Source organism: Thamnophis sirtalis, unplaced genomic scaffold (genome assembly GCF_051295495.1).
Source record: "Thamnophis sirtalis isolate CommonGarterSnake01/CBP01778 unplaced genomic scaffold, rThaSir2_p1.2 scaffold_4, whole genome shotgun sequence".
Taxonomy (NCBI): Eukaryota; Metazoa; Chordata; class Lepidosauria; order Squamata; family Natricidae; genus Thamnophis; species Thamnophis sirtalis.
The window spans coordinates 81,207,107-81,351,285 of NW_028261384.1; the positions used below are offsets into that span (position 1 = coordinate 81,207,107).

Below are 144,179 nucleotides of genomic sequence, written 5' to 3' on the forward strand. Positions count from 1 at the left end.
GCCTACTCTGTGGGATCTAATAGGTCTGTTGGAGGTAATTGGCAGCAGGCGGTCTCTCAAGTATGCAAACCAAAACAATTTCTCTTCACTCAGTGTGGCCCAGACAAGCAAAAAGGTTGCATACACCTGAGCTAGATCATACAAAAGTCATATACCAGTTTAGTGTGTTGTGTCTTCATATGTGCTTTGTAGGATTCCTTTATTCCTCGAATCAATGGTTAGATCTGCAGATATCATTGGATTCATGCAAATAGCAAATTTGCCAACTATATTTTAATCTTGAGTGTCTGCAAACACAGCCAGTGAAAATGAATTTGATTCATCAAAACTATTTGCATAGCTTATTAAGCCAAATCAAACCATACATTTAATTTATCAAAGGCAGCACTGTCTGCTTGGTCCCCCAAATTTGGGCTGCAATCCAGGTAACAGCACTTGGCAGCAAAGCAACGCAGAAAAATCCCTTTGTTGCTCTCTCTTGGTGGTCCTGGTATCTATAAACCAGCTCTAATGCCTCCAATGACTTCAATAATCCTGTGTCTCAAGCTTGGCAAAATTAACTGGTTGGCTGGGGAAATCTGGGAGTTGGAAGTCCACCCATCTTAAAGCTGTCAAGTTTGAGTCACGGCCCGAAACGACACCGTTGACAAACATTCCATAATGTGTATAGTTAGACTTAATTAGGTAACAACCATATGTAAGGGAAATTGGCTCACACAAACATACTTAGGCCAAGCCCATGTTTTTTTCCCCGCTCACGCTTGGATGCATATAGACAACACTTTCAGGCACACAAAAAACAGTAGAAATCGGCTTTAGAATCTTCTTTTAGTCCAGCCCCTTCTCAGAATTCCGCCTGCTGAATTGGGTGCGTCACGACTTGTGTCAGAGAAGCAGAGGTGGCTGGTTCCTCTCTTCCCACCGAAGCTCGGACTGAAACCCGGAACTGGTTTTGAGAAGGCCTCTTCCTTAACGAGTAGGGGTGGGGTTGGTTTTCTTCTTTCCGCAGCTATTCTGATGCGGCATGGCGTCTGTCGGCATGCCTGATCCGAGCTTCTTGTGGGGAGTCTTCCAAAGGTGAGTCGGGTGAAGTTTCCCCTTTTCTCTAGGGAGAAGGGCGACAAAGCTGAATCGGTGAAGGCGCCTTCGCTTCCCTCCTTTTGCGCCCGGAATTCTTGATTTGAGACTTCTTTGCCCTGTTCTTGGCCCGCGTCGTAATTTGAATATTTTCTTGTACTTGATTTCAGGGTTGATAAAGACCGTAGTGGTATCATCTCCGACACCGAGCTCCAACAAGCACTTTCAAACGGTAGGATGCCAACTGCTTCTCTGGTGACACGAACGCCGATTGCGTTCACACAACTCCGTTTTTTTAATGTTTCACTTAAACATACTGCGATTGATTAACCCAGTTTGTTGAGTTCCTGTATCTTGCTAGGTTTAAACGTAGTTTATTACTCGGTGCTTTAGTGTTTCTGGAAAGCACACTATCTCTCCCTCTCCCCTGTGATGTGTATTGTTGTATAATAGGAGTGTTTTCTTATTACAATATGAATAATCAAAAACTGGAATGATAAATGTAATTAAATTCAATGATAACAATTGGAACTTGATAAATCAATTCCTAGAAAAATACCCTTCTAAAATGACACCGGGATTCTAAAACTAAAATTCAGTGTAGCTTATTTATAAATTACTTACACCTTTTTGGTTTTCTACTTACAGTTATAAATTTTGATTAGAATGATCTCAAGCTAAATTATTTTTCTAGGAAAATATGGAGGCAAAATTCAATGTTTTATTATAGCAATAGCAATAGCAGTTAGACTTATATACCGCTTCATAGGGCTTTCAGCCCTCTCTAAGCGGTTTACAGAGTCAGCATATTGCCCCCAACAACAATCCGGGTCCTCATTTTACCCACCTCGGAAGGATGGAAGGCTGAGTCAACCCTGAGCCGGTGAGATTAGAACCGCTGAACTGCAGATAACAGTCAGCTGAAGTGGCCTGCAGTACTGCACCCTAACCACTGCACCACCTCGGCTCTTATTACTTCTAGTGTGAATTGCCTAGAGATTTTTGAGATGAAAGAGCACAACTTGCTACTCTCAAAATAGCTAAAGAGGGTAAGTTCCTAAAGAGGAACCACCAAAAACCCCAAAGATTAAATAAAGACATCAAAAGGACATTCCATAGGAAGGCAATGGCAATTTCCTTGTTGCTGCTAAGAAAATTTTATGAGCATGTCCAAGTAGTCACCAGAAGTCATTCAGCTTCTGGGAGAGTTTGCTTTATACATTAAAAGACATTTTTGCCTGTGGTAGCCTTCAAATGGAGAGATGTATGAAAACTATGATAATTCATAGTTTCAAATGAATATTTGACAATTCAAACATTCAAGTCAGAATATTTAGTTGAAACACAACAGTTAAAATAGTTAATTACAAAAAGGATGAAAGTCCTAGTGATTGATTAATTTTAAAGAACAGTGAACCAATTAAGTATAAAGAAATATACAAACTTGTGAAAGCTTGTTTCAAAGCTGGTGCCACTAAATATGATAAAGTTTTATAAGAGGGTTCTTAAATTTTCTACAATATGCTTTGATAATTTGATTAAGGAAAATACCTAAATGTTATTTTCCAGTTATATTTAACAAATAATGCAGAAACATTTTCTTTATTGTATTCTATTATTACAGGGAAAACAATTTTGAAGTAATGTAGTTTTTAGTTTGTGGTGAATCATGTAAAGAAAAGATTTTGTAACATCTGTAAAGAAAAGATTACAGAAAGTTTGTGATAATGATCTGAAACAAGTGAAAGAAACAGCTTTTCTTTGTGTTTGCTCAAATCAAATTGTTTCACAATATAAGAATTTTAAGAATTAGTTTAGTATCTTGAAAGTTATAACAGTATTTATTATGACTGACATTAGAAAGTAGGGTCATGGACTTAGGCAATGAGATTCTTTTGCTGGATCACATTTTAAGTTTATTAATTTTTTTTTGTTTAGTTTCCAGTATTTTAAGAATATTTTTTTAATTATCCAGGTTTCTGTTTCCATACAATCAACAAACTTGATATATAATTGCAATACATTTGTCTACACTGTGGTATAGGAAAAGGATATACTTGTTTATACTATTATATCTGAAAATTGCAATTATTTTTAATTTTGTGGCAGAAATGAAACCTATTATTCAACATCCTTTTATATATGGGACAAAGCTTGTACTGCAATATTCTGTCCAACCTATTACCAATTTTGGATATTCATATCTTCAATAAATGCTGATGAAATGACTTGTCATGCTCATACTTAATGTCTCCTGTGATTAATGGAAATAGCATTGTTCATCTCCATTTAGAATACTGTAGACTAATTAATATTCAGTGTGTAACATGACTACAAAAAAAACAGCAGTTTAATTTTTTTTTGGCCAATCTTATTTTAAGTGTTGTATTCAACATACTATATGTGAACAATAAATAGGGCAATCTGGAACAAACCAGTGCAGAAAAATTAAAAGTGATTGATGGCTAGAAATTATAAAGGAAGATGGAAGTAATCGGAAATAATTAGTTTTGAGAAGACAGAATCATGCATGGACAAAATGGATAGCATTCTGCAATAATATAAAATACATTATTCCATGATCAACCCTTTCTCATTACAAAGGGCAGGTCATGGAATATGGGCTTAAGTAACAGGAAGGCAAAGTCAGCTGATTATTAAAAATAATAATTATTATTTTATTATTAAAATAAAAATGGGATCCATTTTGCTGGTCTCCATTGAATTGTTTACAACAGTTTGTTTATATTTTCTTTTTGTTTGCTAGAGTTTGTGATTGCATGTTGGTCATATGTTTATTGTTGGAATTATTTGTGTAGAACTGTTAGAACCAAAGAAAAGATCACAGATTGTCTTGCCCAACGCCCTTTTCAGTGCTGAATGCTGTGTAGTCTTCTCTTGAATACCTACAATAAAGGGAGTTCACCATCTTTCTAAGTAAATGCTTCCATTGCCAAACTATGTTTAGTTAAACTATGGTTAGCTATGTTTATCATATGGATGATAAACACTAATACTTTTTAAAATGAAATACCTGATAAGGATTTTGCTAAAACATCTGTTGGGCATGAAATAGAGAGGATATTAATAAAACATATGAACTTGAAATTGCATTGTTTCCCCTTGCATAGTTATACACTATTGTTCCTTGTGAGTTGAGAATGAACCAATTCCACAGTTGAGTGTTCTATGAAAAAATTAGGAAAAGATTGATTCCATCTTTGATCAGCGTTCATTGGAAATTAAACTTATAATTATGTTGTTTTCTATTGATGCGTATACTGTATATCTTAGAGTTATAGATCAACATCTATAATTTAGAAGATATAGAGCAACAATTAAACTATATTACAAAAAAACTACAGGTATATGAGGAAGAATTGAATAATAAAAATATTAAGACATTCAAAAGGAATTATTTTACTTATTAAATTGGATAAATGCTTGGAAAATAAGGTATATTTTAAAAAATCAGATTTAGGGAATTTCATACATCTGATTTAATCAATTGAAGTATGTAAAACCAAAAGAAAGAGAATTCCCCATTCAGTGGGAGTGGGAGGAGGGAGTGAATATTACACCATCATGTTATGCCATCATTTGCATGATTGTGAGGAAACTATTCCTGGAAAATTGAAGTGGGGACAGTTGGCTGTAAGGAAAATGAAGACTGTGCTTTCCATTAAGATATTTTTTCTTCATATAGTTTTGCTCTTGTTACTCCAGGATACATATTGTAGAGTGTAACTTGAATAGGTACTGATGAGATAGGTTACCAGTAAGTAGTTTGACTACTCAGTTCAATGCAAAATATCTTCAAAGTAATTGCACCTGACTTATCTGCTTCTACAGCCTAGGAGATACAAAAATCCTCATTGCTACTGCTTTTTAAATCATAGCTGGAACTACCTCTGGATCCCATTGCTACATATATATATTACACACACAACAAACAAACAAATACACCCACACATGGTTTAAAATCACAGCAAATGTGGAGATATAAGATTCAGATACACCCAATTGAGCCTAAAGAATAGGAAGGAAAGATCTATATGTTAAAAAAATATTTGGAATGTTGAATATACATGTTTTCTTAATTTATTTCTTGTTTAATAATGTTAAATAATATGTACAAATTGAAGTTGTGCTAAAATGGAAAGAGGAATTGCTAAGCAGAAGCCAAATTACAAATCACAGACTCAGTTTTTCCTGATGTTCAGAAGTAAATAATGCTGAATTTGTTTAATTAGGAATCTAATTTATTAGAATTTCAGAATCTGAAAAATAATTTTTATTTCCAATAATAATAATGATGATGATGATGATGATGATGATGATGATGATGATGATGATGATGATGATGATGAAGAAGAACAGAAAAACAAACTTGAAAATGGTCTGGATTGATTACAAAAAGGCATTTGACTCACTGCCACATAGTTGGGTCATAAAATGCTTAGAAACAACTGGCATTAACAAAAATATTACCTACATTCTTTACTGAAAAGGCGATGAAACAATGGAGAACTGAGTTAGCAGTAGGGAATGAGATCTATGGAATGGTTAATATCAAGCGAGGAATTTTCCAGGGTGATTCACTTTCACCTCTTCTCTTCATCATCGCAATGATCCCACTATCAGTAATCTTAAAAAAAATGAAATTAGGCTACCAAACAGCCAAAGAAGCTGAAAAAAATTCGCATTTACTATATATGGATGATTTGAAACTCTATGGAAAGTCAGAAATAGAAATCCAATCATTGACAAACACAGTCCGAGTATTCAGCACCGATATTTCAATGCAGTTTGGCATGGAAAAATGTGCCACTGTATCCATAAAAAGAGGCAAAATCACTGCATGTGAGGGAATTGAAATGCCAACTAATTAAATGCAACGAAAATGAAGCCTACAAATACTTAGGCATTCTGCAGTTGGATAACATCAAGCATGGAGAAGTAAAAGCTATTGTCAGGCGAGAGTATACCAACAGAGTCAGGAAAATTTTGAAATCTAAATTGAATGGTGGAAATACAATCAAGGGCATAAATACCTGGGCAATACCAGTTATAAGATACACAGCTGGTATAGTTAACTGGACACAAGCTGATTTGGACCTTTTGGACCGAAAAACCAGGAAACTAATGACAATGCACTACAGTTTACATCCACGTGGTGATACTGATAGACTATATCTGCCCCGAAAATCAGGTGGCAGAGGATTATTACAAGTGAAGCAAACAGTTGAAGAAGAAAAACATGCACTGGCTGATTATTTAAAAGAAAGTCAAGAACATCTATTAATTGAAGTAAAGAACAAAAAACTACTAAAGGCCCAACAGACAAAACAAGAATACAGAAAAGATGTGATAAAATCAAGAATGGAGAGTTGGCAGAACAAAGCACTGCATGGCCAATTTCTGGAAAAAATAAAAGATAAAGTGGACAGTGAACAAACTTGGTTATGGTTAACAACAGGTACATTAAAGAAAGAAACAGAGTCACTAATCCTGGCTGCGCAAGAACAAGCTATCCGCACAAATGCCATTAAGGCCAAAATCGAAAAATCCTCTGATGATGCCAAATGCAGACTTTGCAAAGAAGCTGATGAAACTGTTGATCACATACTCAGCTGCTGTAAAAAAATCACGCAGACTGATTATAAATTGCGGCACAATTCAGTAGCACAAATGATTCATTGGAATTTGTGCAAAAATTATAATATTAAAACAGCAACAAACTGGTGGGAACATCAGCCTGAAAAAGTCACCGAAAATCAGATGGTCAAGATCTTGTGGGATTTTCGCATACAAACAGACAAAATACTGGCGCATAATACACCAGACATCACATTGGTTGAGAAAAATAAGGTCACAATCATAAACATCGCAATACCAGGTGATAGCAGGGTCGCTGAGAAGGAACATGAAAAAATCGCAAAATACCAGGACTTAAAAATTGAAATTCAACTACTATGGCACAAACCAGCAGTGGTAATTCCAGTGGTAATTGGCACACTGGGTGCTATTCCAAAAGCACTGGAATTACATTTAAAACAGTTAAAAATTGACAAAATCACCATCAGTCAAATGCAAAAAGCCGCACTGCTTGGATCTGCACGCATATTACGAAAATATGTTACGACATCCTAGGCCCCTGGGTGGGGCCCGACTAGTAACCAATGCCAAATCCGGCGAAACAACTGGCCGCTGTGATACAATTGTATAATAATAATAATAATATATCTTTTGATAAAAGAGAAAATATTTGTAAATTGACCAGAGTGGTGAAATTTTAAAAAAATATTTAGTTCCATGACATACCCAATTCCTGCAACCATTCTTCATATGTTGTAGTCTCTGGCTCCTGAATCTTTGTTGCTCTTCTCTGTACTCTTTCCAGCGTCTCAAGATCTTTTTTGTACTATGGTGATCAAAACCAGATGCAATATTCCAAGTAAAGCAATACTACTATTTCACGTGATCTTGATTCTATCCCTGTATGAATGAAGCCTAGGATTGTATTGGGTTTTTTGGCTGCTGCTGCAAATGGTTGACTCATATTTAAGTGATTATCCACTTTGGATTCCAAGATCCCTCTCACAATTACTGGCATTGATCCAGGTTTGGCTGTATAGGGTTTTTTCTTGCTTAAGTGTAGGACCTTACTTTTACCGACATTGAATTTCATTTTGTTAATTTATAGTGCCCAATGTTCAAGTCTGTCAAGTTACCCCTGTATCTTTTGGGTGTTGGCTATTCCTGCTAGTGTCACCTGCAAATTTGATGGGTTTCCCTCCTATATCCTATCATTTATTGAAGAGTATTGGATCTAAAACAGAACCTTGGGGTACCCCATTACCTACTTCCCTCCATAGGGGTAGTTCTATTGAGGGCTACATGCTGACTACAGTTTGTCAGTTACTTACAAATCCCTTCGGGCAGTGATGTTCTCTATCCTACATTTTTCTAGCTTACTAAGAAGTAGGTTATGGTCAACTTTGTCAACTGTCTTACTGAAATCTAAGTATACTATATCTACAGCATTTCACTAATCCACTAATTTAGTCACTTTATTAAAGAATGAAATAAGATTGGTTTGGCATGATCTGCTTTTGACAAACCCAAGTTGGCTTCTGGTCTGATTTTTGGGCATATAATGAGTTAATTCTTTGTAGAACATCATGCACATGTTCAGGTTGTGTTTACATGCACTAAAATGTTGTGAAATGTGTATATACTGGGTATGTACATCAGAGTGCATTGGTGAGCTACTTCGGAGTTCTATGTGTTGTATGAACTAACTTTAAAAAATAAGTTTCAGCTAGAAAGGCTAGGATTTACTGTAGATCTTTGTGAATTGCCAAGAATCTAACAAGGTTCTGTGTTACTTTTTGTTATTTCTGCAAATAGTGTATCTAAAGAACAGAATGAAGGATACTAGACTTAAGTTTTCAAGTCCTCCTAAAACAGGGATCTTTTAATACAAATTGTGGCATGGAAATTATGTATATTCTATCCAGGTTTCTATAGAGAACACTTTGTTCTAACAGTTCTTCCTGAAAAATGAAGCCAAATTGTGGGTTTTTCTGTCACAAAGAGTAAACATTACATCTCAGGGAAAGCCTATGAAAAACACATCATTTCTTTTCCTCTTTCTCATTTTGTGGATTTGGTTTGAAATTGTGAACTAAGAAATAATATTGATTTACAGATGCACAGTTTGAAGCCCGGACGCTGTATGCAGTTTCTCAAGTCCTCTACTACCAAAGTATAATTTAGAATGTAACATAAAAGAGAAATTATTCAACATATCACAAGAATATAATTATATTAAATATATTTCATTTGAATTATTTTAATATTGAATTATTTATTTAAAAATAAATGAACCCATCTACATATTTTTTGAGTTTGGCAATCAACATTCCGCTCAAGTCTGATCTTTGACTTGGGAAAACTATATGCTTGTAATCTAAATTCAGGCAGCACAACATTTCTCAGGCTGCACAACCTTTTTCAAGCTGAAACTATTTTTGCCTTTGAATGGGGAGTCTGAGGGCTATTCTGCAAGGATGAAACTGATATAATTAATACTAATAAAAATGTAATGCAAAGTTATTCCTCCTTCCCAAAAATTTAATTTAATTTCCCTTTTTAAGTCACTTATCTCATCCCACAATGAGGATTGAGACAATAAATGTTTTCATAATGTAAGACATATGATTTATTTTCCACGTCTAAAACCACGTATATAAAAAAATTCACTGATCTGATGTTGTACTCTTGAAAAAAAATCATCTTTTCCACTACTATTGCCTGAATGCTTTGATTCTTGAAGCCAGATCAGGGAAGATGTTCAAGCTGTTAAAAGACATATAGCAACAAGCAGGAGAGAGATTTATGTATATTACAAGGAAAAGGAAAAGGAAATAGTGGAAAGATCAAAATTGTAGTGGAAGTGTCAAAGGATGTCATTATAAAACATAAAATCTGATGCATCTGCATCCAAGAAAATAAATACTATGTATCCCCAAAAATAAGACAGGGCCTTATTTTCTTTTGGACCCCCCCCCCCCAAATAAGCACTTGGTCTTATTTTGGGGGAAGTCATATTATTTTTGAGGTGCAGGAGGTGGCGAGGATGAGCACCTCATGACTGCTGCTGTGTTTCAATATTTTTGGGGAGGGCTTATTTTTTGGGGAAGACTTATTTTAGCGCATACGCTCAAAAGCCCAATTTGGCTTATTATCCGGGTGGTCTTATTTTCAGGGAAATAGGGTACTTTTCTAGTGTTAATTTTGTTTTCCTGGTAGAGGAATGAGGTCTAAAACAATATCTCAAAGGCTACATCAATTCTTTCTGTTCTAGCTCTTAACCTAATTATATTTATAAAAAATAGTATTAGAACTGGGATGGTGAACCTATGGCATGAGCCATTTGTCAGGACACGCAAGACGTTGCCCTGTCAGTTGACCAGCACGCATGCGAACACTGGCCAGTTGAGTTCAGCCTTTTTTAAAGCCATTTTTCGTCCTCCCCAAGCTCCAGAGGCTTTATAGGAGCCTGGGGAGGGCGAAAAGAGCCTCCCGCTCCCCCCAGAGGTCCTCCAGAGGCTTCAGGAGCTTCCACGAAGCCTCCGGAGTGCAAAAAACTGGCCCTATGGGCAAACCTGAAGTTGGGGAATGGACTTCCGGTTTGCTCGTAGGGTCAGTTTAAGCCCTCTGGAGGCTTCAGGGATCTTCAGGAGGCTTCCCTGAAGCCTCCAGAGTGCAAAAAACTGGCCCTATGGGCAAACCTGAAGTTTGGGAATGGACTTCTGGTTTGCTCGTAGGGTCATTTTTAGTCCTCCGGAGGCTTCAGAGTCATTTTTAGTACTCCGGAGGCTTCAGGGGAAGCCTCCTGAAGATCCCTGAAGCCTCCAGAGGGCTTAAACTGGGGGGCTTAAAGCGACCCTTTGAGCAAATCGGAAGTGACTTCCTGTTTGATTGTAGGGTTGTTTTTTGCCCTCCAGAGGCTTCAGGGAAGCCGCCTGAAGGTCCCTGAAGCCTCCGGAGAGCCTCTGGGGGGAGAGGGAGGCTGTTTTCGCCCTCCCCAGGCTCCTATAAAGCCTCTGGAGCCTGGGGAGGATGAAAAAAGCATGCAAAAAATGGGGGGAGTGCTCTTATGCATGCTTGCGCACTGGGGGGGTCATGAGTTGCATTATGGGTGCAGCATGTCCGCGTATGACCCCCCTTATGGCACACGAACCAAAAAAGGTTTGCCATTACTGTATTAGAATAAAAAAGAGTTGATACTGAAATCAACTCTTAGAGCCGAGGTGGCGCAGTGGTTAAATGCAGCACTGCAGGCTACTTCAGCTGACTGCAGTTCTGCAGTTCGGCTGTTCAAATCTCACCGGCTCAGGGTTGACTCAGCCTTCCATCCTTCCAAGGTGGGTGAAATGAGGACCCGGATTATTGTTGGGGGCAATATGCTGACTCTGTAAACCGCTTAGAGAGGGCTGAAAGCCCTATGACGCGGTATATAAGTCTAACTGCTATTGCTACTGCTATTGCTATAAATCAATTTACTTTGCCATTTTTTTCAAAAGTTTAAACATGTTATTCAAAAAGGAATTGGTATTTACCTGTCTCTTTTTTATGAACAGTAAGAAATTGATACTGTTCCAACTTCTTCCTTATTCCAGCTATTAATTACTACTAAAACTCTTATTTTCATGACCTTTAAACGTGGAAAACAATACATCATAGGGCAATCATTTTTTAACTAAGGTACCTCAAATGGCTAACTTGTAGAATGTGTTTAAAATTCAAGATCCTTGACTCTTGAGGAAATGAAATTTTAAAAAGTTGTGACTGCTTCAGCCTACTAGCTACTGCTGGACTTCTACATACCATTTCTGACCTGAACCCACTCATTCTTTTCCCAGAAACTTCCATTGCCTTTCTCCCTCCAAAAGCTTCCCACAAACAAATTAAATGCAGAAGCTGCCAGAAATTTGTGGAAGGGAAGGAGGGATGCAGTTTTTGAAGCTTTCTGCCAGCTTCCCACACATAGTTCAATTCAAAGTAACCCCTGACCAAATAGCTTCTCAAGTTGTATCTCTCTCCAAAGCATGAAGGAGAAAGAATACTCTGCTTTATCAAGAAAATGCTCTCAACTTTTCAGTAGTTGGGCCAAACACATTCTAAGTACAGGTAGTCCTTGACTTAGAACAGTTCATTTAGTGACCATTCAAAGTTACAACAGCACTGGAGGGGGGGAGACAAGAACATTTTTCACACTTATACAATCATTGCAATATTTTCATTGGTCATATGATAAAAATTCAGACACTTGGCAACTGACTCATATTTATGACAGTTGCAGTGCTCTGGGATCATGTAATAATGTTTGCAAACTTGGGACAAAGTCAATGGAGAAGTCAGATTCACTTAACAACTATATGGAATACAAGAACAGAGTTGGAAAGGACCTTGGAGGTCTTCTAGTCCAACCCCTGCTCAGGCAGGAAACTCAATATCATTTCAGACAAATGGTTGTCCAATCTCTTCTAAAAACTTCCAATGTTGGAGCATTCACAACTTCTGAAGGCAAGTTTTAACTGTCAGGAAATTTCTTTTCAGTTCTAGGTTGTTTCTCTCCTTGATTAGTTTCCATTAGTTTCTTACCCTGTGCTCAGGAGTTTTGGAGAATAGCTTCACTCCCTCTTCTTTGCGGCAGCCCCTGAGATATTGGAACACTGCTGTCATGCCACCCCCTAGTCCTTTCCATTAAACTAGACATACCCAATTCCAGCAACCGGTCTTTATATGTTTTAGCCTTCAGTCCCTAATCATCTTTGTTGCTCTTCTCTGCATTCTTTCTAGAGCCTCAACATCTTTTTTATATCGTGGTGACCAAAATTGGATGCAGTATTCCAAGTGTGATCTTACCAAGGCATTATAAAGTGGTATAATACTCCACGTGATCTTGATTCCCTCTATTTATGAGCCTAGAACTGTGTTGAATATTTTGGCAGCTGCAGGACACTGCTGGCTAATATTTAAGTGATTGTCTACTAGGATTCCAAGGTCCCTCTCACAGTTACTTCTATTGAGCCTAGTACCACCTTTAATGTACCTATACCTTGCCTAAATGTAGAACCTTACTTTTTTCACTATTGAATTTCATTTTGTTAGCACCCAATGTTCAATTCTCTCAAGATCCTTCTGTAACTAAAGCCTATCTTCTGGAGTGTTTGACTATTCATGCCGGCTTGGTGTCATCTGCAAATTTGATGAGTTACCCTCTTTGATTTATCCCCTCTTACAAATCATGGATGAAGATGTTGAATAGTACTTGACCTAAAACAGAACCTTAGGGTAAACTACTGCATACTTCCCTCCACGTAGATGCAGTTTAATTGAGGACTACACATTGAGTGTGGTTAGTCAGCCAAATCCATCTGGTGGTGATGCTACCTAACCCACATTTTTCTACCATATCAAATAGTAGGTTGTTGTCTACTTTATCAAATGTCTTACTGAAATCTGAGTAAATTACATCCACAGCATTCCTCTAGTCCACTAATTTTGTTACTTTGTCAAACAATGCAATAAAATTTGTCTGGTATGCTCTGTTTTTGACAATCCATGTTGGCTTTTGGTTATGATTTTTTTGCCTCTAGGTGTTTGCTGATTTGTTGCTTTATCTTTTCCAGAATCCTCCCAGGTATTGAGGTCAGGCTGATAGGTCTGTAGTTTCCTGGATCTTTTCCCTTTTTTGAAGATGGGAACTACATCAACTCTTTTCAAGTCCTCTGGTAGTTCTCCAGGATCTTTGAAAGATATAGTTTAGTGGTTCTCACATCTGCCAGTTCCTTCCAAACCTTATGGTGTAATCCATCTGGTCCTGGTGACTTGAACTTGTCTATGGTGGACAGGTGTCACTATTTTCTTGCCTATTTTAACTTATATTCCTAATATGTTTTTAATGGTATTGTTTTTCATAGGTTGGACTGAGTTTTTTCCCCTTTTGTAAAGAGAGATGCAAAAAAGAGTTAAGTAGTTCTGCTTTCTGCCTGTTGCTTGTCACCTTCTTGCCACTTTCACCCACTAATGGACCAATCGTTTCCTTGACTTTTTCCCTTTTTTGTACATGTTGAAACAAGCCCCCCCCCCTTTGACTTTTGCCACAAGCCTTAGTTTGTTTTGATCCTCAGCTTTCTTCACTTCATCTTTGCGGGATCTGGCTATTTGCTGATATTCTGCCCCTCTTTCCATTTTTTTATACTTATCATTTTTGTCTTTCAATTTATCAGATAGTTCTTTATGCAACCATGCTGGTTTCTTTTCAAAGCTGTTATTTTTCTTCTTCATTGGTATTGTGGTAGTCTGGACTTTTTATAATCTCACTTTTCAAAATTTCCCAAACTCTAAGTTTATTGAAATTAACTCTCTTAAAGTCCAAGTCTCTAGTTTGATTTTGTTCTATTGCTTGTGGTTGCATAATGTTGAATTCCAATGTTGCATGATCATTTCCCCACCCCCAGCTTCCTGTAGCTTCAGCACCTTCTATTATTTCATTTTTGTTAGTGAGAAATAGGTATAATATGGCTGATCGCCTAAAAGTTCATCTATTGCCTATATTTGTTTGGGTGGCCTCCCTACAGCATACACCTATGGCAATGTCATTCCCCCCCCCTTTTTTTTTTTACATTGACCCAAATGCATTCCAGGCAGTTTTCATCATTGTTGTGCTCTGTTTCTATAGAGATGTAGTTATTTTTTATATATAGTGCAACTCAACCCCCTTTTTTATTTGGTCTGTTTCTTTTAAATAATTTAACTCCCTCTAGCTGTATATTCCGTTTGTGAGTTTCATCCCACTAAACGGCCTCATTTCCTTAAATTTCTAATTCATCGTTTATTCCTCATACTCTATGCATTAGTGTATATACATTCGAATCCTCTTTAACTGACCCTATGTTTACTTTCTACATAACCTGTGTTATGCCTGAGTTCCTTTACTTCCTTATCACCTATTTGATTAGTGCACATAGTATGGCACTTACTACTAAAAGCTTTATTTTGCTTGACAGCAAGGTTGATATTCTTACCTGCATAAGCATTTATGTTACATGCACTGATAACCCTATTAGTTTTAGATTGCTGAGGACAGAAATATTTTGTATCAATTAACTCTTTGTCCCAATTGTTTAGTTTAAATGTTTTTCCAGAAAATCTATGAATGTAATGCCAAGTAACTCAGTCCCTTTCTTTGATGGATGCAAACCATCTTTTTTTATAATTTTTCATTGGACTAGCTACAGAATATAACCAAAGCTTTTCCCTTTATACCACTTCTTTAGCCACACATTGAATTCCGTTATATGCTGGCCCTTTCTTTTTGTTCTTTATATATAGGTAAAATCTTTGAAAAGGTAAGTCTACAGCCTATCCTCCTAGGTTCCTGCTCCAAGCTCTAGAAATCATCCTGCACAGACAGTATATATTTTTGGGACAGATGATTCCTGCCAAGATGTGCAATAGCATCTTGTACATCATCACAGGCCTTACTGGCTGTCTTGATTATCTTAAACATTCTTGATTATCTTAAAAATACACCTTTTGTTCTGCTGGCAGTAGCACCTGGCAGATATCTGACCTCTGTGTTATGTTATGTTATATGTTACTAACTTAACAATTGCACGGATTCACTTAATAAGTGAAGTTGCAAGAAAGGTTGTAAAATGTAAATGTAAAATTCACTTAAAACTGATCGCTTAGCAACAGGAATTTTGAGCTCCATTGTTATCGTTGGTTGAGGAATCCCTGTAGCCTTGTTCCTTCTCCATAGAAGAAATTAACACTGCTATCCATAGTCAGAAATGCGGTAAAACACTGGATTTCAATGGCATTCATCCAGAATTCCTGAAAAAAATCTAGAGGTACACATGGAATTGGATTGGCAAATTCTTTTCAGATGTAGTTTCCAGTGGCTGCCTCCTACCAGAATTTAAAAAACAAACAAACCCTAAAGTAATATCATTTTTAAAACTTGGAAAATCACAAGACAGTAGAAAGCTACTGCTCCCAATCACCCTTTTAGTTCCTCCTACAAACTCCTGTAGAGATTAATTATAAACAGAATAGGTACCATAATAGACGAACATATGTCCGTAGAGCAAACCATCTTACAATGTTACTGAAACTCTGTAGTTCACATGTTACATTTAACAGGCCGTATTGAAGCTGGATTCCAACAATTAATAAAAATCACTGCTATATATTCATACATAGTATGGGGCATACAACACAGTCTGGAATGGATAGATGGAATGGATTATTATACAAACTGCCATATTGCTCCCTGTAAAACCCTTTTTTCAATTAATAACATGCTGAGTGATAGATCTTTTCAGATAATAATGGGGAATAACATAAGGTAAGAAGATTAAACAATGGTCTCCCACAAGACTGTTCAATGATACCCACATTATTCAACTTATGTGGGACCTTTATCTGGCATCAGGCTCATGAAGAAAAAGCTGAATAAGTAAAGACAGACTGATGACAAAAATGTCACTCATAGAAGAAAACAACAGCCAATAGCATTGCCTGGGGCCTAGTGCTGCAATCTAGTTCAGCCCACTGCAGCTGAGCAATCGATTTCATATCCTTCCCTTTGAAGAAAGCATGCAGACACTGGAGAAGGAACATGTTCAAGTGTTCCTGTGACAGGAAGGAAAGTAGCCCAGATCTTCCCAAGAAAAAAAAAAGTGTTGGTGATAGGAGACCCATTTCTCAGGGGAATGAAATCAGCAGCCTGTAGACTGGACAATCAATCTTGGGAGGCATTTTTTTCTCCCTGGGCAAAAAACAAAAATGAGACTGAAAGCCTTATAAAAATAACCAAGCCCAAGTATAACTATCCCTTTCTTCTCTTTCATGTTGGGGACAAATGATACAACAATGAACCTGAAAACAATATCAAAAGATTGTAAGCAGTTTGGCACAAAAGTTAAAGAGTTTTCATCTGTACTTCCAACAAAAGGTCGACAAAGGCAAGGGAACAAAGGATTATAGAAATAAATTACTGGATTAAGGGATAGTGCCATCCAGATAATTTAAAGCCCTTCTGATAAGATGAGCCAATCATTTTCCAAATACATTCTTTCCTGTTCTTGTGAAGTGCAACCCATCTTGTGAGATGCAACCCATCCCTTGCCAGGAGCCCTTCATGTAGGTAATGCATGGTCCAGAAAACTGAAGTTCTCTTAACAACACCCGTTTTTAAACCAGTAGTTTGTTTCTCAAATCCTTTGCTCCTTCATTGGATGTTGACTTTTTGTGGGAAGTATAGATGAAAACCCCACCTGTGCACCTAATTCTTTAACTTCCTTCTTTAGCTGTTTGTAATATCTAATTACTTCATAAACTAATAATTTATAATATAATCTATTTTTTAAAAAATATTTTGAAAGCTGTGATCTTTTGGGGGATATGCCTTCTTTTAAATTTAACTCTGTTGCATTCAACTTCAAACAGCCCTCTTCTGAATGCTTTCTTGTAACCCAGACCATTTTGTTAGAATCAGCTTTATTTAAACATAGAATCTAGGAAATGTTAATTCATCTTTAATTTTATTTCACATTTTTGCTTTATACAATGAACAAAAAGAAAAAAAGTTTTGGATGTTGATGAGCCTCAAATGTAATTCTGATGGTTGATCTGATTGTATTGTGCTGCCATGGGGGTGAGGGTTGTATTTTGTTAGATTTTTAATGTTGTGAATACCTGGGGTCACCAGTGTGTGATTTGGGCAGTCATATACATTTGTTACATAAATAAATGTATCTTGAAATCATATTAAGTGACAATAATAAACCTTTCCTTTTTAAAAATATATTTTGGCCAACTATGCTGATAATCTGATTTCTTTAGATGTGCTTTATCAATATTTGTTCAATTTTATTCATCCCTGTACAAGTAATTATGTATAATATAGTTGTTGCTGATCCTTAGTGACCACATATGTAGATTTTTTTTCAGTGAGTATAATTACAAGCGATAACAATATTTTATTTTATTCATGGCACTTCCTTTTACCAAATAATTCTAGATGCCATAATTCTCTTGTTGGTCAACTTAAATAATCCATAGCACTTAAACTTCATAGTTTAATGGGAATTTAAACTCGCCCAAGCATGCCCTACATTGTCAATTCTATACAGCTCACTTAGTTGCTTACAGTGGCAACTAACATGAATAGTAAATCAAGCATTGGATGCTATCAGATGTTTAACTGAATTTTGTTGACAATTTTAATCTGAAACTCAATAAAAACAACCAGAAAGAACCAACTAAAAAAATTGTACTGGCTATGAAAAATGATCAGAACAGGCTCCTGCAAGCATATGGTGAGAAGACATAGAAAAAGATTTATTTGTTTATAGGTTATGGAATAAATATATATCATTATTACATGAGGAAAATTTATTCCATATTTAAATATTTAATTTCATATTTACTTTATTGGTGACAGAACTGTAATAAAATACTGAACAATGGGTAAGGTTCTTAATAAATGAAGATAATGTATGTAAAAGTAAATGATTGCCTAACTTACGAACTTAATTGAGAGTTAGGATTTATTAGTACTACTATTTTAATAAGCTTTAATTGTTCAATTGCTAATCATTTATCACTTTGAGATGTTCTTGTTTCTATGTGTACCATATAATGTTTTCTCTTTCTTTTAGGAACATGGACTCCATTTAATCCAGCAACTGTAAGATCTATTTTATGTAAGTAATATTTGAACTGCATTTGTTAAATACTTAAGGTTGCACTTGTCTGAAGTGGGAACCAAAATACTAGCCTTTTTTGCTTTATTAATTTAAATAAATACAGGTAGTCTTAAACTTACAACTGAATGTTTAAAGGTTGATTAAAATTATGACAGACTTGAAAAAAGCTATTTACCCCTGTAGTCAAAGTTACAATTATCATTTTGGGCGTTTGACAACCAACTTGTATGCCAGTTTCTAGCAAAAACAAAAAAACCACCCCCCCCCCCACATCCATTCAAGTGAATGGATTTGCTTAATGACAATGTGGTTCAGTTAATGATCATGTTATTTACATTATGACCATATGTGATTTGTTTTTAAAATCATCATAAAAATGTATAACATTGAATTTTGTCATGTAATGCTTCAACTTAACAATTGCATTGGCTTGCAATAAAAATGTCAGGTTCCATTGTGGCTGTAAATTGAGGACTATCTGTAAGTTTCTTGTTGTAACCACAGGTCATAGCAACTTTATTAATTAGTATTGGAATCCTTCAGGTAGTCACTTGTGCAACCACGTTTTTCTGCCTCTCAGAAGACATTTTTGAAATTTTGGTTTATTCATCTTTTTCCAATTCATGATTCTAAATGTTTGAAATATTATTAATTGATACAAAGGAGCCTCTGTAGGATCCAGTCCTTTCATCAGAATGAAAGCAGCATTATACATTCACAATAGAAGCTCTGCCCCTTTTATGTGTGTGTACAGCAACTGCTTTTTTCCTTACTTTTGTTATTGTTTCATTCATATATATATATATATATATATATATATATATATATATATATATATATATATATATATATATATATATATATATATATATATATATATATATATATATATATATATATATAGTTTCTTCTGCTTTTTTAAATAAAGACAAAAAAAGCGATGGAGCTTGTTTCACATACTGTTGCTTTCATCATTTGTCCCCTTGAATATCTTTTAAAGGGAGCATATAAAGAAACCTTGATTTCCCACTCCATTTAAATTAGTAAAACTTTTTCATCCTTCCATATTAAGATTTTGCATAATTATCAGATAGGCTGAAGTAAGATATTGCCGCTTATATCACTACCCAATTAATATTGCCAATGACATCTGTAGGGTATATCTGCCAAAATCAACATGATGGTTTATGGAGGGTGACAGTGCAAGTGTTACTTTTTTTCAACCTGTGTTGCTAATGTCACATGTAAAATGGGACAGGACTTGTATCCTTGCAAAGTTTGACACACATATCCTGCAGATTCTGCTAAATTACAGTATTTCATAAAAGATATAACCAATGCTTATAATTTCAGGAAAAGATGTAACATGCAAAAAAAATCATGGTTTACTGTGTATTTCTCTTATATTCATCTGTTCTTAAACTATGGTAACTAATGGAGGTCCTTACAATGAAAGACCTCCATTAGTTTGAATTGCTCTTTAAAATGGTTGAAACCAAACTTTTTTTCTCGAGTTCTAGGGATTCTATATTTTCACCTGCATAGGAGCTGCTTTTGGAGTTTTGTTTTGACATAAAAATGGGAAATAATTTCAGCACAATTGGCTTTTTCTTTGAAATACTTTATTTATTTACTTTTACTTTCTCCTAATTTAAATTTAATTTAAACTTAATAAATTAAGAAATGGTAAATTACAAATACATTAATATTTAGATTAATCTAATATTTAGAATAATTAAGATTGATTATTTTTTCAGCTATGTTTGACAGAGAAAACAAAGGTGGTGTAAACTTCAATGAATTCACAGGAGTCTGGAAATACATCTCTGACTGGCAGAATGTTTTTCGCAGATATGATAGAGACAACTCTGGAATGATTGACAAACATGAATTAAAGCAAGCCCTAACAGGTTTTGGTAATTCATTGTAATTATTACAGTATGTAATTTTGGCAAATAGCTTCATGTAGCCTTCCCAGATGTATTGACTTCAACTTTCAGAATTTTCAGTCATTGTCAATCAGACTGAAGAGTTCTAGGAGTTGAATGCCACACATCTGGAGGATACCCAGCTTGGAATAGGTTGCCATTAGGTATTTAAATTAATTAATGCTTATAATCAATATATTTAATAGTACATTAATCAGAAGTTATTTAGAACTTATTTCACAAAAAATGTGATTGTGGAATCATAGTTGCAATATAGGGTCCATATGATGCTGCCCTTGAAGAGTATCCAGAAACTTCAATTGGGGCAAAATGCAACAGCATGAGCAATTTTAAGTGTTTCTAGTATAATACACATTACACTTCTGCTCTGCCAGTTGCATTTGTCACTGTGTCCTGGTGCAATTTAAGGTGCCAATTTTGTCTATTATAGCCCTGACATGGGACTGAGTTTTTTCGGGGACCATCTGTCCCTAATTACAAACCAAAATGAAGGGATTAAGATTATTAAAAGTATGGGGAAGCGATATAGTTTATTCAATCAAGTTTATAAAATAGTTTGGTAGTTATTTTTGGTGGCCCTTTTCGCTAATTAGAAATTAATGAAGAGGATTTAATATTTAGTCAGTACTGTAGTCAGTACTTTAAGTGAGAATTATTGGAAAAAGAGTGCACCTCTGAGCACTGGAAAGAAAATCACATAATATGTCCCCAAGAGGAATCAATAGGCAAAATGCCAAGTAGAACTTGATAACTTGAATGTCATTAAAGTGCCAAAAAACTGAGAAGATGATACTTTTTTTAGTTTTTTCTATACATAATTTATAAGAGATTACATATTAAATTAACTAACTACAAGTCAGTTTACTGAAGATTTGAAGGGGATGTTTTAAAATGAACCATCTTTTGAACATTGTTATTTAAAGCCTGCTGTACCATTCATTTCGGATTTTGAATTGGATCCAAAATCCATTTTAAAGTATTACTATAAATGTGAATGATACTTGATAGAAAATGTTAAGAATATGGATGCTTGTCCACTAATTTTACAAAATATTTGAAGATTTTGCATACACACAGTGAGATACATAGCGAGAAGGGAGAGAAAAAAAGAGAAATCTGAAACAGCTTGTAAAGGTGTCCTTATAATTTGAAAATAAAAATAATATTTTATTTGTCACTGCACAACATATGTACAATGAGATTGATTATTGCATGACATATAATAAAAAGTAGGAAAGAGGAAAAAGCATATCCATTTTTAAAAGTATATTTTATGCCCAAATATTTAGATTTAAAAGAGCATTGTTTTTATTCCAGTAGAATAGTATGATTGGGTACATGGAATCTTTTTTTGAAGTATAGCCTCTCACACTTCAGAACCAAGTTTTCTGGTGAGGTGTTTGGGCTTGATGTTTGCTTCTCATATGAATGAAACTGTCTTAACTGTAAACATTTTCCAGTCACTCATTGTGGAGAGCTTACATTCCTCTGAGGAATAAAAGGAATAGATTTGAGTATAATTTTCAGTAAAGTATAGAAACATAAGAATTTCAAACGTGCTTTTTCAAGAGGCAACTGGGCTTTCTGGTTTTTCTTTGAAGACGTTTTGCTTCTCATCCAAGAAGCTACTTCAGCCTGGGATGGAGAAGAACCAGGAAGTCCAGTTGCCTCTTGAAAAAGCACCTTTGGGACAACCATGACCTGGATGACTGAGAATCTCCATAGAGATTTAGCAATATATTACATAAGCTTACAGAAATCTGTAAACTCCCCACAACATTTCCCCTTAGGTGCCTACGTTATTCTATTTAAATGCATTTCATAATACAGTAGAATGGCTTGCTGAGTACATACTATTTGATACTCAGGGTTATTATTTCTTCCTATGTCAATTATTTTAATTCCTGCACATTCTTATGAGTAATTATTTAAAAAACTGATTGTATATTCAAATAACACACCACTATTTAAAAACACACAGAGTACCAAGATTTAAATTTACTTACCATAATTTATCAATTCAGGAAACAATATTGTTTATGTTTTCAGCCATAACTTTTGTTACAATGGTAATAGCACTTAGACTTACATAATGCTTCACAGTGCTTTACAGCACTCTCTAAGCAGCTTACAGAGTATATTGCCCCCAACAATCATTTTACTGACCTCGGAAGGATGAGTCAATCATGAGCCGCTCAGAATTGAATTCCTGCAGTGAAGAGTGACTTAGTCTGCAGTACTGCATTCTAACCACTGGGCCAGCATGGCTCTTTTCTGTGACAAATCACAGTATGCTATAGGATAAACTTGATTTTTTCATAAAATAAAAAGGTGTCAGGTAGCTCTAAATGATCTGATTAAACCACTTTGGTTCCATTGTTCTCTCATACGTGAAACTTCCTAGTTTTTTTTTTAAATTTGCTTATGTGAATCTCATTTATGTAGATGGCTGCAATTATAGAATGTAATTATTTTAAATTTTGCTCATTAACATTTCCAATTCTGTTAAGGATACCGGCTGACTGACCAGTTCTACGATCTCTTGATTCAAAAATTTGATAGGCAAAGAAGAGGGCAAGTGGCTTTTGATGACTTCATTCAGTGCTGTGTTGTGCTTCAGGTAATCATAGGCTGGGGGATATAGAGAGACCAGATGAAGACAGATAATCAAATTGTTTCAAGTATGCAAATGAAAACAAGTATATAAAAGTTTGAATTCAAACACAGCTTTTTGTTATGGACCACTGACTTCGTGGTTTTATCCAGTCAGCCCTTTATCTGGATCCTAACTGCTACTTTCATTGTCAAAAACTATAGAAAAAAATATTTCCCTCTCCAATTTAGATTTCAGTATGTGCATCATATCTGTTTTATGGTTGTTGTATGCATTTTATATAATGAAACACAGATATTTTATTTGCAGACAATTTGACATTAACCTTTTTCTTCCAGAAATGGACAGATGTCTTCAGACGCTATGATACTGATCAGGATGGCTGGATACAAGTGTCTTATGAACAGTATCTTTCTATGGTTTTCACTGTTGTATGACAGTAATTATTGTGGGTGATTGAGGAAAAGAACTTTCATACAGGTAGTTTCGACTTACAACCACAATTGAGCCAAAATTTCTGTTGCAAGGCAAGGCAGTTATTAAGTGACTTGTTCTCCATTTTTTACTTCTTTGCAATCACTGTGGTTATGAAGTGAATCTTGCAGCCATTAAGTGAATCTGTCCCCTCATTGACTTTTCTTATTGGAAGCCAGCTGGGAAGGTTACAAATGGTCCTCACATAACCCCAGAAAAATGCAACTGTCTTAAATACATGCAAGTTGCAAAGTGCCAAGTGACCATGGAGATGCTGCAAAAATTGTAAGTTTGAAAAATGGACGTGTCACTTTTTTCTGTGCAGCTGTAAATAAGAATAGTCACTAAACAAATGGTTGTAGGTCAAAGACCACCTGTACAAGAAAAATAGATTACTTTCCTCCATACAATACAATATATGTTTAGAAACACATTGCTTAAATATTCTGTTTCTCATTGCAAAAGGTGCTATAGCTACCAGATTCTGCATTATATCATGTATATTTTATTGTTGGAAGTTATCTTTAAATGCCAAAAAGTAGAATTCTTATTCAGATTTGCACATTATTGCATGTATCTTTTTAACATATAAAATAGAAAATAAATGAAACATTTATCCTATGTCTTCACAAAAGTAATGACCTTAAATATGTTAGATGTCAAGATAACTAATTTGTATTTTTCTCCCCTTTAGATTAGGTTTCATCTGCTTGTATGATTTATCATTTTTTTTAAAAAAGAAATTAGTGTTATTCTTTTTCCTGGGATTTTTTAATTCTGGGTAAGCAAAGAGATTTATTACTAAAGCTGAATATTTCTTCTTTTTCTTTATCTTTTGGTATAATAAAAAGATTTTCTGCCTTTGCTCTCTGGCTTAGAGATATAGCTGGATATAAATACATGCCTGCCGTCATTATGTGTATGAAATGTTTTATAACTAAGCATGTTGCAATTTTGAATGGAGTTTTATCTTCAGTAGTCACTATGCTTAGGATGTGGTACTAGCCTAAATAAAACCATTCTATATGCATTAAGATCTACTCTACTCTGGAATGGTACATGGCCACATAAAGACTGCATGTCTAATTTACCATGTCTAATTTACTAACTGCATGGAGTTTCTGCATCATTCTATCTTTAGCATGACAATCAACTATTTACTTCCTCTATCTTAGACTACAAAACAGAAAATTTACTGAAACAAATTTTATTCTTTTAAATTTCCTGGAAGAGTATTAGTCTTGATTTACATGGCGAATTAAAACCTAAATAGAACAGATAGCCTCATTTAAGATATACTGAGATATATATATATGTGTGTTTAAGAATTCTAATTGGGACTGGAAACTGTTAATCAGCTTGATCAAAAAACCATTTGACTACACCAATAGTGACAAGAGTCACTATCATTAATTTAATAAATTTAATTTAATAAATGAAATTAAGTGAAGACTACATAGGTCATAAAATGAGGACCTTAGAACTGCACTTGATGTCAGTTCCCCACTGACATTGCTTGTTGGAACCTGACAGGAAAGGTCACAAATCACAATCATATGATTGCAGAGATACTATGATGGCTGTAAATAGGATCAATCATAATTACCACTTGTTCAGTGCTGTTGTACATTTGAATGGTTGCCGAATGAGTGATTGTTAAATGAAGACCACCTGTACAGAAAAAAATAGTTCACCAATCTGCTTCCATTATGTCTTAACTTAGAATTTGAGTTGATCCATCTTACATTAAGAGGTTTCAGGCAATACTAACAATGTTAATTCCTAAACAGTCTCTTCTTTCTGCACTGTATTTGTAAATTAGGAAATAAATTCTGTTCCCAAATTTTTCTCTTCGAATTGCTTCTTTAAGAAGAATTCTTCCATATGAATTCTATTTTATTTTCTCTTTGAGCATGAGAATAGTCTAATTCTGAAAACTGAAGGACATTTAAGAGCAGAAGATTAATTCAGTTTAGTGATTTTCTAGTAAAATCACCTGTTTGAGTCTATTTTTGAAAACCTTCAGTGATGGAACACTTACAACTTCTGGAGGCAAGGTATTCTATTAATTGTTCTCATTGTCAGAAAATTTGCAATTCTAAATTCTAGATTAGATCTTTCTTTAATAATCTTCCATCTGACATTTCTTCTCTTACATTCAGATGCGTTGGAGATTATGTCAATGTCCATTATGTTTCTTCCTTTCTGTGACATCTTCTCAAATATTAGAAGTCTGATATCATGTTATCCCTGGTCCTTCTTTTTGTTAGGCTAGACATACCTGGTTCCCATAACTGTTCATTATACAATTTATCCTTCAGGCCCTTTATCATCTTTGTTACTGTTTGTGCTGTCTCTAGTCTCAATATCTTTTTATATCATGGTGACTAGAACTGGAAGCTGTATTCTAAATGTGCCTTACAAGTGCAGTATAAAACTACTACCACTTCACGTGATCTTGAGACAATCCCACTGTTCATGCAGTCTTGGATTGTATTGTTGTTGTTGTTTTTTGGCAACTGTAGCACTCTGATGGTTCATATTTATGGTTATTCTGTTCTCTAGGGCACCCTAGATCCTTGTCACAGTTATTGCTATTGAACCAGGCACCCCCTATTCTATACCTGTGCATATATTCTTTGTTGTCTAAGATCTTATTTTCCTCCCCACAATTGCATTTTGTTAAATAAGACCCAGCATTCAAGTCTGTCAAGATCCTTCTGTCCCTGGGGTCTGTCCTCCAATCCATTTATCTAAATAATTTATGAAGATGTTGAAGAGTATTCAGCCTGACAGAATTTGTGCATTGACTGATGAATGCATTCTAATGTATCTAGGATAGTATATATAATATAAAGCCCAGAATGACTTGGTGTTCCAAATCTTATTCTATGTAAGATTCTTGTTTCAACTCAAGATCACAGAGTTTGAAAGGAAAGCATCATTTGTTTTTCACAAGAAAGAGTTAAGCATTCTTTCTGTTTCAGGATACAAATCTTCTCTTTGGCAAAACATTATGCATGAAGTACTTGGTGGATAAAATAGTCAATAATTTCATGAGGAAGAAAAAACGTTTACCTTTAAAAAAAATTAAAATGTAGACAAATGCAACAACTATATGGGTAGTCCTCAACTTATGACTACAATTGAGCCCAAAATTTATATTTTTTTAAATGAGACATTTGTTGAGTTTTGCCCCATTTTATTACCTTTCTTGCCACAGTTGTTAGGTGAATCACTGCAAATGATAAGTTAGTGACCCAGTTGTTAAGTGAATCATATTACTTTGAGACACAGCAATAGTCATAAGTCTGACTGTGCCAAACATCTGAATTTTGATCACATGATCATTGGGAAGTAACAAAGATCGTAACTGTGAAAAATTGTCATCTCCGGCTCTACAACTTGAAGACTGGAATAGGCCAGTTCTCACACCTCTAGCTTCTATCAAGCCTGTCACTCCTTCCCCTTGGCTCATCTCTACCCTCTACAACATGCTAATTGCCTACTTCCTTCTCCCCCCCCTCCGTCCCCCCCCCCCAATGTCCTTATAATTTATGACAGGTTGCCAACAAAGTGCTAAACTGAAGATAGCAGATTTGATAGTGCCATTGTAACTTTGAGCAGTCACTAAATGAACTGCTGTAAGTCAAGGAATACCTGTATAAGGATTTTTAAAAATAGTGATTACAGGTTTCTCACCAGCAAACAACTGAAGAGAGTACCTTGAATGAACAACACTACAAATTGTTATATCAAAAAGAATGGATAAAAGGGACATTGTAAATAAAAAGCAGCCCTTATTCTAGAACAATTTTGACAGATAAACTATTGGGATGATAGCCATGTTATTCTTCACATTACCAAAATCTGAACCCTGTAGATGTACAGCATGTATGGTAATAAAAGAGATAATTTAAACATTTCTAAGAATTATATTATTATGAATTTCAAATGTTATTTATCTAGAATTTCTGGGTAATACAGATCAAAAGTGGCAAGAAATCATCACTACTCTGAGGTAGATTGAACTGAGAGATTAACACAAAGTCATCCACTGAGTTTTCATGACTGAGGGTGGTATCAAGACTAACTCAAAATATCACCTATTTTCCACTTTGCTCACAGCTTGTGAAAGAATAGGGGTGGATGGATTGGAATGCAAGGGTGTGGGGAATGGCATCCAAGCATCCTCGGTTCCTATGAGACATTGCTTTCCCCACCCCTCCCCAAGTAGATGACACAGAGTGACCGCTGGTTCTTATAAGAAAATGAACAGAATTGATTAATGGATATAATGGACTGTGGGTGCCCCATGGGGAAAAGGGGAATGAACTAGGTGTGCTTTTGCGCAGGAAGCCAGAGCTGATTTCACTTATTCTGTGCCAATATTGATTTATTCAATAAGCTTTATATTTTTGCCAAAATAATGTCTCGGGAGTTTTTTTTTTCTGGATTCACCAACTGGACAGTTGACAGGTAGATTGGTACCTAGCTCTCCCCAGTCTTTGTCCATCACTTAATTACTGCCTCCATTTAACTGATGATGATAAGGTACAGAAATGAGATATTCTACATCATGTGCAGCCAAAAGGATTTCTATCAGCCCAAACACGTATGGCAAATCTGTAATGATCTCAAGAGATTAACTTATCCTGGCAAAAATCAAGGCCTGACATAGGTTTTAGCATTGAAATAGATCTATTGCTTCTGGCCCCCCTAGTGGCATTGTACCTGGAATTCTAGGCTTCATTATTAGCTCTTTAATAAATAAACATGGCATTTTTTTTTATTTTTAACAAACTCAGAGGGAGATTTTAACAAATTCAAAGACCCTAAGAAAAATTCCATGGATAAAAATTCTAAAGCAGAAAACAAGAAACATGAGAAATTCTGAAAAGTATGATCATAAAAACCCAGTTCAACAAAATACCAGTGAAAAACCAGCATGGTTGCACAAAGATCTCTCTGATAAACTGAAAGACAAAAAGGATACTGTATTTTTTGGAGTTTAAAATATAGTTCAAAATATAAGACACACCTAGCTTTTGGGAAGGAAAACAAGGGTGTCGGGGGGGGGGGGGGGGTCTGCCTCTGCCTCCCAGCAATTTGCCTCCTCATAGCAAACAGTACAGACAATATTCACTATCTCTGTTGTTACATTTCTGACTATACTTTGCATTGTACAGATGCTATTAAAATTGATATCACTTTTTGGAAGTATATATTCTCTGCTGTTTAAAAGAAGATACAATAGCATTGGGCCTCCTCAGATCAAGCATTTATTTTAAAAAGCTTTACTTTGTTTAGAACAATAATAAAGCAGTGTTTAAAAAATAAGTCTAATAATTTGAATACTCTCTAGGCATTTATAGTTATTGACTTAACTCCTTGCATTAAGCAGCAGCCTGTTTCAATTTAGCCTGATTAGCATAAGAAAAAAAATCTGCCTCTACCTCCAAACAATTTGCCTCCTTACAGCAAACAGCCCGTTTTACTTTCAATTTCAGTTTCAGCACAGGCCTCCGAATGATCAGCTGTTTCTGGCTGCAGGGATTGTCACAGCCTATTGCCGCCTCTGCAAGCCCCATTTTCCCATTTGCTACAAGGAGGTAAATTACTGGGAGGAAGAGGCCAAAGAGTTGGGACCGGCAGGTGGGCAGGGATACATTCAGTGTATAAGATGCACCCAGATTTTCATCCTCTTTTGGGGGGGGGAGTGCGTCTTATACTCCGAAAAATGCGTGATGTACAAAAATTGGAAAGAGGGACATACAACTATATCAGCAGATAGCCTGGATCTGCAAAGATGAAGTCAGGAAAGCAAAGGCTCAGAATGAACAAAGACTTGTAACAAAAGTCAAAGGTAATGAAATTTCTTTCAATATATAAATAACAAGAAAAAAGTCATGGAAACAGTCAATCCATTAAAGACAAGAGGACAAGGTAATAGGCAGTAGAAAGAAAGCAGAGCTCTTTAACTTATTCTTTGCATCAGTCCTCATGAAAAAACTATGGCCCAACCTACCCAAAACAACTGCTGCAAAGACAGACTAGAAATAAAAATTGAAATAAGCAAAAAAAAAAAAAAAGGATAAGAGAACACCTGTCTGATCTTGAAAAATGTAATCCTGATTTCCAGAATTCTGAAGGCAAATGTTATCTCAGAACCATTATATCATGTCTTTAAAAAATCCTGGAGCACTGGGGAACTGCTAGATGATTGGAAAAGAACTGATGTGGTTCCTGTCTTCAAAAAAAATGGGGGGGGGAACAGACCCAAGAAACTACAGACCAATCAGCCTAACATGATACCTGAGAAGATGCTGGAAAAAATAATAAAAAAGCAGATCAGTGAACTTCTAAAAACAAATGAAGTTATAATTAGTAGCCAGCATGGGTTTGTTAAAAACAAATCATGCCCAACCAATCTTATTTCATTCTTTGACAAAGTGACTAAATTAGTAGACCAGCAAAATGCTGTGGACATAGTATATTAAGACTTCAGTAAGACATTCAACAAACTAGACTACAATCTACTTGGTAAACTAGAAAAATGTGGGATAGACAGCATCACCACCAGTTAAATTTCTAACTGGCTAACAAACCATACTTGATGAGTAGTTCTTAATGGTACTACATCTATATGGAGGGAAGTAAGTGGTGTGGGTACCATAAGGTTCTGTTTTAGGCCCAGTACTCTTCCAATATCTTCATAAATGACTTGGATGAGGGAATAGAAGTAGAACTCATCAAATTTACTGATGACATTAAGCTAGCAGGACCAATACCTGAGAAGACAAGCTCAGGATCCAAAAAGAACTTGACAGATTTGAACAATGGACCCTATCCAACAACATGAAATTTAATGTGGAGAAAAGCAAGGTTTTACACCTAGGCAGGAAAAAGCAAAGGTACAAATACAGATTAGATGAAACCTGGACTAAAACAGTAACTGAGAGGGACCTTGGAGTCCTAGTGGACAATCACTTAAACATGAGCCAGTAGTGTGTGGCAGCAGCCAAAAAGCTAATGCAATCCTTGGTTGTATAAACAAAAGCATACGATCAAAATCATGTGAAATATTAGTACCATATTAGTATGGTAAGTATTAGTATTACTAATCCTTAGACCACACCTGGAATACTGCATCCAGATTTGGTTATCACATTAGAAAAAAAATGTTGAGATTTTGGGAAAAAGTACAAAGAAGAGTAAATAAGATGATTAAAGGCATTGGAGCAAAAACAAAAAGAATGAAGGAATTTGGTATGGCCAGTGTAAAGGACTAGGGGTCGCCTGATAGCCTCATTATAAATTATAGCAGTATTCCAGTATTTGAGGGAATGCAACAAAGAGGGGGTCAACTTTTTTTCAAAGCACCAGAAGGCAAAACAAGAAACGATGGATAGAAACTACTCAAGGAGAAAAGGAACTTGGCATTAAGGAGAAACTTCCTAACAATGAGAACAATTAACCATTAGAACAGCTTGCCTTCAGAAACTCTTGGTGCTCCATCACAAGGTTTTTAAGAGACTGGACAGCCACTAGTCTCAAATTGAATAGGGTCTCCTGTTTGAACAGGGGATTGGATTAGAAGACCTCTTAGGTACCTTCTGGTTCTATTCTGATTGGATTTGGTATGGTATCCATGCCTCCTTTTGAAATTTAGGGTAACCATGGTTTGTTTGTCTTTAGAAAATGTCATTTTTTAATTTTTAAAATGCAAAACTAGCCTCTTCAGAAACTGAATACTGGGGAATTCTGGAAGTCTGAATAAACTTACAAGTATTAAGTAAGAAACTCAATTGAGAAAGATCAGTCAATGTCTTCGTTTGTTTTTAATGCATCCCAAATATATCAATGTATCATTTGTTTCTGTATCCTACATAATGACTTGATCCTTCCCTTAATAAATAACTTTTGCTTCGCCTAAGTACTTGTGATTCATGTTGTATGTGGTTGTGTGAAAAAGCTATTTTTCAGAGTTAGTGGGTCTCTCCCAAATTGAGGGATCACTTTCTTATCTAAAACTTATCCTATCTTAATATAGGGTGATTATATCTGAAGGTGCTCAAAAATTATTTCAATGTACTTTTTAGTTTTACCCAATAAAGCAATGCAAGTGGCTGATTTTGGTGCCCATTTGGAAACAGAGGTATTGGTTCTGCAGGCGACCATCTATGCTCTCATCCATCACTTATCATAAACTATGAGGTTATATGAAATATGATGAGTTCCACTTCCTATTCCCTGACTCAACATTGGCAGTTTTTCTTTACATTTTTTGTTTTTCCACTGCTTTTCCATCACAAAGGATGAGATGCAAATGATGTTCTTATCAAAAGACATTCTAATAAAACCTCATTTTGTATTTGTAGTTTTGGGTTGATGAAGATAGAACTTGGTTGGTGCTTTGTGTAAGGCAGCTTTTCATTTTTAGTTGGATGATCAAAGAGTCACACCCGTTCAGGTGATGTGTTCATGTTTGGCATGGACTATCAGAACACTAGTAGGCAGTTTCTCCTCTCCAGTTGTAAATTCACAATAAGGACCCTTTGGAGACGTGAAGCTTAACAACGATGGGCTACTTAGTGCTGTGGATATGCTATGGTCTCCACCCAGATAATGTCATCTGATCAGATTCAATTTCACCAAGAGGCCTTTAACCACATGATTTTCCATTAGATATATTAGCCATCCCTTGTTTATCATAACAGTCATTTTGTAGGAGATACCTACTACATACTCTCAAAGTGGTGTAATGTGTTGTTTGGCTATAATCCCTCTATAATATAGCTTAAAGGGACTGTTCAATGATACACATGTTTGATTTTCATCACTCCACACAGAATCAATTAGAACACCTGTAATTTCTTTTCCTAGCCTTCGCACTTTAAAGGGTTGATGTCTAAATAAATCTTTAGCATTCCATTTCTATGTACAAGTTGCTGATATTTAGAAGTAATTAAAGCATACATAACATTTGGAGGCAGTTGCTCCAGTCCACACCCAAAGAAGAGACACATCCTTTGTTCAGGATTTAGAAATGATCTGATGGGTCAATAATTTACATTATTCAAATTAATGCTAAATATAATGATGGGTTATTTACTATTTTAGATTTCCCTGCTGATTTTTCCCATTTATTAGACATTGAATTTAGTGGGCAAAAGACAAAAAACATCCTAGGATGTGAAGAGTAATGTCCATTGGCTCTTTTAAATCTCAAACCTACACATTTTCCTCGTAAGAAAGTTACATTTCTAGTGTTGCAGCCACAGAAACAATAATGATCAAAGTTAAAGATTAGAAATCAAGGGCAAAAGGAAATGAGCCAAATAAGGACATGAAAAATATTTGTGTTTCTCTGCATACCTCTCCCATCTCCACATTCTTTTTGCTGACCTTGTGCTTCTCACGATCAGGGCTGGCTCTGCTTCGAATCCAACCCCTCTAACAGCAGAATGACAGCTATGACATGCTGCCATCCAGAAAAAAGGCTCTGCCAATAAAATAAAAAAATAGAAGACATAATAGTTACAATATAGATTACCAGATTTCATTTAGACTTATTGATTTATTTAACATGAAACTGGCAGGTTAAACGGGGTGTGTGTGTGTCAACATGGCTAGCCTAAACCCACTCAACCTCTGAGGGAGGGAAATCTTTCTACAGAATAAGGTACTGCAATCTCCCCTTATGGATTCTAGACTCCTAAGATTTCTTTAATCTCAATCTGTTGTTCCCTTTCTATCATAATTAGGGGAGGAGTTGGTTTTGAGTTGGGCTGCAAAGGTGAACCAGAGGTGGGCTTCAATAGACCACAGTGAAACAGGATAGACACACCATTTTGGCAGTTTTAACTCAACCATCACTGGGTTTATGACCTTGATGATGGGAAAAGCCCCTAACTATTTTGGACCTAGTTTTGTACAGGATTGTCGTGACTGCAGGAATCTACTGGAGAGGTAAACTTTATCTCCTATTCTAAACTCCTTCTGAGGTGTCCTCTTCTTGTCAGCTTGTTTTTTATATTTTCCTCATTTCATCTAGAGCTTTGCAGTCCACAGTCCAAATATTCTGCAGGGTCTATGTCACTCAGCTAATAATATGTGCAGGGCTATGCTGGGGCAATTCTAGCATAAGGACAAAGTCCAGGCCTGTGGCCACCTGGAAAGTGGGGAAATCAGTACTACTATGCACTGAATTATTGTAGACAACTTTGGCAAAGGGCAGGAGTTTGGCCCAATTGTGTTTTTGGTAATTAATGAAACAATGGAGTACTGGTCCAACATGTTATTAGTCTTCTGACAGCCTCCATTGGTCTGAGGGTAGTGGGATGAGTTTAACCCCTTAGCAGTACCAAAACTTTCAGAAACTCCTTCCAAAAATAGAAATTGGATGTCATTGTCTGAGAAAATGCACTCAGCAGATGGTAGATGTGTTGAATGATAAATCTTCACCAATGTAATTTTGGAACAGGCTACAAAGTGGCCTTGTTTAGAAAAAATGTCCATAACCACTCAAATCCCCGTATTTCCAGCACTATCAGGTAACTCCACAATAAAGTCCATAGAAATCTTCCAAGGGGCATTCAGATCGGCTACAGGTTTCAACAGACTTGGGGTTTTCTCCAGGTGCCTTTTCACTGAGATACACACTGGGCTACTGGCCACATAATGTTCAATGTCCTTTTTCATAGTGGCCACCAGAATTGCCACTTCATCAGATAGAGCATCTTCACAAAGCCCACAATGCCCTGAAGTTTTGGTGTCATGACTTTGCTGAAGAATCAGCTCCCCATCCATCTCAGGAGGACAGGTCCTCCTTGTGTTGTTGGAACCAGTCATATTTGCTAAGTCAGTTTTTAGCACCTGGGTTAAATCATCTGCCATTTTCTCTTTTGGGGCTTTTTGATGCTGGGTGAGAACTGGGGCCACTATTTGTTTGGATAGAATAATGGAGGTGACTGCTTCTTCCTTTGTATAGTTGTACTGGGGCATTCTGGATAGGGCGTCTGCCAGAAGTTATTTCCTCTGGGCAGGTAGCAAAGCATGAAATTGGTTGAAATATTGAGTCCAGCGGACTTGTTTGGGAGATAGCTTCCTGGGTGTTTTCAGTGTTTCTAGGTTCTTATGATCAGTCCATACCTTGAAAGGGATTTTGCTGCTTTCAAGAAATTGCCTCCAGGTGAGGAGCACCCACTGAACTGTGAATGCCTCCTTCTCTAATATTGCCTAATGTCTCTCTGCCTTGGATAGCTTCTTTGAGGTGTAGTTGAATGTCCTCCTCAGTTCTTCTGTAGGAATACCTCCCTCACTGTCATCACTGGCATCAGTTGTGGGTTCTTACCGGTTCGCCAAACCGGTAGTGGTTTGGTGGCCTAGGTCACTGGAACTGGCAGTGACACAGACCTACACCTCCAAACTGGTTCTCCGGCCAATGCCATAGGTGCCACCATCTTGTTTTTCGCTTCTGCACATATAGAACACTTTTTATTGCACTGTGCATGTGCACACAGCATGCATCAAGCCCATGCCACTCACACCGTGCCCATGAGCGAACTGTCAGTAGTGCCTGCCGAAACCCACCCCTGATTGGCATCAACCTGAATTATGAAAGATTTATCCAGGTTGGGGAGTTTTAACATTGGCTCTGCTGCAATTAAGTGTTTTAGCTTTTTCAAAGCAGCTTAGTACTCCATGGTGCACTTAGGAGGTGGGCTTGGAGCTCCCTTTTTTAAATATGTTCATAATCAGCAATGCAATCTGGGTAAAACCAGGGTTGAATTGCCTATAGAAATTCGCAAATCCAAGGAAGCGTAGCAATTCCTTCCTTTTGCAGGGAGCTGGTGATTCCAGGTCTGTGCGTACTTTTCTGGGTCCATTTCTATGCCGTCCTGGGAGATCCAATATCTCAAATAATCCAATTTAGTTTTGTGGAAATTGCACTTGGATAGTTTGGTGTATAGCTGGGCCTTTTGGAGTTTCTCGAGCACTGCTTGTACGAACTACATGTTTTATCATAGTTTCAGTATAAATCAAAATATCATCTAAGTATCTTTATAGAGATGCTCATGCAGCACTTCATTTATTAATTGCATGAATACCGCAAGGGCTCCTTGTAGGCTGAAAGGGAGCAGCTGAAATTGGAAGCAGTCTAGTGAACGATTAAATGCTGTCTTCCACTCATCTCCCATTCTAATTCACACTCTGTAGTAGGCTTCCCTTAAGTCCAGTTTTGTGAAAATGTTCTCTTTTGCCAAGTGTCCCAACATCCTTCATCAGTGGAAGTAAGTACACATTATCCATGCAAATTGCATTGAATTTGCATGGATTTGCTTGGATCCCCCCCCCCCCCCCCGGCAGTCCATACATAATTTGAGTGAGTAATCTTTTTTCTCCTGGAATAACACAGGATGGCCATTCAGAACTTGCCTGGTTGGATGAAGCTCCTGGCCAGATTTTTGTCCACAAATGCTCTGAGTTCCTCTAGCTCCTGGGATGTCATCGAGTACAGTTTGGGCTTTGGTAATTGCCCAAATGAAAGCTTTTTTTTTACTTACATGCAAGTAAAGATTGAATAACAATCTTTACAGGGAAGGTGAGTGGTCAAGAGAATGACTACCGGTAGATGTTTTCTTTCCTTCTAAGCTTAATTCTTGCTAGCCATCGAATTCTATGATCATTGAGTTCTGTTCCTTCAAAGATAGTGATAGTAGTGGAGGCAGAACTGAATCACAGGGAAAAAAGGATATCCAACTAAGTAAAGAAGGAATAGAAGGAATGGAAGAGAATAAGAGAAAGCAGAAGGAGAGGGAGAGGAAAAATGAGAAAATTGAGAAGGCTGGGGGAAAAGGCAAGTAATGAGAGGGACAAGTGGTGGGAAGTCAAATGCCCCACAAACATGGACAAAGGATAGAGATGAGTGGCGAGAATCTGACATCTGGAAGACTGAGTGGGACAGTGAAAGAATCTGAATCAGCGGCAGAGCAAGGGTAGCACAAAGCGACCCAAACGTTGGGGTGAGCGCCTGGAGTGAGAGCAGCTGGAGCAGCCCAATTGGAAATGAGCAACTGGAGGTAAGCACCTGAAGGTGCAGCAGAGCACAGAAAAATCTGAGAGTTTAATACTCCAAGAATACCCAGGGTGGTGCAGAGCAGTTCTCCAGAGAGCATGTGAGAACCCATGTGACTGGAGGCCAAGCACAGCAACTGAACAGGCAGAGTAAGGGCAGAAGCAGACAGTGGCAGATCCAGGCAGCAACACAATCTGGAAGACTTAGGTGACCAGGCACTGCCACAACCAGGCAGCAACACACCCAGCCAGACCCATGCAATGGCAGGCCCAGGTGACCCGGTAGTGGTGAAGGCAAGCAGGCTGAGGGCAACCTGACAGACCCAGGTGTTGGGCAGCTGCAGACTCAAGCAGCAGCAGACCCAGGCAACTAGGTAGCAGTGGAAGGCAGACAGGCAAATCCAGGCGACCAGGTAGCAGCGGAGGGCAAGCAGATGTACATAGCAATAGCAACAACTGAGTATAGCAGTAATGTGGAAGAAGCCATGTGATAAGCTAATATAAGCATGACCACAGCATTAACAAAGAAAGTGTCATGTGTCAAAGAGAAACAGTTTTTAAAATTCATAAAAAAGAATTAGATTTTTTAATTTTCTTATTTTAAAAATTTGTATTGGTTTTTCTAATTATCAACTTTTTTATATATACAATTTATAAACTGTATATGGTTTTATTATATTTTCTATAAATATTAAAATTCAGTTGGAGCTAAACAATCAATTTCATAACCTATCCTTGGAATAAAGCACATAGACAACTGGAGAAGTGTATCAATTAGGAAAAAAAAGGAGGCCAGTCTTTCCTAAGGAAAAAAAGGTGTGGGTTGATGATAGGAAATTCACTGCTCAAGGAACCTCAACCAGCAATTTGTAGACAGGACATTCTGTCTATAGAAGTTAGCTATTTCCCAGGAGCAACTATTAAAGATATGACTGAAAGGCTTACTAAGGTAATTAAACCTTAGAGATTATTATCAGTTTCTCCTCTTCTGTGTCAGGACAAATTATATAGATTTATTCTCAATAGACTCTGGGAACAATATCAAGAGACTACAAGTAGCTAGGCATGAAAGCCAAAGAAACATGGGCCCATGTGGGGTTTTCTTCTATACTCCCAACAAAAAATAGGCACCCAATGAAGGAACACAGGACTTTTGAAGTAAACACTGACTCAGGGGATAGGGCTGTCCACAGAATTTTGGATTCTTAGACCATGGACTACAATAGCAATAGCACTTAGACTTATATACCACTTCAAAGTGCTTTACAGCCCTCTCTAAGCGGTTTACTGAGTCAGCATATTGCCTCCAACAATCTGGGTCCTCATTTTACCCACCTTGGAAGGATGGAGGGCTAAGTCAATTTTGAGCAGGGTGAGATTCAAGCCCTATTGATAAAATCAATATCAATATAAAAAGATAAAAATGGGGGAACTCAGGAACAAAGCAGAAGAAATAGAAACCAAACATAAAGTTAGTAAAAAAACAAAAAAAGCCTTAGATGAAATCCAAATACACAAGGGCAGATGTGATATTGTTGTCATTACTGAAACTTTATTCCATTCATGAGATGAAACTAGGCGTGAATTGATACTGGTTCGGACCGGTTTGCTTGAACCAGTAGTAAAAAATGCTATCGGTTCGTCTGAATGGGTAGTAAAAAAATGTTACCGGTTCAGGCGAACCAATAGTTCTGACGATCAGCTGTGCAACGATCAGCTGTGCCAAGCGATTGATATTCACTAGAAAGCAGGAAATCCTGCTTTTAGGAATCTAAATCACATGGCATAGCTGTTCCTCCCCTCGCTGTTATACTTACCTTTGCAGACTCAGAAAAGGCTCCTTTTTCAGCGCTGTGTGGTAATGCCTGCATTTAGCATGCATACGCATGAAGCGAATCAGTAGCGAAGTGAAGCAGTAGCAGTTTCCAGAGCATTTCATTCCTGGATGAAACCCATGAATGGAATATACAGTTAGAGGGATTTGAACTGTTCAGAAGGAAAAAAAACCTAATAAAAGAGAAGATAGAATTGCCCTATGTGTAAGAAAATCTACACTTCTACAGAAATGCAAAAATGCAATGATGAAAACCATCTCAAGTACTTTTGAATTAATATAAAAGGGAAAAATATTTATTTATTTATTTATTCAGTGGGTGGCATATCATACATGGACTACAATATAAGTTAACATTTAAATTAGTTTAGTAGAATCCAATAACATATAAAAGTTAAAAAAATATATGCTCTAATATCAATATCTATGCCAGTGATGGCTAACCTTTTCTGGACCAAGTGCCCAAAGTGCATGCATGGGGCGCGCATATGCATGCACACCCAAACCCCACAAATGTAATGTGCATGCAGCCCCTGTGCATGCGCCCTACCCCCACACATGTCTACTCCTACACTTGCATGCACCTCATGCCCATGCCCCTGTGCATGCGCACACAGCCCCCCATATGCTTCAGCCCTGTGCATGTGTGCAACCCTTGACCATACATGCATCCCTTCCACCTGATGCACATGTAGCCCCCCCCCCCGTGCCCCACCCTCACGCATGCATGGCAGAGATCTGAAGACCAGCTGGCTGGCGGGATGTGTGCATGCATGCATGGCAGAGATGAACTGGGGTGATGACTTGTGTGCCCACAGAGAGGGCACTGCATGCCACCTGTGGTACATGTGCCATAGGTTCGCCATCATGGATCTATGTCATCTAACCATTGAAACCCAGAATCGTTTATATTTTTAAAAAATCAGACAATAGATCAGTATATGTCCTCAGCTTACAGCTGGTCATGATGTGATGTACAGCTTGACATGGAACCTTGCAATCAAGCAGAGGGGAGGATACTAAGCCTCATTTATGACAGAGAGTCCTGGCAGATGCTATGTAAGGTGCAAATTCCATTTAGATTTGTTCATTGCTGACATTGTTGTTCAAAGCCTGGCATATTTTTTGTGGTGGTCATTTATATGTTTTCCTATAATTGGACATTCAGCGACTTATTTGGCTTTCCATTAGAAATCAGTGCTAAAGTTGTTGGACAGATGTTGTACAAGTGTCAGTGGGGGCTTCCTGGATTTGAGTCTTCCTACTGATAAATGAGGAAAGTCTATATGCAGCAGTAGAAGTGAGTTCATAATTTTTCTGTATTCTATAAGTAGTCCATAAAGCTGATGGTGCTAAAAAAAATGGCTCAGAATAGGAAGCTAGCAAATAAGCAGATGTTTTAAAACCAATAGGAGTGATTTATAATACTCATGCTGTTGTTGAGTCTAGTGTTTAATTTATTAGTATGGCAACTGTTAAACTATACAGGGGTACAGTATTCTGCTGTGGAGTAGACTAACCCTAGTGCTGATGATCTGAGGTTGGCAGTTGAAGTTTTCCAATTAGTTCCATATGGAGTATGTTATTCCTAATATTGATTTTTACTGATGTATATTGTAGGTGTTTCTTGTAAGAGAGAGTCTTGTCCAATGTTACTCGAAGGTATTTTGGAGGGGGATCATAAGGGAGTAAGTTGTTACTTAAGTAGACTTTTAGGGCTTCATGTGCTAGTTTGTTGATAAAGTGGAAGCATGTAATTCTGTTTCGCTGATACTAGGAGTGAGCCTCCAACCAGTGAAAATGTTTTCCAAGATTTTAAGATCTTTGGTCAGGAAGCTACCAGCCAGTTCTATGTGTTTTTCTTGTACTGTTTTGGCCAAATCATCACCATATCCAAATTTGTTTCCCCTTGTTCCTGGCATATCTGATATGCATAAATTGAATAGTGTATTTGCCATTACAGAGCCTTGTGGGAGGCCACTGTTTAATCTTCTAACCTTATTTATGTTGTTCCCCATTATTATCTGAAAGGACCTATCACTAAGTATGTTATTAATTAGTTGATATAGATTTTTGCAGGGGACTAGGAAAAAGGAATGAAATTATCATAGGTGTATACTGCAGATTACTCAACAAACACAAAATAGATGAGCTATTTGCTAATTAGTTGCTTTGTGTAGAAAGCACACCATAATAGTAATGGGGGAGTTTAATTACCCTTACATCAATTTGAGACAAACACTGCAATTAGTGGAAGATCAAACAAGTTTCTGACAAACCTAGCAGACCACCTTGTCTCCCAAACTATAGAAAGGGAATTAGACAGTCAGCTATATTGGACTTTATTCTCACTAACAAAAATGAAATTATAGATGAAGCCTTAGGAGAAAGTGACCATGCAATATTGGAATTCAACATAATTCAACCTCAAGCAATGGAATAAAGTAAAACTAGAGCCTTGGATTTTAACAGACCTGATTTCAACAAATTTAGAGAGTGCTTGAGAGGATCCCATGGATGAAATCCTTAAGGGGAAAACAATCCCCAAATGAATCAGCACAAAGAACTCTCTGCTAAATCAAAAAGGACAAATATTAGAAGTAGGAAGTAAGGCAGAATATCAGCATGTAGCCTGAGCCTGCAAAGATAAAGTCAGGAAAGCTAAGGCTCAGCCTGAAATAAGACTTGTAAGAAAAAATGCAAAAAAAAAAAAAAAAGCTTCTTTTCACATATAGAAATAAGAAAAAATCAAGGAAACAATTACTCTCCTAATGGGAAAAGGTGGAAGAAGGTGATAGGTAGCAGAACGAAACTCATTCTATGCATCTGTCTTAACACAAAAGAAAAAATAGTGCAATCTTTTAAAACAGTACCATAAAAGGCAGATTAGCAATAGTACTTAGAACATAGAACATCAGAATTAGGAGGAACTTTGGAGGTCTTCTAGTCCAACCCCATGCTCAAGCAGGAGACTCCATACCATTTCAGACAAACAACTGTTCAATCTCTTCTTAAAAGCATTCAGTGATGGAACATTCACAACTTTTGAAGGCAAGGTGTTCCACTGGTTGATGATTCTCACTGTCAGGAAGTTTCTCCTTGGTTCTAAGTTGCTTCCCTCCTTGGTTAGTTTACATCCATTGCTTCTTGTCTTGCCTTCTGATGTTTTGCAAAATATGTTGACCCTCTCTTCTTTGTAGCAGTCAAATATTGGAACACTGCTCTTCTTTTTACTATACTAGACTGTATATCCTCACCTTTCATCAGCTTGGTTTGATACAGCTTTCTAATAAAATACAATTTATTGCTGAGATTAGCTCTTTCATACATCTTTTATAATCCTTCCCACAGTTCTTTAGCAGTTTCACATTAACATACATGTATGAGTTTATAATCTTCTATGCTAAGCGAAATTTTGTTCTGAGTTTTCTGATCTTTCTCTGTCCACTCATCTGAAAGGTATTCTGGCCTAGCTTCATTTATACTGTTGGAAGAAATTTTCCTGGTTCGTTCCCAGCTGGGAAGCAGTCTCTGATGCTGAGAAGAAATAGACATGGAAGTTTGTGTGGTTTGATAAGATTTTGTGTGTGCCTTTGTTAAGGTGATTGCTCTGTCTTCCTGCCTTAATGGGTTAATCCTGTTCCTGGGGCTTGTGAATTAAATTGATAATGAAGTTGTTTTGGCTGAAGAACTAAGAGAGTGGAACACTGAAATCCTTTTTTTTTTAATAGTGCAGCTCTTGGAACTTGAATGGAAAATATCAGGCAAAGCAACAGAAACTGAATAAAACAAATCTCCTTCCCTCCTTGAACAAGTTTTTTTTCTTTTTTTTTAAGCTCTTTTTTTTGCTGCTGCTCTGTGAACTCTCTCTTTGGATACAAACATCTAGTGTTCGTGGGCCGATTCGGATTAAAAATTATTATTTCACTGGTTTCTTTTCCTGTGATAATTTGGATTAGGGTTTGAAGAATCTGAAAAAAAGAAGAACCTTTAAGAAGGACATATAAATGGATAAGATTCGAATTTGGATTATAAATTTTTCCTCCCTTGGATTACAATCGAATTATTATTATTTAACACTTGGTGGATTACAAATATTAAGACCCTACAACAAGAGGAAAACAACATCAGTAACATCCTCAGCATCATCATCTACAATTTCCAGCCCTGCAGGCCAGAAAACACCGGTTGCTATGATTCAACAAGAGAAGCAGAGTTGAAGACCATGATACAAGCTTTTCATGAGAATATGAAGGAAAGAATAGGGAAAGTAGATGAGAAAATAGAGAAGAAGGGAAAAAAACTAGAGGATTTTTAACAAACGGAGAAAAGTGAACAACACATAGAAAAAGTAGAAGAGAAAGCTGAGCTAACAGAAAAAAGAGTGAGAGAGCTTGACTCACAGTGGCAGACCAAAATAAAGAAAAAAACCATATCTCATGCTCCCCACAATTGCTTCTACCCACCTGCTGCTCTGGGTCACTTACCTTGTGAAGATCTAGCAAGCAGTCTCCTCTCCAGCCTCTCAGCCACTTCCGCCCTTCTGCAGTTTCGTTCGAGCCTCTGCAGGTCTCACCTGGCACATTGTCAGCTGAAATGCAGTTTCTGAGGGGCGAATCCATCCCTCCACTACTACATTCCGGCCTCCGCTGGCTCTGTTGCAAGCCAAATGGAGAGTCTGAGTGGCGAATCCACCCATCCAACTCTCTGTTCAAGCCTCTGTGGGCCTCCCCTGGCCCATTGCATGCCAACATGAAGCTTTTGATGGGTGGATCCACTCCATTTTGGCCTGCAATAGGCCAGCCTCTGGAGGTCCAAATGGAGCATCGGCAGAGCGAATGCACCCCTCAAAATTCAATTTTGGCAGCAACATTCAGGACAAATGTTGCAGAGCTCTGTGATTATTCATAAGGGCAAACTACTGTGGTACTGCAAGATTCGTAGTTTCAGGACTTGTTCACAAATGCTAGGGAGCGCTTATTGTGTAACTTTGAATGTTTGCTATGGGAATGCTTGTAACCTGAGGATTATCTGTACTTTTAAAATTAATTTTGTTCCATTTGAGTTGTTTCCCTTATATATGAGTCATGGTGGTGCAGTGGTTGTTGCAGGTTACTTCTGTTGCCTGCCAGCTGACTGCAATTTGGCAGTTCAAATCTCACCAGGCTCAGGGTTGTCTCAGTCTTCCATTCTTCCAAGATCAGTAAAATGAGGACCTAAATTGTTAACTCTGTAAACCACTTAGAGAGGACTGTAAAGAATTTAAAGTGGTATATACTGTATTTTTTGGAGTATAAAATGCACTTCCACCCTTAAAAGAGGGTGAAAATTTGGTTGGATCTTATACACCAAATGCCCACTCATTGGCCCACACCCTTTGTCCTCTGCCTTCCAGCAATGCGCCTCCTTGCAGCATACAGCAAATAGCCTGTTTCAGTTTCAGCTTCAGCACAGCCTGATTAGCACAAGCAGTTGATTGTTCGTTGGATCAATCTCATTAGCTGTTTCAGGCTTCAGGGATTGCCATTGCCTATTGCCCCCTCTGCGCACCCCATTTTCAGCATCCACACACTCCATTTTTTGCCCATTCTGATCCCAGCCTCCTGGAATGGCGGAGGCCAAAAACAGGGCGCACAGAAGCTAAAAACATGATACAGGGGCAAAAAAATGGGGCACTCGAAGGCGGCAATAGGCTATGGCAAGCCCTGCAGCTTGAAACAGCTGGTCATCAGGAGGCCAATCCAATCAACAATCAGCTACTTGTGTTAATCAGGCTGTGCTGTGCTGAAGCTGAAATGGGCTGTTTGCTGCAAGGAAGCAAAGGCATATTTTTTTTCCTTGTGCTAATCAGGCTATGCTGAAACTGAAACAGGCTGTCTGCTGCAATGAAACAAATTGCTGGGAAGCAGAGGCAGAGGTAGATTTTTTTTTCTTGTTGTCCACCTCAAAAGCTAGGTGCATCTTATACATTGGAGCATCTTATACTTTGAAAAATACAGTAAGTGTAAATGCTATTGATATTGCTATAATGTGGTATTAAAGATGAACAGTTACCATTTTGGGGAAGAATAAGAATGCAATTGTATATTTTATTTAGAAGCAAAAAAGACAAACTCTTGCGGGAGAGAATTAGGCCAATGTGATAAACTGTTTTTGATTTGTATGAGAAGAAAGAAATATACTCTTTTCCAAATATTGGGAAAGGGTAAGGACAGGAGAACCAGAGGTTTTACCCAAAAAATTTACCCAAGAATAAATAAACAATGAGGACACTTCCCATAATTTTTTTTTTATAAAAAAGTTTCCTGAATATTAATCCTATATAGCTGAGATGAATGGGACAAGAGGCCATTCAACAGAGACAGTTAAAATGCATGGTGATTCCCTTAAATACTATTTGGTGTAATAAATGTCAGGAACATATACTGTACACTGATTTTGAATCAACATGAGCAGAAAATTGAGAATACAGTTTCTGGTGATTTAAAACAAGTGGGTGTATTATTTTAGGTTACCATAAAACCAGCACCTGGATCACCTATTTTACTTTATATATTTGACTCAACAACTTCCTGTTGAGGAGGCAAAGTCATAGATATATCTACAAGGACAACAGAGCCTCTTGTGAGCTTTATGTAAAAAAGCATTACTTTTCCAATTCAGAATTCTAGTCATAAAAATATAAAATCCATTTAAAAAAGTGTCTGTGTTCCTTCATTCCCACCTCCTCAGCAACCCATGATCCTACATAGAAGTTTTCTCTACCATATTCTATTATATATATTCTATTATATACTAGAATATATCTATATTCATCTATATATTGTATAATATAAACATAATATATATACCAAATTGGCTTCTCAAGTTGTGTGTTTGTGTATGTGTGTGTGTGTGTATGAATGATTGAAATACAATATTTGAGCTGTTAAATTTTGCCTCATTAACCTTTCTTGAATAGTTGTTTAACAAATCACTGCAGTTGTTTAGTAACATGATTGTCAACTGAATATTAGTTTCCCCATAGACTTTGCTTGTCAGAAGATCACAAAAGGTGATCCCATGATTTTGGGACACTGCAACCTTCATAAAAATATCAGTTGCCAAGCCACTGAATTTTGATAACATGACCTTGGGGATAGTGCAATGGTAATTAAGAATGAAAAACAGTCACTTTTGAACAATCACTAAATGAACTGTAAGTCAAGGACAACCTGTACAGTTTTTTAATCAATACCTACTTAATCTGTAACTTTGCTACTATGTATGTGTTAAGTAACTATTCCAAGATACTTTCTCATATGTAGGCACCATAAATCTGATTCAGCATCTGTATCTTAACTATGTAGTTAAATTTTGTTTCTATGTGTTGTGAACTTCAGGCAAGTAGTGATTCAATTAATTGTAGTTTATTGTGTATACAAACATTAGAGATAGTTTTGTTTTCATTAGGGAGAATGCGACTGTATTGCAAACATGTTTTGGACTCATTGTCTACATAGTTGAAACTTTTATCGTGACTATTGTTCTAAAGTCACTATTTTATATTAGTTAGCATTTACAGAACATGGTGTATATGCTGATGCCTTATTTAAATTATTTTCTCATATTTTGCTTAATTGTAATCAGCATGCCATCCTCTTTTCTTTTCTCGATGTTCTTAGAACTATTACTGTTTACAGTGAATACCAAACAACCTACGATTTTACACTGAAATAAAAATTCAAGATTAATTAATACATCATGATTTATTGGGAGCAACTATAGGCATATGGAATTTTTCTACAGCAATATTTAGATACATTTTTAATAAGAAATCCATCATTTGATTACACATTATACAATAGACAAGGCACTAAAATGTACACCTACTATTAATTTTCATTATGGATTTTTTTGGAGTCTTTTGATGAAAAAATAAATATTACTGAACAAATCCTTCATCAAAAAAAATGTTATCATGAAACCAAGATACATAACAAGGTTCCTCTTATTCTTTAAATATTTATATATAAAGCATAAGGTTCTGGTTCTAGAGACCAAATAGGGCAACAATTAATATTTGGACATAATAGCAATTTTCCATATTTGCAATTATATAAGTTTCAAAATAATTCTGTAAAAAGCAGAAACAGCTTTGGTACTAATTTGAAGAGGTACCGGTACGTATGAGGATATTTGAGATGGTTTCTTACAATTTGAAGATATTTCAAAAAAGGCTCTGTAATATGCATTTGTTCAATGGATAGATCCAATGCAAGTGAGAATTATTTGAATGAAGTAGACAGATTGATTGGTAGTGTCAACTCATTATCAAATTTGGAACAAAATTACTAAATTTAGAAGGATTTGATCCAAGCCAGTTAGTTTTTTTCAGTACCCAGGAAATAAATGATGGAGCTGTCCTATTTGAACCAATATTGAAGCTACACAAACGTCTTGGTTAAATGTTATATCATACAGAATGCTAAACCATAAATTCTGATGTATAAAACACTGGCTACGCCAAACTGAACAAACCACATTTTAAACTAGCATGGTATGCGCCACCGGCCATAAACTTACACAACTAGAACTTGGAGTATATGGTAGCAGAAACAGATACTCAACAAATTGTTATTTATGTCTTATCTTCATGATATTGCTACTTCAAGGTTCTCTTTGCCCATGCTAATATTTGACATTTATAAACTTTGATAGTTTGTGACAGAAATCAAGACATAGAATAATGAGAATAATACTATTATGGAACATTCACTAGAAATTGAATATAAAATGAACAAAGATCTGAACAACTGGTGACCCATTAAGCCAAACATACTGCAAGAGTGCTAGTCACTGAATTCAGCTTGGTGGTTCACAACTTGTGCAGTTTGAGATGCAATTCATCTATAATGGCTTGAACTGAAACTATGAATCAGAACATCTAAACAGATTAAATATCAGTAGTGCAAAGAGATCTCTTAGAAGTTTAAAAACTGTTAAACATACAGTTATTAAACAAATATCCATACAACTTTACCTTCATGAATGAAATTGGATAGAACAAATTGAGCAAGATATTTAGCCATCATGCTAAGATATTTAGCATATTTCCAATGGAATCACAAAAAATGTTAACTTCAACAATACTCACTCAAAATTAAAAATTACATTTCATTTTTTGTATTAAACAGTGGTTGACATAACCTTTGAAAAATCCCAATTTGCTCATCCCCCTGAGTGTGCTTAATGGAATCTCTTTGGATTTTGTCTTTATAATATTAGTTCCAGATATGATAGAATTAAATAATTGCATGCCTTACTTTCTCTTTCATTTTCAGCCATGTCTTAATATAGATGATTCTTTGGGTTTTTCCCCATTTATTTGGTTTTAAAAAATAATTCCCTTATTTTTATTTAGTTTGGTTTATTTAAAAATAGTAAATAAAAAAACCTGATCATAATCCCATTCAATAAGAACAGTATATAGATAGCTTGGAAAAGACTTTTTCCCAATATTCAACTATTAAAAATAAACAAACACAAGTTTGGAACAAACTAAAATTCAAAGACATGATTAATGTTTTATTCAAGTTAGCCATTGAAAAATGCAACTAAGCTGACTGGAAAAATCACACAATTATTTGGAAATACATAAATAATTAAATGACACTAATTTGTTGTGTAAAATTATGATTTCATTAACTTTTAGTTTGCTTTTTTTCTAGGTAAATGTAAACTTAGAATATATAAAAATTAATTTCTTTATAATACCAGAGAAAAAATAATCAGGTCTTAGTATGTTGTATACTCCAAGAAAAGTAACAAATATGATATCTAAAACATAATACAATAGTCACTGAAGCTGTAAATATAACTTCAATGTATGTGACGTGTTAAATGCAGTGAAATCTCTTATCGAGAATTTTCTGCTATCAGTTGAATAATGTCCAACGATTAGAAAAAAATAAAATGTATGCTATGGAAATATATAGTATATTCATACCAGTAACAAAATTTAATTTACTTAGTGCAAAATTTGAACTATAGTTTTCACTGATTTTTTTTAATAATAGATTTATATTAAAATGAAGTTAGTTGTTTTAAAAACTCCAACAGTTTTTGCCTCTTAGTCTAAGCCAAAACCAAAAAATACAAAAAATAAATTGTTTTGGTTTTACCCATTTTGTTCTACAAAGGATGAGACTCCACTGCTTTAATTAAATTCAACACACAAGCTAGTCAACAAGCAAATGTTTAAATTCTGGATTCAGATTGTTTACAACATTCATTACCACCTCTCCTGTAAACCTGGGTAGGAAAACAGTGTCCTTTTGTTAATTTAGAACTACCCAAAAGGAGAACCTATAAGTAATTAAAAAAAATATGTTAGGGTGGTTGTATAGCTATGAGGTTGTTCCTTCAGTAACGAGCTATGCCTCCCTTTTGTTTTACTGGTAGCTTTCTATGAATAATTACATTTTGCCTATTTATTCAGATATTTAAAAGATTTGGTAATGTTCTTAATAAGCTTCAAGTCAGTGACCAGCAAAAAGGGATGGAGTGAAAAAAATGTTTCTAGAAATCTCCAAAAGGAAAACACATCAGAATTGTTGGAAACCCAATGAACACAACATAATTCCTACTCTGAAAAAAGTCTAGTCCCTATCATCTCTGCTGATTAGTCTGAAATAATAATGCTACATATGAATTGTGGACATTCCAGGCTACTAGCTATTTTAAAGATAGAATAGTTTTCTTTCTATTTCATATTATATTTGTTTCCTTAAACTCTCTTTAATTGGTTCAAAGGTAAAAGCTCTACAAGGGTTGCTTCAAACATTGTGTGCCTCTAAACATGTATCCAGTAATGTGTGTGTACATAGTAGGAGGAAGCCACAAACATTTACAAGCAGTACTTGCATAAAATTAATAAATTGCAAACTCTATATGCATTTACTTTGGATAAAACATTCATAGGACGAGGCTGCAAATAGAAGTGGGCTGTTTCTTTTTACTGCAGGCCAGATGCCATTGTGAGTTTTACCAGCTAGTGGGCTGATTGTGCCATGCAGTGCAAATCAAAGGCAACTGAACTGAAGACAGAAAGCGGGGAACACACATTTCTAGTATTCCACAATTATAACTATGACTGAATAGACAGACTTTCAATCAGACAGTTGTTGGAAATCTGAATTCCTTTTTTTGTATAGCAATTGCTATATTATCACCCTTTTCACCTTACTTGATAATTCAACTGAGTCACTCTTCAAGTCTTAGCAACTGTACCTTAAGATACATTCATCAAATAATTAATTGAAAAATTCAGCTACAAAAATAAAATAACATAAAATGCCCAATAGGATTGAGCTGGCTACCATGGAAAAGAGTGAGTTTATTGGGCATACTTGGAAATTCCATTAAAAAGTTACATCAACATTTTGCCTCCAAAAATGTGGAGATTTCTTTGTTGTTTTATCATTTATTTGACATTTATAGGCCGCCCTTTTCCCTGAGGGGACTCAGGGCGGCTTACAATTTGTAGGAAGGGAGTGCAAGACAAAACACAAAAAGAAAATGTGAAATATAATAAAATAAAACAATAAAACACAACATTCATTCAGCATTCGGGTGGGGCGAGATTAGGGTCTTATCCCCAGGCCTGACGGGATAGCCAGATCTTGAGGGCTGTGCGGAAGGTCAGGACGGTGGTGAGGGTACGAATCTCCACGGGGAGATCGTTCCAAAGCGTCGGAGCTGCTACTGAGAAGGCTCTCCTCCGCGTAGTCACCAGTCGGCACTGACTGGCGGATGGAATTTGGAGGCGGCCTACTCTATGCGATCTGATGGGACGAAGGGAGGTAATCGGCAGAAGGCGGTCTCTCAAATAGTCAGATCCACTACCATGGAGGGCTTTATGAATGGTAAGTAGCACCTTGAAGCGCACCCGGAGATCAACAGGTAGCCAGCGCAGCTCACGGAGGATCGGTGTTATGTGGGCGAACCGTGGTGCGCCCACGAACACTCGCGCGGCCGCATTCTGGACTAGCTGAAGTCGCCGGATGCTCTTCAAGGGCAGCCCCATGTAGAGCACATTGCAGTATTCCAGCCTAGAGATCACAAGGGCTCGAGTGACTGTTGTGAGGGCCTCCTGATTCAGGTAGGGCCGCAACTGGCGTACCAGGCGAACCTGGGCAAATGCCCCCCTGGTCACAGCTGACAAATGATGGTCAAAAGTCAGCTGTGGGTCCAGGAGGACTCCCAAGTTGCGGACCCTATCTGAGGGGTGTAAATTTTGACCCCCCAGCCTGAGTGATGGAACGCTGGCCAAATTGTTGGGAGGGAAACACAACAGCCACTCGGTCTTGTCTGGGTTGAGTACCAGTTTGTTAGCTCTCATCCAGTTCTTAACGGCCTCAAGACCCCGGTTCATCACGTCCACCGCTTCATTGAGTTTATGAAATGAAAACCTACCTAAACCCTACTTTAGGTAGGGTTTATTGACATTTGTTCATAGCCAACAATTACACTGTCATTCTAAATACAGGAATTGAACCTAATTCTCAAACTATTTTCCAATGATCAAGTTACTTCAGCCTAATGAACCACCAGCTGCCGCATGTGCTAGGGTGAATTAGGGAATGGCCTGTTAAAAGATGTTACAGGCCATTCTTTTGTAACAGTCTGCAGTTTTCTTTCCCAGTACATTTTTTTTTTGTTTAACACTTCCATCTTGATTCTGTGTTCTTCTTCAGCCATTTCACATTCCCTTTCTATCTGTTGAATTTTTGCCACATGCACTTCATTCATTTGGATCAGCTGCAGTTGTAAAATAGACATTTGCTGATGGTGTTCCTCTTCATGCATTTTTTTCAAATCACTTTCTTGAGCAGCTTTATTTCTGAAGTTTTTATTTCCAGTTACTCTGACTGCTGAACAGGAAGGCTCAGACTGTGAGGTACCTTCACATACCTGGAAATGTACAAGTCCTTTTTCTTCATCACATGATTCTTTGTTAATAACACTGAAAGATTCTGGGAAAATACAAGAAACAGTTAAAAACTGTATGAGTTCTTTTTAAAGAATTCTCCCTATTATAAGATCTAATTCACCTTGTGGAAAGAAAGTATTTGAAATATACCTGGATTCCCGTTATCAGCATGACATTTACTGAATGCCCTTGGCAAATCACAAACAGCTGCACTATTTCATCTAGTGATTTGTTATGAAGAAAAAGTATTTTATAGGGAGGTTAAGATTTCAGTGTTAAAAATAAAATGACACTGTATAACTAAAAACATTCCTGTAATCTTCCATGAACATTCGGGAAAATTGTCTACAGCAGGACAATATGAAATTACAAACATATTTTAGGGTGGGCACTCCTCTTCCCCAAAATGGTAAAGGCAATTGGAAAGAAAGATTGTTGTTGATATATGTATATGCATATAATTTTCACTTCTGAAAATGTTTCACTTCTGGTACATTGTGTAAATATTTCCTACTTTACCTCAGTTCCGAGCTTGGGAATAAGGCTGAAATTCATCTGGTTTATTGAAAGAGGAATAAATTTAAACTTAGGTCTTGGTTCAAGAAGTTGTCAGTTTTGTAATACTATCCATCCTAGGCACTTTGAACTTAATGGACTGCAAGAGGAAAGTATAGGAAATTTGTCCTAGCTTCTCTTTTTGTTTGTAGAACTATAGGTAAGTACCTTTTTCTATTTATGACAAGAAAGAAAAAGAAAAACTACCCATTCCAAAATGCTCCACTTCAGATTAATGTTAATTAAACATTAAACGTATTTCAATTGTTTATAAGATACATTTACATTAAGTGATCACTGTGACTTTCAAAAGTGTAATTTTTTTGGAGTGGGGAAGGCTTTTTTACCATTACAAATTGTTTAATTGTAGTATGCTTTCTATAACTTCTTAATAAAACAAAATACTGCTAAAACATTATACAAATTTGTACATAATCATATTTAAAATAGTACCATTTGTACAGAAGATTATTATTAATAATTTAAAAATCTAACTAATTGGGAATTAAATATATGACATCAAAAGGCGTTAAATTTTTAAAACCAAAATTTAAAAAAAATAGTAAGAAATTAAAGGGGTTATCCTACCTAGCTCCTAAAGACTTGCCAGAAATGTAGTATAAAACCTTAAAAAGTTTGATATAGTTAAAATACAAATAGAAATTCCAAATCCCCAGCGTGAAGAAAGCTTAGTGAATCCTGGTTTCACCCACGTGTCTGCTAACAATACCAGCCATAACAAAGCATAGGTTGCACTCTATGTTCCGGAAGGACTCCACTGTCAACGATTTTCTCTCTGTTCTACTTTGAGATAAAAACATGGTGATGATGCAATAGCTAAGACACAGTTCAGGACTCATCTTGCTGTTATTGCAGCTATGAGCAGTGAATTATCTCTCACTAATTATACAGTGAATTGTACATGTGATTTGCTTACACTTTGAAACTGATGTCATTATACAGATATCAGTGGATAAATGCAGTGCAAATATCCTATCTATTTTTGAAATAGAAAAAAAAGATTAATGCAGGTCACTACATTATGACTGTACCTTGATTGGAAGTTTCAGGCTGATACTCAGAATCTTCTTCTGGTGGAGTTTGTAAAAAATATACTTGGTCTGGTATCATGTTGGTGATCTTCTCTTTTCCTAGGATGTGATTACTTATAAGTGGACTAATGCATCTTTTTACCTTATCTCTTCTTTCATGTACCATTATTTTCTTTGTCCGAGCCTTGATGTTCTCCCAACATTTTTTCAACTGCTTGAAATCTCGGAGTGATACATTTGGTTGGGAATTATATTCATGGGCAAGGGCCTGCCAGGTCCGTTGTTTCAATGCAATAGTCCTTGCATCACTCTTTTTACACTCAAGTACATACTTATATTTCTCAACTAATGCCAGCAGCACACTCTTCTCTACTTCAGAAAAGTATTTGGCAGGCTTTATTACTTCACTGTTTTGCATTTTCTGTCAATTCTCTGTGATATCAAAGCAAGCTGAAATTCAATAGGAAAGCTTTAGATTTGGAAACATGAACATTTTAAAGTCTACATTTTAATCATAAAATGTAATTTTCACATATCCACAAGAAATACAAACACATATATATGACTCAGCCAATTTGTACAATCATTAACTAGTGAGTTCAAAGAAAATTTGGTGTAATTTCAAATGATTTATAACTTACTACCACTGCAAGATATTGTCATAGTCACTTGCTTTGTTATTTTAAAATACATGGAAAATAAAATATCTTAGTTCCAGTTACCCACAAACATGGCAAGCCCATGTTCAGAGGCAATATACGTAGCTCTGAATACTAAAGGATGGTCATTGTTCTTCATGTCCTAATTACAAGCTTCCAAAAGGCATCTAGTAAACAACCACTACAGACAGAAATATGTATTAAAAGATCTTTTAGGCTAAACTGCTTTTCTAAAAAACAAAATTAAAATACCAGCTATCAGATAATTGTAGCATATGGTTCAATATTTCTCTTATACTTTACTTTGGAAAAGATACAAATTCTATTACAGAGTAGAATATTCTAAAGAAATAATATATTTACATTTCATCATTTGAGCGAATTCTTAGAATATATTTTAAAAAGGGATACATGAAATTCTGAAGCAACTTGAATATTCTGCTATTCATAATTTCTTAATTTCATTCAAAGGAATTTACTATTATGAAGTAACAGATAATATTTTATTCAAAAGTGTCTGTTTAATCTTACAAATTAAATTTGTAGATAAAGATGCTCAAGTAAGGTATGTATCTAACACAACCTACTGCAATAGCAGTGATAAGTTATCACATAGAAAAAACAAATGAATCACTATTGATTTACATCTGAATTCTCTTGGATGATAATCAGCCCCAAAAATGATTTCCAAAAATCTGAAAGTGTTTATAAGTGGAATTATTTAATATTCACTGTCTTCTTGCTCTCACTACTGACAAGCATGCCTGGCCTAGTCTTTGTGAAGCAGCTGCTGGGAACTCAAAGACTGTATTCTTGTTCAGTGTGGCAATCTCCTTGTGGGAAGAAGGCTTCATGAAGCCAGCAGATGCCTCACAGAAAGTTAGATCACTCATGCATCATACAATAATACAATACAATACAATAGCAGAGTTAGAAGGGACCTTGGAGGTCTTCTAGTCCAACCCCATCTGAGGCAGCAGAACTAGTCCAAGTCATCTAAGGCAGCAGAAGGTCAACTGAATATGATAGAGCACAGGGCCACAAGGGTGACTTGTATTACAGAACTTGCTGGATTGGCTTGGTGTTCGTACCACATTTTGGGCTTGGAGTGGTTTTGTCTTTACCTTGCTGGGCTTGGAGTTCCAGCCAGATACATATGCCCAGAATACTTATGCGCTTTGCTGGACCTCTGCCTGACCTGTACCTACACTATATTGCCAAAAGTATTTGCTCACAACTGCTTCTGATTATGTGGATGGGTGAGCGAATACTTTTGGCAATATGGTGTATTTTAAATACAATAAAGGTTTCTACAGACAAAACATAGCTATGCTGTGTCCGCATTTTGGCCAATCTCTACACAGAAAATGTAGAAATTAAAGCCCTAAAGTTAGGCTTTAATTTAAATTAAAGCCTAACTTCACAGGAATTCTATCCACTCATTGATGGTATAGGTAGGTAGACAATACTTGAATCAAGAGTAAGGTTCTACTTTTAGGTAACAAAAAGGAAATGCACAGGTACAGTATAGGTGGTACTTTGCTCAACTGTAGTAACTGTGAAAGGGATCTTGGAGTCCTAGTGGACAACCATTTAAATATGAGCCAGCAGCAGCTGCCAAAAAAGCCAACACAGTTGTAGGCTGCATAAACAGAGGGATAGAATCAAGATCAATTTGGCAGCAGCTGCCAAAAAAGCCAACACAGTTGTAGGCTGCATAAACAGAGGGATAGAATCAAGATCACGTGAAGTGTTAATACCACTTTATAATGCCTTGGTAAGGCCATACTTGGAATACTGCATCCAGTTTTGGTCGCCACGATGTAGAAAAGATGTGGAGACTCTAGAAAGAGTGCAGAGATGAGCAACAAAGATGATTAGGGGACTGGAAACTAAAACATATGAAGAATGGTTGGAGGAACTGGGTATGTCTAGTTTAATAGGAAGAAGGACTAGGGGAGACATGATAGCAGTGTTCCAATATCTCAGGGGCTGCCATAAAGAAGAGGGAGTCAAACTATTCTCTAAGGCACCTGAGGGTAGAACAAGAAGCAATGGGTGGAAACTAATCAAGGAGAAAAGCAACTTAGAACTGAGGAGAAATTTCCTGACAGTTAGAACAATTAATCAGTGGGACAGCTTGCCTCCAGAAATTGTGAATGCCTCTACACTGGAAGTCTTTAAGAAGATGTTGGATAGCCATTTGTCTGAAATGGTATAGGGTTTCCTGCCTAGGCAGGGGGTTGGATTAGAAGACCTCCAAGGTCCCTTCCAACTCTGCTTTTGTATTGTAATGTATTAAGATTAAAACACAGGAATTGGAAACCTTCACCAAGCACATCCATTCTGTGGACAGATACATTGTTCACTTTGGAAGATGTTAAGCAAAATAGTTTCACCTTCCTGGACTGTGCGTTACACATTAAGGAAGACAGAAACTTTAACACCAAAGTTTACAGAAAACTCATACACAGAGATCAATATCTACATCTTGATTTTCCACACCGACTAGAACACAAAATGGGAGTTATCAGAATCCTACACCACTGGACTGAATGTTTGTCTATCAGTAAAGATGGAAAAGAAAAAGAATTAAAACACGTCAAGGAAGTTCTCAGAACGTGTGACTAACACAACTGGTTCTTCATCAAATCCAAAAAAAGACACAGCTGGAATTCCTCCATAACAGACAAAGAAGAGAACAACAAATGAAGCAATGTTGTCATTCCATATGCTGCAGAAATATCTGAAACGGTCAGGAGGATTTTCAACCAACACAATATATATACATGCTGTAAACCCAAAAATACATTAAGGCAGAAGCTTGCCCACCCCAAGGATAAATCACCCAAACACAAACTGAGCAATGTGATTTATGTGGTACAATGCAGTGATATATACAAATATGTGCATATCTGTACATTGGAGAAACAAAATAACCATTTCATAAGCATATGGCACAACATAAGAAAACAAATTCACCAGGATCCAGCAGTCCATCTGCATTTGAAAGACAAAAGTCACTGTTTTGAGGACAGCAAAGTCCACATTCTGGACAGAGAGAACTGCTGGTTTGAAAGAGGGGTCAAAGAGACCATCTACATTAAGACTAAACAGTCCTCTCTCAATAGAGGGGGAAATACATGACACCACCTATCTTTTGTTTACAACACAGTCCTTTCAGCATTTCCAAGGTTTAACACCTGATTGCACTATTGCACTAGGTGTTCCTAGGAGCACAAAACAAACCTCCAAGTAGCCTCAACAACTCTCAGAAAGAGTATTAACAACCAGATGACTGCAACAAATACTAATCCTTCCCTCCTTCAGCATTCAGTCAGAACTGAAAAAACTTCTTGGATGAGAAGCAAAATGTCTTCAGGAAAAAAGTCCAGTTGCCTTTTGAAGAAAAAAATCATCTTTGGGATATCCCTTATCAGTTTCATATGAAAGTATGATGAATATATAATAATTCTATTGAAGCCAGTGGTGAAATTCATTTTTTTTTTACTACTGATTCTGTGGGCGTGGTGTGGCTGGCGTGGTGGGTGTGGCTGGCGTGGTCTGGCTTGGTGACCGTGGCAGGGGAAGGATACTGCAAAATCTCCATTCCCACCCCACTCTGGGGTCAGCCAGAGGTGGCATTTGCTGGTTCTCTGAACTACTCAAAATTTCCACTACTGGTTCTCCAAACTACTCAAAATTTCTGCTGGATTTCACTTGTAATTGAAGCCAATAGAATACCACAATCTATTTGGTAAAAAAGTGAAAATCTTTCAGTAATTTTTTCCCCCAGAAATTTCCAGGGCTTTTATAGCAAAATCCTTTTCCACCTCCAGCAAAAATGACTGGTTTTCTAAATATGTCACGGGCTGATATTAGATTACTAATGGATGCTAGGTAAAGAATTGTGGGAGTCTTAAAGTTGCAAGGTTGAACACATTTGATTTAGAGTATTAATTAGTAATTTAACATCAGTTTGATGGCTTTTTATAAAATCATGATGAATAATCATACGTAATACCAGCTGCAGTTTACATGCCAGCATTGTTATAAATATTTTTGCAGAAAAAAATAGTAGAAAATCAGAGAGTAACTTGCATAATCAGCAGGATCTTTCAAGTCTTCAAAATTAGTTATGTAAACTTTACTAAAGGGGACTATAGTGACGTTATAGAAGAAATTTTACAATATTTAAAAAGAAATTTTATAATAAGCCTCCAATTGAACTAAGCATGTGAACCAGTTGCTTTTCTTAATATATTTAAGAAGCTATAATTTTTTTTGAAAAAGGAAAGTATGGCTACAGTCAATTTGAAAATATGCAATTTTAGGTAGGGCTGTATTATATAAAAATATACATTTGATTCAATATTACATAATAAAATATTTTTAATGTTGACTTATTCAGTCAAAACATTATCAATTTTATCCTGGAATATTTAATAGTAGCAATAATATCAGATTGTTTTTTAATCTTATCATTTAATAGTATAAACACTATCACAGTAATCACAGTAAAAGTAGTATCACATTTTCAGTTGAAACTAATACAGGACTATATTTGATACTATCACTCTAGTAAAATTCTGGAAAGGAATATAACCATAATCATTTCTTAGACTCTGATTTTTTTAAAAAAAAACTTTCTGTCCAAAGACCAATACTAAGTCAGTTATAAATTTGCTATTTATTTTAATATTTAATATTATACATTTTTTCTTTTTATATTTGTTAAAGTCTGCACAAATGTATCAGGTGTAGATAATAACACTGAATATTTGTTAATCTATATACATTTTCTTTAAAATGTATCATTTTTATGCTGTTATTTCTTCATAGTTTTGGCTGGGGATGAATGTTGCCTTGTTTTTTCATACAGCTGTAGCTTTTGTCCTTTATTGGCGGACCTCCTCAACAACCACTCATTTAGTGACTGTTTGAAATTACCATTGCACTGAACAAGGAGTATTTACAATGTACATAGTTACAACCATTACCGAATCCCCACAGCCATGCAATTGTACTGTAATTTGGGTAGTGATTTGGGCACTTAGTGACCGGTTCATAATTGCAACCTTGCAATATCCCACAGCCACAATTGGGATTTGTCACATTCACTGCCAGCTTCCAGCAAACAAAGTTAATGGGGAAGCTGGCAGGAGGTTGCAAAGAGCAATCTCATGGACATAGATGCTACCACTGTGTGGGATTCACTTAACGATGCCATTAAGGACTGTCAGAACTGGCATCATAACTGCAATGGTTACATGACTTTGTGCCTTAGGAACATGTTGCTTAGCCATGGAGTTCATGTCCCAATTATCTTTGGTAAGTAGGAACAACCTGTATGTTCTAATATTTCATTTCATTTGATTTTTTATGATCCAAAATTACTATAAATCATAAAAAACCAAAAGAATACACACGCGCACACATAGAGTAATAAAATGAGCATAAATAGAAAAATTGGTAAAATTGGTATATCAAATTATCAAAATTGCTAGACAATTTAGAATCAAATATTTATAGCAACTGCACTACAACAGATTTAGCACCCCTTCTTATGCATCAGCTATGGGGCAAATATTCTGTCTTGGATCCTGCCTGATATTAGACATGACATTGTCCATCAAAATCATACCAAGATTATAGTGTAACTGCATCCAGTATTTCATAGAACATAGGTGGAAGGGACCTAGAATTGGTCCTCTAGGCCAACCCCCTGCTCAAGCAGAAGACCATATACCATTTCAGACAAATGGATGTCCAGTCTATTTTCGAAAGTCTCCAGTGATGGAGCATTCACAACTTCTGAAGGCAAGCTATTCCATTGGTTGATTGTCTACTATTAGGAAATTTCTCCTAGTTCTAGGTTGCTTCTCTCCTGAGTTAGTTTCCAAACATAATTTTTTTGTCCTGCCTTTTGGTGCTTTGGAAAATAGTTTGACTCTTTTTTTTTTTGTGGGAGCCCCTTAAATATTAGAATACTGCTATAATGTCACCTCTAGTTTTTCTTTTCATTAGACAAGACATACTCAATTCATGAAATCCTTCTTCGTATGTTTTAGCCTCTAGCCCTGTAATCATTCTTGTTGCTCTTCTCTGTACACTTTCCAAAGTCTCAATATCCGTTTTATGATAATTCGTGATCACAACTGGATGCAGTATTCCAAGAATGGTCTTATTAAGTCTTTGTAAAGTGGTACAAGAACTTCACATCACCTTGATTCTATCCCTCCATTAAAGCAACCTAGGAGTGCATTGACTGCTTTGGCTTCTGCCACACATTATTGGCTCGCATTTGCCCACTAGGACTCAAAGATCCCTCTCACAGTTACTGGGAAATTTCAAGTCAAATTTCACCTAGTCTATACCTATACAATTTTCTTGTGTAAATTTAAAATGTAAATGTTACTTTTATCTATGCTGAATTTCATTTTGTTAGGCCCATTGTTCAAGTATGTCAAGCTCTTTTTGGATCTTGACCTTGTCTTCTAGAGCGTTGGCTATTCCTGCCAGCTTAGTATCATCAGCAAATTTGATGAGTTCTCTTTCTATTGCCTCATTTAGATCATCATGGGCCTAAAATGGAACCTTGGGGCATCCCACTGGTTACTTTCCTCCATTTGGATATAGTTCCATTGATAACTACATGTTGAATACAATTTGTCATCCATTTACAACCCCACTTGGTAGTGATGCTGCATATCCCACATTTTGCTAGCTTACCAAGAAGTAGGTTGTGGTCTACTTTATCAAATGCTTTACTAAAATCTAAGAATACTATGTCCACAGCATTTCACTGATGTACTTATTTGGTCACTTTGTAAAAGAATGAAATAAGATTGTTTGGCATGATCTGTTTTTGAAAAACCCATGTTGGCTTCTGGTTATCACCTTGCTTGTTTGTAGATATTCACAGATTTATTGCTTGATTATCTTTTCCAAGATCTTCCCAGATATCAATGTCAGGCTGATTAGTCTGTAATTTCCTGGATCTATTATTCCCGCTACTTTTTTGAAGATGGAGATCATTATCAGCTCTTTTCCAATCCTCAGGTACTTTACCCAGTGATCCATTAACTTTGAAAAATAAGTTTCAATGGTTCTGAAATCACGCCTGTCAATTTCTTCAGAACTTTGGGATGTAGTTCATCATAATCTGGTGATTTGAATCTGTCTAGATCTGACAAGTAGTCTCTTACCTTATTTTTTGCATATTTTAATTTGCATTCCTAACCTTTTAATGGTTCTAATAAAGGAGAATATTTGTAGCTCAAAATTGATATGGGTGGTGCTTGGTGCTCTCTGACCTTGTTTGTTTTCTTGCAGGCGAATATACAAATATCGAAACACTCCAGATTATGGATCTCATAAACCTCTGCTTAACTACATATTTCCAATTTGATGGCCAAATTTACCAACAAATTAAAGGGACACCTATGGGATCACCGTTTTTAGGACGGAAGGTCATCATGCAATGTCTAGAAGCCATAGAACCTCCATAAATACAACTGAAAATATGGATCAGATATATAGATGGCACGTTCACCATAATAAAAAGGACCAATTAGAAAACATCCACAGAACCATTAATAACTTTTAAAAATGAATCCAGTTTACTACAGAAAAAGAACACAACAAATTGCTAACCTTCCTGGACAGTAGAGACCACAATGGCAAACTAGAAAAGCAAGTATGCAGAAAAACTACCCATACTAACCCGATGCTCCACTGCCAAAGCAACAATCCAACCTCCCACAAGAGAAGATGTGTAAGGACTTTATTTAGATGAGCCCAAACACTTCTCCACCAGCAATCAGCACCTAGATCTGTATAAATTAACTGTATAAGTTAACATCAGACCAACTATCAAGTAAACAATATCCCAATCGAGAAACTGCCAAAGAAGCCACTAGTATACAGCCCAATCAAATAATCTCCGACCACCCTCACCAACACTGACAGGCAAGTCACTAGAATTGGACAGCAAACAGCAGTCCTTTTTTTTTAAAGTGTTTTTTATTTGACATTTTCCAAACATTAAAATCACAATTACACTTTTACAGCTTTCTGATATTTCTTTTTTCTGATTTCAGGTTTTCCATTTTCCATTCTATTATCTTATACATATTATTTTTTTGTTTCACTTTCTCATTTTTACAATATATACATATACAATATTTCCATCTCTATTGCTTTCGAAGTATATGCCATTCATTGTGTTTACTATGTGTTCCTTATGCATTGATTTTACATTTCTTTTCGAGCCAGTTATACCACCTATTCCATATCTTGTAGTACTCTATCTCTTAGTTCCATCGTTTGTCCATTTCCAAGCAGTCTAGCATCTTTTTAAAAAATGATTTATGCATTTGATGGAATGGTTTTTTGTTTTCAACTTTGGGGAAATGAGATTCTGGCAGCAGTAATTATATGAAGCATTATATATTAGATATCCTTACTAATATTTTTTTTTAATTATTCCTAGAAGAAACAGCTCAGTGTTCATGTCAATTTTTTGTTCTATTATTTCTTCTAACTATTTTTGAACTTTTGTCCAGAATTCTTTGGCTTTCGGACACGTCCACCACATATGATAGAAGGTCCCCTGTTGGTGGTTACATTTCCAACAGTTTGGATATTTCTTTAGGATCATTTGTCCAATCTCGTCAGGGGTAAATGCCACCTATAAAACATTTTGTAGATGTTTTCCTTATAGGATGCCGACATTGTAAATTTATAATTTTCCCCCATAATTTTTCCCAAAGCTCCAATTCAATATTTTACCCAAAGTTTTTAGCCCAATTTATCATTGTTTCCTTCATGATTTCCTCCTCCATTTTGAATTTTAAGAGAGAATTGTATGTTTTTTGTAATAATTTTTTCTTCTGTTCCTCTTACTATTTTGTCCAATTATTGTTGTTCATTTTGTAATCGGTACTGTTCTAAATCCTTTTTGTATCTTGTTTGAATTTGTAGATACAGCTATTAGCCTAATTCAATTCCCTGTAATTTTAACTCCTGATTTGTTTTAAGTTTTCCTTGCCCATCCAATAATTCCTTATATGTCAATATCCTGTTCAAATCTATTACATTGAGGTAGAATTTTTGTGTAGATGTTTCTTTTGATTTTCAAAAGAAATATAGATTTTCATCTATATTTCTAATAAGGCCCCTCTTACTGGATGTCTCTGGAAAGATTTATGGGCTTTACTCTTTCCCTCCCAGATAAATGTATGCCAGCCCAGCTCTAAATCATGGCCCTCTATCGTCAATATTCTTTTATTTTGGAGTACTATCCATTCTTTAAACCATGTTACCGCTGCTGTCTGGTAGTAAAGCTCCCAATCTGGGAGGCCAAATACTCCTTTGATTCTAGAGTCCTATAGTAATTTTAAATTTATCCTAGCTTTTTTCCACAGCCAAATAAAATTTAAAATTATTTTATTTAGTTCCACAAAAAAGTTTTCCCCTAATTTTACTGATAACAGTTTGGAATAAAAATAAAATTTTTGGTAGGATATTCATTTTTATGGTCGCAATTCTTCTTATCAGCGATAATTGTAATTTAGCCCAATTTTCCAAGTCCTTTCGTATTTGTTGTAGTAACTTTGTCTTCTTTTATAATAGAACATTTAGCAATTAGCCAGATTCCAAGATATTTTACCTTTTTAACTATTTGCATTTCCAATACTTTAATTCCTCATTTTGCCTTTGTTTAAGATTTTTAGTAATTATTATTTTATTTTTATTTATTTTTAAGCCTGCAACTTCACCGAATTCCTCTACGTCCTGAATTAATATTTTCTGTTTCAAGGGGGGTCTTCTATTATAAAAAACATCATCTGCGAATGACTATGTTTTGTATTCTTCTTTTTAACATTTTTAATATTTTTATTTCCTCTTTTTCCCTAATCCGTGTTAGCAAAACCTCCAATGAGAGGATAAATAGAAGAGGAGATAGTGGGCATCGTTATCTGACCCCTTTATTTATGGTGCCTTTTTCTCTTAGATCTCCATTTACCATTATTTTAGCTGTCTGGTTTGAATATATTGCCTTAATCATTCTAATAATTTTTTCTTCAAATTTCATAATAGCTAATTGTGTAATAAGAAACTGCCAATTTTAATTATCAAAAGCTGTAAGTCTACCAATACTAATGCTAATTGTTTCTATGGATGTGCTTCATAGTATTCTAATATATTCGTTATAATTCTTGTATTATTTCTTAATTGTCTTTTGGGTAGGAGTCTGTTTTGATCCAAATGAATAATTTTATTTAATATTTTTTAAAGACTTTCCGCAATAATCATCATAAATATTTTATAGTCAACATTTAGCAGCGAGATTGGCCTATAGTTTTGGATCAACTGATTGTTTCTTCTTTTGGCATTAATGTTATAAATGCCTCAGTCCATGAACTTGGCATTTTCACTTGTTCTAATACTTCATTGTACAATTCTAACATGATTTCCTCAAGAGTTTCTTGAAATTTTTTATATACGTATCTCCGTGGGAATCCCATCTGGTCCTGATGATTTATTATTTTTTTCTTAATTGCCCCCTTCATCTCTGTTAAGTATTATTTTCTCATTTAGCATTTTTCTTGCTTCCTCTGAAATACTTGGTAGGTTTCTCTCTTGCAAATAATTTTGGAGTTCTTTTTCTGAGATGTTTTCCTGACTGTATAGAGTTTGAAAAAAGTTTTGGATTATACATTTTTTCTTCTGTCTTATGAAATAAATTCCCACGATCGTCCTGTAATTGTTGTATTAGCTTTTTGGGTTTTTCTTTCTTCAATTTGTGGGCCAGCCATCTACCTGGTTTATTGGCTGTTTCAAAATAGTTTTGTTTTGCCATTTTATATTACGTATCATTTTTTCTTGAAGTGTTAGATTGATTTTATATTTCACCAAATCTCTCTCTTCTTTGATTTTAGTATTTTGTGGTTCTTTCTGCAACACGGTCTCCAACTCTTAAAGCTTCTCCTGTAATAATACCATGCACATAGGCTTTTGTGGTATCCCATAGGTTTTGTAGTGTTGTTTGTTCTTTCTTGTTTTTCTTGAAGAAAATATCTAATTCCTTATCCATCATTTGTATATATGATTTTTCTTTTACAGTTCTCTGATTTAGCATCCATCTTAATTTTTTCCTCTGACCTTTCCATTTTACCATTAGTGGATTGTGATCTGTCCATGTATTTGATGAACTCTCCATATCTTCTATGTCAGTGTTTTTCAACCACTGTGCCGCGGCACACTAGTGTGCCATGACATAGTGTAAGGTGTGCCGTGGGAAAAACACTTTATATATAGTCAATATAGGCACAGAGTTAAATTTTTTTAACATTTTCTAATGGTGGTATGCCTCGTGATTTTTTTCATGAAAAAAGTGTGCCTTTGCACAAAAAAGGTTGAAAAACACTGTTCTATGTTATTGATCAATTCTGGGTTCATCCATGCCACATCTATTCGCAACCACAAATTGTGCGGATGGGAAAAGAAAGTGTACTGTCTTTTCTTTGGATTTATCTGTCTCCATGTATCCCTTAAACCTAATTCTTGCACCATTTCAAATAAGTTTAGTATAGTATAAATCTTTATTACAATCAAAAGACCAGCAATACACATTACTTTTTACTATATTAAAAAGTAGTGACATTAAATTATAATAAAAAGTATTGATGTTAAAAGTGGATAATAACATACATGTTCTCAAATTGTTCGAGTCACTCCCTGGTTTACATGGGTGAAAAGCTGATAAGTATGAGAGTAAATACATTGGTCTAGAAATTGTTACAGATATGTCCTAATAATTGGTACAAGATGACAACTATACTTCTGTAACCAATTTTTTTTCTTGTGGACATTGCAGCAACACAAACTTTTGCTACTGCATACATGGTAGCCGGGTTTGTGTCCTGGAGGAGAAAGCATACATAAAAATTGTCTGCCCTCCCTGGCAATCTCTCTAATAAGGGGAGAATATATGCAGACCTACAAACTCTGTGTAGCTCACAGTGTAATAGAACATGTGATATATTTTCAACTTCTCCTTTACCACATATACAAACACATTCTGCTATTAGTGTTCTTTTATACCTGCCCTGGAGGAGTGCTGAAGGAAGAATGTTAAATCTGTCTCTGAAGAAAGCTATTCTTTGTTTTGGGAAGATCAGGTCATTTAGATCGTGACCCGACAAAAGCGCGAACGTCATAAGCGCGCCGACAACACCGCAGCGCTAAAACCGCGATGTCAAAAGCGCGCCGACAACAGCGCGCCGACAGAAGCGCGATTTAATTTAAGGTAAGATTTACGGTTAGGTTTAGGGTTAGGTTTAGGGTTAGGTTTAGGGTTAGGTTTAGGGTTAGGTTTAGTTTAGTTTAGTTTTAGTTTTGGTTTATTTGTATGCCGCCCTTCTCCAGGAGGGACTCAGGGCGGCGAACAACTCAAAGGGGAAAGGGAACATAAACAACAGTACACATAATTAAAATACACGAAAATCACACAGCCATACCAGTCGAGAGGGGAGGGGAACTCATCAACCCCAGGCCTGCCGGCACAGCCAGGTTTTGACGGCTTTCTGGAAGGCCTGGAGAGACGTGAGGGTCCGGATCTCCGCGGGGAGTTCATTCCAAAGGGCCGGAGCTGCTACAGAGAAGGCCCTCCCCCCGGGTAGTAGCCAGATGGCATTGGCTGGTGGACGGAACCCGGAGGAGGCGGACCCTGTGTGATCTGATGGGTCTTTGGGAGGTAATTGGCAGCAGGCGGTCTCTCAAGTACCCAGGTCCAATACCATGAAGGGCTTTATAAGTTACGACTAGCACTTTGAAGCGTATCCGGAGACCGATTGGTAGCCAGTGCAGCTCGCGGAGGATAGGGTTATGTTACAGCGCGCTTCTGTCGGCGCGCTTTTGTCAGTGTGCTTTAGGGCTAATTCGTCATTCATTCGTCGCGCGGTTTTGTCACCGCGCTTTAGACACCGCGGTTTAGTCAGGCGCGCTTTTGTTGTGCGCGCATTTGTGGTGGAACCCATTTAGATATCTTAGTGATTCCCACACACCCTGTTTGATTCTGTCCCTACTGTGGAGAGGCAACCTATTTAGTAGTTCTTGGAACTCCATGTCCTTCATTCTATTGATTGCTATTTGCTTTGCTTGGTCAAAGCCTAGAGACATTAAGAATACCGGTGAGAGCCCATAAGAGCCCAGCTTGTGATCAATTTCCTGTTTCTAGGGGGAGGGGAATTTGCCAGTCGGGGGACAGTCCCTCTGGAAAGAAATGCATTTTAAGCCAATGAATGATCAGGCTCTTACTTGAATTTGAGGCATGCCTATCTGAATTCTTAACTGGGCATTTGGAGATCCTTTGGGTGCAGCTAAGATGGCTCACAGGAATTTGGTTCGTATGGTTTCTAGCAAGTCTTTCTTTACAAGGATTCCTGTTTGTGTCCCATATAGAATTTGCGCCAATGTTTTGGCTTCGAAAAGTTTTAAGGCAGCAGATACTGACTGCCCTCCGCCTGTGTAAAATAAATGTTTAATTGTGTTTGAGGACATATTGGCTGCTTGCAATGTATGATCCAGGTGTGCCTTCCATGTCCTTGCGAGTGGAAAACCACCCCAAGGTATCTAAATGTTCTAACCTGTTCCAAACTATGTCCTTCTATTTTCCAGGAGTATTGGCTTGGTCTTTTAGCAAAAACAAAAACTTTTTGATTTATCAAAGGACCAACTTGTTTTGCCTGCAATAGCCAAGGGTTGCCCTAATTGCTCTCTTCAGTCCCACAGGAATTTGTGAAATAATAGTGACATCATCAGCATATGAGAGAATTGGCACTTTGCATTGTGCTAGGTTAGGAGGATGGAAATCAGGGTTCTGTAAGAGATCGATCAGGGGATTGATAAAGAAGTTAAAGAGAGAGGGGGACAGGATGCAACCTGCCGTACCCCTTTTTGTACCCTTACTGGGCAGGTTAAACTCCCTTGGGGATTGCACCTGACTTTCAAGGTGGAATTGGCATACAATTTTTGTATAAGGAAGAGGAGGCATTTATCGATAGTGGTGAATTTTAATTTCTCCCAGAGGGTGATCCTGGATATTGAATCAAAGCCCTGCTTAAAATCAAGGAAGGCCACAAAAAGAGGATTTTTTAATACGTGTATTTTTGTACTAAATAGTGAGTATCAAGATATGATCCACCCTAGATCTTCCTTCTCTAAAACCAGCTTGTTCATCTTTGATTATCCCCTCTGAAATTAGCCAATCCTGAAGTTTATAGTTTAGGTCAGTGGTTCTTAAAGTGGGCGGTACTGCCCCCTGGGGGGGGATAACTTAGGGGGGCACTAAGAGGCAAGGGGGCGGCAGGAGGCACTAAGAGGTAAGGGAGGTGGCAGAGGAGTGCTGGAGGTGGCCCCCTCGCAGGGCGCAATTCTGCCTGGGGCTCTGTTGGCCGCCAGTCAGCTGAGCACTTCTGGCAGGGGTGAAATTCAGCCGGTTCTGACCGGTTCTCCTGAACGGTAGGACACTGTATGGGCAGTTCGGAGAACCATTAAAATGCACAACTGACTGGCTCCGCTCTCATTTCCCGACCCTCCCACTCACTCCTTTTTGTACCTCTCCTGCCTAGAGGCACAGGTGCTGCTGCTGCTCCCTGGTTCCCTCACTTATTTCAACCATACAGCCCAGCAGATTTCTGCCCATGAGTCTTCCTTTGCTTCTATTCTAGCTACCTCCCCAACGCCCCAGCCACGGTATCAATTCTTTTCCAAGCTATTTCCCTCTATCTGGGCTCTCCCTTGCAGAGCTGAGTCTAGCATTCAGTTTAAAACTTAGGGCAGGGAAGGGGGTCAACAGAGCAGCCAGGAGGGGAAAAAGGTTTTCTTTTTTTCTAAATTATTTCACTCCGTCTGGGCTCTCCCATGCAGAGCTGAGCCTAGCATTCAGTTTAAAATCCAGGGCAGGGGAGGGGGGGGCAACAGAGCAGCCAGGAGGAGGGAAAAAGTTTTTCTTTTTTGCCAATCTATTTCTTTTTTCACAAGGAGAGGAGGAGAGAGGGAGGGAGGGAGGCAGAGAGGGTGGGAGAGAAAGAGAAGGAGAGAGGAAGTCAGAAAGAGAGAGAGGAAGAAAAGGAGGAAGTTAGTAAGAAGGAAAGAGGAAAGAAGTGAGAGAGGAGAGGAGGAAGGAAGAAAGTGAGAGGGAGAAAGATGGAAAGAGAGGAGAGTAAGAAACGAGAGTGGGAAGGAGATAGGGAGAGAAAGGGGGGAAGGAGGGAGGAAGAGAGGAAAGGATAAAGAGGGAGAGAAAAGGGGAAGAGAGGGAGGAAGAGAGGTGAGAGAGAGACAACTGAATTTTACTTATGAAAAGGTGTTAATTATGTCAATGGAAGAGATAGGAAACTGCATTAGTGATATATGTCAATGCGTTGATTTGTACTAAAATGTTTAGCTTAAAGAATTTATAAGGAATCACAAATATGTAAGTTAAAAGTGTGGAAAATGTAATGTACGTGTGGATGACCCTTTGCATGAGTTGTATTGGGAAAAATAAAAAAAATGTAGCCTTCCAGACTGAATGAACATTTGAAGAAGGCACATCCTGACAAGGCAGACAAGAACCTGCTAAGTCACTTAAAACCAAACATTGGGAAACTGGTATCACTTCATCAAGCCCACCCATCACATTAAGAATTTACTGGACAGTGAAGTACTTACTAAATTTTACTGAGTTTACTAAGTTACCAGTTACTAGGGTTCTTGATAAATGACTATCAGATTTTGAAAACCTGGTATCACTGGATCATGTTCAACAATTTTGTTGAATTAACATTAACTAAAAAGGTTTTTAAATTGGATTTTGAATAAATGTGCAATTAATTGTTACAGTTTTGAATTTTACTGTTATCTTCCTTCCGTCATGCAAACCGCCCAGTCACATGACCCCAGAGCCACGCCCACCAAGCCATGCCCACAGAACGGTAGTAAAAAAATTTGAATTCCACCACTGGGTGGGGGCACTGAGGATCAGTTTGTAGCACCAAGGAGGCAGTGGACTGAAAAAGTTTGGGAACCAGTGGTTTAGGTGTTTGGCATACAGTTTACTAATAATGCTCAGAAGATTAATGGGTCTATAATTGCCTGGGTCATTTCTATTACCTTTTTTATAAATTGGTATGATAATTGCTACTCCCCAATCTCTTGGCATATGGCCTGTTTTATTTGTAAATGTAAATGGATGCTTCCAAAAATAATCAAAAAGAATGCCCACCAACTGGCATTCTTTTTGATTATTTCTGGAAGGACATTAACAGCATCAGGTGCCTTATTAGCCTTTAGGGCTCCGATCAACCGGGATATCTCTTCTGGTGTAACATTGGGCCAGTAAGGAGTTTGGTCCAAACTAGTTTGACTCTCCTTGATTACATAGTCAGGGTCTGTATATAACTCCCTAAAATATTCTTCCCAGACATGAATCGGTACCTGGTTAGTTGGGGCTAGGGGAGGTTTCCCCAATCCTCTGGTGATGTACCAAAAAAGGGATGTATTTTTTGTCCTGACATAATTAATCTATGCCAAGACCCCTTCAGAGTCACACTTTTCTTTTAGAAGGTTCTTGTGATCCTCAAAAGGGGCATTTTTACTTTTCTTGTATTCCATATTATATATCCTTTTTAGTTGCACGCAATCTCCATCGAACCATTTTTTATTCTTTGAGATCGGCCTTTTGGAGTGAGCTAGTGTTCTGTTAATGAGAACTGAATTCGAATTTAAAATTAAAGTTTCAAACCCCTCTAAGATCCTTCAAACTTATTCCTTAGTAGAGATATATGTAACTGTATGGTGTCTGGAACTAGCATCCATTTGGTAACTTCCTTAGCATTTTTCTCATTCCATTTAATTTTTACCTGGGTATTTTGACTCTCTATCCTGGGTAGGTAGGCTGTGCCTGCCCTTAGAGATTTCTAGTGTAATGTGAGAGTAAGGAGTATTGCATCATGATTGCTTTCCAGTCGCGAGTCTATCTCCATCTTCTGTAAGAACTTCAGGAGGTCATATATTATCCAGTAATCAACCGTGGATTTTCTTCCTGCTCCCCGATAAGTATATTCTGCTGGATAGTCGCCCCATGTGGACCAATTAAGGATACAAAGACCCAAACGTACAGTCATCTGTTTTACACACAAACCTGCCCGATTTGCTTTAGGGTCTTTAAATTGTCTGGAATGCAGGGATTCTCCTGTTAAAATGCTAATTAAATAAAAAAGGACCAATGGGGGTACTAAAAATTGATAAAATTAAACAAAACCGGGAAGCGCTACTGCAAACACGCTCCAGCTGCAGCTCCACCCCTCTTTCAAAAAAGGTACTCGGTAGTTGTCGTCTTTTCTTTTTATTCTTCTTTGTATTCCTATAATCTATTTTGTTGTCTGCCACCGCATTGAAATCGCCTTTTATACAGACATTTTCCCAATCTGATTCAATTATTTTCTTGTGTAATTTATTACATAATTCTTTTTTATTTATATTTGGAGCATAAATATGCGCCAGCAGAATTTTTTTTTTGATTTGTTGTTATTTCCGTCATTAAAAATCTGCCTTCTCTACCACTGAATATTTTCCTTGAATTTAACCAACCTTTTATGTATACTGCAATCCCTCTTTTCTTATTTTGTGCTAATGTCAGATGTAGCTTTTCTTATTTGGGGCGTTCTAGATTATTACCATATTTTACTTTGAGATGAACCTACTGTAGGCAGACAATATCCATATTCTGTCTTTTGAATCTTGTTAATGTTTGTTTTCGCTTGCCTGGTGAGTTGATACCATTGATGTTCAAGGATATCAGCTTTATTTTGTCTTCCATCTTATTTGTATGGTTTTGGTCCTTTCCTTGTTCTTGTCTCAGTTTGTGTTCTTGTCCTGGCTCCCTCTCTCTCCTGTCATTCAGTTTCCCTTCAGTCCCTTATATCCTGCTCCGTAAATTTTTCCTTTGATGTCTGTTCTTCTTCTTATTTTCTGCTTCCTCTCTACTATCTTGTTCGCATTCTCCTATTATATAGTGATAATAAAACTCCTATGCCTTTTCCAGCGAATTAATGTGGATTTTTTTCCCCTGCCAGGTTATTAGCATCCCCTCAGGGATAAGCCATCTAAACATCACTCTGTATTTGAGCCGTTGGGTTGATAGGAAATGGTAGTTTCTTCTCTGTTCTCTTATCTGTTTTGGTATCTGCTTTAATGTTATGGTTTTTCCTTATAGACAGAACGTTGGTCTTACCTGAACGTGTCTTTTCAGGGAAGAGAGGGAGTGGTCATGTGTGGGTATTCTCAAAGCCTGATTGGTCCGAAGACCGAGAGAAAACTTCTTAAATACTCCTTCCTTCTATTCTTGCCCAGTTTCATTGACGGCGAACAATGGTACTGAAAACAAGCACAACCAACAACAAAACCCCTAGGAACCACCATCTCTTCCCCTGAAAAGACACGTTCAGGTAAGACCAACGTTCTTTTTCCAGTGGGAGAGAGGGAGTGGTCACGTGTCGGACATACCCAAGCTTAGTCCCGGGGGGGGGGGGGCGGAAGAAACAGCAACAACTACGGCCCAAGGGGAGTATCAGCTGCCACCCTCTGTACGACCCTCCGATCAAAAGAAGCATCCGCCAAGGCGAACGCATCCAGATGATGACAGATGAAAGGCGCCGGTGACACCCAAGTAGCTGCCCAACAAACGTCCTCAAAGGGGGCCCTAGTGGCCCAAGCCGCCGTGGTCGCGGCACTCCTAGTGGAATGGGCTGTTATCCCCGATGGAACAGGATGCCCCCCTGCCCCATAGGCCTCCACGATAGCCTGTCGTAGCCAATGGTCGATGGTAGCCGAAGACACCCTGGCCCCCAACTTCCCAGGTTGGAACGAGACAAACAAAGCCTCAGACCGGTGGACCCCTGTAGTCCACTGGAGATAAATGCGCAAAGCGCAACGAACGTCTATACAGTGCCAGAGTCTCTCCCTATCACTAGATGGGCCCGGGCAAAAATCAGGCAGGACGATTTCCTGCGCCCTATGAAATGGAGTGTTCACCTTGGGAAGGAAGGTAGGGTCAAGACAAAGAACCACCCGATCCTGGTGAAAATGGCAAAGATCATCCTTGGACGAAAGAGCGCCCAGCTCTGAAATCTGCTGGGCCGAGGTAATTGCCACCAGAAACGCTACGTTAAGGGAGAAGAATCTCAGATGAATAGATCGTAGGGGCTCGAACGGAGGCCCCATCAAGGCCCTGAGAACTAGGGGAAGATCCCAAGTGGGGAACTTGTGTATAGGAGGAGGTCTGAGATTAGCCGCCCCCTTAAGAAAGTGCTTGATCATGGGGGCGTGTGAGAGATAGGAAGACCCCAACTCCCCAAGACCGAAGACAGAGCCGCCACTTGGTGGCGCAGGGTGTTGTGCGATAGGCCATCGTCCAAGCCTTTCTACAGAAAGTCCAAGACATTGGGAATAGTGGCCCTGGCAGGGGAAATGCCAAGATGGGAGCACCACCTAACCAAGGCAGCCCAGGTGGAGTTGTAAATCTGGGTCGTTAATGGGCACCTAGATGCTTATAATAATATCAATATAAATAAATATAATGGGTTTTTTACTTATTAAATTGATTACATTATAAAAATATCTAGAATATATAAGTACACACACACAAACACACACACTATATTAGTCTATATAAGTTTGCTTTCACTTACACATATGTCCACTGGGTATTATCTATATGTATCTATGAGAATATATATGTCAGAAAGTATAAAATATAAAAATGGTCTTTAAGGTATTCTATATAAAGTTCCAAGTCTAGTTTTAAACGAACAGCTATACAGTAACTAATATCTATACAGGATTTTATATAATTGTATCAGGTTACTTAAATTGCACAGATTTCTGGAAACTTAATAAGTTATTTTTCCTTGTTCTTACTGTTGTATCAGCTTCTCCTCCCTTATTGTTTCCTTCTATCTATTTAACACAGTCACTATCACAATTCTCTCACTTCCCCTGTCAGATCAAATCTACTGTCTTCTTCCTAGGCAGAAGCTTCTTACAGTTGGTTCTTTCCTTTTCTGCAATCCGCAATGTTTAGTCCCAGTCTAATCACAATCTCAGCTTGGGTTCCTTCTGCCTGTGGCAATTCTCCAGCAAGCTCAAGCTCAAGTACATTTCCTCCATTCCTTCTCTGAATATTAACTCCGTTTTCTCAAGGTTCCGCTCCCACCGCTAAAGTGCTGCTTTTTTTCCTGCCTTGGAAACTCACTCACCGTCCAAGCTATAGGTTCACACTTCCTGAGAGTCGCAGCAGTTCTTCATTCCAACTCCTCAAACTCCACCAATACTTTCAGATGTTTCTTTCTTCTCGCTTCCTTCTCCATTTAAAGGGCTGTCACGCCTCTGGATCCCGTCATAAAGGCCAGTCTCTCCAGCACCAGATTTGAGAGGTTTCTCCTACTATAACAGGGGATCACACCTCTCCCTGTATCTTCCAAGCTTCCCCTTTCTGTCGTTGGTCCCTCCGAGACCCAGCTCTGCTTTTGCAAGCCTCCTGGCAAAGAAAATTGGGCAGAAAGAACAGAGCCCTATTCTTCTGCTCTGTGCCAGTGTGATTCCACCCCGGGAGTCTCAGCAAACAGCACTCCTGATAATGTTACCTAGTTTGGGTAATGAAACATCTGCAAGAAAACAAGCAAGTTCAGAAAGCACCAAGGACCTCTAATTTATGGTTCTGTTTTTGGTAAGGTCAGTAGTGGTTTCTTTTTGCATAAAAATGCAAATATGAATTAATCAGTTATGTGTTCTCTCTACTGTCCATTACTTTGTCATTTTTTTTTCCTATTAGTGGATTGATTGTTTCTTTGACTTTTTTCTGGGGGGAGGTTTGTGTTGAAACTTTTTTCAATTGTTTTTGACATTTGTTACAAGTCTTATTATGTTTAAAGCCTAGCTTTCCTAACTTCATCTTTACAGGTTTGAGCTCTTTATTGATATTTTGCCTTAATTATGTGTCCCTCTTTCCATTTTTTGTACTTCTCCTTTTTCTTCTCTCTGTTAGTCTGAGCATTCTTTGTGATATCATGCTGTTTTCTTCTTGTTTATCTTTTTTCGTAGTATTGAACAAAGCTGGCCTTTTATAATTATATTTTTCAGGCATTCCCAAGCTTTTTGAGTTGATTTGCCCTTTAAGATTTTCATCCATAGGATCCTTCCTAAAAGCTCTAAGTTTGTTAAAATCAGCTCTTTTAAAGGCTAAAACATTGATTTATGTTCTATTGCTTGTGTCTGTTTTATATTGAATTCTAATATTACATGGTCACTCTCCCCTAAAGTTCCTACAACTTCAATTCCCTCTATTACTTCTTCTCTATTTGTAAGAATAAGGTCCAGTATAGCTGTCCCTCTAGTTGCCACCTCTACTTTTTGGATGATGAAGTTGTCAACTAGGTGATCAGAAATCTGCTTGATCTCCTATTTGTTGCAGTTTGTTTCCCAATTGATATCAGGGTAGTTTAAAGTCCCCAATACTATTGTGGTGGGTTTCCTATATACACTGGTTAACTGATTAGCAAAAAAAATAATAATCATTTTTTTCTTCTTGGTTGGGTAGTCTGTAATATGCACCTATGGCAATGTCATTCTTTTTACCTTATATGTTGACCCATATGCATTCTAGACAGCTTTCATACTTGTTGTGTGCATCATTATAATTTCTGTAATGGCAGTTATATCATAATTGCCCTTATGTACTAGTATTTCAAGTTCATCCTGTTTGTTCCTAAACTTTTTTAATAAGGTTTATTGGGTTTTTATTTTTAAACATATATCAACATCAATACATGAACAGTGTGGCCTCTGGGTATGGTTTATGTTAATACAAATAACAATAGTCAATTACTACATTAATCAAACTTATATAATCTTAATATTAATATATTTGATTATTTTAAAGAAGTTATTCAATATTTCAATGTTCCATTCTAATGTCAATGATCTTCTTGAACATACATAGTAATACCATCTTTCAACCTCTCATCTTTCCATCTTATTATTACTTATTTTTAATTTATATAGAAATTATAACTACTAATATCCCCCAAATTCTTGTTTCTACCTCTATTCTGGCTTGTAGTAAGGTCACTCTTACTAATCCTAATGTCAAGACACATATTTATGTTACTATAGAGTCCTTTATATAAAGGTATATATTCTTATTTCTACCTATTTCTAGAGTTGCAGCTCTCTGCAACATCACAAGGTGCCCCTCTTTGCTTCACCACCCCTACAGGGTGACTTTGGCTCGTTTCGGAGCCCACCAATAGAGAGAACTTAGCACGGGAGCATGGAGAGCCACCCCGCATGTCTGATCCCAACGTGATGTCAACCGGATGTCTTTGTTCCTAAACTTTGAACCTTAGTATATAGGCATCCTATATCTTCTACTTTGCATCTTGAGTTTTTTGTCTTTCTTTTTACTCCCTACCTCCTTATATGATTAGCTATCTTGTGGTTTTTGCTCAAATTTTAGACGAGAGGGCAGACCTGGCATGTATTACTGAGACATGGCTGGGCACGGAGGGAGGAGTCCCCCTCGTAGAGATGTGCCCAGACGGATTTCAGGTGCTTCATCAGCTGAGAGCCCAGGGAAGGGGTGGCGGTGTGGCTATTGTTGTCCGGGAGTCTTTAGCACCTCGTAGGATCCCTGCTCCGGAGCTTGTCGGGTGTGAGTCCCTACTGGTGAAGCTGGACCTCAAGGGTCAAGTGGGTCTGCTGATAACGTACCTGCCTCCCAACTGCGTTGCAGCAGCCCTCCCCTCGCTCCTCGAGTCGGTAGCCGAGCTGGCAATTGAGTTCCCTAGACTTATGGTTCTGGGGGACTTCAATTTGCCTTCGCTCGGTGAACACTCTGATGGAGCGCAGGAGTTCATGGCCTCCATGACAGCCATGGGCTTGACCCAAGTAATTCGAGGCCCAACCCACTCAGCGGGTCACACGCTCGACCTCGTTTTCCTCTCGGAGCAGTGGATTTGTGATCTTGGTCTGAGGGGTAATGAGATCATACCCCTGTCGTGGTCAGACCACTGCCTACTGAGGCTAGACTTCCGGAGGCCAAACCCCCACCGTAGGGAGGAGGAACCGACCAGGTGGTTCCGCCCCAGGCGACTTATGGACCCTCTAAGGTTCCAGACGGACCTTGGGGATATTCCTGATACTCTCGCCCACAGTTCGGCGGAGAGTCTTGTTGCTGCCTGGCACTCGGCAGCATCGGAGTCTCTTGACCGGATTGCGCCACTACGGCCCCTCCGGGTCGGCGGATCCCGGAGGCCTCCTTGGTTCACCGAGGAGCTCCGGGAGATGAAGCGCCGGAGGAGACGCCTAGAGCACGTGTGGAGGTCCGATAGGTCCGAATCGAACCGAGCACTTCTGACAGCATGCACCAAGGAATACATCCGGGCACTAAGGACAACTAAAAGAACACACATTGCCACCTTGGTTGCGTCCGCCGAGTCCCGCCCAGCCGCCCTGTTTAGGATAACCCGCTCCCTCCTAAATAGGAGGGAGGCAGGGGACCCCTTACAGGGTAAGGCTGAGGAGTATGTCCAGTTCTTGGCGGACAAAGTTGCTCGGTTTCGGTCGGACTTGGACTCCACTCCCGCAGATCCAGCCAAGACACAGGGGAATAACTTGGCAGACCATCTCTGGGTTGATTTTCAGGATGTTGCCTCCGGGGATGTGGACAAGGCTATGCGAGCTGTGAGCGCCTCCACCTGTATACTGGACCCGTGTCCCTCCTGGCTGGTTGCCAACAGCAGTGAGGTGACACGAGGCTGGATCCAGGCGGTTGTTACCGCCTCCCTTCGGGAGGGGCACTTCCCCGCCGCACTCAAAGCGGCGGTGGTGAGACCCCTCCTGAAGAAACCATCCTTGGATCCAGCCGTTCTTAATAACTATCGTCCAGTCTCCAACCTTCCCTTTGTTGGGAAGGTTGTTGAGAAGGTGGTGGCCTTCCAGCTTCAGCGTACCTTGGAGGAAGCTTGCTATCTTGACCCCTTCCAGTCCGGCTTCAGGTCCGGTTACAGCACAGAAACCGCTTTGGTCGCATTGACCGATGATCTCTGGAGAGCCAGAGATGGAGGCCATGCGTCCATCCTGGTTCTCCTTGACCTCTCAGCGGCTTTCGATACCATCGACCATGGTATCCTTCTGCGAGGCACTGTCTTGCAGTGGTTCTCCTCCTACCTCTCGGACAGGTCGCAGTCGGTGTTGGTGGGGGGGCGGAGATCGTCCCCGAGGCCCCTAACTTATGGGGTGCCGCAGGGCTCGGTCTTATCCCCCTACTATTCAACATATACATGAAACCGCTGGGTGAGATCATTCGGAGGCACGGGATAAAATACCATCAATACGCGGACGATACACAGTTGTATCTGTCCACCCCGTGCCAACTCAATGAAGCGGTGGACGTGATGAACCGGGGTTTTGAGGCCGTTAAGGACTGGATGAGAGCTAACAAACTGGTACTCAACCCGGACAAGACCGAGTGGCTGTTGTGCTTCCCTCCCAACAATTTGGCCAACGTTCCATCACTCAGGCTGGGGGGGTCAAAATTTATACCCCTCAGACAGGGTCCGCAACTTGGGAGTCCTCCTGGACCCACAGCTGACTTTTGACCATCATTTGTCAGCTGTGACCAGGGGGGCATTTGCCCAGGTTCGCCTGGTACGCCAGTTGCAGCCCTACCTGAATCGGGAGGCCCTCACAACAGTCACTCGAGCCCTTGTGATCTCTAGGCTGGAATACTGCAATGTGCTCTACATGGGGCTGCCCTTGAAGAGCATCCGGTGACTTCAGCTAGTCCAGAATGCGGCCGTGCGAGTGATCGTGGGCGCACCACGGTTCGCCCACATAACACCGATCCTCCGTGAGCTGCGCTGGCTACCTGTTGATCTCCGGGTGCGCTTCAAGGTGCTACTCACCATTCATAAAGCTCTCCATGGTAGTGGATCTGACTATTTGAGAGACCGCCTTCTGCCAATTACCTCCCTTCGTCCCATCAGATCGCATAGAGTAGGCCTCCTCCGAATTCCATCCGCCAGTCAGTGCCGACTGGCGACTACGCGGAGAAGAGCCTTCTCGGTTGCAGCTCCGACGCTTTGGAACGATCTCCCCGTGGAGATTCGTACCCTCACCACCGTCCAGGCCTTCCGCACAGCCCTCAAGATCTGGCTATCCCGTCAGGCCTGGGGATAAGACCTGTACTTGCCCCACCCGAATGTTGAATGAATGTTGTGTTTTATCGGTTTATTTTTTTTTTATTCACACTTTTTTTCTTTCTTTCTTGTGTTTTGTCCTACACTCCCTTCCCATTAATTGTAAGCCGCCCTGAGTCCCCTCAGGGAAAAGGGCGGCCTATAAATTTAAATAAAATAAAAAATGAAATGAAATGAAATTTAGGTTCTAAAGGTTGGTCACCCTTATCCCTCAATTTTAGTTTAAAGTAGGGTGGACAAAAATATCATTTAAAAATAAAAAATAAATCAGATTTTATTTATTTTTATCAAATTTATTTTAATAAAATACTTTTGGAGTAAAAATCTATCTAAAGATAATTTTCTCTTTAACATAAATTAATAATTTAGTTTATTCAGCATAAAATGGAGTTTAGTTGTGTAGTATAAGGCTGTATATTCTGCAATATTTACATTTTTGGTAAACTCATTTAATGAATCCTAGCTCTGAAAGCTAAATAGGAAACCTTAATTTTGTTTTCAAATAATAATATTAAAGATTCTAACTAAAAGCAAGAATGAGTCCTTACATTTAAAGAGCATCTGTCATTTCAGATCCATCATGGCAGCCCGTTAGCGGGGATCCAGTCACCTGCTGCCTGCCGCGTCCCTTACCTTGTTGTGTCACTGTCCTTCACCAGCCATCCCATTAAATTGAATGGGACTATCGGTGACTCAACAGTGGCTGAGAGGAGGAACCACTGCGGGACAGAGATGACTGTTGCTCTTTAAAAAATATGATTTAAAAAGAGTTCATTTAAATCAAACCTTTGATTTAAATCATGATTTAAATCAACTTGATTTAAATCAAATCCACCTTGGTTTAAAACCCTTCTGATAATATGAGCCAGACTTTTTCTGAATATATTCTTTCCAGTTCCTGTGAGATGCTGTCTATCCCTTGACAAGAGCTCTTCATGTTGGTAATTAAGATCCTAATCTTAAGAAACCAACGTTCTCGACAACACCATTTTTAAGCCAATGGTTCATTCTAAAATCCATTGTTCCCTCACTGAATGTTGGTCTTTTACTGGAAGTATAGCTGAAAACATCATTTGTGCTCTTAATTCTTTGACTATCTTCTCTAACTGTTCATAATCTTATTATAGTTTTCAGATTCATTGTTGTACCATTCATTCCCACGTTTCTACACTTCTAAAGGGATAGTAATCTGTAGGGTTTCTTTTAGTAAGGTTCTTAGTTACATCTTTTGATTTTTGCTCCAAGGAGATAACATATCTCCCTAGATTGATTGTCTGGTCTGCGGACTATGGTTTCTTTTCCCTTTGAATCTCTTGCCACTAATACTTGCTTTTTTTCCCTAGGAAAGTCTGGGATACTTTTTCCTTTTTGTTGAAATATCATCATTTCTGAAGCTTCATGACTTTAAGATGGCAAGGGGGGAGAAATTGGTCTATCCAAGACCAAATAAAGAAGATGGACATTACTGTGGAAGGGACTTTTATTAACTTTAATTGATTCTCCTGAATTTCTTTGCTTTTAAAATAAAGACTGCCTAAATGATGTTTTGATTCTGTGGTGGGGAGGGGGAGAAGTAATTCTAATTTTACTTACTTCTGTTTGACAAGCCAGGAGGGCTATTAAACAAAGAAGCACTTGTTTCAGGTATATTTTGTAGCTTACATTGCAGTAGCGTTGTTTGACCACATAAGGGAGCCAAAAGATTGTAATATTATCAATTCTTACTAACTCTCCAGTTACATTATTTTATATACTAAACCCATTGGATTTAATGTTTAAAATATGCAAGTTCAAAGTTTAAAATTTTAAACTTCGGTTACATTTTAGAGAAATGATCAGTCATAAGAAAACTGAAAGAATATCAGGAGATGCAGAATCTCGAAGATCTTTTTTGAATGTATATACAGCTAAATCACATAGACTAATTCAAGGAATGGGAACAAAACTTGAATCAAAATTTGACGTACTTTCAAAAAAAGTGATGAAATTTCAAAGAAACTTCACAAGGAGATATAACATTTGACTGGAGATATTAAACAGGATATGATGGAGCATAAATTGAAGAAGAACAATCTCCAGCATGAAGCTGATTTGGATGAAAGATCTCTTTTAGAATTATAATTTAAGCAACTCCAATTAAGATTTTGAAAAGTTCCTGAATTCTCTGGAGAGGATATTAGACCAAGGATAATTAAAAGCTTGGCCAGGTTAATTAATTGAGAAGACCCTCGACCTTGAAACAGGCAAAATGTATTAAGTAAATTCCAGATTTGCAACTATAAGAAAACTACCAAGGGGTGTTTTAATCCATTTTGTAAGAAGAACGAGAGATGTTTTAAATTGTCATTTTAAATCTAAAGTAAAAATGAAAAAGTGGATATAATTGTTTTGAAAGAAATCCGTCAGAATTTGAGAAAAAGGAAAACTTATTCCTTCCTCAACGATAACCTGAAGAAGAGAAAAATTCCCTTCCATTGGGACATACTTGAAGGACTGATATTCACTCATCAAAGAGCAAAGATTTAGACCCAATTCTATAGAAAAAGCCAAGGACTTCTTGATTAAATAAACTAATTTTGGTTCCAGATGAGGAAATTTGGGCAGACAAGTAGCAAGATGTAAATAACCCTCAAAAAGTTGATACTAAAGAAGATGTGGCTGAAATGTCTGTACAGGAACTTACTATTTTATCCAAGGTTCAAGATTAAGTTCATAGCATGGAATATTAATGGGGCAAATGCCCCATCTAAACATAAAAATACTTAATTACTTAAGGAAATTTAATGCTGATATAATTTGCTTTCAAGAAACACATATTAAGAAACAAGACAAGAAGTATTTAATAAATAAAATATTAGGGAAGTGATTTATATATGCTGGAGTTAATGGAGTTGTTATAAACCCTTATTTAAACCTAAATTACTTTTGTTAGATGAACGTGGTAGATTTGTAGCAGTGGAAATTGAACTGAATGGCATAAAATCAATACAAGTAATCCTCGACTTACAACACTTCATTTAGTGACCATTCAAAGTTACAACGGCATTGAAAAAATGGCTTATGAGCATTTTTCACACTTACAACCATTGTAGCATCCCTGAAGTCATGTCATCAACCCTAAACCTAACCCTAAACCTAACCCTTAACTTAACCCTAAATCTAACCCTAAACCTAACCGTTAACGTAACGAAAAACCTAACGCTAACCCTTAACCTAACGCTAAACCTAACGCTAACGCTCTAAACCTGACCCTAACCCTTAACCTAACCCTAACCCTAACCCTTAACCTAACCCTTACCTTTATGTGAATCGGCTTGCTTTAATTTTAATTTAATTTAATTTTTTAATTTTTTTCGTCGCGCTGTGATGACGTCACATGCGCGCTTTCGTCGAGCGCGATTTTGTCCTCCGCGCTTTTGACGGGTCACGATCCTGTATTAGTGTGATTTTTGTTGCACCACCATTTCTGGGAAGTGTAACAATTAGCTTGCCTTTTCTTCATTTATACATTGTCTGCCTGATTGCGGATTAAAGGAGGCCAAAGATTTTGGCTGTGATTTGTAACCATTTCAAGCATTAAAATGAATTATATGGCTGGCTAATTCATAACTGTGATTCTATCTAGTGTACAAAAACAGAAAAAATAGAGTTATGCCTCCAAGCTAATATCTTAGCCCCAATGGAGTTAGTAAAGTCTCAGAATGGCATCAAGTGACAGGGCAGGTACCACAACAAAAAAAAGCACAATGATAATCAAATCATTATTTTTCTGAATTGGGATATCTCTTTTGATTGGGACATAATTTATTTCCCCATGAATTCGTTGTCAAATGACAACTAGTGTTTTTTGTAGTGCAATACCAGTACAATACTAATGCAATATTTGGTTTTCAATTGAATGGTATAGAATGTGAAGGATGTGTGTTTGTGTTTTATTTTTATAGTTATAACGTACACTGAAGATGGCATTTAATTTCGTGGTATGAGGTGCAATGACAATAAAGTAAACTTAACTTGTATGTGTGTATGCATATGTTTGAGGGGGATGGTCCCTATATTCTTTTTAAAATATAATTTTATTGAAAAATTTAAAAACAAGAGGAAAGATAAACTAAATCAGAGTTTGAAAGCAAAAAGAAAAACATATGAGAATTCTAAAGGGTAAAAAAGAAGAAAAAATGATAGACTAGAAAATATAAAGTGACTTCCAATTTTCCTTTCAAGCAGTTATGAGAACAATTGTACATTTACCTCTTTCTCTAAAGTTACCTCATGACTCTCTTATTTCTATAATCTAGCCTATTTGTCAAAACTATAGATTAAGCTCATTTTTCTGTTTTACACAAGAAGTCCATAAAGGATGAAGAAGTTTCCTATAATCAAAGTCACATCTTATTGTCATTTCATTTGATTGGAACATTTGGTTCAACTTACTGAGAGCTATTTATCCTAAGGTTAACGATGTTTTTTTTTTTTAATATATAAACACAGAATATTGGCTCAATGTGTTCTGTACACACAGGACATAGATCACTATTTTCAGTGCTCTTTACTTAACTAGAATATTCTGATCCATATAGGAAACACTATGATTTTTAATCATCGATCCTAGAATCTGTTTAATAAGGGTTGGTTGCACTCATGTTGTTATTTCAAGAACATTTGAAACATTAACTCTAATGGATTTGATTGTCCCTTTATTGCCGTATCGTGGACTGAAATCAGTTAGTCTGCTAATATTTATTCATTCTCAATTATGTAAGAACAATCACTGAGTGTTAGATGCCTCTATTCCAGTGTTTCCCAACCTTGGCAACTTGAAGATGTCCGGACTTCAACTCCCAGAATTCCCCAGCCAGCGAATGCTGGCTGGGGAATTCTGGGAGTTGAAGTCCGGACAGCTTCAAGTTGTCAAGGTTGGGAAACGCTGCTCTATTCTTCTTCTTTTGCATTGCTACTTTTGGAATCTATCAAGAAATGCCATCAAGAACTGAAGCATGGCGGTTGATAAAAAATATGCAATATTGGAAGGAGAAATGTATAATAAATTTGCAAGAATGGACTGATGGCACATTGTCATTATTTGATTTTGTTTCAATAAAAGGAAAAGGACTTTTGAGCAATAAACTCAAAACTATCCAAAAATATATTATATTCTTTAAGTTCTCCTGGACAAATATTTACGGACAGTAAAATAAAATATAAAAGCTAAGGTGAGCATATACCCTTATTTCCCTGAAAATAAGACCTCCCTGGATAATAAGCCCAATCGGGCTTTTGATCGCATACACTATAATAGGCCCTCCCTGAAAATATTGCAACATAGCAGCAGCCATGAGGTGACCATGCTCACCGCCTTCTGCACCTCAAAAATAGTATCTCCCTGAAAATAAGCCAACTGCTCATTTCGGGGGGGGGGGGGGAAGAAAGAAAATAAGACCCTGTCTTATTTTTGGGAAAACACAGTAGATTCTGCATTGTTAATATACTCCTCACTTTTATAAGATATTAATATCACCATGAAAACTAGAGGAGTATAAAAATGAGAATATAAAATAAAATAAAGCCTGTGAATTTAAATTTACATCATAGGTTAACAAGCAGTTATGGGAGACAGATTAGAATGAGTAAGTGATTTGCTATGCCGAATATTTGCTTTTATATTCAATCTTCAGCTGAATCAAATATCCTTTTCTGGATTCCTGGTATCATTTGAAATTTAGGAGAATCAAATTTCAATAATATAAACTATGGATTTTTCTCAGGTGGATGTTTATGATTCTTCCTGAACTTCTCAAAGAATTTTCTAACAAGTTGTAATTAAATGTATTTATATTCCAACTCTTCCTGACATTTCAGCAACATAAAAACTGTAATTAAAAATGCTGAAGAACTTACAAATATAAAATTAATCTTTTATGCAGTCATCTTCAATAGGCAAACCTCCTTCCTGCACAAAATGAAGATTACTGAATCAAACTAAACTTTCTAGTTGAAGTAGGAAACTTGTTTGAACAAAATAATTGTTTGTTTGACAGGAGCATTAAAATAAACTGACAGATAAGTCATATTGTGTTTAGATACTGTACTCTAATCAATATATCATCAGCAAAACAGATCAAGAACTTTGGTAACAGTAAAGTTCAGAGAAACAGGTGAAATATATTTAGCTGCTGTTGTGGTGGGAACTGTAATTTGCTCATTCTTCAAACAGAGAGGCGCCTACCCTATGTGTTTTGTCATGTCGACCCTAGCTGTTGGAATATTGACCTCAAATAAAGGCACATTTAAGGTAAACAAATATTCTTAGTAATAGTTGTTAATATCTTTAAATCAATCTCCTGCTGAATATGTTTGAGTTCATAATATAGCAGATCATTCTAAGCCTGGAATATGTGACATCTCCAAATGCCCTGAAAAAACAACAGTTTAACAGAACAGAAGCAAAGTTAAGCATTATTTATTTTTCTTCCCTTCTTTTTTCAAATTAACAAGTCTAGGTGATAGAGAGACCAACTCTCAGGCAGATCAAAATTGTTAGCACATTACCCAATTACCCATTTTGCCACATCCCCTTTGAGGTCCTTCTGATCGAGAATTGCCAACTGACTCAGTTTTGGAGACAAGTAGTATCTAAAGGTGAGTCATGAAGAACCTTTATAACTTCTTGGGCACTATCTTGGAATATGCATATATCCCCTCCTCCCAAGTGTAAGATCTGAAAAAATTGATTGTATTATCAATGGAACCAAGCAAAATCAATAGAAAAATGTACATTTGTAAATAAAGTATAAGTACAATCTATTCTTTACTTACAGAAAAAGATTGTATAACCAGATTGTGAAAGTTGATTGCATCCAAACTTCGCAAAAAAATTGCAAAAAATCACATGCAAAAATACAAAAGCAAGGTTTTACTAGAGATTTTATTAAAGGGTAAATCTGTCTTAACATTATCTGCCTGGATGTTTTCAAGATCAGTGTTTTACCGGTATTAAAAAAATTGGTGGAAAAAAAGCAAGTTCTTTTAAAATCGTAGTTCTAATTTTGGAACCAAAACAACTAATTAAAATTGCATTATAAGTATTCTATTTATTTTCGTCTTCAGAAAACTGTACCTAATCTTGCTTACATTAAATAACGTTAGCAATACATTTATTCAATGGTACCCAACTTTGTTCATTGAGGCTTACTCCTAGATACTGAGATTTTGTGATTTCTGAGAGATTTACTGTTGAGACCAGTAAATAAAGAAATCTGCTTCTATCTATAAACATTCTAAGCATGGCCTAAAGCAAATGATAATGGAGAGAGGATTTCAAAGTGCTTCTCTGAAACGTTTTTTTTCTTCTAAATAAACACAAATATATATGCATGTAAGTTACCAGGCTTCTGTGCATAAAGGCCTTCTCAGATTTCCCCTTCCTTTCTCCTCGATGCTGCCGATATCCTCTTCTTGGTTTAGGTAAAAGGAAGCAAAGATGTTAGCCTGACAAAAAAAAAAACCGGCCCAGCAATTTACATGCACATTAGCGGTCGTAGATTTAAAAATAAAGGGACGCAAGCTGGATCCAAACAGAATGTTGGTCTTGTAGTGGTTGTTATCACTACTTCCGAAAAAAACAATAATGAGACAGAAAGAAAAATATATATTCTGCAATTGTAACGCCAGCGTCTTAGATTTGAAAGACAATAGCAATTTTTAGTTAATAATGCACCACCATTACCGGCCTTTATTTTCTGCTCCCGCTTCGAAACTGGGGTGGAAGGCTAGACCTCTTTGTCCCTCCCACAGTCACACTATTAGCCCCGCTTTCCTGCTCTTCTCAAATTCCGACACGGTGGGATAGCGTAGGGAAGACCGACTGTTTAGCAAAAATCTGCAATTCCCTACGCACTAAATCCAAGTGTATATGATTATGAGCAAAAAGAACGCGATTTGCTTCCTTTTCCCTATTAATTTGATTACACCACTATCCTTCGTTAGAACAATAAAACATAAATGTGTAATGCCGTTCCCTCTCCTGGTTATCCAGTTAGGGTTTTCCGTCTAACTGATGATAATTATTCCGACAAAAGTAGGAAGAGCCAACTTGCGCGTGCGCAACAGTCTTTCGGTAACTGGCGGACGGCAGCCTATGGGATGTTTTTGAAGCAGAGCCGGCGCGATTTAGATTTACAATCAGGACCTTCGTTTACGTTCGTCCCGTTGTCTGCGGTTCATCGAAGGGGTTGAAGGACTTGGATAGAGACCGTCCTACTCCCCTCAGCTGTCACTCTTTCTCCCGTGCTCTCTGAGGTTGGTTGTTTCCTTGCAAATGTTGCGTTACCAGATTAGGTAATTTTAACTACTGAGTGCTGACGATAATATCTGTAACAAAACATTTGCAAGCAACCAGCCAACTCATAGAGAGTCAAGGACTGCACAATTCAAGCCGAGTTAATATTCCCTTCTATTAATCTTTCCCCCGTAGTGCAGATTCAGACAAGAATTATTGTGAGTTTAAAAACTGACTTTCAGAAATGACACACTTCTAAAGATGAAAACTTTATTTAGCTAACATTAAAAAACAAATCTCTCCCAATAGAATAGAACAGAATGGAATTCTTTATTGGGCAAATGTGATTACATAAAAGAGAAAAAAAGAAAAAAGGGGAAAATATATTCATCAAGAATCCTAAAATACAACACTTAGTCATAGAAACAAACAACAATATAAATCGAAAAAATGCAAGCAACATGGTTATAGTCATAAATGGGAGGAGATAGGTAATAGGAAGGATGAGAATAATAGTAATAAAGTTTTAGTACCGTTTCCCTGAAAATAATACCACCTAGGATAATAAGCCCAAACGAGCTTTTGAGCGCATGCACTAAAATAAGCCCTCCCCTGAAAATAAGCCCTTCCCAAAAATATTGTAAGAGAGCAGTAGCAATGAGGTGACCATGCTTGCCATCTCCTGCACCTCAAAAATAATAAGACATCCCTGAAAATATGGCTATTTCAGGGGTCAAACAACAATAAGTCCCTGTTTTATTTTCAGGGAAACACGCTAAATAGTTTGACAATGTGGGAATTAGTTGTTTAGCAGTGATGGCATTCGGGGGAAAACTGTCCTTGTGACTAGTTGTTCTGGTGTGCAGTGTCCTATTTTGAGGGTAGAAGTTGAAACAATTTATGTCCAGGATGTGAGAAGTCTGTAGCAGCAATTGTAGCAGCAATTGTTACATTTTATGATAATTGGTATATGTGTAAACACCATATTTTCAGACGGAGGACTAGTTTGTCCATATACTAATATAGCAAGCTTGAATGTCCTACTTTACTAATCAAGATATTTGGTTTGTTTGTTTTTTTAAAAATCATTTAAAATGTATTACTGTATAATTGGGAATTTGGATTGTCAAAACATTTAAAAGAAGTGCACTGCAACATGCTTTAAAAAGAATGAAACACCTGTTCTTGACTTGCTAAAGCAGCTGTGATTTTTGCAAGCTTTATATGTCAATTTCAAAAACTGTCCCTTGTTATTTGTCTGTTTCTTCATGCACATATTCTTTGATAACTAAGGACACGAATGATTTTGTTTCTAGTAGAAGTTTCCTTTCTCTCATTAAATTATATTATTGGTACGTGTACTTTTTATTGCTTACTGAAGCCCACTTTAAAAAAAATCATTAAAATCAAATTACATGTATATTTGATATTACATGTTTTGACAGCAATAAGAATTGTATTGGCACAATACTGGAAAAATAGGGAAACACCTACAGAAGAAGATATAATAAAAAATATTTGACTATGCAGAAATGGATAGATTAACACTGAAGATAAAAGAAAAAGAAGAGACAGAGTATTTTCAAACTTGGGACTTGTTTTATTAATAGTTGGATAATAGAGATAGAAACTAGGATGTTAAAAAGTGTTACTATGTAAGCAAATTGATTCAGACAGTACCATATTCAGCATGTAAAGAGAAAATATATAAATAAATTGGGGGGAAACCCCATTAAAAGTGTGCTGCCAGATTGGGCCAAAATTTTATTACAGCATTCTCCTTTGCATAGCAAATGTTTCTGAGAAGTTCTTCCAATGATATAAGGATGAAACTTTTCATTTTTTCCCTAGCAACTGTGATCCACCCCACCCTTCTAGTAACAGATTAAAAGTAATATAGTGGCACTGTACTACAAAGCTAGATTTGGGAGAGGGGAGTACCTTGACTTCTAGCAATTGACTGGACATGTTTTTCAGTTTTCTTGTTGGAAGACATGTCCATCTGGGTTCAGAAAATGGAAATGGCTTGGAAAGATGGTTTAATAGTGGACAGGACCACATGGTTTAAGATCCACCACATTGGTGAGAGAGGGAGATATATTTATTTTAAATAAAAATATTTTTATTAAACAGTTTTTAAAAAGAAAAAAATGACAATTTCCTTCTGTACAACATTTCCACATCGGTATACATCCATTATATATGCCTTTCTCCCTCCTTATTACAATTTCTCTTTATCTATACATATGATACTAATATATACATTCCTTAAATTAAAACCCCATTGTGTATCATTTCCATTTATACATATTTCATCTCTACATATACATTGCTAATGTCTAATTCCTATGTCTTCTCCATTTAGTATTTTCTTAAGCTTTACACCTATCCTCTAACCATTTGTGCCACTCGTTCCATACCATATAATATTCCTTATCTTTTATTTCTTTTGTGAGTCTGTCCATCTTTGCACACTCTAAAACTTTCCTTATCACATTTTTCTCTGTGGTATGTTATTGTTCTTCCAATTTTGTGCATATATTATTCTAGCCATTATGATGTGTAAAATTAAATACTGTATTTTTTATCATATTTCCTTGGAAGTATTCCCAATAAAAATAATTCTGGTTTCATATCTATTTGCTGTTTAGTTATTTCTTCGAGCCATCTTCTTATACTATTCCAATATTGTTTAGCTTTTGAGCATAACCATCACATGTGGTAATATGTTCCCTGATTTTGTCTACATTTCCAACAATCTGGTGGTATATTTGGGTACATTTTAGCCAGTCATGCTGGTGAAAGGTGCCATCTATAGAACATTTTATACATATTTTCCTTACAGGCTACTGCCATTGTCAATTTATAATTTTCATTCCAGATTTTTTGAGAGAGATAGATTTATACCCTCTCTTGAGCCCTGCCTTGGAGCTTCCTGTTCCTGTATAAGAAATGTATTCTGATTGGTTGTCAGACTCCCATGGGGCCAGATTGAATTTTGCTGAGTGTTGATGTTATGAAGGGCTGCTTTGGGCAATTTCTATTATGGCTGAGGGCTAATCCTGCCTTTGTTGGATTGTGGGTGTGGGCATTTGCTTATGAATAGACCTAGCTCTCTCTTTATCTCTTAAGTGCTGACATCTACTATGAGCTATTGAGGAGGGTAGGGGCTATTAAGAGCGTGTCTGCTTCCTGCATGGAGAAATATTTCTCCATTTCTCATGCAGGGAAATATAATATTCTGCCTTTTTAATATTTCCTAGAATATTTCATTTTCCTAGGAAAGGGGTGGGTGCTAACTTCCTACACTTGATAACATTTTCAGAAATAGTTTGTCACTGCCTTTTTTCAACTGGCCTCTTGTCTAATAGTTATTGGCTCAAGACGAACCATCTTAACTAAGTTTTAAGTTTCATTCAGTTTACTTTTCACGCAACTCAAAGTTGCCACAAACCAATAACCATATTTTTCAGAGTATAAGATGCACCTTTTTCCCACAAGAGGCTGAAAATCTGGGTGCGTCTTATACTCCGATGTGTCATACTCTGAAAAACACGGTAGATAAGATGCAGACAATAGTATAATATCCTTGTTATGTGACAGATATCAGTGTTAACTTTTCTTTCCAATTGAATTTTTATTCTACTCAGTTATGAAGTGTGAAGCTCTCACCAACTACACTGCAAAGAAATGGTTTTGTAAGTTGTATTTCCCATCACTTTTACAACTTCATTTTATCAGCAAACATCATATTCCTATATAATCTAGTCACTTTCTTAACATAAATATGACATGGTTTTTCTTGCTTAAATAAGATTAACATCATCTCACAAAGGAGAACTATAGAACCATTGCCTTGAAGAACATTTGTGTCAGTAGAAAAGGAAGCAGGCAGAGGGAAATGAAAACAGCCTCAGTAGAATGGCTTAGCTCAGCACTCTTATTTTTTATGCCACATTTGACAAGAATATTTTGGTAGATCTATCTTATTTAGAGTTTCTGATAATTTATTAAGCTCAAAAGTTTGAAGATGGAGGCAGAGCTGTGTTCCATTGATACACTGGTGGAATACCTCAAAATAATTTTGTCTTTAATTTTAATAACAACAATAACAACAACAATAATAATAACAGCTTCCACCAGTCGAAGCCAGAGAAGCAACAGGTCCATCCAAAGTTCCAGCGCCGACTGAACTGCACAGGTCAGAAAGAGTGACTAGAAAACCTGCCTACTTGTGAATACATAACCAACCGGATCAGCGCAACTAAGAGGGGCAGGGGAAGGGTGTTACATACTGATAGACAGTATGGTAGTTTCCACCAAGGTCCTCTAATCTGGCGGGAAAATATTCAAAGGTGATTGGTTAAGGCATCTGACAACTCCCAGTAAAAGGGCTGCTGCCAGACAGAGTCTTTGCTGGATTGTACATAGTTGTAACTAATAAAGAGCTGTTGTTACTATTAGCCTGAGTCTGCCTCTTGCATTCACCCGATCTAGCAATAAGTCCATTTTTTTCAATGTCACAATAATTTTAAATGGTCCCTAAGTGAAGGGACATAAGGCAAGGACTACCTGTATGTCTATTTGTGTGTTGTGACATATTGCAGGATGAAATCTGGATACGTGCACAATTGTCAAAGACTTAATAGCTGTCCATCAACACCCGAATCAACAACTAAAAAAACACACACCAGGCACCACATAAATACTACCCATTTAATAGCTCAAAGCACACATTCTGGTAGAGAGACATTACCCAAGGAAGTGCTCCAACATGAGTCTGAAAGCGTGGAAAACTAAACTTCTAATCCCAGTAACCAATCTAGATTGGACCCTCCAACATTATCCTGGGATAGGTATATTTGCCTTTATTCATGTGACATATTAGGCACTTTCTGCTTTCTTCTGAGTCTGAAAATAAAATGCCATTGTTGCATATTTTTGCATCACATTGGCACAAACACAAACCTGTATATTTTTGTTTGTTCTGTAATATGAGAATGGTAGTATGTTACATTTTAGTACACCAAAGTCCCATGATTGTTATGACTATAAACACATACATATTCCCAATTTGAGCTGGTTTAACATGACTGGAATGCAACAATTATGATTTGTATATGATTCTGATGCTACGAAGCCCTATTAGATTCTTATGTAGCCTTATTACGTTCTTAAATGAGGTGATGAAGAAACCGTTTCCTTAGCTCTACTATCCTAATTTTAAGATGTGTGCCGAGTTTGGGAAACATTAACCTAGAGGAGGCTTGACCGCAATTTCAAAATCTGATTGGTATAACTGTACGCTTCCCATATAAACTATACGGCAATACTTCCGCTCCTGCTGAGCGGAAGCCGAGGTATCCCGCTCGTTCCCTTTTCCTTTCCATTCCCTTTTCCGCTTAATCGCAGGAAACTCCAGTTTCGACAACACAATCGCGAACTGCTGCCAGTCGCGTTGACGAGAAAACGTTGCCGCGACTTCCGGAAAATGTGACCGGATGCGGGACTTGGACTGAGAAGGAAATCTCGAAGACAGCTATCGTGGTCGCCAGTAGATTGTTCATTGATCAGAGCCGGGTAAGGTGAGTATCTTTGCAGGGGGTTCGGGAAAGAAGAAAAATAGACCCTGGAAGGCGAAAAGGTCGCTTATGAACGAAGCCTGCTTAATGCCCAGCTCTTTCCGTGTCTCGGGGGCTCCCAGAGGCTTTTCTGACTGAGATCCTGTGATTGAGGGTCTCTTCCTCCCCCGTTTGCCTGCCGCCAGAGTGGGATTTCGGTGGCTTAGGAGCTTCTCCTTTCCCTTCAAAGGAAAGGTTGCTCTGAAAATAGCTCTGCAAATAATAAATCTTTGGATTCTTCGCAGGATTCACAAGAGGTCCCTGCTAACAACTTAGGTGTTTTTTCGGGCGGTAGGCCACGACAGTCCTGTTAAAAAGAGTATTTAGGCATTATGGATATTTAGTCGATGAGGAGAATGTCTGTTGTCTTAGTTTAAATTTAGATTTTTCACCAGGTTTATGTTTTAGGATGTTTTTTAGGGTATTCTTGTTGATTCGGGGGAGGGCTCCTTGGACTCATTTTTTAAACTTAAAATGAATTAAAGAATAATTTTTCCATTCATGCAGAAAATGCTGGAAGCTAGGATACCATTTCAGTAGTCTTCACATAATATCATCTATAGTACCTATGTTAACTAGGTCAGTTTTAACCATGACATTGTAACATTGTCAGGTTTTTTTTCCAGCAGTTACGATTCTAGTTTTGAACAGAATATTAGAATAAGAAAATTAATTAGATATAAATCTTCTGTTTAGTTCTATTATATCTGTAAATTAACATTGATAATGTATATGTCTGTTTTCAATACTTTCTTTCAACTATCTTTTAGTTTCACTTTATGAAATAGTGTTCATCCAGACATCATTAAGATTAGTACTTCGGTGCCTTATATATCTTGTCGTGCATCTTGGATTTTATACTGTACTATGATTTTAATATAGAATTTTTAGAGATTTGCATTGAATTAGTTATCTATGTAAATGTAATATAAATTTATGATATGTTAATGCAAAATTATTTGTAATTGTCCTGTGTGTTAACTTAATTTTTATAATTAAAATTGGATTAAAATTAAAAAAATATGTTTTTCCTGCTACAATCTCTAGTATGACAACCAAATGCAATAAATTTTAATTCTCAGTTTTTCTTACAAGAAGATAATCTTGTTCGTGGATATGTTGGGGAATGGGTAAGGTACAATTACATTTGTCCTTAATTTAGATTTGATATGAACTAAGAGTTTTGACTATTCAGTTTTAAATGCAATATCTCAATGAATATTTTACTTTATCAGTGTAATTGCAAATAACGTAAAAAAATTCTCTAAGAATGTTCACTTTTTTTGGTAGAATTTCAAAATGACTAAAAAAAGAAAACATCAAGAAGATTTTCATAAACTGAAATTAAAAGTTGGGAAAAAGAAGCCTCGACTGGAAAATGCAACTGACACAAATTTCAGAACAAAGACTATACATCTTCCTGAGCAGCTGAGACAGGGTAGTATACTTCCAACCAATAATAGAAAGCTTAATATAAAGGTAAATACAAAAGTTTGAATACTCTGCCTGATTTTTGTAATTAGTTTCAGACCAATTTTAATAGAAATCAACTTTTGTAAAAGTAAGCATTTCACCAGATATGGAACAGAGCATTTTTCCATATATAGACCAGATTTTTATGTAATCTAATAAGTATTTCATTTACATATATAGTCCAGATCTTCGTATAATTTAATAAGTATTCTATGCTTTTTTCATTTAAATTGAACAACAATGCTATAGTTAGAATGACTTTGGGTAATTTATTGTCTGTTATAAATTACAGCTTTCTCTGCTTTATGTCAGTTATATCCTGCGTATCACGCTCCTCTCTATTATTATAATTTTCAATCAATTTATCTCTACCATTTTTAAAAAAAATATACTTTTAAGAAGCAGTTGCAAAGTAAAATGCTTAAAATATAATATATATCTAAATTCTAAAACATTTTACAATGGAAAGCGTATTAACAGAAATGTTTTGTGTTATATTTTAGGATCTGCTTTCACAGATGAATCACTATAGTGCAGGTGTTAAGCAAAGTGCACTTTTTGGACTCAAGGACCTTCTGTCTCAGTATCCATTCGTAATTGATGCTCATCTTTCAAATATACTGAGTGAGTTAGCAGCTGTATTTACAGACAAGGACTCTAGTGTGCGAAAAGCAGCAGTCTGCCTTCTTCAATTCCTGGCTCCCAAAATACGAGCTGAGCATATCTCTCCATTCTTCCCTTTAATGAGTGCTCATCTTTCTAGCGCCATGACTCACATCAGTGAAGAAATTCAGGAAGATTCTCTGAAGGTATTGGATATTTTTTTGAAGGAATACCCTACTCTCCTTAGGGATCGCAGTACTGTATTACTGAATAACTTTGTGGAACTTATTTCTCATCAACAAATGTCAACACAGCAGAAAAGTAGAGATAAAATTAGTTGGATAATTTCTGTTAATCCTAGCTGCAGAATGATGTCGCAACAATGGAGGCTGAATGTTCTAGTTAGACTCCAAAAATTCCTCCAGATCTTGGTAGAAGATTCTAGTGTACTAGAAATTGACAGTGAGGGGCAGAAAGAACGAACACATAGTATAGGAATACAGAAGTCCTTATGTGTCAATTGGCAAGAACATGCCGCCGGCGAACAGCATATCCAGTTGTATGAAAATGTATATCCTAAAATCAATTCATTGTTTACACTAAGGTAAGAAATTCGTATGCTTGCAACTAGTTTAAAATGCTACACTTAGTAGTTATTGTTTACCAAACAATTCAATAAAATTGTTGTAATTTATTATTCTTTTAAAATTTAATTATGTATTCTTTGTTGAAAGCTTAGAACACTTCAGTGGGAATTTGCTTTTTAAATATATTACAATGTATTTTTTCTCTGATTCTAGTGAGCAGGTGATTCCCAGAATCCAGCATGGGTATAGATTATACCAAACAAATCATATTGTTTTTGATAACGTGGCTAAATTAGTGGTCGAAGAAAGGGCTGTGGATATAGTATAGTTAGATTTTAATATTTTATAAAGTAGTCTACATTCTTCTTCTTGGTAAAATAGAACAGTGTGTGGGAGAGACATTACACTATCCAATAAACCTGCAGTGTGCTGATCAATTACTTTCCCATATGGTCCTCAGTAGACCACCTATGGGTAGAGGGATGCATATAGTAGAGTTTCTCAAGGTTCTTTTTAGGCCAACTGATCTTCAATATTTTTGTAAATGACCTGGACGAGAGGATTGAATCAAATTTGCAAAGCTGAAAGGGGTGGGGGGGTGGGGGTGGCATTGCTTACACTTTAGGAAAAATATCTTGCAAGATTTGAGCCTTCAACAGAGGGATATATATCAAGATCAAGAGAAGTGATACAACTGCTCTATATTGCCTTGGTGAAGCCACATTTGGAATACTGCTTCCAGTCTAGCCACCACAATAGAAAGAAGATGCTGAGGCCTCTAGAAACAATGCAGAGAAGAGAACAGAGATGAAAAGGGATCTGAAGGCCAAATCCTGTTAAGAACAGTTAAGGAAACTAGGTATGTTTAGCCTAATGAGCAGAAGCTTAGGGGACACATGATATCAGTCATCCACTACTTGAATGGCTGTGGTAGGAAAAGAGCATTGATTTACTCTCCATAGAACCTGAGGTAGAAACAATAGATTGAACCTCATCAGAGGGAGATCCAATCTTAAAGTAGAAATTTCCAGACAGAGAGAGGAATTAAATTAATCAGTGGAACAGCTTATTTCCTGAAGTTTTGGTTTCTCATCATTGGGGGCTTTCAAGAAAACATTGGACAACAATTTTTCTGAAACCACATCAGGACTTCTGCCTCGGGCAGCAGATTGGACTAGAAGACCTCCAAAGTCCATTCCCACCCTATGATTTTGTGAAACTGTATACGATACTTGTTAGTGACTGTATTAAAGGCCGTTTTATTCTATCCTTGAAGGAAAAACACATGGCCAATGGATAAACATGGGGATGATTCTGTTATGTTTTGGAATAGATGACAATTTGTGGCACAGGAAAAAATTGTGCTACAAGAAAAAAATGGATTCAATTAAATATTAACATATTCTAGATCTAATACTCCATAATCAGTTAAAAAAATGAAGCTAAAAGCTAAAAATTAATTACATTTCAATAGGACAAAAATGTAATTACAGAAGGATAGACTCAAGATCTCGTGAAGTTCTAGTACCACTTTACAAAGCTTTAGAAAGACCACACTTGGAATATTGCATCCAATCCCGGTCATCATAATATAAAAAGATGTCGAGACTCTGAAAAGACTGCAGAGAAGAGCAACAAAAATGATTAGGGAACTGGAGGCTAAAACATACAAAGAATGGTTACAGGGATTACATATGTCTAGTTCAGGGATTGGCAACCTTAAATACTCAAAGAGCCACAAAGCTCCTAATTGGAAGCCCCCCATTCAATTCTAAAGCCGACCTGAAGTCCAGTTCTCCCACCATAGAGTCTCCTCTTAGCGAAGTGTCCATTTTCCTCTACCTGTCCTAACTGAAAGCCCTATCAATTGTGGAGCTGACCAGTGACGGAGCCACAGCTGAAGGATGAAAGAGCCACATGTGGCTCCAGAGCTGCAGGTTGCCGACCACTGGTCTAGTTTAATGAAAAGGGGGTTTAATAATTAGGGGAGACATAGCACTGTTCCAATATTTGAGGTGCTCCTACAAAGGCAAGCTCCCCCCCCCCCCCATTGTTTTCCAAAGCACCAAAGGTAAGACGAGAAACAAGGGTGAAAACTAACCAAGGATATAAGTATCCTAGAATTAAGGAGAAATTTCCTAATGGTGAGAGCAATCAACCAATGTAACAACTTGACTTTGCTGTGGATGCTCCATTACTGGAGGCTTTCAAAAAGAGACACAACATTTATTTATCTGAAATGATATGAGGTCTCCTGCTTGAGCAGGAAGTTGGACTGGAGGATCTTACAGAAAATGAAGATTTTGAATGACCCAGAGAGCTCCCAGACTTGGCTATTTTAGAAAATCTGTGGTGATAAGTAAGGCATATAGAACGTTTTAATGTTCCTACTCCTTGCAAAATAGTTTACAAAGAAGACAATAATGTGACAATATTCCCAAAGTAAGAATAGAAAAATGTTGAATATTATATCTGCCAAAAAATATTTGCTGATTGAAAAAGTCCCCAATTTTCTTATTTTGAATCTAATGTATAAACAAATGTACATAAACAGTAAATATGCTCCAATGTAGCAGAAAGATGTCATGTTGCCTAGGGAACCTGAAATTATGTAAATAATACATATATTATTTCAGAAGTAATATTTACAGTTATTTTTATTTATTAAATTTATATGCTGCCCATTTTCCCTACAAGGTGACTCTGGACTGCTTTTGTAAATTGGACTATTTACTAATTAGTTCTGAAATATTTAGTGTGCTGATGCATTTTATATGTACATGTTAAGTCTTATTCTGGTAAATATGCTTAGGAATGTACCCTCAAATACATTTGATAACATTTGGTTCTGAGTAAATAAATAAATGAAAAAGTGAACTCTTTGTTTTTTAGGTCTTTAAACATGACAAGTAGTGATGAAAAAGGCCTGGCATCTATGAACAATTTAAAAGGTTTCATTCAAGTAATAATACCATTACTACTTGATTGTTGGATTGAGGCCTCTCCTAAACAACTTTCAACTCCAGTTCTTGGAAATATTCTGGAATCTGGATCTCAGCAAATTATGGAGGCAGTACTTGGTATCATTCATTTACTCTGGAAGCTTGCAAAACAAAACAAAGATCCATATGAAATGGTAAAAAGCTAAATTGCTGAAATTGTATGAATATTGGAAGTGCATTGTCTGCTATATAAATATGAAAAAATATGCTAATTTTAATAGAGTTTCTTTGTTTAGATAGCAAATGAAATTCATGTAGTCAGAATGTATAATATGAATTTAAGAGAAAGATTATTTCTTTTTTTAAATATTGAATGAAAGCTAAAATTTTCTTTCCTGAAAAGTAGAAAAGGCTACATAGCCTATGTGGATTGTACAATGTAATATTCATTTTAAATATTTCAGTTATACATACTTCTTATTTTCCTTATACTGCTTGCCTTGTACTCAACAGAAAACAATTTTAACAATTATTAGTCTGAGGATTCTTTCAAAATATAAGTGGTATTTTTTGAACAAATACAGCTTCTAATTGAAACAGCTTTTTTTTTATAACAGTTTCTTATAGATTGTCTGAAAATTTGATACTAAGCTGACCAGCAAGTGTTTTTCTTCCTCAAAATAGGCAGATTTTATATGGGGAGCAGGATTAGGTTTTCAAACTTCAAACTGAAAATTTATGGGCTGAACCTAAGAAAAATCAATTATTTAGAATTACAAACGCTACGGTGGTAGGTTCCAGATCCTGTCCCAACTGGTATGGTTGGAATGAGCCTGGCGGCATCCATATGGATGTATGCATGCATGCGTCTTGGCACCTCTGCGATGCTCCAACTGCTTAGTGGACTGTTGCGCAGGTGCTGTATGCGCCGTGCTTGTGCGCAGAAGCGCTGAAGACTTAAAACACTGGTAAGGAGCTCAGGCGGGCTGGTGGGCCCTCCGGAGCACCGTACCGGAACGGTATCCAGTGCTCAGGGCAGGCTCCAGTATGCCTGTACCGGGGTGTACTACCTGCAACTCACCACTGAAATACTATTACCTAAAGTTATGAATGTCTTATTGCATGTTTACAGGTGTGATCATAAAACAAACTAAATGAGCATTATAGTCAGACAAGTACCTGGGACATTTCAGAATTCAAAGTCCAAGAGATATGGGTGCTAGGGGAGCAAGAGTTGGGTTATATGCATGCTGCATGTTTAGAAATAATGTTGTAACAAGGCCCAAGTCCAAGAATTATTAATTCTCCAAAGAAATCTCCATTTTCAAAAATTATTACTTCTAGGTAAATAGCATATTTTGCCTAATGTTCTCAGGGGCAGACAAAAGAGAAGCTTTAGATTGAATTTCAGCATAGCTTTCTGTGGTCTCACTGTGTAGTCCAAGTACAATACCTTACAACAAATGGTAAGCACTTTGCAGGATCCAATCTGGATCGGTCACTTGGACCAAAGGTTTAGTCTTTGAGCTTTCAGACTCACACTCAAGGAACTTCTCTCTCATCACACCTTCTGAGGATGGGCTTCAGCATGAGTCCAAAAGTTCGGAAGAGTAAACCTATGGGCCAAATGACTGACCCAAATTGGATCTTGCAGTATTATTCTGGGACTTGTACATTTGCTTTCATTCGTGTAAGGGTTTTTCTTTTGTAAAGTGTTTCTTTTATGCTTTATAATGTTTGGCAGAATTTAAAATGCCATTTTTTTCCAATTAGTTAAAAGAAAATAATAAGCATTTATTTATTTATCTTATACCAAGAAAACTGTTTTAACTTGTTGGATTAGTTTATGAAAATGTTCTACTTTTCATCAGTTTATGAAAATGTTCTGCTTATCCCTTGATATCTAGTATTTCTTTCAACAGGAAATATGGCTTCGAGCAAATTACCTGATCGATTTCAAACACCATTTTATGTGTTATTTCCCTTACTCTTTCCAAGAAACAATCAAACAGAGAAAAAAAGATCATTTGAAAAGGTATGAATAAGACTGTTATGAGAGTGAGATACGTTGTAGGTTCTAAGAGTCCATAATCATAGGGGACCGTGTTTAAAACATAATGGTGGGAACGGCTGTGGAGATGACTTGATGCTCAAAAAGTTGATTTTTGCATCATACACCTCTTAACCTGTCTCTTATCTTCATCACTTGTTCTTATAGTAAGAAATACATTCTGGATGTGCATAGACTATAGACACTCTGGAGATTAATGCATGATCTTTGTAAGTTCACTCCCAATGAGTAGATCTAAGCAGGTTGCTCCTTTTTTACTTTGGGCGTTGTGGTACTGTATATTCCTAACTCTATATGAAAATGCTTAGGAGATCCTCTAGAGAAAAGAATTGATGTTGCACCAAAATGCAGATTACTATTTGCAGTAGTCTTGACCTTCACCACAAATACTGGATGGTCCCAGATGTCTGGTCAAGAGTTTTTGAAAACTACTCTGCTCAATAAGATGTATAAAATGTCCAGACCTGGGGCAAGAAGTAAACTGCAGACCCTCTTGTCATAGAAAATTAATTGTTACAGTTACAATTATCTCCCCGCCCCTCATATTTTAGGCATTTGAATGCTAGCTGGGTGGACTGCTCTATCAATTTCAGGTTACCCACCAGACGTTAACAAAGAGCTTCTTTAGAAATGCCTCAGTCCAAGGACATGAAATGTAATTATCTGGGATGAATAGCCAGCATAGATTCCATTTAATAGGAAAGGCCGTAGTGCCATTAATTAGACTGACTATTGTTCCTCCTGAAATCGCTGCATTCTAAAGATACTGTTGGTAATGAGTGTCCAGGAATCTAGGACAATTACATAGCTCGCTCTTAAAATATTTTAAATTTTGTAGAGAAGTTACAATTCAGAGTTGTTATGGTAGCAGTCATTTATCTTTGGTTCTGAATGTGTAACCTTTTGTGTAGGAATTATTTGTGAGGTTTGTATCTAAAAATCAAAATTAGGAGTATGATGGTAAATGAGGGTGACTATATATATCTAATTGAAGCAATCTCACTCATTTTTACATATTAAATGAAAATATCCCTGTAGACTATGAAAATCTGATTTAGTAATGACAGCATATATTATTCCTTTTCAACAAAAATAATATTCTTGTTTGTGCAAACTAAAGTATTAATTTTGCCATAAGTGTATATACTGAAGAAAAGTATTGCATCTTAGGAAGGGAAAATGTATATATGCTTTAATGAAGGGTACTGCCTTAAACAATAATCTTTAAGACAATAATCTTTTAAGAGATAAAATCATTCTTTATATTTGTGCTTAGAGTAATTAGTTATGCTTACAAGATAAAATATTTTTTTTACTTTCTGGAGATCAGCTGCAGTAATGCTGAATTCTATGGTCTCTTGAACTGAACAACTTGGGAAGCACACCATCTTTGTCTTTATTCAGGAGAATACTGTAACCTGTTTGAAAATGGATTGCAATCAGCTTTTCATTGTGATTAGAAATAAATTAATCAGGTGAACCCTGAAAAGACACCAAGAATTATTTTTAATCAAAGCATTTCTGTCCTTCGGGAACCAATTTTCCTTTCTCTTTTTACTTATATTGATGCTGACCTCCACTCATTAGCAACCTAAACTAAACAATCATCATTCTTAATGGGAATTAGAATTGATAAATTTACTAATCAGTGTTTTAAAAAATCAATGCCAAATATTTATGCTGCAAATAGTTAGTCTGTCTAGACTCTGAAAACAATTTAGGCCTGGAAGATGTATAGCTAGTCCTAAATTATAATCGCTGTTCGAAAAATACACCTGTGTGTCTAGTTCAGCCCAGCTGACATAATTTGCAGTTTCTAGGACTTCATTTTTAGGGACAATTGATGGGAAACGCTTAATGAGCGTTTCTTTTTATCTTTCATATACAACTTGTATGTTAATATTAGTCTGAGAAAATTGGAAAATAGCTTTTTTTTAATATATATGACTTCAGACAAGGTTGTTTCTGAAGTGGGGACCTTAATTTCCATAAAAGTTCTGTGCATTTATCTTCAGATTCAATAGACTTAACTGGATCTTTGGTTAATTGCAAAGGGTAAAACTACATTCTGCCAACTGTGAAAAGTCTTAGTATATTTTTGCTACAGATATCATTTGTTCCCAAATCATAGTTTTATGGATTAGAAATTTATTATGTTAGTCAAGATTTTTTTTTCTGGCTGGGCCTTTCTTGATGATTATTCAAATTATCTCTAGGGTCTTTTCATTTATTGAAACTGAGGAAGGTTTTTTCATTCATAGTTTTAATAAAGGCATTTGTTCCTTTGCTGAAGTGGTCTAGAGCAGAGAACCACTGATGCGCTTTTTCCATGCCAAAAAACATTTTTACTGTAGGTCTAATGAAAAAACGAATCATAAAGAAAACTGTAGAAGTTGCACTTTATTTCATTTGTATTTAAAAATTACATCTATTGTGTGTGTGTTTCTTTTAGCAACAAATACCATAGGACATCTTCAAACAATATTGATCACCTTTTGCTGAATTTAACTTTATGTGAAATCATGGTCTCACTAGCAAATACTTCAACACTGCCTACGGATGCCCATTGGCTGGACTTGATTAGAAAGTTTGTGATAGAAACTCTTCAGGATGGTTGTAAATTAATCAGTAAGCAGCTGAACAAATTACTCAGAGTGACTTGGAGACTTTTAGAAATCCAGCTAAACAAAGGTAAGATGATATGAATATATGCTGCACTGCAGTCGCCCAAACTTTGGTGCTGTGTTATATGCTTGAGAAATTTCACTAGCTTATTTATTCTGGAAACCCAAGAGGCATTTCTAGAACATAGATAGCTACAAGATTGAGCAAATCTCCTGTTTCAAATACTTGTGGGTGATCCTTTACTTTTCTGGGAGTAGGAAAGCCCAAAGAGACTGTTGTTGAAAATCCACAAATGAGATCATTTGTCATCCTTAAATATATTAAGGGAAGACGTTGTCGCTACATACCGTCTGCTCAAATTATTGAACTCAAGCCAATAACACAACTTCTTTATAATGCCCAGCTAAACCCTTTTCCAATTTTGCACCATTAGAATTTAAACATTCCAAGTTTTTAAAATTAACTCTTCAAATCTCTAATTGTGTGTCTAATGCTGCCTTCTGTCTACAGACAAGTTTCATGGAATTTTAGGGTGGAATGGATGGCTATATTCAGTTATTGTCTAAGAGTCCCCCCACCCCTTTATGAGTAATGATTTTCAGTATGTGTGGAAGCAGGCAGTGGCAACTGAAATCTCTTTGGACTTCTCTGAGATCTTCTACTCAGTATTGGTTATGATCATGCCAAAACCTTTATTAAATAATGTTTGAATGAATGTTTGAATGTTTATTATACTTGTATGCCGCCCTATTACATACGGACTCAGGGCGGCTAACAAACAAGTGGGGAAGGGGGAGATACAAAAAACGAACAAGACAAAAAAACAAGATACAAGATACAGATTAAAAACTTCACAACAATCGCAACCATTCAAGTGGGGCTGGGAACTCATCAGCCACAGGCCTGCCGGAACGGCTTTGCGGAAAGTCTGAAGGGTGGTGAGGATCCGAATCTCCACAGGGAGATCGTTCCAGAGGGCCGGAGCAGCCACAGAGAAGGCCCTCCCCTGGGGGGTCAACAGTCGACATTGGCTAGCTGATGGTATCCGGAGGAGGCCTAATCTGTGGGATCTAATTGGTCGTAGGGAGGTAATTGGCAGGAGGCGGTCTCTCAAGTACCCAGGTCCGATACCATGTAGGGCTTTAAAAGTGACGACTAGCACCTTGAAGCGCGTCCGGAGACCAACAGGTAGCCAGTGCAGCTCGCGGAGGATAGGTGTAATGTGGGTGTACCGAGGTGCACCCACAATTGCTCGCGCGGCTGCATTCTGTACAAGCTGCAGTCTCCGAATGCTCTTCAAGGGCTGCCCCATGTAGAGCGCGTTACAGTAGTCCAGTCTTGAGGTCACAAGGGCGTGAGTGACTGTTCTGAGAGCCTCCTGGTTCAAGTAGGATGCAATTGGTGCAGCAGGGGAACCTGGGCAAATGTCCACCTGGTCACAGCTGACAAATGGTGTTCTAAAGTCAGCTGTGGGTCCAGGAGGACTCCCAAATTGCGAACCCTGTCTGAGGGGCGTAAAATTTGACCCCCCAGCCTGAGAGATGGAGTACAAAACCAATCTTTGGGAGGGAAAAACACAAGCCACTCGGTCTTGTCGGGATTGAGTGCAAGCTTGTTCACACCCATCCAGACCCTGACAGCCTCCAGGCACTGACACATCACTTCAACCGCTTCACTGAGTTGGCACGGGGCGGACAAATACAGCTGTGTATTGTCCGCGTATTGATGGTACTTTATCCCGTGCCGCCGAATGATCTCACCCAGCGGCTTCATGTAGATGTTAAACAGGAGAGGGGACAGGACCGAACTCTGCGGCACCCCATACTTAAGGGGCCTAGGGCTCGACCTCTGCCCACCCACCAACACTGACTGCGACCTACGTCAGAGAGGTAGGAGGAGAACCACCGAAGAACGGTGCCTCCCACTCCCACCTCACATAACCGCCGCAGAAGGATACCATGGTCGATGGTATCGAAGGCCGCTGAGAGGTCAAGGAGTACTAGGATGGAGGCATGGCCTCCAGAGATCATCAATCAGTGTGACCAAAGCAGTTTCCGTGCAGTAGCCAGGTCTGAATCTGGACTGAAAGGAGTCCAGATAATCGGTTTCATCCAAGGACCGCCGGAGTTGAGAGGCCACCACTTTCTCAACAACCTTCCCAACAAAGAGGAGGTTGGAGACTGGACGATAGTTACTTAAAATGGCTGGATCCAGAGACGGCTTCTTCAGGAGGGGTCTCACCACTGCCGCCTTTAAAAGGGGTGGGAAGGCTCCCTCCCGAAGAGAGGTGGCCACTATCGTCTGGATTCAGCCCCGTGTCACCTCCCTGCTGTTCACGACCAGCCAGGAGGGGCTCGGGTCCAGTACACAAGTGGAGGTACTCACCGCTCCCATGGCCTTGTCCACTTCCTCAGGCGTAACAAGTTGAAAATCAATCCATAAATTCTACTCAAGACCCTCCCCCGGTACCTCGGCTGGCTCTGAGCAATTGGAGTCCAGGTCTGTCCGAATCTGAGCGACTTTATCTGCTAGAAACTGAACAAACTCCTCAGCCCTACCTTGCAAGGGATCACCCGCATCCCTCCCTCTCAAGAGGGAGCGTGTTATTCTAAACAAGGCGGCTGGGCGCGATTCAGCAGACGCAATCAGAGCGGCAAAATGTATACTTTTTGACGCCCGTATTGCCACGAGATAGGCTCTGATATAGGCTCTCATCAGTGCTCGGTCTGACTTAGACTTACTGGCCCTCCAGTGGCGCTCTAGGCATCTTTTTGGGCGTTTCATCTCCCGGAGTTCCTCGGTGAACCAAGGACCTCTCCTGGATCCGCTGCCTCGGAGAGGCTGTAAAGGCGCAATCCGGTTTAGAGCCTCCACCGCCGCTGAGTTCCAAGCAGCAACGAGGGTCTCCACCGGACTGTGGATGAGAGTATCAGGTATAACACCAAGCGCCGTCTGAAAACCCAGAACCACCTAATCGGTTCCTCCTCCCTGCAGTGAGGGATTGGCCTCCGAAAGTCAAGCCTCAGTAGGAAGTGGTCCGACCATGACAGGGGCATGATCTCAGTACCCCTCAAACCAAGATCATGACTCCATTGCTCCGAGAGGAATACGAGGTTGAGGGTGTGACCCGCTGAGTGAGTCGGCCCTGAATTACTTGGGTCAAGTCCATGGCTGTCATGGAAGCCATGAACTCCTGCGCTCCATCAGAGTACCCGCCGAGCGAAGGCAAATTGAAGTCCCCCAGCACCATAAGCTTGGGGAACTCAACTGCCAGCTTGGCTACTGACTCGAGGAGCGAGGGGAGCCCACATGCCCAATGTGTAGCATGCATGGAGCACCAAATGGTTCCAGTTAGGATCCCAAACTTTATTGCTAGAAAATCCAGCAATTACCCTGTCCTCCTTGTGCATGCCTAACTAAACTTGAGGTATTTAAACAAAAAAGGGCTTTTACTCTGGTATGATGTCCTTCCCCTCAGTTTTCTTTGAAGGTCAATGCAGGAAGATTCTTTCCAGAGAGACAATACCTTGTAACTGGGGACACAAAAATAACAGTGTATGCTTTCCCTGTGCCTGTATTGCAGAGATATTCATATTAGTCTCATCTTACTACTACTATATAAATAGCAAGGCTGCAAAGGACAGTTTTACACCATCCAGTTGCTTTCAGATATCAAACGTGCTACGTAGAATGTTGCCGGATTTTGTACAGCAAGCAACACTCAAAATTAGTTGGATGAGGGTCTGTGTTATAAATTAGACTTAGTGAATACTTAGTTCATATTGTACTTTGTTACATGATACAGTCTTCCACATATTAAACTTCTGTATTTTTCAGAGTATGACACACCCCTTTCCCTCAAAAAAGAGGCTGAAAATCTAGGTGTGTCATTTTTTGCCTCCTGAAACCCCGCCCCTTCACCAAAATGGCCATACATAGCCTTAAGGAGGCTTCCAGAGTGCTCCTGGGGCTGGGGAGGGCAGAAATGAGTAAAAAATTGACTATTTTTTGCTCAGTTTTGCCCCTCCAGTCCCCAAAAGCACTCTATAAGCTGCCTAAAGGCTATTCATGCCCCTTAAAAAAAACAGGTCTGTTTTCACAAAAATGGGCCATTTTTGCCTCTTTAAAATCTTGGTGCGTCTTATTCTCTGGTGCGTCTTATACTCCAAAAAATATGGTATGTACATCTAATGTTTCTAGTCTTTCTTTCAGATGTTTAGATTTTTGCTTCTTATATATACATTTAGGTTTCATTTTATATATTGTTATATCACCTAGGTCTCTTTCTGGCTTAGTGCACTGGCAGAAGTGTTGGTGGTGGCGGGGGGGGGAGAGCAGATGTTTCGCATGTGTGTGCCATTTTCACAGGTAGAACTTTGTGCGCTTGTATGCACACATTCACCCACCACTTCCACAGCTGGTTTCCAATGGGCTGTGGCCCGGCATTGGGCCATGGTCCAGGGATTGAGAAAGTTTGCTTTAATGAATGTACCACATCTAATTTATGCTGGTCTATAACCATAATAAAGATTTGGTTTATTTTATTTGGTTATGCACAGTTATAATGCCAATATTTCATAATAATAAAAATCATGCAGGGGTTGGAAAGAAATTTGGATCTCATTTAGTTCAATTACTTAGTGTACTATACTTTTCTTGATAGATGGGTGTATAACCTGTTTAAACATTTTCAGTGGATTATCCACCATATGCCAAGGTAATTCTGTTTAACAGCTCTTATTGTTAGGAGATTTTTTGATGTTTATAGGAAATGTACTTTCTTGTAATCTAAACCCATTGTTTCTTGCCATGTCTTCTGCACAATGGATTTTTAGATAACATCAAGACAGATAAGATATGTATCTTGTGCTGAAATGTAGTCTTTTTTCCTTCCTTTCAGACCCCTTATTAAATTCAGGTAGTTCTTGACTAACAGCCATATTGGGACTGGACTCAGTTGTTGAACAAAATGGTTGTTAAATGAAATGTCACATGACTGCTTTGCTCAACTACCACAACCCTGGCATTCCTGGTTGTAGTTGTTAACTAATCTTGGGGATTTTCACTCTCTAAGTTAAGAGACAGCACGGTCAGGTAAGGAGTGCAGGATGCCTTGAGGGTAGTGGAGATCTTGGGAGTAAATATCTCTTGCCTGCTGAAATCCAAGCAGGATTTTCAATCCCTGAGCAGAGAGACACTCGTGTGCAGCCTTTGCCGATCTCCTTGGGCCTCCTCCCAAGAGACCTCATGCTTTAAGAAGGTAAGGTAAGCCTTACCATTCTGCCTCTCTGCTTAGGAGTTGAAAATCTTCCCTACTGAAATCCAAGCAGGATTTTCTCTCCCTAAGCAGACATAAACTATTTGTATTTGTATTTATTTGTATTTTATTGGTCTTGTATGCCGCCCACTCCCGAAGGACTCCGGGCAGCTTACAATAAACAAAGGAAGGGGATAAATAGACAAATAGACAAACAACAATTTAAAATACACAACATTCATAATTACACTGGGGCTGGCTATTTCAACAGCCCCCCAGCCTGTCGGAGCAGCCAGATCTTAGTGGCTTTGCGGAAGGCCGGGAGAGTAGTAAAGGTCTGGATCTCCACGGGGAGCTCGTTCCAGAGGGCTGGAGCTGCAACAGAGAAGGCTCTCCCTGGGGAGTCGCCAGCCGACATTGGCTGGCAGATGGGATCCGGAGAAGGCCTAGTCTGTGCAATCTGATCGGTCTGTGGGAGGTAATTCGCAGGAGGCGGTCTCTCAGGTACCCAGGTCAGATGCCATGTAGGGCTTTATAAGTAACGACTAGCACCTTGAAGTGAGTCCGGAGACTAATGGGTAGCCAGTGCAGCTCGCGGAGGATAGGTGTAACATGGGTGTACCTGGGTGCATCCACGATTGCTCGAGCGGCTGCATTCTGGACTAGCTGAAGTCTTCGAACACTCTTCAAGGGCAGCCCCATGTAGAGTGTGTTACAGTAATCCAGTCTTGAGGTCACAAGGGCATGAGTGACTGTCTGAAGGGCCTCCCGATCCAGGTAGGGTCGCAATTGGTACACCAGGCGAACCTGGGCAAAGGTCCCCCTGGTCACAGCCGACAAATGGTGTTCTAAAGTCAGCTGGGGATCCAGGAGGACTCCCAAATTGCGAACCCTCTCTGAGGGGCATATAATTTCACCCCCCAACCTGAGAGATGGAATACTTGGCCAATCTTTGGGAGGGAACATCAGTAGCCACTCGGTCTTGTCTGGATTGAGTGCCAACTTGTTTACTCCCATCCAGACCCTAACAGCCTCCAGGCACTGGCACATCACTTCTACTGCTTCGCTGAGTTGGCACGGGGCGGACAGATACAACTGCGTATCGTCCGCATATTGGTGGTACTTAATCCCGTGCCGGCGTATGATCTCACCCAGCGGCTTCATGTAGATGTTAAATAGGAGGGGGGACAGGACCGAACCTTGCGGCACCCCATAATTGAGGGGCCTAGGGGTCGATCTCTGCCCTCCGACCAACATACCATGGATACCATGGTCGATAGTATTGAAGGCTGCTGAGAGGTCAAGGAGCACAAGGATTGAGAGGTGACCCCTATCCCTGGCTCGCCAGAGATCATCGATCAGCGCGACCAAAGCAGTTTCCGTGCTGTAACCAGACCTGAAACCTGACTGAAAGGGATCCATATAATCGGTTTCATCCAAGGACCGTTGGAGTTGAGAGGCCACCACTTTCTCAACAACTTTCCCAACAAAGGGCAGGTTGGAGACTGGACGATAGTTGCTCAAAATGGCTGGTTCCAGAGATGGTTTCTTCAGGAGGGGTCTCACCACCGCATCCTTTAGGAGGAGCGGGAAAATTCCCTCCCAGAGAGAGGTGTTAACTATCGTGCAGATCCAGCCACGTGTCACCTCCCTGCTGGTCGAGACCAGCCAGGAGGGGTATGGGTCCAGTATACAGGTGGAGGCACTCACCGCTCCCATGGCCTTGTCCACTTCCTCAGGAGAGACAAGTTGAAACTCAATCCATGAAATATGCTCAAGACCTTCCCCCGGTACCTCGGCTGGTACCGTGCAATTGGAGTCCAGCTCTGTCCGAATCCGAGCGACTTTATCCGTTAAATACTGAATAAATTCCTCAACTCTACCTTGTAAAGGGTCATCCGCATCCCTCCCTTTCAAGAGGGAGCGGGTTATTCTAAACAAGGCGGCTGGGCGCGATTCAGCGGATGCAATAAGGGTGGCAATATGCAAACATTTCGCCGCCCGTATTGCCACGAGATAGGCTCTGATAAAGGCTCTCATCAGTGCTCGGTCTGACTCAGATTTACTGGCCCTCCAGCGGCGCTCTAGGCATCTCTTTTGGCGCTTCATCTTCCGGAGTTCCTTGGTGAACCAAGGAGCTCTCCTGGATCCGCTGCCTCGGAGAGTTCGCAAAGGCGCAATCCAGTTTAGAGCCCTCGCCGCTGCTGTATTCCAGGCAGCGACTAAGGACTCCACCGGATTGTGGACGAGAGTGTCAGGTATTTCTCCAAGCGCCGTCTGAAATCCCGTAGGGTCCATCGGGCGCCTGGGGCGGAACCACCTAATTGGTTCCCCCTCCCTACAGTGGGGGATTGGTTTCCGAAAGTCAAGCCTCAGTAGGAAGTGATCAGACATGACAAGGTCAAGGTCTTAATGCCCTTCAACTCTAGATCATGTCTCCACTGCTCCGAGAGGAATATGAGGTCAAGCGTGTGACCCGCTGAATGAGTCAAACCTCAAATTACTTGGGTCAAGTCCATGGTTGTCATGGAAGCCATGAACTCCTGTGCCCCGTCAGAGTGTTCACCAAGTGTAGGCAGGTTGAAATCCCCCAGAACCATAAGCCTGGGGAACTCTACCGCCAACTCGGCTACTGACTCGAGGAGCGAGGGGAGGGCTGTTGCAACGCTGTTGGGAGGTAGGTATGTTAGCAACAAACCCACTTGACCTCCAAAGTCCAACTTCATCAGCAGGGACTCACACCCGACAAGCTCCGGAGCAAGGATCCTACAAGGAACTAAAGACCTTCGGACGATGACCGCCACTCCCCCACCCCTTTCCTGGGGTCGAGGCTGATGAAGCACCTGAAATCCTTCTGGGCACATTTCAGTGAGGGGGACTCCTCCCTCCAGGCCCAGCCAGGTTTCAGTAATACATGCCAGGTCTGCCCCCTCGTCTAAAATTAGGTCCCGGACGAGGGGAGCTTTGTGGACCACAGACCTGGCATTTAGCAGCAACAGCCTGAGACCAGGGCCTGACAGTTCTCGTCATCTGGCCCTGGAGTGGAACTAGCAGGGCCGGAAGGAGGGATCTCTGTGACGTAGTGAACCCTCCTTCCCCGGTAATGGCTAGCCCTGAAGTTCCCGTCGTACCTGCCTCTCCCCATAGTGACCGTAATGCTCCGGCCCATCCCCGCACCCGTAGACCCATATCCCCTCCCGCAGCCTCCGCTCCATCCAGCAGGCGATTTATGTCACACATTCCGGGATGGGAGGTAGCCTGGGCCCCCTACCACTTCTGCAATAGCACTCAGTGGAGGAGGCACCAGGCTGTACTCTCAATCCTCTCATACATACACAGCCACTCATCCATGCATTCCCCACGTAAGTCAATTAAAACACAAAAAATACAGCAATAATGAAGTTAAAAAGTGGGTACAGACATCAACCAGGCCACATTCACATCAATCAACCACACCGCATTCCTAAAATTTGTGGAGCACTGTGCAAGTGTAGTTTAAAATAGTCAATGGTGCGGGGAGGAAAGGGAGAGCTGCTACGTCCCTCTCCCTTCCTCCAAGTCCCAACAAACTCATGTGTGGCTTGCACCTGGCTTCCCAGGACCTCCTCTCTGCACTCTGAGGTCCTGCACTCCTTACCTTACTATGCTCTTTCTCAACTTACAGAATGAAAATTCTACTTGGGTTTTGCCTTTGATGGCTGGTTGAAAGAGCTTCCTGCCAAAGGATTTCAGCTCCATGCCTGCTTAGATTGCCAAAATTCCAGCAGGCTCAGAACTGAAATTACTGAAATTGATTGATTAAAGGTAAAGTCCTCACTTAATCATGAAAAACCAAATTCACAGGTATAGAATAGGCAGTTCCTGGTTCAACATAGCAATTGTGAAAGAGATTTAGATGTCTTAGTGGATCACAACTTAGGTATGAGCCAGCAATGTTCTGCAGTTGCCAAAATAGCCAATATAGTTGCAATTGCATCAATAGAGATCAAATCAAAACAGCAAGAAGCGATAGTAAAGCCTTACACTGCCCTGGTGAGACCACACTTGGAATACTGCTTCCAATTATGGTCATCACAATAATGTATGTATGTATGTATGTATGTATGTATGTATGTATGTATGTATGTATGTATGTTTGTTTGTTTGTTTGTTTGTTTATTGAGGCCTTAGAAACAGTGCAGAGAAGAGCAATAAAGATTATAAGGGATCTGTAGGCTAAATTGTATGATAAATGGCTAAGGGAAGTAGGTATGTCTAGCCCAAAGAAGAGAAAACTTAGGGAGACATGAAAGCAGTCTTCCAATATTTGAAGGACTATGGCAGAAAAGAGTGTCAATTTACTCCCCATAGCACCCTTAGAGAAGGACAAGAAGTAATTGATAGGAGACAGGTACAGATCTGCCCATGTCTCAGTGCATTGAATTGCATATGTCACATTGCTCAGTTTATGTCTGGTGTTTTATCCTTGGGATGGACAAGCGTGTATCTTAGTGTATTCTTAGATTTAAATTTTACATGTATATTGTGTTGGTTGAAAATTCACTTGAGCTTTTCAAATATTCCTGCAACATATTGAATTACAATGCTAGGTTTATTCTCTTCTTTCTCTGAAATGGAGATGCTCCTGGTTTTTTTCTCAATTTGATAAAGACCCAGTTAGGATAATTAAAAGTTCTGAGGGATTCATTGATCTGTTTTAGTTCTTTTTCTTATTCCTCTTTATTGGAAGGCAAACTTTCAGCCCAGTGGTGTAGGATTATGATCATTTTCATTTTGTGCTCCAGTGTGAAAATCAAAATCTAAATACTGATCTTTGTGTGAATTTTCTGTAAACTTCATTGTTGAGGCCTTTGTCTTCCTTAATATGATTTTCTTGGATGAGAAGCGAAACATTTTTAAAGGAAAAAAAAACCTAAGAAAGAAAGTCCAGTTGTCTTTTGGAAAATACACATTTGGGACAATATAAATTTTAACTTAAAAAAATGATAGAGAAATTAATAGAAATGTGAAAAAGAAAAAGGTTTCTGTTTTTAACAACAGTTATAAGTAAATTTGTATTTTACCTTCTTTGTCTAAAGTTTATATCAAACTATCCTTATGGTAATCTATCCTTTCTAATCATCCTTTTCATAAACCATCTGTTTGTTCTTTCAGCAAAAAGTCCAAAAGGGATTTCCAGTTACTAATAAATGTAATAGTTTATCTTTCTCTAAGCAAACAAGTTAATTTTGTCATCTTTGCTAGTTCTGTCATTTTCACCAAGCATTCTACTGTTAATGAGTGTTTCATAATATTTCCATTTTTGCACATATAATTGACTTTCAGCATGTATAAAAAAATTTCATGGCTTTTTTAGTTGTCCAGTAATTGTAACAAATTTAATTCTTTCAATTGATTTTTAATTTTTCAATTTTTTTGCACCATAATACATATTTGAACCCATAATTTTCCAGCTTATTTTAAGTCCATCAGCCATGATAAAATGACTCTTTTTGTTGTGCACATTTTCAACATGTATAATGTACTATTATATATTTTAGATAATTTTCTGAAGTCATATACCAATCTTTTCAACCATGTAATTTCCCATTGTCCCAACAATAGTTATGTCAGAAATGCATATCCCATTTAACAGTAGACTTTTTCATGTATTTACTTATTTTAAATTCCAACAAGATGCATTTTGGCAAGTTACATGTTCATTTTTGTACATAATTCAATTTTACATTATCTCTTCTGTTGCTCAGTATCAAATGTCTTGTTTTTTATATTGAATCTTTCTCTCAACTGGGTATACCATTGAAAATTTAATCCATCTGCAACCTTAATTTCTCTTGATTTCATATTACATTGTCCATGCTATTGTTCTAACAATTCTTGATAGGTTAACTATGTCTCATTACCTGCTTTTTCTTGCTATTATTGTGCTTCTTGTGCTAAGAATTATAAGGCATTAGATTCTAATATCTAATGTAGATTTTTTTCCTGCTAAATATAAAGAAAGTACAATATCATTACTGATTTTTATCTTTATCCTCTTATTTAGCAGCAACAGAAACTTTGATGAAAGCAGTCTACACATTTTATCAGCAAAGGAATCTTCCTTTTCCTGTACGTACATTACTTTTGAATTTTTTTGCCAGAGTTTATCAAAAGGAAGAGATGAACCTACATATAAATAGGTAATAATACATATTACTTTCAACACTGTGTCATATAACAGAGAAAATCATTTTTATTGGTTTTTTGTTGAAATTTCCGATACATTTTGCAGCCAATTTGATGTAACTTTGTAAATGCCTTGTTCTTTAAAAGGCTAATGTGGAAGCATGCAGTGATAAACCCACAATATACTTATATATTGTCTGAAACTTTTTAATCCCATTCATCAAATTAATATAATGTCTCTGAAATTCATCCATGAAAATGTTGTGAATTAAGAGCCTATTTTCTGGGCCTCAAAAATATATTCAAATTTGGGTAATGTGCACGTTGTTGTATTATAACTATGAAGTTACTTACTTGTTATTGTTTTTTTCTTGTGCATTGCAGAAGCCAAAGTAAAGTATTAACTTGCTGGCTGGCTGGTCTGCCTCAACAGCTTGTTCTTCTTGGCTTAAAAAATCCTGAACTTTCAGAGCAATTGATTGGTATTATTTATTCTGCTGCATCTCGGGCGAACAAAGAAATTCTACAGAGTTTACAGGCTGCTGCTCCTATGATATATGGTAATTATTATTTTAATATTCAAGAGCTATACTGGTTACAATCTCTAAACTGCATCAAGAAAAACACTTTGAAAATTGAAACAAGTTAGAAAGGATTTATTCTGTAAGAAGTATTGGGTTCAACTTGCTTTTTCCATTTGGAGCTGTTATTTGAAAGGATAACAATAGACTCAGGATTTTTTTTTTGATAAAAATTGTAATCTGACTACATTCTTGTAAGATTAGTTTAACACTATATTAAGAGTGTTTTGATAACTTACAATAATTGACTACTTCCACTGTTATCCTGGCCAGAAACTCTCAACTATCTTTGTAGAGGGTTGCCTCTTGCATTTTTGTTTTTTCTCTTTTAACACTTATAATTTGAAGAGCACAATGGCTTATTGGAGCAACTGGGTATGCCAGGTTAAATATATTATGCCCATCAAGGTAGCAGAAAAAGAAGGGAACAAATTGTTGTCCTTTAACAGCTTGTGTCAATGCCTAGTATACTAGTGGTTGCTACAAGGTACAATAGAATACATATCTTTATCTTTATTTTGACAGTTTAAACAATGGTTATTACAAGGTAATAAAAAGCACTGCTTTGCTTTATATTGACATAAACAAGTCTATAGTTATCTGGGTCCTGTTTGTTTATCTGTTTTGAAGATAGGGAAAATATTTCCCTTTTTCCAGGTTTTTGACACTATTTTCAATTATTTTTAATGAATGAAGCTCTGAAATGACCTGTATAAGACTCTTGGTTTTAATTGACTTGATCAACTACTCCCTAGTTTTTTTGTTAGATATTATATGACAACTATTTCATATGAAGTGGAAGTCAAAGAGCTTCGCCTTTTCCCTATCATTTGTTACTACAGGTAATAGCAATAGCACTTAGACTTATATACCATTTCATAGTGCTTTTACAGCCCTCTCTAAGCGATTTACAGAGTCAGCATATTGCCCTGAACAATCTGCGCCTTCATTTTACCCACCTCAGAAGGATGGAAGGCTGAGTCAACCCTGAGTTTGGTGAGATTTGATCTGCCAAATTGCAGGCAGCCGGCAATCAGCAGATGTAGCCTGCAGTACTGCATTCTAACCACTGCGCCACTGCAGCTCTTTGTTTAAAATCCTTTTAAATTGGTAATTGAAACTGGAATTTCCATGGCTAAATAGCATGATCATAAAGCATGACAGCACTTTTTGTTGCTGTTAAAGGAATCCTGTGGCATTGTTAAGTGCAAACATCAGGTGATCACTACTTGTGACCCGCTGGCTTCCCCATTGACTTTGTTTGTGGGAAGTTGGCAAGTCATAAATAGTGATCCCGTCACCACAGATTCTGTGATGTAATTACAAACTGGTTGTCACGTGACTGGATCATGATCTCAATGAGGCCCAGTTGTCACTGAATGAATTGTTAAGTGAGAACTATATCTATTTTCTCCCTGTCTTCTATTTTCCATTTTTTAAACACTAACTTTTCACCCAACTGAAATCTCTCTGCATTCACAATATGCAATATTGTATCCTTAGCATATCAGTTGTAGTGCAGTTTGATCTAGTTGTTAAGGCACCAGTCTAGAAACCAGGAAAGTGAGAGTTATAAATCTGCCTTAGTCATGAAAACCAATTAGGTGATTTTGGCGACTAACTCTTTTTCATCGCAACTTAGCTCACAGGGTTGTTTTGGAGAAAACGAGGAGTATTAGATATATTTGCTGACTTCAGTTATTTATAAAAATACTAAAGACAAGAAAAGCAAGAGTTTAAAAGCACTCTATTTTTATTAAATTACAGTTCATTGCTTAGATTTGCTCTATCATTCTTCCCCTGTATTAGTCACCATGAAATAAAGTTCTTTCAGACTCATCTCACAGACAGCAGTTGTCTTCACAAAATCTTGACTTCAACCCAAGAGATAGTACTGTCTGAAGGTATAATTTGTGGTACAGATGTCCATTCAGACAGAACCCCTTACTTATACAACTCAAGGGTACTAGGAGAATTAAGGCTCTCAGGTATTTTGGTGATACCATGTACCCTCATTTATCACTGAAAAGACAAGTGCGTACCACACTTGGATTCAGCCTCCTCTCTGTTTTCATTTTGTGTAATTGAATATTTGATATTTGCCTTTTACTTTCCTGGAGCTTACCTTGAATTCTGATCCTATTACATAGTCAACTTGTTTAACCTCTGCTTAATTTTTGATTTGTTGCGTGCTGTTAATTAGAATAATTCATACCCATAATATTCCTGAAGCATGATATTAATAGATATGGGACTTCCACCAGTTTAAAGCAAAATGTTAATCTGATTAAAACTCTTCATTGAGGTTATATTCCCTTAGGAAAAAATGATATAACCTTATTCACTGAAAGTATACCATATGTTTTCATGTTATAAAGTTCTAGGACGAGATTGTGTGTTAATTCAAGGCTTTTTCTAATTGTTTTTGAAAAACTGATGTAAATTTTTTTCAGTTCAGTTGCAGTGTACTTTGTCTTTAACAGAGGACTGTAATCTGCTTATCCAAAATGCTTGATTCTTAGTTTATATTTTATTATAACATAATCTAATATGATATCAAACATCATAATCTGATATCTGCAGGTAACACTTAATTTCTTGAATTTCATAGATCCACTAGATGGCGCAATGGTTCTTCTGCCACCTGAATCCCAGCAACATTTAGTCCAGCTACTTTACTTTGTGCCTCATTTACCAAACGATCTCCTTGCTGCTCTCAGCCGCTGTTGCATTATGGGAAAACTGTCTGTAAAGTTAACCAGCACTCTTATTAGGATACTGCGTATAAGGTAACAAGCCTTTTCTGTTTTCCTGAGTAAACTCAACTAACACATGAAATGAAATCTTGTATATTTTAAGAATATTTTTAGGGTTCATTGCACAGTCACCAAATGTTCAGACTGGATTTGGCATTTGGCCATCAAGTTCTTCTCAAGGACCTGGGATAGGCAGATGTCAATGTTTTAATGATGTTATACGTATTGTTGTAGCAATGTTATGGTTTGTTGCATAGTCAGCCAGATGTTCAGATTGGATTTGTCATTTTTGCCTATTTACTCCTTCCCAAGGACTTGGGATAGGCAGCTGTGTATGTTTGATGATATTACTGATAGTGTCACAGGATATAAGCTCTTCCATGTAAAGCTGACTTCTGCAATTGACTGATTGTGAATTCGTCAATGCATATGCCATGATGGCGAACCTATGGCACACATGCCACAGGTGGCATGCAGAGCCTTCTCTGCGGGCACACCAGACTTACAATAGTGTTTCTTCCAATGCATCACTGTTGCTACTTTGTCATGCTGTCTGTGCAATTTTCTTGCAGCAGCTAAACAGCTGTTCTACTGGTTATTTGTCCTCACTGTTAGAAAGTTTCTCCTTAATTCCAGGTTGCTTCTCTCCTTGATTAGTTTCTATCCATTGTTTTTTGCCCTGCCCTCTGGTGCTTTGGAAAAATAAATTGATTGTTTCATGTCCCCCTGGTCCTTCTTTTCTCTAGTCTAGCAAACCAAAATCCTGCAATTATTCTTCATATGTTTTAGTCTCCAGTCCTTTAATTATCTTAGTTATCTCTTCTTTGTACTTTTTCCCAAAGTCTCAACATCTTTTTTGTAATGTGGCGACCAAATCTGGATGCAATATTCCTGGTGTGGTCTTACAAAGGCTTTATAAAGAGGTACTAATACTTCACATTATTTTGATTCTATGCCTCTGTTTATACAACCAAGGATTGTATTAACTTTTTTGGTGGCTGCTGCACACTGTTGACTCATGTTTAAGTGATCATCTACTAGGACTTCAAAGTAGATGTTCACAGTTACTGTGTTTGAGTCAGGTTTCGCCTAATCTGTACTTGATTTTCCTGCCCAGTTTTAAAACCTCACTTTTCTCCACATTAAATTTCATTTTGTTGGATAGAGCCTATTGTTCAAGTCTGTCAAGATTTTTTTGGATCCTGAGCTTGTCTTCTGAGGTGTTGACTATTCCTGCCAACTTAGTGTCATCTGCAAATTTGACTTCCTTTTCTATTGCCTCGTCTATAAATCATCATTTATGAAGATATTGAAGAGTATTGATCCTAAGACAGAACCTTTTAGTACCCCACTGTTTACTTCCCTCCATGTAGGTATAATACCATTAAGGACTACTTGTTGCGTATGGTTTGTTATCTGGTAGTGATGCTGTCCATCCCATATTTTTCTAGCTTGTCAAGAAGTAGGTTGTGGTCTACTTTGTCAAATGCATTTCTGAAGTCTAAATAAACTATGCCCACAGCATTTTGCTGGTCTATTACTTTAGTCACTTCGTCTAAGAATGAAAGGAAATTGGTTTGGCATGATCTGTTTTTAACAAACCCGTGTGGCTTCTAGTTATAACTTCATTTGTTATTTGTTTCTAGATGTTCACAGATCTGTCCCCCCCCCTCCCAGTACCTTCCCAGATGTTTGGGTGATTGGTCTGTAGTTTCTTAGGTCTGTCCCCCCGCCCCCTCATTTTTTTAAAGATGGGGACCAAATCAGCTCTTCAGAACTCTGGGATGTAATCCATCAGGTCCCAGTGACTTTTATATTCATCGTCCGACAGGTGTTCTTTTACCATTTTCTTGCTTATTTTTATTTTTATTTCTTGTTTTTTCTTTTACGGTTGTGTTTTGATAGGTTGGGTATTTCTTTTTGTGTGAAGACTGATGCAAAGAATGAGTTAAGTAGCTCTGCCTTCTCTCTACTGCCTGCTACTCCCTTGCCATCTTCTCTCTTTAGTGGTTCAACAGTTACCTGGACTTTTTTAATTTATATGTTGAAAGAAACATTTTTATTAACTTTTTGGTAGGGGGTTAAATTTTTTATTTTTTCATTTTCATAATATATAATCATATGTATAGTATTACATATCCAGCATCATTTTGTATTATTAAATATTTACATCAATTCACCTTACCATCAACTCACAAAACACAATTATTGGCTCTTCTGCTCTCCATACACCATATTTGTCCTTATCCATCACTTTCTTCTCCCTCTCTCCTTCTTCACTCCCCCCTTCCCATGCCTCATTTCTCTCCTCCTCTTCCCCCCTCCTTGCCCTGTCTTCTATTCCTCTCTTCTTCCCTTACTTCTCTCCTTTTCTTCTTACTCTTCATCTCATTTACTTGGTGTATTTCAGCTTCTGAGCAAGCTGCATTTTATGTTGATGGTATTTATAGTTCTTTTTCAATATACATATTTAATTTTAACATATATTCTCCTCCTTTCTTAAAAGAAAAAAATAGGACAAAAAAGTATACATATATAGTCATTGTACTTTTAACCCCCCCCCCCCCCAAAGCCTAATTTTGGATGAGATGTAGATCTGGTTACAATTGGCAGATATTCTCATCATTATATAATTATACATCCTCACGCGCCCCCAATTTGTGATTCTGTCTTTAAATCTCAATAGTTTTCCATTATAGATATATTCCATATTCTCTTTCCATTTTTCCATATCTTGGGTTAAATTATCCTTAAATTTCCTTAATCTATTATGTAAGGTAACAAGCAGTAATCATCTCACTTTATTCATCACACACACACACACACACACACACACACACATATCCATGTTTCATATATTTTCACCCATGTTTAGTTTAAACATATAAAAGTGAAACACAAACCTCTGTTTTACAACCACCCCATATCAGTTTCATATTTATCCATATTCCATATATTTTTGCCTTTTTAAATTATCTTTTCATTATTATGTTCAACTAGTTAGCACCTCCATTTTATTGTCATATTTAGGAATAAAACCTTATCTTGCTTTAGATTTTTGCATATCTAGATACCTGATTTTTCCTAGTCTTTTGTCCCACTTCTCTGTTCCTGTCTTCTCCCTTTTCTTTGTTTTAACACCTCCACTCGCATCAATTTTCCCCCAGCCACCCTCACAAGAGTATTTTATATTTCTCTTTGTTGGGGCATAGCCTCCTACTTCAATTTTCCTTATGGCACTAAGAACCTCCAAAACCACTTTTTTTCTGCTTTTTATTCCCTTCTGTTGGGACACCTCCTCTTTTTGCAGTTTTTACAGTTTTCCCTATACCACTGCCAAGACTGATGACGTTTTTTGTCTGCTTTTTATTTCTCTCCATTTTTCCCCTTCGTTGTATTGCCCCCCTTCTTCTTCTTCCTTAAATTCTTCTTTAGATCTCTGCTTCCCTGGGTTCAGAATTCTATTTAGACTTGATTTTAATGATTTATGCATATTTTTCATAATTTCACATAGTTCTTCTAATTCCCAGTTTTCCATGATGTCCAGTTCCAAAGTTAAATCTTATTTCAAAATTCTGGTTCACCTTAAGTTTAATTAATCCAACTACTTGAAACCAGAAGAGAAGCTGAAATCATCTTAATCTTTTGTAGAATAAAAAGAAGAAAGAGGGGGAAAAAAACCTTTGAATTTCCCAGGTTTGAGTCTGATATTTATTCTTTCCTTTAATAACTGCTCAAAATAAATCACTTGTAAGAAGCTTGTAATCAGCCAAAAGTTTTTCTTTGCCTCCTGCTTTCCCGAATTCTGATTTATGGGAGTTAGTTAACTAAAACTTCCCGCACAGTCAAGGTTAAGTTATCCTTTATCAGTAAAAAGACTAGCTTTTTTCTGGAAGGAATTCAAACAAAGTAAAAGTAAACTTTTCGGGATATTGGTTTCTATTTCAAATTTCAAAACCAAATTTGAAATTTATGATTGAATGGGTTTGTCACTTCTCTGCTTTCTATTCTTCTATCTGAAAGCGTTTCAAACAAGGAACTTCTAGGAGGGCTGGTGTTACAACCCTCTACCTTCCTTTCTTCCTTTTCTTTTGGAAAAAGAAAGTTTGGATCTTATTTATGTTCTCAAGATTTCTTTGCCTTTTCCAGGTTTAATTTATAGTTGTGGGTTAGATAAATTTTCTTACCCTGTCTTTTATCTCTTCCACTCCCCTCCTGTTCCATTCGCTTTGACAAAAAAGTGAGCATCTTGTCAGTCATGTTGAAGGCTGCCACCCCGATTCCGATTCATAGGCAAATCTCTGACCTGCGAGGGACTGTTGCTTCCCTCTGGGTTTGATGAGACGCTGCCATTCTCTCTCCCCCCCCCCTTCTAGGGAGGTTCTGATCCAAAAAAGGATCCCCGGAGTTGGTTTGTCAGACAGGGTTCATGTGAAGCTCTTCAAAGTTCACATCCCCCACATTTGTCCAGCTGGAGAACTTCCTGTTGAATCACATTTTTTATTAACCCTGTTGTTGCAAATCTTTGTTCATTCTGAGCCTTTGCTTTCCTGACTTCATCTTTGCAGATTTGGCCTATTTGCTGATATTCTGCCTCAGTTAGGTGTCGCTCTCTCCATTTTTGGTATTTGTCCTTTTTGTCTTTCAGTTTATCAGAAAGATCTTTATGCAACATGGTGGTTTCTTCTTGGATTTCCTGCTTTTCTTTTTCAGTGGTATTGTGCTCTTACGACAATATTTTTCAGAGTTTCCCCTTAGGATTTTTATCCATGGAATTTTTCTTTAGAACTTTCTGAGTTTGTTAAAATCAGCTCTTTTAAAGTTTAAGACACTAGTTGGATTTTATTCTAGTGCTTGTGTTTGCATTATATTGAATTCCAATATGACGTGGTCACTCTCACCCAAAGTTCCTGCAATTTCAACTCCCTCTATCACTTAATAAGAATTAGGTCCAGTATAGATTTTCCTTTAGTTCCATCTTCTACTTTTTGGATGACAAGTTGTCAGCTAAGCTGGTTAGGAATTTGTTTGATCTCCTACTTGATACAGAGTTAGTTCCCAATTGATATCAGGGTAGCTAAAGGCTTCCATTACTACTGTGGTATGTTTCCTACATATTAATTAATTGTTTAGGAAAATGTTCATCTATTTCTTCTTACTGTAATGCACTCTACATGGAGCTGCCCTTAAAGAGTGTTCGAAGACTTCAGTTAGTCCAGAATGCAGCCGCGTGAGCGATTGTGGGTGCACCTAGGTACACCCACGTCACACCTATCCTCCGCGAGCTGCACTGGCTACCCATTAGTCTCCGGACCTGCTTCAAGGTGCTGGTCGTAACCTATAAAGCCCTACATGGCATCGGACCTGGGTACCTGAGACACCGCCTCCTGCCGATTACCTCCCTCAGACCAATTAGATCTCACAGGTTAGGTCTCCTCCGGATTCCATCTGCCAGCCAATGTCGGCTGGCGACTCCCCGGGGGAGAGCCTTCTCTGTTGCAGCTCCAGCCCTCTGGAATGACCTCCCCGTGGAGATCCGGACCCTTACTACCCTCCCGGCCTTCCGCAAAGCCACCAAGTCCTGGCTGCTCCAGCAGGCCGAGGGGCTTTTGAAACATCCAGCCCCACGGAAATTGTGAATGTTGTGTTTTTAAAGTGTTGTCTTTGTCTATTTATCCCCCTTCCCTTGTCTATTGTGAGCCGCCCGGAGTCCTTCGGGAGTGGGCGGCATACAAGACAAATAAATACAAATACAAATACAATTTTGCTTGCTTGGGTGGCCTGTAGTATACACCTATAGCAATAAATTGAATTAATTGAATTGAATTAATTGCCTATAGCAATTAATTGAATAAATGTTGAATGAGAACTACCATTAGATAGATAGACAGATTTTATAGCCCATTCATTAATGATAAAGTCTTCACTTTACTGTATATCCTCATCAATTCAGTATACCAAATTAGAGCAAATCACCTTCATCATATCTGTAAGGTCATTTAAGTGTGGTGGCAGCCATCTAATGATTGCCCCCTCTCCAACCTGTCGGCTAGAACCACCTGACTCATTCCCTGCAAAGCTTTGCCCTAGCAGCAGCAGCCTCCGCTGAACAGGGTCTCATAAGTACAAATACAAAGTGCTAAAATATATTCTACGTAAGTACTAATAAGGCAAAATATCCCATACATTATTATTATTAGAATACACATGAATGTGAAATCACAAATGCCACTTCTTCATCTCTGTTTGGCACATCAATACAATATGTCTGTGCCTCTTTCTAATTGACAAATGGAATTTTGCCAATCATAACAAATGGAAAATTTGTTTGAAAAGTGCTGTCCAAAATAATTTTCATATGGCTTCTGGTGTGCCAATAATCACTGGGACCATTATAGACAATTTATGCTATAATCATTCCAGTTTGATTTTTTTTTAAAAAACCCACAGTTGTATATCAGTCACATGTAAAGTTTTTTGTGTCTCTTATTCTTCCCCACCCTTATTTGGACCTTTTTATACATCTTCCTCAAATAAACTTATTCTTGGTTTTGAACCTAATTTTAGAACACAATTATTGAGAAATAATGGATACTCTTGCTTTTTTAAATTGGATCATTTTCCTAATTTAAATACGTTTGAGAGTGGATCTGTGTTATATACCGTATTTATCGGCGTATAACACGCAGTTTTAAAACTAAAATTGCAAGCTTAAACCCTGCCTGCGTGTTATACGCCGATACTGCGTGTTATACGCCGGGTCCACTGTTCCCTCTAAGGTGCGCGGCCGCGCGGCCGCGCACATGGCAAGAAACCCCCGTGCAGAGGTTTCTAACTCCCGCGCAGAGGTTTCTTTCAAAGCAAACGTGGGGAAGTCCTTTGCAGGCAGCTAGAACTGGCTGCCTGCAAAGGACCTCCCCAAACTTGTTTCAGCGGCAGCTCTCAGCCTGGCGGCAGCGTCACACAGACTGTGGAAGGAGGGGGAGGAGGAGGGAACCAAAGAGAGCTTTTACCGAGTCTGCGCCCCACAGCCAGGACCGTCCTGGCGCCTCCAGCCGCGTTTCTTCCTGCAAAGCCCTTCGGGCAACCCGAGAGTTCCGCTTGACGCCAGAAGGGCTTTGCAGGAAGAAACGCGGCTGGAGGCGCCAGGAAGGAAGGCACTTTATGTTGAAACAGAAAATATTATATAAGGAAGAAAATGGAAATAACTTTTTGCTCAAAGAGGTGTTTTTTCATTTCATATTTGCCTTTTAAGAGGAGTTAATGTTATAATTCATGTTCTAATGTTATAAATTTTAATCCAACATTAAGTTCCGAGCTTCCAAGTCATTTATTTTTAATGAAAAAAATTTTTACTCAAATTTTTGTGTTAAAATGGGGGATGCGTGTTATACGCCGGTGCGTGTTATACGCCGATAAATACGGTATGTCTTTTGCCATCATATCTTCTTTGGGTTTGAATTACAAACCATCTTAAACAATTTTCTCAAAAAAACCTCTCCTTTTTTTCTTTTTTTCTTTTTTGGTAATAGATCCTCCTTTGTGGCATGGAAATATCCAGCACAGGGCAGTTCAGTGACTGACATGGGTTACTTCAGCTTTTTGTTTTCAACTCTTACAGGTAATTGGTACAAATTTACTTCACTCTTAATGTTGCTGGAATGTTTAGAAGACAGATTTCACATAGTATATATTTACTTCCACTTGTTGACTTCACTTGAATTTAGTTATCTGTTCTGTTTCTATTGCATTTTATTCGTATTAGTTCACATGATAAATATAGTCTTTATTGCTCGGAATATTTGGCCAATGCCACTCTTAGTGCTGTCAAGTTCGCCTCATGAGCTTTGGCAGCCAATGTGGTTTCCAGACGCCTGGCTTGGCTTCGACATTGGCAGGCAGATATGTTTAAGACTGTATTTATAGAGAAATATTGAAGAGTTCACAAACCTTTAAATACCATTGTATTTATCTATTTATTAAATTAAGTGAAACATGGAATGTTGGGTTTCTATTTTGTTTGTAAGAACCATATAGAAAAATAATAAGTGTTCACTTTGAATTGTGCTCCTAATAGGATTCTTTATCATCCTTTTCAGGCTTTTCCAGTGAAGAGTTGAGTAATCTTCAGAGCATTAGGGGAAAACCACACATAAACCAAACACCTCTCTCTCCTGTCCAACTCTATTTAACAGATTTTGAACAATTTTCATATCATTGGACTATGGCAGAGGTAAAATTTTCTGTATTGAAAGAGTCTTCCTTAAGTGATTTTCATTTATCCTAAAATGAAATGTTTATGCACTAACTGTTGGAGAGAAATTGATCTGTTTGATGAAGGGGAAATGTGAAATGCAGATATATTTTATATTAATATATTATATATTTATATAATATGTAGTATATTCTAAGCCACCCAATTGTCTTGCAGTGAGATGGTTGGCAAACAAATTTAATAAACAATAATAATAAGAGACAGAAGGGCTAATTTTGGCTGCACGAGACCAAGCCTTAAGAACAAATTCACACAAAGCCAGAACTGAGAAGAAATCAAATGCTACTGCAAAGAAGCTGAAGAAACAGTGAACCACCTGATTAGCTGCTGCAAGAAGATCACATAGACTGAGTACCAAAAAAATGGCATGACAAAGTAGAAACTATGGTGCATTGGAAGATCTGCAGGAAGTACCATTTGCCTACAGAAAGTCATAGAAAATGAAAAAACTAAAGTGCTTCGGGACTTTAGAATTTAAAAAAACAACAACTAGGCATCTTCCACATAATTTGGCAAACTTAACAATTGTAGATAAAAAAGACAAAAAAGTCTGGATAGTGAATGTGGCAATACCTGGAGACAGCAGAATAGAAGAGAAGGAACTGGAAAAGATAACAAAATACAAAGACCTGCAAATAGAAGTAGAACAGTTGTGGCAAAAGAAATCATAGATAGTACTAATTGTAATAATCACTTTGGGTGCAATCTGAAAACAACTGGAGCACCACTTGAACATCATTGATATTGATTGCTTTGCTTGGCATAACTTAGGTCTTGCAACTATAACTTTTAAGACCATCAATCATCTACATCTGCATATCCCAGGTTGTTGGGAAGAACTCGATTGCTAGATAAAATGCCAAATCCAGACTGGACATCAGACTGACTGTGCAATGAATCAAACAACATAGTAATTATATAAAATTTAAAAGGGAAAAGGTATGACATTGCCGTAAGTGCATACCTATGCTGATACATGTGTAACTTTTTGCTAATCGGTTAGCTAAGGTGTGCAGGAAGCACATCACTGTGGGACTTTAATTACCCTGACAGTATCTGGAAGATAAACTCTGGGGAATGGAATGTTAAATTAGTTCATAAAGAACATAGCAAACAACTTAATCATCCAAAAGATAGAAGAATAGAGGAAGGAACCAGAGGATCAACTGTATTGGACTTAATTCTTACTAATAGGGATGAAATGATAGAAGGGATCGATTTGAAAGAATTTTGGGAGAGTGACCTTGTCATTGGAATTCAACATACTGTAGGAACAAGTAATCAAAAAAAGTCAAGAAGGCTAACTTCAACAATCTTAGAGCTTAGGAAGAGGTCTTGGAATGGAAAACAACTCAAGTTGCTTGGGAATCTCTGAAAATTGACATTCTAAAAGTCTAATTTAGCATAGCATCACAGAGGGCTGGTGGTGGAAAAGACAACCCAAATGAAACCATCATGATTTCAATAATTCTCTGATAAACAGAGATACAATAAAAGGGAAACATTAAAAAACAGAAAGAGGGATACAAGTAAAACAGAATACCAGAAAATAGCCCAAATCTGCAAGGAGGAAAGTTAAGACTCAGAGTAAAACAAACTAGCAACAAATGCACCCCCTCACACAAATATCTTTCAATATGTAAAAATAAGAAAACAGTCAAGGAAATGATTAGTCCACTATTAATGGTAGAGGACAGCAACGTAATAATGGCTAGTAGGGAGAAAGCCAAACTGCTTAATTCATTCATTATGCAAAAATAATCCAATCTATTAAAAGCAGTACCACTGAAGACAGAATAGGAATACAAGTCAAAAAACGCATGAAAATGGAAGCGAACACCTATCTACTCTAGAATATATATATATCCAATGGTTATGAAGGAAGCATCAGATGTGATCATAAAACAACTGAATCATATATTTCAAATCTGGAGGAATGTAAAATTACCAGAGGACTGAAAAAATGTGGATGTGTTTTCCATTTTCAAAAAAGAAAAAATGGATCCAGGAAACTACCAACCAATCAGCCTAAGATCAATATCTGAGAAAATCCTGGAAAAGATAAGCATCAGATTTACGAGCACCTAGAAGCAGACAAATCTATACTAGACTCCCAATATGGTTTCTTAAAAACAGATCACACCAGACAAAACTTATTATCTTCCTTGACACAATGTCTATATTAGTGAATCAGGGAAATACTGTGGACATAGTTTACTTAGACTTCAGTAAGCATTTGACAAATTAAACAACAACCTACTATTTCATATAAAATATGGGATAGATAATACTGTTACCAGATGGATTAGCTGACTAACCACACTTGACACATGGTCCTGAATGGAGGTACATCTGTGTAGAGGGAAGCATGCAATAGAGTACATCAAGTTTCTGTTTTGGGCCTGGTGTTCTTCAATATTTTCAGAAATTACCTATGTGAGGGTATTGAACGGGTGCTTATCAAATTTGCAGATAACACCAAGCTTTTTTTGTGTGTGGGGGGGAAGATTGCTAACATTTTGGAAGGTAGACTCATGACACAGAAGGATCTTGATACACTTGAGCATATTTAACAAAATGCAATTCATAGTAAAAAAAGCAAGATTTTACATTTCGGAAGAAAAACCAAATGCATAGATATAGAATTAATGGTTCCTGGCTCAACAGTAGTGACTGATAAGGATATAGATATCCTAGTAGACCACCAATAGCAATAGCAATAGCAGTTAGACTCATAGGGCTTTCAGCCCTCTCTAAGCGGTTTACAGAGTCAGCATATCGCCCCCACAGTCTGGGTCCTCATTTCACCCACCTCGGAAGGATGGAAGGCTGAGTCAACCTTGAGCCGGTGAGATTAGAACCGCTGAACTGCAGATAACAGTCAGCTGCAGTGGCCTTCAGTACTGCACCCTAACCACTGCGCCACCTCGGCTCTTAAATATGAGCCAGCAATATGCTGTAGCTGCAAAAAAAAGTCCTAGGCTGCATTAACAGTTGGATAGTATCAAGATTATGTGAAGTGTTAATACCATTTTATTCTGCGCTGGTTAGGCCACTTTTGGAATATTGGGTTCAGTTCTGGTCACCATGATAGAAAAAAAGATGCTGAGATTCTAGAAAAAATGCTCAAAAGAACAAGGGAGATGGTGGCTAAGCTGTAGAAAGAATAGTTGTTGAAACTGGGTGTTTTTAGTCTAATGAATAGAAGGATTAGGCATGATGTGAGAGCAGTCTTCCAATATTTGAAGGGCTGTCATAGAGAAGAGTGGGTCAACTTATTCTCCAAAGCACCAGAGAATAGAGAAGTAATGAGTGAAAAAATGATTATTAAGGAGAGATTCAATCTAGAATTAAGAATAAAGTTCCTGACAGCGAGAACAATTAATAGGTGAATGCCTATAGAATTGTGAGTTCTCCTTCAGTGGAAGTTTTCAAGAAGAGGTTGGACAACCAGTTTTCTCAAAGGATATATTATCTGTTCCAGTAGGAGTTTGACTAAAACACTTCAAGGTACCTTTCAACCCCATTATTCCTTTTTCTATGTTCTGTGTAATCATCAATATCAAAATCTATATTTGAGTTTTCTCTAAGCTCCTTAAGATGCTTGTTTTGTGATCACTACTGTAAATACATATGTATATCCTCAGATCTATGCATGCTCAATAATTACTTTCTCAGGATACTATTATACACGTTTGATGTTAGTGTTTCAGAAAATGTTAAATCTTTCATAACCTTTTAATCTTTCATTAAATTGACTCTTTAATCAAGAAATTATTTAAGATGAGACATATAGTAAAAATGTGATATCTTTTTGTATAAATTAAATAGGATTATTGTCTACATTGAAAAAGAGATATTTTGTGGTATCTTTTAGCCAAATTTGTACAGATTTCTGGGATTACAGAGGGCCATATGATTGAATAAGATCAGTAACCAAACAGAATTTTGAGATAAATTCCAGCAGTCAAACATTACTGGTCATCTTTCTAAACCATGTCACTATATTGTTTTAAACTTGTAATACCTTTGAAGTTTATATGTGTGTTACAATTTATTTTATAATGGACAGTGGCATTCAGGCAGGAATTATTATTACAAAAAGTGCTTTGTACTTTGTACTGATAGTTCTGGACTTACATTAAATGAACTGTTGTAAGTCAAGAATTACCTGTATAGATTTACCTTTCTTGAATACATTTGGAGTTTGTTATCAGAATGGAAGTGTAAAAAGTTTTATTGCATGAGTTGGTTGTTGCATATTATTGGAAAGCCTGTTTTCTATTGATACCTGCACAGATACAGAAAATTGGTAGTCAGTTTTGTAAAATAATATGAGCAGATGTGAAACTGAAAAATTAAAGCAGAATCTAGCAAAGCAACAATTTTTCAAATTAATAACAACCATATTTTGCTTAAGTGTTTTTAAGTAGTCATGCAACTTACAGCTTTAAATGATATTCAGTATATTATATAATCAAATAACAATTTTGGTGTTAAAATAGGTGGTGAGCCAATGCCTGTCCACTATTCCTTCACGAAGCCAGTGCATTGATGTTTTACAAAGTGGAATATGCAAATATCTGGTAGGTACCAATTTAGAATCAATTTATTGTTATTTACTATTATTAAGTATCTCTAGCTGATGGTTGATTTATTCACTTTATTTAAAATATAGTATAAAAATAGTATATGAATATGTATATGTGTATTTACTTGTAATGTTACATTTTTGTATTTTCTTTTGACCTAGTAAAGTATACTTGCTTATCTGTAATAGTAAGTTTTATATATGAAACTATTTATTTACTGCTGGCTGTTATATAAATGTGTAATCACTATACTGAAATTCTTAACATACTTATCTGTAAAATGTAAACCTGCCTTTGTTTCTAAACATAGCGATATCAAACAAAGTAAAGCAGATTTAAATATAATAATGTAAAATTCTAAACAAATATTTTATTAATAGCAACTAAGATGTCATTCAATCAGTCAGCTAATATAGCAATAGCACTTAGACTTATATACCGTTTCACAGTGCTTTACAGCCCCCTCTTAGCAGTTCATAGAGTCAGCATATTGACCCCAACAAAATGGGTCCTCATTTTACTGACTTTAGAAGGATGGAAGGCGGAGTCAACCATGAGTCAGTTACACCCGAAATGCCAAATTACAGGCAGCTGACAGGCAGCAGATGTAGCCTGCAGTCCCACCATGGCTCTATATAAAAACTTTCCCATAAAGCCACAAAAGTAATAAATAATAAGACCTCCAATGTGGGTCTCCCTTTGTAGAACATTCTACCAAAAATTGTGAGGAACAGTCCCTATCTTGTATTTTATTTTATTTATTTATTTAGAAATAAATTTAGAAATTTCGGAGCAAGTTGGAATGCCAGATTGTAAAACATAATATGATTTGTTAATCTGTTTTAATGTGTGAATTCAACAGAAAGATCAAATTGTACTCACAGAATTCTGAAATGTCCTAAGTACGTTTTGTAACTGATTACTAATCATTGCCATCATTTAAGCCTGGATTGAGGATTATCTACTAACTCTACAGGAAGCAGAGTAATACAAACCAAAGTGAGATGTCTAAGTGGCTCAACTGATCATTTCACCGACATCTATATTATTGGAATTGTTTGTTGACTCAATTTTGAACCAATACATTAATGTAACCTTCTCCTCATTGTGCTGACTGTTCAGCATAGCTCTATCTATAACCTGAACTGGCAAAAGATCAGATATTAAAATGGATGAAAAAGTTTTTATTTATTAAATTTGTCTGCCACCCATCTCTTTGTGAGGCCATATCATTTGGTCCATTCTTTCTTTCTTTGGAATGCATGTAGAGACATCCTAGAGATCAAAGCATGCTATTCCCCCATCTTTTCTTATATGACAAGTGAAATGGGAGCATCAAAATGAAACTGTTTGAAGAGATGGCTTTCTTGGGAAGATAGGGACTGGATAGCAGAAATCATGAACAACTTTGTAATAGTTTTGGTTTCCAAGTTGTCTGAAAAGCAGATGGTCTTTAGTTCCAATGAAGCAAAAAGAGGAATGGGGGAGGGGGGTGAGGTACCTAAAGAACAGCATTAGTTGTAAGTGTGGATACTGAAAGATCAATGATAGTGGATTCCTACAATACTGGGATTTGAATAGTAATTAGTTTTAGGCTATGTTTTGGCCAAAAGCATTTCATGTGACTAAAGAGAAGGGTTGTTAAAATGTTGGTTATTGTTGAATGAGTTTTTAATTTCTAAAACAAGAGATAAAATATAAGAGCTTAAAGGATATTTGAAATTATTTTAGCAGAATTCTTCTCATAAATATAAGACACAAATAAAATACTTGTGCTCAAAGGTTGTGTGAAGAATTATTTAATCTAAAATTATTTTTGTTTCTTAGGTAGGACTGACTGTAATACCTGATAGCACTGCTGGTGCTATTTTATGTGCTCTTAGTAAACTACTGGATCAAGTATATGTCCTTAATGAAAGTGTTTCCAGATTCCTAGCTTCTATGTGTTATAGTCTTCTCTATCTGCTCTTAACAATAGAGAGGGAGGATACAGAACACATTCAGAAGAGGTAAGCTTTTTAATTTTAGATTTTTTCCTTAAAATATTGATACTTTTCAAGCATTGTGTGCATGTGTGTTAGTATATGTTCTTGTTTATTGTAGCTGAAGACTAGTTTAGTTATACAGGTAGCCCTCTGCCTGTTATCACAATTGGACCCAGAAAACTGATCATTGAGTGATATGATTGTTAAACAAGATGCCACTAGACTGTTTTGCTTAGTGATTGTTTTGCAAGATGATCTCTCGAGAGCCAGAGATGGAGGCTATGCGTCCATCCTGGTTCTCCTTGACCTCTCAGCGGCTTTCGATACCATCGACCATGGTATCCTTCTGCGACGACTGCGGGAGGTGGGGGTGGGCGGCACTGTTTTACAGTGGTTCTCCTCCTACCTCTCGGACAGGTCGCAGTCGGTGTTGGTGGGGAGGGAGAGATCGTCCCCGAGGCCCCTAACCTATGGGGTGCCGCAGGGTTCGGTTCTGTCCCCCCTGCTATTTAACATATACATGAAACCGCTGGGTGAGATCATTCGAAGGCACGGGATAAAATACCACCAGTATGCGGACGATACTCAGTTGTATCTGTCCGCCCCGTGCCAACTCAATGAAGCGGTGGACGTGATGAACCGGGGCCTTGAGGCTGTTAAAGACTGGATGAGAGCTAACAAACTGGTACTCAACCCGGAAAAGACCGAGTGGCTGTTGTGTTTCCCTCCCAAAAATTTGGTTAATGTTCCACCAATCAGGCTGGGGGGGCAAAATTTATTCCCCTCAGACAGGGTCCGCAACTTGGGAGTCCTCCTGGATCCACAGCTGAGTTTTGACCACCATTTGTCGGCTGTGACCAGGGGGGCATTTGCCCAGGTTCGCCTGGTGCGCCAGTTGCGGCCCTACCTGAACCGGGAGGCTCTCACAACAGTCACTCGAGCCCTTGTGATCTCTAGGCTGGAATACTGCAATGTGCTCTACATGGGGCTGCCCTTGAAGAGCATCCGGCGACTTCAGCTAGTCCAGAACGCGGCCGCGCGAGTGATCATGGGCGCACCTCGGTTCGCCCATATAACACCAATCCTCCGTGAGCTGCGCTGGCTACCTGTTGATCGTCGGGTGCACTTCAAGGTCTTACTTACCACCTATAAAGCGCTCCATGGTAGTGGATCTGACTATTTGAGAGACCGCCTCCTGCCAATCACCTCCCTGCGTCCCATCAGATCGCACAGAGTAGGCCTCCTCCGAATTCCATCCGCCAGTCAGTGCCGACTGGCGACTACGCGGAGGAGAGCCTTCTCAGTTGCCGCTCCGACATTATGGAACAACCTCCCCGTGGAGATCCGTACCCTCACCACAGTCCAGGCCTTCCGCATAGCACTTAAGAACTGGCTATCCCGTCAGGCCTGGGGATAGGATTACTCTCACCCCGCCCGAATGTTGAGTGAATGTTGTGTTTTATGACTAATTTTTCTTTAAACCACGATTCTTTTCTTTTAAGTCTTGTCTTGCACTCCCTTCCCTTCATTGTTGTAAGCCGCCCTGAGTCCCCTCAGGGAAAAGGGCGGCATATAAATTTTCAATAAATAAATAAATAAATAAAAATAAATCCCAGCTCTCCCAGTTGTGGTTATTAGTGAAGTGCCAGGGAGAGGATACCAAGTTTCCCACCAGACCTGGGGAGAATGATAATGAGAACAATGGCATTCAGTAGCTTTTTCATCAGATTTGAAGTCCTTTGGCATGCTGGAGGAACAGTCCTCAAATCTGGTGAAAGTGCTAGTGAACATCGGCATTCTGGAAAGCTTAGAATGCTGGTGTTTGCTAGCTTTTTCTTTTCCCCTTGGGCTCAGAATGCTGGACTTTACTAGCATTTTTTCCATCTGAATGCTGGCATATTAGAGAGAAAACGTTAGCGAACACCAGTGTTCTGAAAGGCTCACTAGCAGAGACGAAGTCTGTTCCTCCATTGCACAGGAGGATTTCCCCTTCATGCACAGAGGGAAAAAAGAACACCTTGGCATGTGGGGGAATGAACGTCAAATCCAATGTTCCAAGAAAGACTTGCAACCTTCCCTGCTAACTTCTTCATTAATTTTCTAGGGAAGCCAGCAAAGATTGCAAATAACAATCATCTGATTGCAGGGCACTTGGAAACTGCTTGTAAATATGAACAGATTTTCCAGTACCCAAAATATGGTCCTATGACCAAAGAGGTTGGCACAATCCGCAGAAGTACTTATAGGTCATAAAGCACCTGTTTTATGACTGTCTGACTGTGAAGGGTCATTAAATTACCAATTGTAAGTTGAGGACTATCTGTACTGGACTTTGAATTTCTGGTTAAGATTTGTTATTTCCTTTTCTACAATATTTTAAAAGTAATATTACATTTTATGAAATTTACTTTAGTACAATTTTTTAAGCAAAACTTGTGTGTTTTTAATTTAGTAATGATCAATACAATATATTCCACAATTAACTGTGGAGCAGGAAGCCCACCTTTCCCATTTTTAACATAGCTGTAGACAAAATGACTGCATTTTTTTACAATTGTAAATTAATAATAAATTGTCAGCCCCTTGAAGACTGTAAATAAATTATATCTACAAATTATTTATATTTATTTTTATGCATTTATTAAATTTATATGGCTGCCTATCTGATTTGCATATGACTCTGGGTTAAAAATATCATTATAGTACAAGTAATACCTGTGGTTATTTGCCTGGTTTGAAGTTATTCCTTTCTTACTATAAATGTAGCTAAACTTGTGCACATCAACTTTTCCCACCCTTCCTCAATTTTGGTTTCAGGGATGTACTGTGGAGTTCCTGTATCTCAATTCTAAGCACCTCACTTCAAATCTTGAGAGTGATGTTGCAGACTCTTCAAGTGAATCAAGCCTCCCGGGATGAATTGCCTGTTCTTGCTCAGCTTCTTTGTTTGCTAATGCAACACAGGCAGCTTCAGACTCATATGAAGACCAGTGAGTTCCTGGTGAAACAGATTGTCAAAGATATCATGGTAAGAAGCCCATTCTCAGTCACTGGCTGCTGAAGCCAAATTGTTGTCTCGTGGAATTTGAAAGTAACAGTTTTTTCTCATGGTCTTGGTTGATCTTTCAAGCAACTGATCACAAAAAAGGCTGAAAGAACTTGGCCCATTAGTCATTAAAGGATAAAGAGACATTCTTCTCTTCTCTGTATTAAGAATGATAGTGGGCTTTCTCCAAAAATAATTTCCATTCTAACCCCCAATTTCAGTAGGTAAGGACTAGCCATATTTTCTGCTTCCAAACAGGAAATAGCATTGCAATATTCTGTCTTTATTCTTTCCTAGTTTGGATTGAAGCCAAAATTTTCTTCATATTCCATCAGAATTTGTTTTCAAAACTTAACGATGACAGATTGGCAACAAAAGAAGGATCCAGTTGTACTGACTATCAATGATCTGTTGTTAACTTCAATAGTTCAGAATTTAACTGAAGAGTCCTTGGTGCTCTCTGAGCTTGGTTGTTTGCTCAGAAATTTCATTACCCAACTAGGTAACATCTTCAATGCACTGAGGATGTTACTAGTTGGGTAATGAAACATTTGCCATCAAACAGCTATGTTCAGATATCACTAAGGACTCGTCTTTATTATCTTTGCTTAATTCTCCATTTTGGAACCAGTGCAGCTGATAACTGGTATATGAAATCCTTCTCTGAACAGGAAACTATATTTCTGTAAAATAAGAAGCTATAAATAGTTCTTCCACTGTTATCAAGCCCCCCCCCTTCCCATCCTGTCTTTGTTTCTAACATTTGTTAGATCTTAATAAATTCTACAGGCCACAATTAATATTTTTACATTTAGCTTCTAAAATTTTAATGGATTATGATCATTTTTGGTGATCTTGCCATGTCATCTGGAATTTCTTATGACATAAACTCAGAAGAAGTGAATAGGGCAATTCCTATGTTATCTTCTACCACCTGGATCACGTAGTATTCTGGCTTTGCTGTGTAGAAGACTCTAGAAATTAGTGGTTGTCATTGTCTCCTTACAAGTGTGAAAGCTGCCAACTGTGTTAAGAACATAAGAATGTAAATAGTACCTTGCTGGACTGCACAACTGATGCCGCTTTGAGTTCTCACATTGGCCAACTAACTGCAAAAGAAAGCTTACAGATAATCCTTGAAATATGACCATAATGGAGCCTGCCCATTAGGATGGCATATTACCAAAATGGTTAGGTGAAGGGATGGAGGTTATGCCTCCATCCTAGTGCTCCTTGACCTCTCAGCGGCCTTCGATACCATCGACCATGGTATCCTTCTGCGACGACTGCGGGAGGTGGGGGTGGGAGGCACTGTTCTACGGTGGTTCTCCTCTTACCTCTCGGACAGGTCGCAGTTGGTGTTGGTCGGAGGGCAGAGATGGACCCCTAGGCCCCTGAATTATGGGGTGCCGCAGGGTTCGGTCCTGTCCCCCCCTCCTATTTAATATCTACATGAAGCCGCTGGGTGAGATCATTCGACGGAACGGGATAAAATACCACCAGTATGCGGACGATACACAGTTGCATCTGTCCGCCCTGTGCCAACTCAGTGAAGCGGTTGACGTGATGTGCTAGTGCCTCGAGGCTGTTAGGGCCTGGATGGGGGTTAACAAGCTTGTACTCAATCCGGATAAGACCGAGTGGCTGGTGTGTTTCCCTCCTACTAATTGGCCAAGTTTTCCATCTCTCAGGCTGGGGGGTCAAACAGTACGCCCCTCAGACAGGGTTCGCAATTTGGGAGTCCTCCTGGACCCACAGCTGACTTTCGAACACCACCTGTCGGCTGTGACCAGGGGGGCATTTGCCCAGGTTCGCCTGGTGCACCAGTTGCGTCCCTACCTGAACCGGGAGGCCCTCACAACAGTCACTCATGCCCTTGTGACCTCTAGACTGGACTACTGCAACGTGCTCTACATGGGGCAGCCCTTGAAGAGCATTCGGAGACTTCAGCTTGTCCAGAATGCAGCCGCGCGAGCGATCGTGGGTGTACCTCGGTTCACCCACGTAACACCTATCCTCCGCGAGCTGCACTGGCTGCCTATTGGTCTTCGGATACGCTTCAAGGCGCTAGTCGTCACTTATAAATCCCTTCATGGTATTGGACCTGGGTACTTGAGAGACCGCCTGCTGCCAATTGCCTCCAATAGACCGATCAGATCCCACAGATTAGACCTCCTCCGAATTCCATCCGCCGGCCAATGCTGACTGGCGACTACCCGGAGGAGAGCCTTCTCTGTGGCTGCTCCGACCCTCTGGAACGAGCTCCCCGTGGAGATTCGAACCCTCACCAGCCTCCAGGCCTTCCGCAAAGCCCTTAAAACCTGGCTGTTCCGACAGGCCTGGGGCTAAAGAGCTTTTGCCCCCCTCCTCGAATGGTATGGTTGTTGTGTGTTTTAAATTGTGTATTGTTATGTTCGTCTTTTTATCCCGTTTGTACCCCCTTCCCTGACCGAATTGTGAGCTGCCCTGAGTCCCCTTCGGGGAAAAGGGCAGCATATAAATGAAATAAATCCTAAATCCTAATCCTAATTTCACCTAACAATTTCCCCATTCCAACTCTCTTTAATGAATCTAACAAACCTGCATGATGCCTCAGGGTGGGGGAGATCATTGGAAGCCTAGCACAGGCCCAAGCCCACCTGCTCTGGCCCTCCTGACACATCCTCTGAGATGCCACTGCTCTACTTTCTATGCCTTGGGTACACACAAGCCTTTTCCCACTTCCCCCAGGTCCTCCTCACCCAGATCTTAGGCCTGTTTCCCATCCCATTGGCCAAAGGCCCTCCTCCTCACTTAGCATATGAAAACCTCTGAGGCCTTCTAGCCACTGGAATGGATTGCTTCTTTGCGCAGCTATATGGTGGGATTTCTGAAACCACTCCAGTTTGTCTTGCCCACAAAATTGCAGTTGATTCAGGTCACTATCATGTGGCCTGGGGACAAACTGCTTTTTCTGCTACCTTAACAAGGTTTACAGTACTGCAGAAACTTTTTGCAGCATTCAGAAGGATGCTTTCAGTTGATTTCTGGGTATACTTTAAAATGCTGGTTCCCCATTATGTCTTGACACTGGATATGTGTAAGAGAACCTACCATATTTTTCCAAGTATAAGACGCTCCTAAGTTTAAGATGCACCTAAATTTGGGGGAAGAAAACAAGGGGAAAAAATCTGCCTCTGCCTCCCAGCAATTTGCCTCCTTGCCACAAACAGCACAGACAATATACACTGTTTGTGGTATTTCAAACTATACTTGTACAGAAGCTGTTAAAATTGGTGTGGCTTTCTGGAAGTATATATTGTTCTCTGCTATTTAAAAGAAGATGCAATAGCACTGGGCCTCTTCAGATCAAGCATTTATTTTAAAAAGTGTCTTCATTTTGTTAGGTTGTCTACAGCAATGATAAAGCAGTCTTTAAAAAATAAGTCTAATAATTTGAACATTCTATAGGCATTTATAGTTATTGACTTATCTCCTTGCAGCAAATAGCCAGGACCAATTTAGTCAGATTAGCACAAGGAAAAAAAATCTGCCTCTGCCTCCCAGAAATTTGTCTCCTTGCAGCAAACAACCCATTTAATTTTCAATTTCAGTTTCAGGACTGATGATCAGCTGTTTCAGGCTGCAGGGATTGCTATAACCTATTGCTACCTCCACAAGCCTCATTTTCCCTGTTTGCTACAAGGAGGCAGAGGCCAAAGGGTGGGCGGGTGGGACTACATTCAGTGTATAAGACACACGCAAATTTTCACCCTCTTTTATGAGGGGGGGGAGAGAAAGTGCCTCTTATACGAAAAATACAGTACTCTTATCCAAATCAATCTGATCTGTTGGGTTATCCAAAGAGATACTGCTTCTACTATTTTGCTTTCAGGGGGTAAAGAGTGAAACTAGGAAACCCTATTTTTCAGGGCCAACAATCTGGAATAGTCTCCAAGCAGAGATCAGATTTATTAATTCTTTGATGGCCTTCAAGACTCAAAAACAGAGAAATTTGGGAAAGCATTCTAGTCAGATAGTGAGGCCTGCCCCCTGCCCCCCCTCCCATTGTGACTTCCGGGTTGGTGCAGGTCTTCCAGGCCCAAAATGGGGCAGGGGTATGCATGCTTTTGGCACGCGACGACAAAAAGGTTAGCCATCACTGGTGGTGTCATTAAGCAAATCCAATCTCCCATACTGACTGTGTTTGTCTGAAGCCTGATGGAAAGTTGCAAATGGTGATTGTGTGGGTCCAAAATGCTGCAATTGTTGTTCATTCATGTTGGCTGCCAAGTACCTGAAATTTGATCATGTGATTACAGGATGCTACTATTGTTGTGTGAGTCATTTATTTTGTCAGATTGCCATAAAACCAATTCTGCCCAGTTTTGCTGCGCTTTGATAGCAGCCTGACATAAAATATAGGGAGGGGAAAAGGGAAGATAGGGAGGAGGGATGACAGGAACCAGAGGTGCCATCCAAAGACAATGGCTGAAAATCCAAGGTAGAAGCCTGGGAATGGAAGGCGAAATGAGCATCCAAAGAGCACTAAAATGTGGAACTGTTACTAAGACACCAAATTTGAACCTTATTGGACACCACCATGCTGTTCAAAGGGGGGGGGGCTGCGAGAAGGGAAAATGAGGATTACATGGGAAATTCTCAGATCTGCCTTTGTTACACTATAACTGCTGGTACTTGGCTTCAGTAAAAGTATAACCTTCACTATAAATTGAATCAAGGGTCTTTCTTTCCTGGATATGCAAGCTGGGACAGATCTGACATAGTATTGTCATAAATTCAAATAAATTGTTATTTTGCATTGTTAAATAAATTGTCGTAAGCCAAGGACTACCTGTATCTTACATTTGTATCTACGCAAATTATAGATAAGAGAAACACTTTCTCTTTTCTATTTCTCTTTTCTCTTTCAAGTAATTATGTTTTTTTATTCACAGGTCTTGAAAAGTGATGAAGCTCAAGAGCAGTGGTTGACAGACCTCCATTACAATTTTAATATATATTTAGCCACTCATTCTCCAGGATCTGGGGTAGTCAATACACTATATTAAAGAAAATATTTGGTTGGAATCTCTTGTATAAATAAAAAGTCCTTTTTGTGGAAATTAAAAATGCATTTTATACAATCTCTGATTTGTGTAAAAAATGTTGCTCTTTACATTTGATATTAACATTTAAAAGTTACCTGATATAAAATGAAGTAATACAATAGCTTAAAGCAAACAAACAATCTTATGCAAATGTTGAGAAACATCGAGAAATTTTACTTACTGTGAAGAACAGGGAACAATTTAGTTGTTGCTATTAAGTTGGTATACCTGAGTCTCAGCATTATATTGCTTAATATGTTAAAAAAATATAGATCATTTAAATAAAAATACTGATAAAACTACTATTAAAGATACTTTAAAATGTCCATGTCCCTTCTTATATAGGAGTCTTATTTTCATGCTTGCATCTGGTGTGTTTTGCTTTCATTATTGTGGCAGGTTTCATATTATATGAAAAATGTTTACATTTCCCTGGATTTTCTGATAAGCAAATATCCTGCAATCCGCCTGCTGTAAGAGAAGCATAAATGTATTAGTGCTTTTGTTCAGTGAAGACTCAAGATAGTTGGTTTTCTTTCTTTATTAAACATTTAAAAAAATCTAACTTCAAAATTCTGTCTTACGTAATTGAAGGTCATTAAATGGCAAATATACTCTTAAATTTTTAGAGGATTCCTGTATCTATAGCTGGCAGCTATTATCTCTACTGTGTTCTATGATATACTTTAGCTGTACCAATTTTATAAAAATCTGCTTACATAAATCTGTTGCTTTTAAAAAGACCATTCTTGTTTTGTCCATTGACAGGTATTACAAAAGGGAAAACAAGGAATAACTTCAAAATTGGTACAGTGGTACTTAGAAATTTGTGACCTTTTTTGAATTTTCAGTGTTTCAGCATAAACATGACATAAAATGTGATCTATCAAAAATACACTTGTTCATTTATTTAGGAAAATGATCCAAAACTACATATTTGTGTGTGGGGGAAAAAGATGAACCTCTAGGGTTATTTGTTCATTTGAAAGTGGGTGTTTCCATCAATGAGATAAAAATTGGGTGTGAATGTGAGAAGCCCTACCTTATCTGAAGAACAGAATTTTGGGTATTTGTATCAAAGTCTGATCTTCACAACAGGATATGTGGAAGGATCTTATTGCTCAAAAAGGATTTATGTAAACCTGAAAAATCCGGAAAAGTTTACAAAATGTTTGGACTGTATCAGTCCATTGTCAAAGTAGTTTTGCATTCTGTTCCTAGGCCATGCGTCCTTGGGTATTGCAATCAGGTGTTTTTCTCCCAAAGGCTCTTGCCTTGACATTGGATTTCCAAAGAACTTAAATTTTATCTTCACTGCCAATAAAGTCAGAAAAGTTTAACTATCTAGAAGTAAATTATATATTCCAGCAATCCAAGATATTCTTAATAATTAGCACAATTCAGATGGATAATTTTTTTCTTCAGCTTTTGTGATGATCCAGCCTTTGTCTGAATTTATTATGGTCTTAGTTTGACATAGAGCAGCAGAGCAGAGCAGTGCAGCATATCAAACAAAAAGCTGTGATATGATTAAATCCTTCCCAGAGTCATCCTACCTCTAAAAATGCTCCTGCAATTTGTGTGAGTTCAAAACTTTTTTATAAACTCATAGGTGTTAACATGAGCTGGGAAAGGGAAACAAGGCAGGGTAAAATACATCAATTATCACTCCCTAAACCAGGCTTGGGTGAAATATATCAATTATATCTTCTTCTGAAATAATTTTTTCAGTCTTAGCTAAGGAATGTGTTTTAATAATTAGTGAAATGCACAATCTCAAGAAGCATATCTTCAGAATATTTATTTCTATAGTCTGAGGGATCCTTGATGCTCTCCGGTGGTTTTTTTGCAGACATTTCACTACCAAACTGCATTCCTGGTGAGGAGGTGTTTTGTCTTTTGGTTTCTTTTTGGGCTTTTAGATTGTCTTTTTTGAGTGGTATATAAATGTTTATCTCTATGTGCCTGATCATGGCCACTGTGACTGATTGCCAGGCCTCCAGGAATTGTCTGATTAATACTAGACCAACAATCAGGAAGTAAAGAATACACCAATGAAAGAACTAGTAATGCAGATAAACAAGTTAACAGTAAATATCTAACCAAGATATCTAACTAAATATCTAATCAAATATCTAACTAAGAACACTCTCACCAATACTGACATGGCAAGCCACTAATATATAAAAATAAGAACAAATCTCCCTCCTTCCTAGTGCTGATGGTGTTACCAAGTTTGGTAAGAAAACCTCTGCAAGAAAACCAAACTGCAAGTTTAATAACAAACTAGGAGGTGAGAAACTCCTGTGTCATCATTGCAACAAAAACCTGGTTAAAGCACTCTGTCCTGGATAGTGCTGTTAGCTTGGTGCAATTTTCAACATTTGGCTGGACTGGAGCTTTGCTTAGTGGCAAATCCCTTGAAGGGAATGTCTGTTTTTATATAAATGACAGATGGTATAATAATACTAATGTGGTCTCAAATCTCTAGTCCCCTAATGTGGAGCTTTTGACTATCAAATGCAGACACTTTATATGCCTAGGGAGGGAGCTATAGAAGCATTACAAGATTCCTTTGAGTTCACAGACTGGATCATGTTTGAAGAAGTGACAACACATAAAAAACAGATTTAGAGAAGTATACCACTACTGTTTGCATACATTTAGAAGTGCATTGAGGATATCTATGTCCTTAAAACATTAGGGCTAATGAAAAACCATGGACCATGAGGGTCACAAGATGTTGAAATCTTGGAATGTTGAAGGCTTGGAATGTCGCTTTTAAATCTGGTGATCTAGAACAGCCAGCGTCAATTTGAAAAACACCCATTATCAGAAAATTCAAAACTTTTCCCTACAAACACCAGATGTAGGTGACAAGGCATCCAGGCCATTACAGACTATAAGGTGGTTCTATCATGTAAGGGCGACACAGACATTTTAAATGAGCTGAACACATTTTTTGGAAAATTTGAGGCATCAAATAGCACCTCTGCGAGGAAAGCTGTGCCCCATCTTGACATGCAAGTGATTAGCTTTTAGTTACCTCTGTCTGGAGAACATTGCACAAAGTTAACATTCAGAAAGCAGCTTGCCCAGATAATAATTGTTCTACAGAGGATGCTATTTCTTCTACCCGTTTGGTACACTTATAGGAAAGAAATAGTCGTGTGAATGCTGTTGAATTTAGTTCACCATTTAATAAGATCATTCCTTCTTTGTGCAATTGGATTCTTGATTTTCTTATTGATAGGCTCCAGTATGTATGAATTTGGACTAATACTTCTAACACAATGTTTTTGAGCACAAGTTCTCAGGACTATGTCTAAATCTCCTGTTGTTCACCCTGTTGACC

General features: G+C 37.9%; 4 protein-coding genes across 12 annotated transcripts in view; 2 read left to right on the forward strand and 2 right to left on the reverse strand.

The window, feature by feature from the left end:
* Positions 1–756: 756 nt before the first annotated feature.
* On the forward strand, positions 757–61,084 carry PDCD6 (programmed cell death 6). 4 transcript variants are annotated; one of them, XM_087713179.1, is made up of 6 exons: positions 757–1,077; positions 1,248–1,309; positions 18,327–18,371; positions 20,132–20,290; positions 22,834–22,943; positions 60,900–61,084. In XM_087713179.1, exons 1-6 carry the CDS (start codon positions 1,025–1,027, stop codon positions 60,942–60,944), a joined length of 474 nt encoding a protein of 157 aa, XP_087569305.1. In that variant the 5' UTR covers positions 757–1,024; the 3' UTR covers positions 60,945–61,084. The 4 variants fall into 4 exon arrangements, with proteins under 4 accessions (XP_087569305.1, XP_087569306.1, XP_013907896.1 ...); XM_087713180.1 differs by having other exon boundaries at positions 773–1,077; positions 20,132–20,284; XM_014052421.2 differs by lacking the exon at positions 60,900–61,084 and adding an exon at positions 23,276–31,347 and having other exon boundaries at positions 826–1,077.
* Positions 50,768–87,328, reverse strand: MSANTD3 (Myb/SANT DNA binding domain containing 3). 2 transcript variants are annotated; one of them, XM_014052420.2, is made up of 3 exons: positions 86,259–87,328; positions 52,906–53,355; positions 50,768–51,341 (listed from the first exon to the last, which is right to left on the reverse strand). In XM_014052420.2, the coding sequence occupies exons 2-3, from the start codon at positions 53,321–53,323 to the stop codon at positions 50,932–50,934; spliced, it is 828 nt and encodes a 275-aa protein (XP_013907895.2). In that variant the 5' UTR covers positions 53,324–53,355; positions 86,259–87,328; the 3' UTR covers positions 50,768–50,931. The 2 variants fall into 2 exon arrangements, with proteins under 2 accessions (XP_013907895.2, XP_087569304.1); XM_087713178.1 differs by lacking the exon at positions 86,259–87,328 and adding an exon at positions 73,874–74,042.
* A 5,271-nt stretch (positions 87,329–92,599) lies between these two features.
* On the forward strand, positions 92,600–141,397 carry TEX10 (testis expressed 10). 2 transcript variants are annotated; one of them, XM_014052418.2, is made up of 15 exons: positions 92,600–92,737; positions 94,064–94,252; positions 94,750–95,453; positions 98,329–98,572; positions 100,301–100,413; positions 102,902–103,140; positions 114,381–114,513; positions 114,884–115,059; positions 117,692–117,869; positions 125,369–125,457; positions 125,936–126,069; positions 130,617–130,697; positions 132,531–132,712; positions 135,506–135,716; positions 140,672–141,397. In XM_014052418.2, exons 2-15 carry the CDS (start codon positions 94,073–94,075, stop codon positions 140,783–140,785), a joined length of 2,778 nt encoding a protein of 925 aa, XP_013907893.2. In that variant the 5' UTR covers positions 92,600–92,737; positions 94,064–94,072; the 3' UTR covers positions 140,786–141,397. The 2 variants fall into 2 exon arrangements, with proteins under 2 accessions (XP_013907893.2, XP_013907892.2); XM_014052417.2 differs by having other exon boundaries at positions 92,601–92,737; positions 114,378–114,513.
* INVS (inversin) overlaps positions 141,162–144,179 on the reverse strand; it is an 89,514-nt gene continuing 86,496 nt past the window's right edge. For 2 of the 4 annotated variants that reach the window (XM_087713184.1, XM_087713183.1), the window contains one exon: positions 141,162–141,295. In XM_087713184.1, the coding sequence (XP_087569310.1) occupies positions 141,162–141,295 (134 nt within the window). Of the gene's footprint in view, positions 141,296–142,979; positions 143,074–144,179 lie in introns of all 4 variants that reach the window. The other 2 variants (XM_087713182.1, XM_087713185.1) reach the window with 2 other exon arrangements.

Coding starts and splice junctions, on each gene's coding strand:
- PDCD6 (XM_014052421.2), top strand. CDS start 1,025: ATGGCGTCTGTCGGCATGCCTGATCCGAGCTTCTTGTGGGGAGTCTTC. Junction 1,310..18,326: donor CCAACAAGCACTTTCAAACG/GTAGGATGCCAA, acceptor TCTTTCTTTTAG/GAACATGGACTCCATTTAAT. Junction 20,291..22,833: donor GCAAGCCCTAACAGGTTTTG/GTAATTCATTGT, acceptor AATTCTGTTAAG/GATACCGGCTGACTGACCAG.
- MSANTD3 (XM_014052420.2), bottom strand. CDS start 53,323: ATGCAAAACAGTGAAGTAATAAAGCCTGCCAAATACTTTTCTGAAGTA. Junction 51,342..52,905: donor GCCTGAAACTTCCAATCAAG/GTACAGTCATAA, acceptor GTATTTTCCCAG/AATCTTTCAGTGTTATTAAC.
- TEX10 (XM_014052417.2), top strand. CDS start 94,073: ATGACTAAAAAAAGAAAACATCAAGAAGATTTTCATAAACTGAAATTA. Junction 98,573..100,300: donor ACAAAGATCCATATGAAATG/GTAAAAAGCTAA, acceptor TTCTTTCAACAG/GAAATATGGCTTCGAGCAAA. Junction 114,514..114,883: donor ATGAACCTACATATAAATAG/GTAATAATACAT, acceptor TGTGCATTGCAG/AAGCCAAAGTAAAGTATTAA.